Raw genomic sequence first — 144,179 nt, 5'->3', positions numbered from 1 at the left:
TCTTGTTAATTCCTTCTCCAAAAGTTTCAACACACTTGTTTGTGGAATGTCTCCTGCAGAAATATATTTCTAATGGTACAATAAAAGTTCGAATAAAGTTTAGATTTACCATAAATTGGTCATAATCTTTACCTATAAATATTAATATCTTCTTATAATAACCATAAAATAAAGCATGTAAAACCACAAATGTAGGAACTAATTTAATCAGGCAATTTAGGGACTGGGGAGACAGCGCAAATGATTGAATCACACTGACGACCCCCAAGTTCAATCCCCAGCACTTCCACGTTCGGTCCCGGAGGCATCCACGCCCCACTAGGTCTGGTGCTGGTGGCCTCAGCTCTGCTAGCCCCAATCATTGAAACATCCAATTAACTAAGTTTCACCTCAAGTGTCCCAACAGCCCCCAAAGAATTTCCTTCAAGCCTAGAGAACAATTAATCTATAGGTTAACTTAACCTTTTAAATATTAGTTATGTCACTGCCACTGTCATCCTGTTTTCGTCAACTTACTTGAGCAGGCACCAGTAACATCTCTATATACTCAGCCCTGAGATTTTAGCAGCCTCTCCTTACTCGTCTTTCCCAACAATTGGAGGCTTTTTCAAGGTCAGAGGAATGAGACCTATCATTACTGTTTTTGGCATATCAAATATGCCACGGGTAGCTTGCCAGGCTCTGCCATGAGGGCAGATTACTCTCAGTAGCTTGCTGGGCTCTCTGTGAGGTATGTACATATCTTTTAGTTATATTATCTATTAGTTATGTAAGACAAAATTTTACATGTCTGTGAAAGAACAGTTAATAAATAATAAAACATTTCCCATAATGAATTTGTATCTTGTTTTTTTTTTTTTTTACTACATCGGGAGTTACATTGCACTGTTTTTGACTATGACCATGTCTGTGACTACATTGAGAATTGTCCCTAACATTGTTCAGGGATCTCCCCCGACAAGGTTCAGGGGACCATGTGGTGCAAGGGATAGAACACAGGCCTCACACATGTAAAATATACTGAAAAGCCTTTTAAGCTCTTTCCCTAGTCTAAGATTTTCTTTTTTTTATGATTCTTAAAACAGGTGATTTTCCAGCTGAGTGAAACCAATGTGATTTATAAATGCATAACTTAAAAACATTTGGAAATACCACATTTCCACTTTGAAATAAAACTCGGTGCTAGAAAAAATACTTATTTTGTTAATAAATACCACCAAATGAAAATAAGTTTGATAAGTGATAGAATATAATAGTATTTATAGATTGTCCTTTTGATCCCTCATTATCTTCCCATCATTTATAAGGCTATATAGTGATTCAGGCAACCATGTTCATCAAACCTCATCCTTGGTCCCAGTTGATTGTGTCAGGATGCCGGGAAATCTGCCATGGTGATGAAAAACAATCAAGACAATTAGTTTTTCTCAGGAAGACTGGAGCTGTGACATGGAAACTTGGTTTCTGGCTGTTGCCACATTTTTATCCATACAGCATTAAAACCATGATATAAGTCAAGTGAATGTTTCCAGATCCATCTTTGTCCATAGACTCTAAATTCTAAATATTACTTCATATATACTACTATTTGTGAGGGGGAGGTATAAAGGAATTCCTGCTACTTGTAAAAAATAATTCTGATAGAAAAAATAAGGTGGTGTCTAACACTAAGGACTGATTTAGGACACTGAGAAATTTTGTTTGTTTTTGTTTTAGGGTCACACCTGAGGGTTCTCAGGGCTTACTCTTGGCTCTGAGCTCAGAGATCACAGCTGGTAGAGCCCACAGAACCATATGGGGTGCCAGGATTGAACCCAGGTTGGCCCTATTGCCCTATTCAAGATAAGCACTCTGCCAACTCTATTATCTCTCCAGTCCCAGACAAGGAACAATTTAACCATATACAGGTCATATAATTGAAATTAATATATTTAAAATAAAGGGATTAGTGTCTCTTAATGGTATATAGTCTACACATTAATCATCTTAAAAGATAATTTTAACTAATAATTTATGATATACTTGCCTATCATAAATTATTCTTTAAAATTATCTTTTACCAGATAATGCCGAACTTTGTGACCTTGAGCTCTGGACTCAACAGACAGACGGAAGCAGAGATCCTCTGCCTACTATCCCCCAATCTCCGGTGACCCAGGGATCACACCCAAAAGCCACATCCTGCCACACCCTGCTGGTACCAGATAATCTCCTCATAGGCCACCCTCCAGATCTCAATGGCTGCTCATCCCAGACGGGAATATAAAATGAGGTCCCCCATAGCCATGCCACCTGACTCAGCGCCAGGCTGTTTTCACTCTGGGTGCCCCAGAGAGGGGAAGGTGAGAACCCTCCCCGCCCCAAGGGACCCAGCCGACCTCCACTACCCAACTGCCGCCACGCTGCTCCGGGCCGCTTTCTGGACACATTGTAAGACACTTTCAGCCCATTTTTCATAATTTACCACACCATATTTGATGGAGTTCAGACAGTAGGCATCATAGAGTGTATATATATGTATATATATATATATGTATATATGTATACACACACACACACACACACACACACACACACACACACACACCTCAGAGAGCCAGGCAAGCTACCGAGAGTATCCCGCCTGCACTGGCAGAGCCTGGCAAGCTACTCGTGGTGTATTTGATATGCCAAAAACAGTAACGATAGGTCTCATTTTATTTCCCTGACCCTGAAAGAGCCTCCAATTGTTGGGAAAGACAAATAAGGAGAGGCTGCTAAAATCTCAGGGCTGGGAGGAATAGAGTCATTACTGGTTCCTGCTCGAGTAAATCGACGAACAATGGGATGACAGTGATACAAGTTATGATACATATTTTGAAATTTGAGAAACATATTCTGCATTTTTGTTTTCAATTATTCATATAGAGGCATACTAACATTATGCTAGTTTCAACATTTCAATAATGTGTCTCTCTGAATGATGTGTCTCTTTGAATGATCTCTGAATTCAAAAATTCTTATTTCTCACCCCTTTTTATTTTTAAACAATATTTACTCTCAGGGCTGGGAATAGTATAGCAGGTAAGGCACTTGCCTTGCAGTTGACCCAGGATCGATCCTAGACATCCTCTATGATCTCCTGAGTCCTCCAGGAGTGATCCCTGAGTGCAGTCAGGAGTAAACCCTAAGTACAGCTGGGTGAGGCCTCAAAACAAACAACCAAAAAACTAACAAAGCAAAACTAACAAAGCAAAAACAGTCTATTTTATCTATGAGGAATTTGCAAAACAGTAACAACAAATCTCACAATGGAGATGTTACTGGTGCCTGCTCAAGCAAATCGATGAACAATGGGAAAACAGTGCTAACAGTGCTAAGCATTCTTATAAATTCCACTTGGTTGTGGTTTTTTCCTTTTTTTCCCCCTTTCAATATATGCTATAAATTTGTTAATTTCTGTTGAAAACTCAGTAGCTCTGTTTGAGGCATATTGATAAGTAATCATATGTATAAACACATACCTCTCAGAGAGCCCGGCAAGCTACGGAGAGTATCCCGCCAGTATGGGCAGAGCCTGGCAAGGTACCTGTGGCGTATTTGATATGCCAAAAACAGTAACAATAGATCTCATTGCCCTGACCCTGAAAGACCCTCCAATCGTTGGGAAAGACAAGTAAGGAGAGGCTGCTAAAATCTCAGGGCTGGGAGGAATAGAGATGCTACTGGTGCCCACTCGAGTAAATCGACGAGCAATGGGATGACAGTGATACACTGAATTTGCAAAAAGTCATATCAAAAGTTTTTTTCTCTTTTTTTGGCTTTTGGGCCACACTCAATGGTGTTCAGAGCTTACTGCTAACCCTGTGCTGAGGGATTACTCCTGGTAGTGTTCAGAGCACCATATGGAGTACTAGTGATTAAACCCCAGGTTTGCCTATGCAAGGCAAGTGCCCTACCCACTGAACTCATTTTCCAGACCTCAAAGGAAAATTTTTTTTAAACAGCATGGAATATTTGTGAGTCCATAAGTAAGTAAAACTGAAAGCTGTACAAGTAAGTAGGGAAAAACTCAGATGTATCTTAATGTCATTTGAAATCAGATATTATGATGATTATAAGAAAATGAAATAAGAATAATAATATCCTGCAAATTAATTACAATTGTTATATTGTATAGATGAAGTATAGGCTTACAACAATGAATTTAGCAAATAGCATGTGCTTTGTGAGGTTTACCCATTCTGTATGGGCAATGCAAATCACTCATATAGCAAGTGTTAAAACTAAATGTGAATTAAATACATTAAAATACTGTTCCTTGGAGGAATGATGTATATTAAAATTTAAGCACACTGTAATAAACTGAGATTTGTATTCAAGACAGATGGCTGATAAAGACCAAAATTAAAATGTTCTGTGGGAAAAATAGAAAATGATGATTGTTGGGCCAGAAAGATTGTACAGTGGTTAGGGCACTTGCGTTGCACACAGCTGACCCTGGTCTGATCCCTATCCCCTTGTGTGGTTTTCTGAATCCTCTAGAAATAATACATGAGCACAGAGCCAGGAGTAAGTCGTGAACACTTCCATATTTGCCACCCTGCCCAAAAAAAACCCAAAACCAACGCATATTGAAAACATTTTTGCAGAAACATACTATTAAGCCTTGATTCCATTCAAACCTAAAACATCAAAATCAACCTCTCTTTCTCTAAATACTGGCTTCTTACCCTTTCTAACCTGTTTTATACAAAGAACTTCAATCAAAGATGGGATTGGCAGTTCTTCAGAAATGCTTTTCAACCGCACAAAAAAAACCTTTTTTTGGAAACTAGGATTAGCCTAATACAAATATGGGTATGTAAAAGTAGGCACTGAGTTATGCAATATTTATTCAAGTGAAATTCTTCCAGTGTTTTCCGGAAGAGAGGTACTTTTCAATAATGACATTCTGTAGACCAGCATCTTAGAAAAGTGATGAGTGTTCTTTTTTAATTTTTTCCCAGGGGTGGGGACGGGCAACCCAGCAATGTTCAGTGGTTACTCTGACTCTGCACTCAGGAATAACTCCTGGCAATGCTGGGAGTAACATATGAAATGCTGAGATTGAACCCAAGTCAGTCATGTGCAAGGCAAGCACCTTACCTGCTGTACTATCTTTCTAATACCAATGAGTGCTCGCTTTCTAAAAATAATTGTTTATATAAATAAAAAGGCACAAATATGTGAAAATAAGATAAAGGTCACATTTTCATAATTAATGACTAATTTCAATAAGGATTATTTAGAAAAAATCAAAATTAAGGCTTTACTCTAGAGGTCCTCTCCAATACCTTATTTCCATTTTTCAAATGCTGGTAAAATTCACTTTACTTAGATGTAAAAACATCTAACTTCTCTCCTTCACTTCACTTTTAGAAAGTGTATTGCACACCAAGAGTGAAATATCTCTACTACATTCTCTATACAATCATCATCATCATCATCATCATCATCATTACCATCCGTTGATCATTGAATTTCTTGAGCAGTTTCAGTAACATCTCCACTCATCCTAGCCCTGAGATTTTAGAAGATTCTCCTTACTTGTCTTTCCCAACGATGCTGCATTGGAGGCTCTTTCAGGGTCAGGGGAATGAGATCCAGCATTGTTACTGGTTTTGGCATATGAATATGCCATGGGGAGTTTGCAAGGCTCTCCCATGCAGGCAGGAAACTCTCAGTTGCCTGCTGGTTCTTCCAGAGGGAGAAGTAGGCTATAAGGTGTTGCACAGCTTGGAGGTCTCAGCCCTGGGTCCCACACACCTGGGTTCCTCAGCCAATACTTTCATGCATGAGGCTCGTCCGAACGTGTGGAAAGGGGCCTTGAGCATGGCTGTGGCTAGGCTCCGGATGTCTTAGACCGTGGGAGTTCTGCTCAGGGCGGGGAGGGAAGCTGGAGCCCATGCTCTCCGACGGAACCCGGGGAAGACAGCCAGGCGCGCGGGCCAGAAACTCTTTGTGGCTCTCTTTCGGGAGCTTGCTTTTAAGTCTCTGGATATTGGCCGTTGATGGGATTACAGGTATAAGCATACATATTACCATTTCCATCTCATCACTATATGCTGTTTCTATCTTGCTCTTCTACAGTTTAGTTCTTGACGTGAAGGTGGAATTAAGCTGTATCTTTTTCTTCACTCACCCTCGATGATGCATGGCCATAAACTCTTGTAACTTTCTGGTTTTTTTGTTTGTTTGTTTGTTTGTTTGTTTGTTTGTTTTTTCTTTTTGGGTCACACCTGGCGATGCACAGGGGTCATTCCTGGCTCTGTACTCAGGAATTACTCCTGGCGGTGCTCAGGGGACCATATGGGATGCTGGGAATCGAACCTGGGTCGGCCGCGTGCAAGGCAAACGCCCTACCCGCTGTGCTATCGCTCCAGCCCCAACTCTTGTAACTTTGGGGTCTGTCCTTTCTTTTCCCTCTTAAACTCTGAAACCTTATCTGAAATCCAGCCCATAGAGCATTGGACATCTCTTTACCTTTATCAAGTCTTTTAAAAAATTTGTTCACTACTTCACTGTCACTTGATTCCTAACTTTTAGCCTCAACTGATTACTGGACATTACTATTAAGTTATGGATTCATCTAGGTTAGGATTCAACTCATCAGATTCCACTCCAAGATTTCACTCATTATTTTTTCTTTTCTTTTTGGGTCATACCCGGCAATATACAGGGGTCACTCCTGGCTCTGCACTCAGTAATTTCTCCTGGTGGTGCTTAGGGAACCATATGGGATGCTGGGAATTGAACCCAGGTCGGCCGCGTGCAAGGCAAATGCTCTACCCACTGTGCTATTGCTCCAGCCCCTATTCTCATTCTTGAGTGTTTTATTTACTAATGCTCTCAATTCTTTCATAGGAATTCTGAGATTCATCTCTTGTTTTCATTTGCTTTCTACCCAATGGTCTTATTATCACAATAATTGCTTTCGGCTTTATTCATGGCTGACATTGGGTCTCTGGAAAGAGAAAATTTTGCATGTTGGCATATTGCATATTGGTATTTATGTGTGCTGTGATCTCTAAAATCCTGGAGGAGTAGGACTGAGGAAGAAAGCCACTTCTAAAATACCTTACTGAGTTAGCAACCATTAAGAGTAACTGTCAGTAAGTCTCAGTAAACTTCCTAAATAAGCCTAAAAAAATACACTTCTGAAAATCCATCTGAAATATGAATGGACAAAATAATTACTTATAATCGCTTGTCCCCCGCTGGTTACAGATAGCCCTACTAGCAGTAGCTTTCCTAAACTTTCTGATTTTACAAACATGAATTCAGTGCTGGCCTTCATTATGGCATTAGAGAAGCAGTGGGCAGGAAAGGGTAGCTACGTATCTTGAGTTTGGGTGAGAATTGTCTATTTGTACCTACAAGACATGGTACAAATCAGACTGGTTTGCTTTAGTCATGCTATATCTTATTTAATTTGCTCTGTGTGTCTTTCCTCTTGTTGGTGGAACTCTGTTTGTGGCATATATTCATTTGATGAAGAACTTTATCCGTTTACTACCATCTGTCCCTAACTCAGCCCCACTTCATCCATACCAATTGCAAAGTACTTTCTATCATTGTGTTTAAAACTTGAGCTTTAAAGTTGTTTTGATATTGGGGCTGGAGCGATAGCACAGCGGGTAGGGCGTTTGCCTTTCACGCGGCCGACCCGGGTTCGAATCCCAGCATCCCATATGGTCCCCTGAGCACGGTCAGGGGTGATTCCTGAGTGCAGAGCCAGGAGTAACCCCTGTGCATCGCCAGGTGTGACCCAAAAAGCAAAAAAAAAAAAATTTTTTTTTAAAAAGTTGTTTTGATATTAGAATATTTCTATTATCTGATTATCTTTCTTTTTTTTTTTTTGCTTTTTGGGTCACACCCAGCAATGCTCAGGGGTTACTCCTGGCTTTGCACTCAGAAATTACTCCTGGCAGTGCTCAGGGGACCATATGGGATGCCGGGGATCGAACCCGGGTCGGCCGCATGCAAGGCAAATGCCCTACCCGCTGTGCTATTGCTCCGGCCCCTATTATCTGATTTTCTTAAGAAAATCTTAAGATTATTACACATTTATGCTAGAAGTCAGAAAGAAAGAAAGAAAGAAAGAAAGAAAGAAAGAAAGAAAGAAAGAAAGAAAGAAAGAAAGAAAGAAAGAAAGAAAAAAAGAAAGAAAGAAAGGAAGGAAGGAAGGAAGGAAGGAAGGAAGGAAAGAAGGAAGGAAGGAAGGAAGGAGAGACAAAGAAAGAAAGAAAGAAAGAAAGAAAGAAAGAAGAAAGAAAGAAAGGAAAGAAAGAAAGAAAGGAAGGAAGGAAGGAAGGAAGGAAGGAAGGAAGGAAGGAAGGAAGGAAGGAAGGAAGGAAGGAGAGACAAAGAAAGGAAGAAAGAAAGAAAGAAAGAAAGAAAGAAAGAAAGAAAGGAAGGAAGGAAGGAAGGAAGGAAGGAAGGAAGGAAGGAAGGAAGGAAGGAAGGAAGGAAGGAAGGAAGGAAGGAAGGAGAGAAAGAAAGAAAGAAAAGAAAGAAAGAAAGAAAGAAAGAAAGAAAGAAAGAAAGAAAGAAAGAAAGAAAGAAAGAAAGGAAGGAAGGAAGGAAGGAAGGAAGGAAGGAAGGAAGGAAGGAAGGAGAGAGAGAGAGAAAGAAAGAAAGAAAGAAAGAAAGAAAGAAAGAAAGAAAGAAAGAAAGAAAGAAAGAAAGAAAGAAAGAAAGAAAGAAAGAAAGAAAGAAAGAAAGAAAGAAAGAAAGAAAGAAAGAAAAAGAAGAGAAAGTGAATAGACTTAGGACCTCCCTCACACTTTAGGGTCCCCAAGCACCCTGCTAGCCTGAACTTATCACCATAAACAGTCCTGAGCACAGCCCAGATATGGCCTCCACAACAATGAAAGGAAGGAAGAAAGGAAAGGGGGAGGGAGGGGGGCAGAGGGAAGGAGGGGAGGGAGGAAAGGAGAAAAGGAGGGAAGGAGGGAGGGAGGAAGGAAGTAGAGGGAAGGAGGAAGGGAAGGAGGACTGTAGACATTTGTAACACTGAATTAGCCTTCCTAAGTACAGTCAAGGAACCTAAATCTAAAGGCTGTGTTTTGAAAACTTTTATCCCTAAATCAAGTTCTAATCATCTTAGGAACTTAAGGTTAGTTTTTATTATACTTGGTTATTTTTACATACTACAGTTTAGGAAGACTTTCGCATTTTCTTTTCCATCAAGATGGATTGGAAAACCCAAGCAGTTGGGTAATAAGTTAATGTTAAAATGACATTCAAATTATGTTTACATTCCACACAGGTAGTGTTAACACAAAGTTATAAACATGAAAGGCTAAAGAGAGATTACAAGGGTTACAGTGCTTGCATTATACGTGGCTGATTCCAGTTTAATCCCAGGTACTGCATATGGTCCCCTGAGCACTGCCAGGAGTGAACCCTGAGCACAAGAGTAAGCCCTGGGTATAGCCCCAAAATAGCAAACAAATAAAGATAAGAAGGGGGGAAACAATATTATTTTGCTATAATATCCATAAAATTTACAAAACCATGTACTTATTAATCAGTGGTTTTTAAATGTTGAAGATTAACAAAATGCCTCCTTTCTGTTTTTCCTTTTTCTTGTTCTTTTCTTTATTCCTAACCTTTCTCCTCCCTCCCCTCCTCCTTTCCTTCTTCCTTCCTTCCTTCCTTCCTTCCTTCCTTCCTTCCTTCCTTCCTTCCTTCCTTCCTTCCTTCCTTCCTTCCTTCCTTTCTACCATTGTTGTGGAGGATTTTTAAAGATTTTAAAGATTATTTTAAAGAAGAAAAATTTAAGAATTTAAAGTATTTTATTTAACAAATATTCATTAAGCACATCTTCTCTTAAAATTAGTGCTTGTTATTCTGCTTTTAAAAATAGTCCAAATAATTAACAAAACAATCACAAACTTAGAAGTATAAAAGACACCTTGAGGGCCTGGAGCGATAGCACAGCCAGTAGGGTGTTTGCCTTGCATGCAGCTGACCCAGGTTCAATTCCCAGCATCCCATGTGGTCCCCCAGGCACCGCCAGGAGTGATTCTTGCGTGCAGAGCCAGGAGTAACCCCTGTGCATCTCTGGGTGCGACCCAAAAAGCAAAACAAAACAAAACAAAACAAAAATACTACCTTGAAGCAATTAGTTATTATCATTTGAAACAAACCAAAGTAAAATATATCACTTAAAGCCTACTTCCCCACTAGCTAGAGCCTACTATTAAATAAGACATTTAGAATGCTTGGTGCTATCAACTCTTCCTCATGTAAAGAGACGTTTGCCAGCCTTGAAGTTTCTCTAAATTCACCACAAGATGATAGTCTTTGATGTTAATTAGGAACGAAATATCTAGACTTTACTTATCTAGTATAGAAAATTAGGTAAGTGGCCAGGGAGACAGCCAGTCTCTACCCATTTAAGGGTAGAGACCACGCTTTGCATACAGTTCTATCCCTGTTCCAGTGTGTATTGCCAGCAGTGGATCCCAGCACAGTGCTAGGAATTGCCCTGGAGCATAACATGGTGTGGTTCCCCTGACCCCTAAAAAAATTAATTCAAAAAATGAAAAGAAAAATTAGGAATGCAGTGTCATTTGTAGTATGTGTGATGACTGTGTTAAGATCTTAAGACTCCTTTATCTATCTTTACCATAAGAGTGAAGTAAAGATTGATTTAGTAAGTCAGTGACTCACTTTCAACATACCATAAAAGATGGCTATACTGGTAAAATAATAATTTTAATATTTCTGCTAAAGTTTTCAATTAAAAAAAATCAGGCAGAAAACAAAATGAGAACAGGTTGAGAGTGATAATAAAGAGAACAAGGCACTTGCCTTACACTTGTTCCATCCCCGACACCCTATACGGTCCCCTGAAGTTCACTCGGAGTGATCCTTGAGTGTAGATCAAGGAATAATCCCTGAGCACCATCAGGTATGTCTTCCCCACATCTCCCAAAAATGAGTTAGATAAAAGACCATTGCTTTCATTTTGTTTAGAAATTATATGTTAGCATTCTTTAATCACTACCTGTTTCAGTGAGATCATTTTTAAAAATTATTCATAGCATTAGAAGGCTGACTTTATTTATTTTATTTTTTACATTTTTGGCAGGGAGGAGTCAGTAGGAGCTACACCCATCAATGCTCAGGGCTTTCTCCTGGCTCTGAGGTCAGAGATCATTCCTTGCAAGCTCAGGGAGACTATATATGGTGCCAGGATTTGAATACAGTTGGAAGTATGCAAGGCAAGCACCCTTCTCATTATATATCACTCCAGCCCTGGAGGCATATTTTAATAAAAATATGGAGAAAGAAACCTTCCTCTCCCTATCTTTGTACCCTAAATAATCCTATCTTTGTACCCTATAAAACAAATAAACCCAACCTCTTTAAAAGTGTGGAGATAGGGGCCGGAGCGATAGCACAGCGGGTAGGGCGTTTGCCTTGCACGCGGCCGACCCGGGTTTGATCCCCGGCATCCCATATGGTCCCCCAAGCACCGCCAGAAGTAATTCCTGAGTGCAAAGCCAGGAGTAACCCCTGAGCATCGCTGGGTATGACCCAAAAAGCAAAAAAAAAAAAAAGTGTGGAGATAGGTCATGTGTTTACAAAACTGAGTTGTTTTTTGCCCTTAACACGTGAAACCAGATCCAGAGAGATATTAGGATTATGACACTAGCCTTGCATGGGACCAACCCTTATTTTATCACCAGTACCACATATGCCCAACCCCAACCACTGCTACAAGTGACCCCTGAGCACAGAGTCAGGAAAAGCTTTGAGCATGGCTGGGTATGGCACAAATCTCTCCCACACCCCAAAGATAAATGAAACCTGCTTTTATGCCCTTAATACCTTTTGGTATTGTTTTACTATGTAATTGAGATTCATTACAAAAAGAAAAAGAAGAAATTGTTTTGAGTTAAAAGGTTAAAAACAAATTTTAGCAGATATTAATTTTTGATGCTAAAATTATTTAGCACACAGGCAATGAGTTCTAAAGACAATTTAATCAAAAAGAAATATTTTTTGAAAAGTTAGATTGAGAGTTTAATGTGAGCATAAAGTAAAAATCAGCAAATAAGTAACTACAGCCTTGCTTCACCCATGGGAATGCATTTGAAAAATTACTTTGTTAGGCAATTTTATCATTGTGTGAGCTTCAGAGAATGTAATTACACAAGCTGAGATGACACAGCTTACTACATACCTAAGTTATATGATATAGTCTGTTGGGGTCATATTATACATGTGGTCTATGATCAACCAACACTTCCTTAATGGATGCATGACTCTATACTAGGAAATACTCATCAAGGAAATAAGTAGAGTAGCTAAGTAAGATCTATTCAATAGGCCAACTTACCTCAATATTTCTCACATCAAACTGTGGAGACCCACTCAGATTGCCAGAGTTGATAACATCACTTTAAACTAGATATTAGAGATTAAACAGAGCAGAAGGAAACTTCTTCAGAGCTTCTTTTATATAATTAATAAACTTATGAGAGTGAAGCTCCCATAAACCACCTCTCTGTAGTTGTTTAGAAATAAACAACTGGTCAGAAATAATATGAATAAAATTTCTGGCCAGAAATAATATGAAAAAGACCGTTACATCTCTGTAAACAAATGGTATCAAACACTTTCCTCTCTCTAATTTGTTCTTCCTATAAAAGAATTGTCTTCCACTTCTTCCTCTCATTAAGAATCTAAAGAGACGGATTGAAAGTACAGCAGATAAACCCCTGAGCATCATTAAATGTGACCCAAAAAGCCATAATAATATAGTAATAATAATAATGAAAAAATATTCAACCTATCTTGAGCTGGTTGGAGAGTCAAATTTTTATCATGCTTTTGCATTAATAGGTGAACGCAGTGGGCTAGAGCCATAAAATAGTGAGTAGGGTACTTTCCTTGCACGTGGCCAAACCAGATCCAATCCTGGCACCCCATTTGGTCCCCAAGTCCTTCCAGGAGTGATTCCTTAGCACAAAGCTAGGAGTAAGCCCTGAGCACTACTGGATATGACCCCAAAACCAAAAAAAAAAAAAAGGGGAAGAGGTGAAGAAAAGCTGTTTTGCCCTTTGATAATCTGTCTTGTGTCAATTTAATTCATATGTTCTCAATGACTAAATTAAAAAGTGTACACATTATTTGGGTGACTACAAAGTAAAACAAAGATAAATGAAGCATCTAACTCTAATTTGATTGTTTACAAGCTGATTCCTAAGGTATATTTTATTCACTCAAAAACATTTCTTTCCGAGGGCTGGAGCAATAGTACAGCGGGTAGGGCGTTTGCCTTGCATGCAGCCAACCCGGGTTCGATTCCCAGCATCCCATATGGTCCCCCAAGCACCGCCAGGTGTGATTCCTGAGTGCAGAGCCAGGAGTCAGCACTGAGCATTGCCAGGTATGACAAAGAAAGAAAAGAAAGAAAGAAAGAAAAGAAAGAAAGAAAGAAAGAAAGAAAGAAAGAAAGAAAGAAAGAAAGAAAGAAAGAAAGAAAGAAAGAAAGAAAGAAAGAAAGAAAGAAAGAAAGAAAGAAAGAAAGAAAGAAAGAAAGAAAGAAAGAAAGAAAGAAAGAAAGAAAGAGAGAGAAAACGTTTCTTTCAGGCTGGAGTGAGCACAGTAGGTAAGGTGTTTACCTTGCTCGAGATGGACCCTGGTTTGATTCCCAGCATCCCATATGGTCCCCTGAGCACTTCCAGGAGTGATTCCTGAGTGCAAAGCCAGGAATGGTCCCTGTGCATAGCTGGGTGTGACGCAAAAATTAAAAGAAAAGTTTCTTTCATAAAATGGGAAAACGAACATAAAGTGCAAGAATGCAATATTAACAAAACTTACAGTTGTCACAATGAGCAACTAATACATAGACCAACCAGAGACTAAATCTCTAAGCACCTAGACTTATTTCCACATTGCACTGTTGAATAAAACAGCCCTAGAGCAGCCATTGCTAGCAACCATGAAGGTTAGCAACCAGTTTTATGGGGAACCAACTGTAACTCAGAGGATGAGGGTTAAAGGACTGGCCTGCTGATGAAGATGTAAGGAAGTGGCATGGATGTGAAGGCAAAAAGTCAGCATCAGAAACACTAGATGCTTGAAAACAAACCAGGATAATATTACTCCTTGCTCCAGCAAAAACAATTGGGATGAAGGAACATGGATAGATTTACAGGTTATTTTTTAAGGAGAAAAAGTCAAGCTGTCATACATAAACTATGTATACATAAACTATGTATATGACATGATGTGATGCTAGTTTTTAAATAAAATAAGAGCAGGATTTATATTTTCTTAGGATACATATGAATGTCCACCTGAAATGTATAAAAAAAAAACTAGGAGGATATTGTGAAATAAACAAAGATCATCAAAAAAAAACAAAGCTATTCATTCAGGGTTTACTGTTGCATGGAGTTAGCTACCATCACTTATGTCTGGCAGAGATGCAAAAGCAGGCAGAGGAGCAGTGAAGATGAAGAGTTTTGGTAAAAAAAAGACTTCAGGTATGCTGTGATTGCAAATTGTTGGCTTAAGGCAAGCAGATCATAAGTAGAGCATCTTTTGGAGGAGAAAGCACAACTTGAGCACAACCAATAGTGCTCAAAGGACCGTGAAATGCTGGGATCCAACCTAGGGCATCTTCATGCAACGCCTTTTGGGAAATGGAGCATCTTAACGTTATTCATTTGGGGAACATATATGACTTTCTCTAGTTAGCCCTGAATTAGAAGCTGGAAGCCACTGAAAAGTTCTGAAACTTCTGGACCAATTACTGCAGAACTTATGATTGGGTCTGCTATGCTGATTATTAAATAAGTTTTATAGGATCCCTCCCCTCTGTCCTTCCCTAGAGCCCTGCAAGCTAGCGAGAGTATCCCGCCCACACAGCAGAGCCTGGGAAGCTACCCGTGGTGTATTCGATATGCCGAAAACAGTAACAAGTCTCACAATGGAGATATTACTGGTGCTCGCTCGAGCAAATCGATGAACAAAGGGATGACAGTGCTACAGTGCAGGAGTTTCATTAAAATCTGCAATTTAACCCTTATTCATTAGTATACCAAGTCTCTAAATGCGCACTACTGTGGTAGGTGGTTACCATTGTCAAGGGGGAAGGAAGAGGTTTGCCAAAGGCTAAATTGCTTCTGTGTAATGTATCATTATTTTATTTATGAGAATACACTAATTTATTTTCAACTCATATAATTTTTTTTATTTCTGAAGAAAAATGGCAGGAGAACAGTAGTTTTTTCTAATCCTTATTCTCCAAAAGGTAGGCTCTAATCTTATTTTATGTTACATGAAGTGAGAAACCAAGCAGTTAGTGCCCTGTTATGCAGTTGATAAATGACATACACAATTTAAATCTTGATATAACTAATCTTATAACTAATCTCCTCAGCATCTTTAAGAGTGATCCCTGGTCACTGTCTTTTATAGGCTCTTCTTGGGTTGTCTTGACCCAGAAGTTCTGGAGTCTTCTCAGGGTTGGGTCACATTTTAATCAGATTAAGGGAGAGGTCCAAGGGTTTGAGGAACTTCATGGGGAGGGGTCCAACCTCCTTAGGGTCTGCTGAAGGTCTTATCAGGTCTGTTTTCTGTATGCATTGGGTGGATCAGTCCTAGGATTTTCCTCCCAGAAGTTCTGTTGACCTAAATTTCCTTGCTTTGTATAGCTTTCAGAGTCCCTTTCAGAGCGTCTATCACCTAAATTGCTGATAAATGCTAAGTGCCAAGTTCTCTTCTAGGATGAGATGCTAATTAATCCATTTCCTGCCGGGTTAGAGCAGGACATAAGCCAATTGGCTGGTTTTTGTGTGGTTATATAGCTAGCCTAACTATTTTGTAAATCAGGAGTTTAGAAGGTACTACATTTACCTCTGGTTTAAGGAGTCAAACAAACACTTGAAGAGATAAATGAATTATTTTTTTTTTATTAGTGAATCACCATGAGGTACAGTTACAAACTTATGAATTTTCATGTTTGCATTTTGTTTACATCCCTCCACCAGTGCCCATTCTCCTCCACCAATTTTCCCAGTATCCCTCCCACCCTCTTACCCCCTCCTCCCCATCCCATGAATGAATTCTTTTCTTTCTTGGGTTCTGGAGTCACAGGTTGTGATGACCTGTGAATTACTGAGAAAAAAAATTTTTATATTGGGGGCTAGAGTGATAGCACAGCGGGTAGGGCGTTTGCCTTGCACGCGGCCGACCCGGGTTCAAATCCCAGCATCCCATATGGTCCCGTGAGCACCGCCAGGGGTGATTCCTGAGTGCATGAGCCAGGAGTGACCCCTGTGCATCGCCGGGTGTGACCCAAAAAGAAAAAAAAAATTTATATTAGATAAATTGTACTCACACATAACAAAGATTAGTGTCTATAAACATCTTTTGCTTTGTTTTCAATATCAGTGATGTACAATAATCCAGTGGTTCTCAACACTAAGCATTTTAAATCATCTGTAGAATTAAAATTAATACTATTATTGCCTCTCCTCTCTCAAGAAGTTCCTAAGATAGAGTCTCTGCATCTGTATTTTGAAATGTTTTATTTCTTCTTCCTTCGCCTCCTTTTCCTCTTCCTCTTCTTTTTCCACAGTAGATTGTATAGATAATTAATGTTAAGAATGATTTATGGCATTTTTTTAATGTATGGAGACTTTCACAATAGAAGAAAAAAATTACACTAACATACACAGGTAAATAGAAAGCAGTTAAAGAGCTGATTTTTATTCAATAACTATTTACAGTGTGTGGTGGATAAAAATAAATCAACAATGTTTTTAATAGCATCTGATATACTTGTTTGTTTGGTGAAGGGGAATGGGGCTCAGGGGTGTTGGGGGTCATACCCTGCTGTTTTTTTGGGGAAATCCTGGGTTTGTGCTCAGAAATGACTCTTGGCAGTGTTCAGGGGACCATATGTGGTATGTGAACAAATGCCTTAACTCCTATATTATCTCTTCAGTCCAAATTCTTTTAAAGAAAAATAAAAGGGTGGCAGGTAGAAAGATAATACAGTGGCTAGGGCAGTTGCCTTGAATACAGCTAGCTGACCTAGGTTTGATCCCCTAAGTAATACCAGGAGTAATCTGAGCACAGAGCCAGGAGCAAGGAGCAAGGAGCAAGCCAGGAGCAAACTAAGCATGGCCAAGTTTGACTCCAAAATTAAAAAAAAATAATTAAATAAAAAATAGATGCCACTCCCGGCTTAAGCCCACCAGTGCTTAGAAGGTAGCATGCAGGATACTTGCCACAGCACGCAGCTGACCAGGGTTCCATCCACAGAATCCCACATGGCTGCACAAGTACCACCAGAAGTAATCCTAAGTGCAGAGGCAGGAATAATTCATTTTTGAGCATTGTTGGCTAGCTATGGTCCAAAACCCAAAACAAATTAATAAAATAAAATTCTAACTCGGGAAAAAATAATTTCCTTTTAGCACTGTATCTATCCACTCTATAGACATGATACACTTTTGCTTCCTAAGTTCGTCCAAAAATGTCACTGTTTGGGGGCTAGAGAGATAGATCAATAGGCTTGCGCACATGCTTTGTACTCAGGAGGCCCGGGTTCAGTTCCCAGAATAACTTTGCTGCCAGTACTGGCACCAGCAACCACAGAGCATTATGTCAAAAGCTGTTTCTGAGGAAGGGCAAAACAGTACAGCTGGTAGCACATTTGCCTTGCACACAACGGGCCTGGTTTTGACACCCCCCACCACCCCAACATCCCATATTATTGACTAAGCACTGCCAGGAATGATCCCTGAGTGCAGAGGCAGAAGTAAACCCTGAGCATCAATGGATGTGACCCCAAAACAACAACAAAAAGAAATTATTTTCCAGATTTTACCAATGTACCACTGTCATTCCCTTGCTCATCGATTTGCTCGAGTGGGCATCAGTAACGTGTCCATTGTGAGACTTGTTGTTACTGTTTTTGGCATATCGAATACTCCACAGGGAGCTTGCCAGGCTCTGCCATGTGGGCGGGATACTCTCGGTAGCGTGCCGGGCTTTCCGAGAGAGATGGAGGAAACAAACCCAGGTCTGCCACATGCAAGGCAAATGCCTTAAGGGCTGTGCTATCGCTCCAGCCCTTAACTGAGCTGGAGCAATACCAGCATATAAAAATGCTATTGATTTTTGCAATATTGAATACTATCTTCTAAACTTCATAAACGCACTATTTTTTTCCTCTTTGGATTTTTGGGCAATACCTAGTACGTGCGGAGGCTACTTCTAACTCTGTGCTCCAGGGTCACTTCTGACAACCCTTGAAGAGTGAAGTGGGGTTTCTTGTGTGTACGGCAGGTGCTTTAACCCCTTATCTCTCTTTCTAGCCTCTCAATGAAGTTTTGGTTCTTCCTTCAAATACTTCCTTTCAAATACTTTCATCAGTTCACTGTTTTTTTCTGAACTAGCTAGGATAGTTAATATCATACTAATAGCAGTTATATTTTTATGTTTCCTACCTTTAAAATAAAACTTTTAAAAACTTTTTACATTTAAGAATAAATATTGGTATTTACTCTTTCAGTGTCAGGCAGAGAAGGAATCCGGAGTTTCAACCTCCGTGAATGGTCAAGAATCAGGGATGCTGTCTCATTTGCCAAGGCGTCAAAAATCAGACGGGCTGGACACATAATGCAATTCAGAGATGACCGCTGGACTAGAGCTGTTACCGACTGGATTCCACTGAACATCAAAAGACTGTATGGCCATCCACCAACGAGATGGTCAGACTTCTTCGTCAAAACGCTGAATGAACAGTTTGAGGCTCTTCCTGTTCCTGGAGCAAGCAGATATCATTGGGCTACACTAGCAGGCGACATGGAGGAATGGAGACGTTACTTATGCCCGCTCGAGCAATCGAAGATCAACGGGCTGACAAGTGATACAAGTGATTAGTATTTACATTGGATGTTTAATGTATACTTTTAAAAATGTATTATGTGTGGGGCTGGAGCAATAGCACAGCGGGTAGTGCCTTTGCCTTGCACTCGGCCAACCTGGGTTCGATTCCCAGCATCCCATATGGTCCCCTAAGTACCGCCAGGAGTGATTCCTGAGTGCAGAGCCAGGAATAACCCCTGTGCATCGCCAGGTGTGACCCAAAAAGCAAAAAAAAAATAATGCATTATGTGAGAGAAGTTTCTTCTAGTTTATAAAATGTTTTATTCACAAATGGATGTTGAACTTTATCAATATCTTTTCTTCTGAGGCCCTAGTGATAGTAAAGCTGGTAGTGCACCTGTCTTGCATGTGACAGACCTGGGTGTAGTCCCCAGCATCCCAGAGGGTCCCCTAAGCACCACCAGGAGTAATCCCTGAGTGCAGAGCTAAAAGCTCTGAGCACTGCCAGGTGTGGCCCCCTCCATAAAAAAAAAAACTCCCCCCAAACCAGAAAAAATCCCATTTCCCTTTATCTATTGAGTTTATTATATGATTACTCTCTTTTATTCTGTTAGTGTTATGAGTTATACTGATTGTGTTTCTAATATTAACTCAATGTTTAATTCATGAAATAAACTCATTATGGCCATAATGCATAATCTTTTGCATTAATATTAACATATTATCCATGTTCACATGAGAAAAGTTTTTGATTTTCATTATCTTATTAGTTAATTTTCTCATCTCCTTGTCAAGGCTGAGTGTAAAGATCATGATAAGTCAATATTCTATTTCTCTTATCTGAAAGGTGGCATACAATTTTCTTATTACATTCTTAAATGCTTGGTAGAAGTATGGTTCTCAAGTTTTCCCATGAATGATCACTTTTTTGTACTTTTTAAAAATTTTCAGCATTTACTTCCCCCTTCTAATATAGCATTGGGCAGGAGTGATAGCACATCGGGTAGGGTGTTGGCTTTGCACGTGGCCGACTTGGATTCGATTCTTTCACCCCTCTTGGAGAGCTCAGCAAGCTACCAAGAGTATCTCGCCTGCACGGCAGAGCCTGGCAAGCTACCTGTGGCATATTCAATATGCAAAAAAACAGTAATAATAAGTTTCACAATGGAGATGTTACTGGTGCCGGCTTGAGCAAATTGATCAGCAACGAGATGACAGTGACAGTGATAGTGAATATAGCATTGGTTTTGTTTATCTTAGAGATCCTAAACACCTAGGAATTTGGGCTTTATGTCTTTATTTACTTTGGAAAATTTTGCTCATTATCTCTTAGATATTGTTTTTTACTCCCTCTCAATCTCCTAACCTTCAGGACTTCCAAAAATTTATTTCAGACCTTCTCACTAGGTTTTCTTATAGTTAGTTACCTATTTTCTATCCTTTCATATCTCTAGGTACTTTCTATAACTACTTTCTTTCCAATTGTATTTAAGATTTGCATGCATCATATTTTCTTATGACAGATACTCTACAAATCCTCTCTCTGATATATCAGCCTAGAGTTCTTAAGCTATTGTATTTTCAGTTTGATTTATGTTGAATATAATCGGCATTATAATACTAGTAATAGAATGTTATATAGCCCTTTAAAATGTAAGTACTCGGGGTTTCAGTGATAGCACAGCAGGTAGGGCGTTTGCCTTACATGCGGCCAACCCAAGTTTGATTCCCAGCATCCCATATGGTCCCCTGACACTGCCAGGAGTAATTCCTGAGTGCAGAGTAAGGAGTAATCCCTGTGCATTGCCGGGTGTGACCCAAGAAGAAAAAAAAAATGTAAGTACTCATTGGCAGGTCATATCATCAAAGGGGATTTCAGAAAGCCTTAATATTGGTCTAAAAGATGCAGGGTGTGCATTTATGTGTTGTGAAAGAGACAGAAAAAAAATATGTGTTTAAGGAAATTGCTTATTATCCACTACTTCCCTTTTCCCATAGACTGGGGGACAATAGTGACATGAAGAAGGTTGTAGCGTAGAAGGGTCCTTTGGCAATCAGTTTGGGGAAGCCATAAAACCAAGATATGAGTCAAAAAAAAGAACCTGCCACCAGTCCCCCAGCGCCAGCCCAAACCCCAAGGCTCGATGGACCCTTTCAGAGATGATTCCTGGGAACAAGGGCCCAATAAGCCTGCTCAAAAAGAGAAGTCCGGACTCTTAGGAGAGAAGATGCTGTAGCACTGTAGCACTACCACCCATTGTTCATCAATTTGCTCGAGTGAGCACCAGTAATGTCTCCATTGTGAGACTTGTTGTTACCATTTTTGGCATATTGAAACACCATGGGGAACTTGCCAGACTCTGCCATGCAGGTGGGATACTCTTGGTATCTTGCTGGGCTCTCTGAGAGGAACGGAGGAATCAAACCCGGGTCAGTGCAAGGCCAACGCCCTTCCTGCTCTTTGCTATGCTATCACTTCTTCCCAACAAGGCTAAATGGAGACTACATTTATGCAAAGTCCTCTTTCCATGACAACGCCCTTAGCAAAGGACTATTTTTTGGAACACACCCAGAGGTACTGGAGGGTTCAGGAGTGTCATTCACAGTTCAGTGTCCTGGAACCATGGGTACCAAGAATCAACTCCAGGCCTCCCACTTGCAAAGCATATGCTTTAGACACTTGAGCTATCTCTCCTGGCCCCCTAGACAAAGAACTTGCTGACAGAGAAAGCCCCAGACCGGGCAGTTTAGGAAAAGGCCTGTAAAATCAGGTTAGCAACAGCAAACGCACGTTATCTTGGAATCACCCATGTGCCTCTACTCTGGGCGTGCAGCACGTGCCCTTCACTCGGGTTTCCCACGCCCTACAACTTGGGGCCTGTTATTCCTTTCTTTTACTTTTTGCTCTCCTCAATAAAAAAAAGTGGGGGGGGGCCTAAGAGGTAATACAGGAGATTTAAGGTGTTTGCCTTTTATGCGGCTGGGTTGGGTTGGGTTTGAATCCCCACCTCACATATGGTGCTCCAAGTACTGTCAGGGGTCACTGCCAGGCACGGAGCCTGTGTGGCCCAGCTCTCTTTTCACCTATCCAAAATATTTTGTAATTTATCTCACTTTCCTCTCCTGAAATTATTTTCTGCAAAAGGAAACAGGGAACCCAAGAACCTGGTGGAATGCAGAACTTCAATGTCTATGCCATATAGGAGATCTTGCAGACTTTCTCAGTCCTTTTCTCTATAGGCACTTCATAGGTAAGGCCAGAGTAGGCCAAAGGGGAAGGCAGTAGCACTCCCTCGATTGTGACTACCTCCATGCTCAATAGCTCCCCACAGTCCCCGCTGGAAACAATAGCAGATGAAGCCTTAGACCCAAGATGAGGCTAGCAGAACTTCTAAACTTAAGGATACCATTAATATGAGCTATAGCGATAGCATAGTGGTAGGGCATTTGCCTTGCACACGGCCGACCCGGGTTCACTTCCACCAGCCCTCTCAGAGAGTCCGGCAAGCTACCAAAAGTATCCTGCCCGCACAGCAGAGCCTGGCAAGCTAACTGTGGCATATTCGATATGCCAAAACAGGAACAACAAGTCTCACAATGAAGACGTTACTGGTGCCCACCTGAGCAAATCAATGAGCAACGGGATGACAGTGATACAGTGACAGTGATACAGTGATACTATTAATATGGATGTTAGGGCCATAGAGATAAACAGCTTGTAAAGTACTGCCTTGCACACAGCCGACTGGGGTTCAACACCAGCACTGCATATAGTCCCCTCAGCCCTGCCATGAGTGACTCCTGAGCACAGACTCAGGACTAAGGCCTGAGTACAACCAGCCAGCTGTGGACCAACACACTCCTACAAGAAAATAAATAAAAAAGACTTCAACAGAAGTGTTTAAATACTCAGTTACATTATTTTTATAAAATTGCTAGAATGTTACCTCAGAGAAAAGCAAAAATAAATGTCATAGAAATTAGGAAATCAAAATGCCTATTAATTCATGCACATAATCTTGTGGTGGCAAAATTCTCTCTTGAGCATTATGTCAAAGACAAAAATCACCAAGAAAAATATTGAGATATTAGGCTGCACCTAGCAGTGTCTGGGGGAACTAGAGCCACTAACAGGGGAACTCAGCCCAGAGCTGGTCATTGCTGGTGGGGAACTTCCAAAGCCACACCCAGAGGCATTTGGGGGTGATATGCAGTACCAGGGATAGAACTCAGGGTCTTCATAGTACACATGTGTTAAAACCATTTGAGCTATGCAACTCTCAAATTGATCAGAACCAATTCAGTTTATGTTTGTTATTATAAAAAGCACTTGCGACTAGTAAACAAGACACCAGAAAAAAAGCAAACACTATTAATATTGAGTATAGGTAGCAATGTCAGTTCACTTACAGAGTGCATTACAGGGTGCCAGAGCGTTAGTACAGCAAGTAGGGTACTTGCCTTGCACGCAGTGAACCCTGCTTCAATTCATGCCATCGATATGGTGTTCTGAGCACTGCCAAGAGTGATTCCTGAGTGCGAAGCCAGGAGTAACCTCTGACCACTGCCAGGTATGGCCTACAAACAAACAAACAAACAAACAACAGTGAATGACAGGGAAAATAGAGAAAGCTAAAAGAAAAAGAAGAAAGAACAGAATGAAGGAAAGACAAAAGTAGTTCAGAGAGTGTTGGTAGTAGGAATAACTTCCGTTTTTCCCTGAGTATTGCACCTCAGAAATAAATGGGCAGTTCCCAGGGGAAAAAAGACTGAGTCAGAAGGTGACATAACAGGACTTCTTAAAATTTTTCTAATAGTGACCTGTTCCTGACCCCAAAATTTTTACTTAAGCCCAATATATAGGAATATAAAGTAGTTAGTTATACAGAGAAAACACTGATAATAAGTCACAAAGAAATTTAGTTGAGGGGGGGAGAGATAGTACAGGGTTTAAGGTACATGCCACATATGCACACATGCTCCACACCCCAGTATGATCCCTGGAACTAGACCCTAGTATCCAACTGAAAGGTTCAGTTAACCAAGAAGCACCAGGAGTGAAATAATCCTCCAACTGGGGTCATAACCCTAGTTTAAGAAAATAGGACATAGGGGCCAGAGCGATAGTACAGTGGGGAGGGCATTTGCCTTGCACTTGGCAATCCAGGTCCCCAGCATCCCATTTGGTCCCCCAAGCACCGCCAGGAATAATTCCTGAGTGTAGCGCCAAGAGTAACCCCTTAGCATTGCAAGATGTGAGGAATAAGAGAGAAAGAAAGAAAGAAAGAAAGAAAGAAAGAAAGAAAGGAAGGAAGGAAGGAAGGAAGGAAGGAAGGAAGGAAGGAAGGAAGGAAGGAAGGAAGGAAGGAAGGGAAAGGAAGGAAGGAAGGAAGAAAGAAAGAAAGAAAGAAAGAAAGAAAGAAAGAAAGAAAGAAAGAAAGAAAGAAAGAAAGAAAGAAAGAAAGAAAGAAAGAAAGAAAGAAAGAAAGAAAGAAAGAAAGAAAGAAAGAAAGAAAGAAAGAAAGAAAGAAAGAAAGAAAGAAAGAAAGAAAGAGAGAGAGAGAGAGAAAGGAGGGAGGGAGGAAAGGAGGGAGGTAGGAAGGAAGGAAGGAAGGAGGAAGGAAGGAAGGAAGGAAGGAAGGAAGGAAGGAAGGAAGGAAGGAAGGAAGGAAGGAAGGAAGGAAGGAAGGAAGGAAGGAAGGAAGGAGAAAGATCTAAGGAGACACACCTATAAGAAAATGTGGAAGGCAGGATACAGCAAAGGGAGAAGTAGACAAAGAGGATTTAGCTAAAAACGGCAGCCTACCCTTCAGGGATGGCTTTTGGAATGACCCCAACTATAGGAAATGAGCAGGTAGGGCGTTTGCCTTGCAGGCCGCCGACCCTGGTTCTGTTCCTCCGTCCCTCTCAGAGAGCCCAGCAAGCTACTGAGAGTACCTCACCTGGCAGAGCCTGGCAAGCTACCCATGGCGTATTCAATGTGCCAAAAGCAGTAGCAACAAGCCTCACAATGGAGACGTTACTGGTTACTGGTGCCCACTTGATGAGCAACCGATAATCAACAGGATGACAGTGATACAGTGATACAGTGCTTCTCCCTTTACCCTGTCCTGTCTTGGTCTGCCCTCAAGCAATTCAAGTTCACTAGTTTAGCAACTGATTGTCTCAGCACTAGTTTGGGGGGAAGTTAGATATTAGTAACTGACTGTCTCAGCAATTGGATTTTTTTTTTCTTTTTGGTCACACCCGGCGATGCTCAGGGGTTACTCCTGGCTGTGCACTCAGGAATTACCCCTGTGCTCAGGGGACCATATGGGATACTGGGAATCGAACCCGGGTCGGCCGCATGCAGGGCAAACACCCTACCCGCCATGCTATGGCTCCAGTCCCTGGATTTATTTATTTATTTAATTAATTAATTTTGTTTGTTTTTGGGTCACACCCGGAGATGCACAGGGTTTACTCCTGGCTCATGCACTCCTGGTGGTGCTCGGGGGACCATATGGGATGCTGGGAATCAAACCCAGGTTGGCTACATACAAGGCAAATACCCCACTGTACTATCGCGCCAGCCCCTGGATTTATTTTTTGACTTTGCATTATAACCACTCAATTCTTAAACCTCTAATGAGAACAAAGTTAGAATTGGTCATGTGCTCACAACTTAGGAGAAAAGCAGGGTCCTCTAATATTATCCCCTTCCAAAACTACACACAGAAATCATTTGCACAAACCATCAAAAAGAAAACACTTTTTTTTTGCTTTTTGGGTCACAGGGGTCACTCCTGGTTCATGCACTCAGGAATTACTCCTGGTGGTGCTCGGGGGACCACATGGGATGCTGGGAATCGAACCTGGGTCAGCCATGTGCTAGTCAAACGCCCTACCTGCTGTGCTATTGCTCCAACCCCCAAAACAAAAAACTTTTGAATTGTACAGCATAGTCAAAACTGGGCAGAATCGACGCCAGACTTCCAGGATACTGCAAATGTCTACAACAGATATCAAAAGAAAATTTAGAAATAATAAAGAAATGATTAACTTTGAAAAGGTCACCCTTATAATGAATAACAATATGAAAATTAAGGCATCTTTAGGCAATTAAGACAAAAACTAAGAGGAAGCATCTTTCTCAAATTGTTTAAAGGTAGTAGAGCCACACACTCCAACACAATGTCATTGGAAGAGTAAATTGATGAACACCTTTCTGATGGCTGCAGGATAGTACAGCAGTTAAGTCTCTTGCCTAGCATGTGGCTGATCGTGGTTTAAGCACAGAGCAGGATGTAGCCCTCAATTACTGTCTGATATTAATTGTCCCTCGCACAGAAAAAACCTTTTCTGAAAAAACTTTCCATGAATGACAACGTTTAATACACACACACACACACACACACACATACACACACACACACCCTGAAATTTCTTTTCTTTTTGCAATTCAGATAAAAAAAAAACCAGGACCTCAAATATGCAAGGTAAGTACTCTGCTGAGTTACATTGTCAGCCCTGAAATCTCACATTTAGGAGTTTATCTTAAGGAAATCATCAGAGGGGCTGGAGTGATAGCACAGTGGGTAGGGCGTTTGCCTTGCACTCAGCCAACCGGTTTCAATTTCCAGCATCCAATATGGTCCCCTAAGCATCGCCAGGAGTAATTCCTGTGTATTGCTGGGTGTGACTCAAAAAGCAAAAAAAAAAAAAAAAAAGGAAATTATCATGGAGATGAATATATGCACAGATATAGTCAAAGCTTTGCATCATACTATATGTATAAATGAACTGAATGTTAAAACATTATCTTAATTTAAAAAAATCCACATAATATTATGACATTGTTAGAAACCCAGCAGTTGTAATTTATAAATTACAAAACAAAACATATAATAAGGGGCTGGGGAAATAGATGGCTTGGAGGGTTGGAATACATGTTTTCTATTCAGGAAGCCAGGGTTCAGCACCACATAATCCCCATGAGCAGCACCAGAAATGACCCCCAAACATGAAGCCAGGAGTAACCCCTGAGCTATGAGTAAGCCCTGAATATTGCCAGGTATGCCCTAACCCTCTGAAAATAGGTAAACAAGTGCTTCTTATAAAAATGAAAATTGCAATCTATATTTGAAAACTTCATGTCTTTAGAACTTGGTTGAAATGGATTTTAAGTTTGACATTCTTGCTTTGTGTTTGTTGGATTTTTTTTTTTTTGGTGAGACAGGGGGTTTTAGGCATCCAGCCCAGACATCATATATGTAAACCACCAAGCTACATCCCTGACCTCATTTAAAACCTCTTTAAAAACAAAACATTCTTGGTTAATCAAAAGAGTTGATACTCAGAAACCTCTTTCAAATTAGATGCAACAGCCCAATTTTAAAACAATTACTTGAGCTATGAAAATCTCTTTAACTCTATAATCAACCTTTGTTGGTTTTTTTTTAACTGTTATTTGGACCTAATCGCTTTGGCCCTCAGTTAAATGAGTAAATTACTTGGAAAGTGTCCAGAGGAAAGTAATAAAAATAATTACAAACCTCAAAAGTGGGTTCTAAAATGACAAGAGGAAATAATTAAGAAAGTAAAACCCAAAATAATTTTATAGGTCACGTAACTTCCGGAGAACAGAATAGGCAAAAATTTAAATTGTTAGTATAATTGAGTCTTATGAAGAATGCCCTTTCTTAAATCCTATATCTATAAAGATCTATAAATATTAGAATATGTTACTTCAAAAAGGGAAAAGGAGGCCAGGGAGACAATACAGCAGGGCAGGGAGGTATCCGGGTTGTATCCCAGGCATCCCATGTGGTCCCCTGAGATCGCCAGGAGTGATCCCTGAGCTCAGGGCCAGGAATAAACCCAGAAATAGCCAGGTGTTGTCCAAATGCAAAACAGAACAAAATTTAAAAGGAGGATGGTGTGGAAAGAGGGGACAGCAGTTAGCCTGGGGCCCTTGCCCTGTATGCTATGCTGCTCTGATCCCATGCAGCCACTGTGGTCTATGAAAAATACATACACGCACGGAAGGGATGTGTTGTTCGAGGGCTCTCAGGATGGCTCTGTCGCCGCCTGAGTTGGGTGCTCTCAAGCAGCTGTATGTGAACTTGATCAAGATGGCTGTTAGTGATGGGCAGGCAAAGGAAGAAGGAAGAACGAGAACCAAGCTGGTTGCTGATCAGTTGGTGTTTATTCAATCTCTTGTCTCTCCCATCTCACACTCTTCCTTCCTAGCTCCTCATTCCTAGATTCCCAGATTTTTGGATTCTGACTCTCACATCTGGATCTTGACTCTCACTCAGTCCTCTGGATTCTGACTCTTCCCCCCTTTTCTCTTAGAGTCTTAGTTTATATAGCAATCACATAGGGTGGTGATACAAAGATGGGGTTTAATATTAACAAATTAACAAAGAGAGATAAGGCCACTGCTCCAGGAGATTAACTCAAAGATAAAAATCTCATCTAAAGAGATTATTCCAGATTACTAGGAGATCCGCTTAAGGGCGGGATCCCATCCAGGGTGTGTGGCTTTCTTCTTTCCTGGCTAGTAATCCACTTAAATAGTTACAGTAAATTTACTTTTAATATTTCTAGTAAAAGATATATCAAACTTAAAATTTGGAATCGAACCCGGGTTGCTCTTGTGCAAGGCAAAAGCCCTACCTGCTGTGCTATTGCTCCAGCCCCATGGGGGTTCTTATTTTAAAATTTCAAACATCTTATAATATATAAAATATTTTAACTTACACTATGACTTTTTTGTTTTTGTTTTTTGCCTTCCGAGGGCACACCTGGCATTGCTCAGGGGTTACTCCTGGCTCCGCACTCAGGAATTACTCCTGGCAGTAATCATTAAGAAATATAATGAAGATCTTTCACTAATAGTGAAAAAACATAACCATGAAATTTACTTGTGGAATACATTACAATATTTGATTCTATGTATAATATTTGTTGGCATATTAAAATGTTATATCAAAAATCACAATAGAATGAATGTAAATAAAACATTCCTATCACTGTATCACTGTCATCCCATTGTTCGTCTCGATTTACTTGAACAAGCAGCAGTAACCTCTCTATTCCTCCCAGCCCTGAGATTTTAGCAGCCTCTCCTTACTCATCTTTCCCAACGATTGGAGGCTCTTTCAGGGTCAGGGAAATGAGACCTATCATTACTGTTTTTGGCATATCCAATATGACATGGGTAGCTTGCCAGGCTCTGCCCATGCAGGCAGGATACTCTTGGTAGCTTGCTGGACTCTCCAAGAGGTGATATATATACTCTCTATGATTTCTTGCCTACTGTCTGAACTCCATCAAATACGGAGTGGTAATTATGGAAAATGGGTAGGAAGGATCTTAAATGTGTCCAGAAAGCTGCCCAGAGCGTGGCAGCAGTTAGGTAGTGGAGGGTGGCCGCTGGAGTTCTCACCGCCCCACTCTGGGGTGCCCCGAGTGAAAACAGCCTGGCACTGAGACCAGTGGCATGGCTATGGGGGCCTCATTTTATACTTCCTTTTGGGAGGAGCAGCCATTGAGATCTGGAGGCTGGCCAGATGAGGAGATTATCTGGTGCCTGCAGGGTGTGGCAGGGTGTGATCCCTGGGTCACGGGAGATTAGGGGATTGCAGGCAGAGGATCTCTGCTTCCGGTCCTGTTGAGTCCAGAGTCCAAGGTCACAAAGTTCCTCCATTATCTGGGTTTCATGGGACTTCATTCATGCCGTGAGGCTTAGCCGGAGCATCCGGAAAGAGGCCTGGAGTGTGGTGGTGGTTGGGTAGTGGAGGTCAGATGCTGCCTAGGCTGGGTCCCTTGGGGCAGGGAGGGTTCTCGCCCACCCCTGTCTGGGGTGCCCCGAGTGCAAACAGCCTGGAGCGGAGACCTATAATATTCCTATAACTTACTTTAATAAAAAGCATCACCAGCATTATCAGGAGCAGAATAGTTCCCAAGTACTGCCAGGTGTTACAAAAAAGGACTAATTATCTATCTATCTATCTATCTATCTATCTATCTATCTATCTATCTATCTATCTATCTATCTATTTTTGCTTTTTGGGCCATACCCGGTGATGCACAGTGGTTACTCCTGGCTCTGCACTCAGGAATTACTCCTGGCAGTGCTCAGGAACCACATGGGATGCTGGGAATCGAACCTGGGTCAGCGGCATGCAAGGCAAAGGCCCTACACTCTCTGTTGCTCCAGCCCCCAATTTTACTTATTTTAAAATAGGTTATTTCTGGCAGTGCTTGAAGGCCCTGAGGCCATGCTCTGGCAGCACTGAGGGTGGGGATAGGGCCTTTGATGCTAGACATGACACCAAGGGAGCAAGTCAACCATATTCCTGACCAAAACTGCAGCTGATTTAGTTTTATTTATTTTTGGGTTATTGGGCTACACTTGGGGGTATGATTAGAACTTATTCCTGGCTCTATGCTCAGAGATAATTCCTGGTGGTGACTATTATGGTGCTGTGGGTTGAACACAGGTTTACTTGTATAAGAGATGTACATTAACCCTTAATGCCAATACTATCGCTCTGGCCCTGCAAAAAATTGCTAATTTTTCATGCAATTTGTGGCAACATGATGGAATTGGAAGACATCGTGTTAAATAAAGTAAGAAGAAGGATAAACATAGGGTGAGATCACTTCTATGTAGTATTTAGAATAATTGGATAAAGGAATGCGATATTTTAAAGGAGGAATGCTCAGATCAACTTTGGCCCCAAAGTGCAGTCAAAGAAAGAAAGAGTGGTGGAAAGAGGGAGAAGAGACAGATGAGAAGCAACAGGTGACACAGGCCAAGGGGTTTAGGTACAAAGGCGATGATAAGGAATGACAGAGCCAAATTCACAAATCAATCAACAACACTGAAATCAAGAGACCGAAACTTTAACAATGTAACTTAGAAAGGCGCTTGTCAGGAGAGCAGGCTGGAGTTGGGAGGGGAGAAGAGAGGGAACCTGGGAATGTTGGTGGAAAGAAGTTGACTTTGGTGGTGGGATGGGTGCTGCAATATGCCTAAAACTCAACTACAAATAATTTTGTAAACCGTGATGCTTTAAAAAATATGTATTAAGGGGGGGAAAAATATGTATTAACTGAAAAAAAAAAGTTGCTGATTTAAAAGTCTCTTACATGGTATTGTACCTAACATGTTCTATTGCTGAAGAAATGAAAAAGCTGTCGGTTTAACAGAATCTGTGTCTTTTGTTTGTTTGTTTGTTTGCTTTTTTGGGTCATACCCAGCGATGCATACGGGTCACTCCTGGCTCTACACTCAGGAACTACCCCTGACGGTGCTCAGGGGACCATATGAGATGGATGCTTGGGAATCGAACCCAGGTGGGCCGCGTGCAAGGCAAACCCCTAGCCGCTGTGCTATCTCTCCAGCCCCTCTGTTTCTCTTTTTAAGACATTTTATCATTTTGTAATGAGAGATTTGGAAGAACTTTAATTTCTTCCTAGTTCTAAAATTCTAAGTAGGGGCTAGAGAGATAGCACAGTGGGTAGGGTGTTTGCCTTGCACGTGGCTGACCTGAGTTTGATTCCCAGCATCTCATACGGTCCCCTGAGCACCTCCAGGAGTAATTCCTGAGCACAAAGCCAGGAGTGACCCCTGTGCATTGCCGGGTGTGACCCAAAAAGCAAATAAAATAAAATAAAATAAATAAAATTCTAAGTATAGTCAAAACACAATCGTAAGTACCCTGATGCATATATTGTCAAAGGCTGTTGTTTTGGCAAAAGGAGAAATGAAGGAAAAAGACAAGGAACTCCACAGTGGTACTAATGAGTATTCTCCAGACTAGTTTCTCAATTGATCTCAAGAAAATCTGATAACTAAATCAGTCAACTAAAGGAGACCTCTCTGGATAGTGTTTCTGTAAGTATATTTTAATATTATCTTCTGTAACTCTTACTCCCCCTCTCACTACCTTCTCATTATGTTGGCTAATACATATCACTAAATTCATCTCTTATCTTCACTATCTGTTGGCTGAGTATAACACAAAGGATCCTATTTTGAGAATGCCTTTATCTGGTTTTCTTTTCATCTCTCAGGTGACTCCATCTTTTATCTAATCATTACATTTTAGAATTACTGGGGCAGGACAGAGGGTAAGGTGCTCAGGGGACCATATGAGATGGATGCTTGGGAATCGAACCCAGGTGGGCCGCGTGCAAGGCAAACCCCTAGCCGCTGTGCTATCTCTCCAGCCCCTCTGTTTCTCTTTTTAAGACATTTTATCATTTTGTAATGAGAGATTTGGAAGAACTTTAATTTCTTCCTAGTTCTAAAATTCTAAGTAGGGGCTAGAGAGATAGCACAGTGGGTAGGGTGTTTGCCTTGCACGTGGCTGACCTGAGTTTGATTCCCAGCATCTCATACGGTCCCCTGAGCACCTCCAGGAGTAATTCCTGAGCACAAAGCTTGGGCATAACTGGCCAGGGTTTGATCCCAGACACCAAGCTCCACTAAGTATAATTACGGAGTGCAGAGCTAGGAATAAATCCCTAAGTACAGCTGGGTGTGACCCAAAAACAAACAAACAAACAACAACAACATAATTACTCAAGTCTAGATTCTAGGTTTTCTTTTGAACTCTATACATGCATGCTTTTCAACTAGCCATGATACTATTTAATCAACCTAAATTAATAAAATTCAAAATTCAGTCCTTGGAACAACAAAAGAGCTCAAAGAACTGGAGTGCAAGCTTTGCATATGGGAAACCTGGGTTTAATCCTGTGAGATATCCTCTGAGTACTGCCAGAGAATAACCCCTGAATAAGTGAGCAGGAGTAGCCCCTGAGCACTGTTGAATGTGATGTAACCCGAGCCCCTCAAATCAAATTCAGCTCATTAGTTGCAATGGGGCATTTTAAGAGCTCAAGTAATCTCAAGAGGCTTATGGCTATTTTATCTAACAGCACTGATATGTATCACTATCACTGTCATCCCTTTGCTCATCGATTTGCTCAAGCGGGCACCAGTAATTGTGAGGCTTGTTACTGTATTTGGCATATTGAATACACCATGGGTAGCTTGCCAGGCTCTGCCGGGTGAGCGAGATACTCTCAGTAGCCGATATGTAAATTTTTTTACCATCACAGAAATTTATATCATGTAATAATGCTTTTCTTAACCATCTCTGTGAGAGGTTTTATTCCTCTTTATGCTGTTATCAATTTTCAGCAGACCCTACATTTTTCTCTTACATACACATTTCTTTAAGCATCAAAGTCAAGGAGAAAAATACTTTAACTTTTCCAAATAGACTCAGTGGTACTTGAAGCCCAATAAGCCCAAGACTAATTTTCTTCTCTTCATCTCCAAATCTAGTTTTAGAATGTTCTCTTTCTCATTAATGTCAATACCATATGACACCAGGTCAAGTCAGAAAACTGAAGATATTCTTCATTCCTTTTATCCACTTCCAAGTCTTCTGAGTTATCTCTCCTGTGAATAATTTTCCCTTCCTCATCACGCTCAAATCAGAAAAATTTTTTGGTGGGGGTGCATACTTGATGCTGCTAGGGGTTGTAGGTGCTAGGAGGCAGTACCTACGGGACCATGTGATACTGGGGCCGACTGTATGCAAAACATGTGCTCAGTCCATTAAACTATCTTTCAGGCCCCCCAAATCAGAATTCTTACAGGTTGATTAATAGGCAGGTTTACCTGGATTTAACTCTTGGGTTTGGCTAAGGGACTGGGACAAACTTAATTGTGTGTGTGTGTGTGTGTGTGTGTACGTGTGTACGTACGTATGTACATATATGTGTGCTTATGTTATTTGAGGACTGAACTGAGGTAGGTCCTCACACATGCAAGGTATGTGCTCTCTGGCTAAGTCTCATCCCAGTCCCTTACTTTTATTTGACCCAGTCTTTCATCTGAAAAAGCAGGTGATCAAATTTTCTTCATAGTAATTTTTTATTGCGGTTTTTGTGACACACCTGGCAATTCTGAGCTTACTTCTAGCTCTGTGCTTAGTAATCACCACTGGCGGTGCTCAGTGGACCATCTGAAGTGCCAAAATAGAGCTAGTGTCAGCCTCATGCAAGCACCTTACCCAGAGTACTGTCTCTCCAGCTCTCTTCATAGTGTTTTAAGAATTTAGGGGCCAGATAGTGCAGCAGGTAGGGCACTTGCCTTGCACTTGACCAACCCAGGTTTGAGCCGAGCCACAAATGATCGCTGAGCACAGAGCTAGGAGTAGAGCCCTGAGTACAACCAAGTGTGGCCCCCAAACAAACAAACAAACAAAAAGAATTTAATAAGATTATGAAACTTGCTCATTAAGCCCTGTTCTCCCAAAAATATATCTCATTTTGCATAGTATCTGGGCCATGTTTTCTATAAATGTTATTATTATAACTATCATCTCATCTGTTTCTTTCCATGCTCTTGCTCTTTTCAAATATGTCAATAATATAACTAGAAAGAAAGACATAGTAACTGTAAATATGACCATGTGCCTCTCTATCTCCCGGAAGATGCTTTAACAGATTTATAGGGCTTTTAAAATAGCCTCATCTCAATCACTGTTTCATAATCCCTATGCTTTACCCAATCTGGTTTAGATAAGCCATTCATGATAGAAGGGTTTTTGCCTTCAATATTTCCCTCTTTGACCTCTCCCACTCCCCCTGCCCCTGCCTGTCCTTAAAAACTATAGTTCAGGCCTAATTAGCCTTCATAACTCAGCTGAAAAGTCACTTTCTGGGGCTGGAGTGATAGCACAGGGCGTTTCCTTGCACGCAGCTGACACGGGTTCAATTCCCAGCATCCTTTATGATCTGCTGAGCACCGCCAGGAGTGATTCCTGAGTGCAGAGCCAAGAGTAACCCCTATGCATCGCCAGGTGTGACCCAAAAAGCAAAAAAAAAAAAAAGTCACTTTCTTCCTAAGTTTTATCCTTCTCTTGCATTCTCATTGCTCCACACATATTCTTTTTTTTTGTCCTAGAACTTTTAGTTTCTAATTACATACTGATATGAATGACTATAATTATAACTATATCTTTATTTATTTTCATCAAGATGAGATTCAGACGGAACTCCCACCCGAGCCTGCCCATTCACCGTCTCAGAAAGCAGCGTTAGGGCTAAAGTGATAGCACAGTGGAGAGGGCATTTGCCTTGCACGCAGCCAATGTGCGTTTGCTCCCCAACATCCCATATGGTCCCCTGAGCACCGCCAGGAGTCATTTCTGGGTGCAAAGCCAGGAGTAACCCCTGAGCATCACTGGGTGTGATCCAAAACGAAAAGAAAAAAAGAAGAAGAAAGAAAACAGCCTCATCATTTTTCCAGTTGCTCGGGAGCCCTTGGATACTTTTTCACACTCTGTGTATTCAATTACCACCCCAAATTCACCTATTTTCTCAAGCCCTTTTCACTTCTACTTACTGCAGTTAAAAGTTACTTCTTCACTTCCAGGATTGTGGATTGTGAGTATACCTTCTTTTTTTTTCAGAGGTTGTGGGTCACACACCTGGTGGTGCTCAGGGGCTACTCCTCACTCTGCACTCAGAAGTCACTCCTGGTGGGCTTGGGGTACCATATGTGATGTTAGGGAACAAACCTGGGTCAGTCAAGTTCAAGGTTAACACCTTATTGGCTGTACAATCTATCTTTGTCCTAGAGGCTATACTATCTCTCAGACTCCAGGATACTTTTACTACTTGCTTCTGTGTCTTAACTAATTGCTTCCTTCTATATTACAAAGCAACTAGATTAATCCTTTAAATATGTTGATCCTCTCTTTCTGTATCCAGAATCTCAGGACCTTTGAAAACTTTCAATTTGCTGGGCATTATTGAATTGTGCAACCCCCAACTGGGGATACTGGGGGGTGGGGCAACAACATCCATCGTTGAAGTTCTAAGTTTTGTGCTTGTATTGGTAATTTTTACATTTAAGGTGTTAAGGTGATTAAGATTAAATGAGATTGAAGGAACTTTGAGCAAGGTGGCTCAAAGGACTTTGCATGTGGCTGCCTGGGGTTGGATCCTCAGCACCTTACCCACATATCTGCCAGAAGCAACTACAAGTTTCACTGGGTGTGTCCCCAAAGCAAACAAAAAAGATTATGTGAAGTCATAGGGTTCATGCCCTTAATAAGAAGCATACACTCAAGTTCTTTCTCCATCAGAGGAAACCGTGAGAAGGGTGCTTTTTGCAGAACCCTTTCAGAACCTGATCATGTTGGCATCCTGGTCTGAAACTTTCCAGTCCCTACAACTGTGCCACATTACTGTTTTCAGCCTCCCTAAACACTCTCACCTGGCCTTTGATTCGCCCCACCCTTTAAGAAGCTTTAATCACCTTTAAGCACCTTCCATCACTACTAAGCCCTACAGGGACATTAATTCTAAGTACACACCAATTCCTTACTCCATTTGGGCCTTTGTTTTTTCTCTGCTTCAAATGCTTTTCCTAAACATACCAGCACTCACTTTCCCAATTAAATGTTATCTTCTCAGCGGGGTCATTCATTGTGTGAAAATTTTACTGTCTCACACATACTCTATTCTCCTTTAGCTCTCACTACTAGCATGCTATATATTCTATATATTTTTACTTATTGTCGTGTGTGTGTGTGTGTGCGCACGTGGCCCAAGCCTCTGTGACTAGGCTATGAGCTCCATGAGCTAAGGGATTATAGCACTTTTACATCCTCATCATAGGTGGTTATCATTTGTTAAATTCAATGAATGTTGAATTCTGTCACTGAATTAGCTTGAGAACTAAAATGTACCAGACAGATTAGCAAGGCAGGAACTTCCCTATGACAACCTACACTGCTCAAAGAGTCCACCTGATTTTTCTCCTCTAGTTTACTGCTAACATGCCTTTTGTTTGTTAAATTTTGGGGCTAGATAGCACAGCGGGTAGGGCGTTTGCCTTGCATGCCGCCGAGCCAAGTTTGATTCCTCTGTCCCTCTGGAGAGCTCGGCAAGCCACCGAGAGTAGCTTGCCTGCACGGCAGAGCCTGGCAAGCTACCTGTGATGTATTAGGTATGCAAAAACAGTAACAAGTCTCACAATGGAGACGTTACTGGTGCCCGCTGATGAGCAACAAGATGACAGTGATACAGTGAAATTTTGGGGCTACATCCAGCGATGTTCAGGGGTTACTCCTGTCTCTGTATTTAGGAGTCACTCCTGGCAGGCTCAGGGGACCATACAGGATGTCTGAAATAGAACTTGCATGCAAGGCAAACACTCCAGCTCAGAATCTTTACAATCTGTGGCCACAAGAGCAGTTTCTTCACCATAGAGAAAATAAACTAATAGAAACTTATGAAGTCAAGACCACAACCATGGACTTTTCTTTCTTCTTTTTTTTTTTTTTTTAAACTCCCTTGGTTAAGGCTTTGTTTTGGAAGCACACTGGGCTGCGCTCAGAGGAACAAATGTGGTGCCTGGTATCAAACTCGGGTTGGGTGCGAGCATGGTGAGCACCCTCACTATGCTATCTCTCTGGCCAGATCGGAGCTTTCTTCATAGTTATTTCCAAATAGTCCTGCAAACTCTGCGGCTCTATTGATGAGGCAGGCTTCAGGGGTTATACAAACAGGATGTGTTTTGTTGTTTTTTTTTTTTCACATAACCTTTTTTCTTTTTTTTTAAAAAAGCACAACTATAATGTCAGGGGAGAAGCCACTCATGGTTCTGCTCTTCTCTAGATCTGTAGGTAGACTGGGTTCAAAATCGATCCTAGTGCAAAAAAAAAAAAAATTACAAAATTCTGATATCCCCTTACTCCACGACTGCCTCGGAGAGAAATAGAGCTGGTTTTAGCTAAATCTTCACAATTTAAACCGTTCTGAAACTTTCCTGGCTGTTGCTCTCCGTCTGTTTGGGGCGAGCGGAGTTTTCTAGCATTCATTTCGGGAAACACATGAAACCTAAAACCTGTGTGGGGACGACCAGAAGGTATCACAACTAAGCTCACTTCTCACCTTCAAACATCACAGCCTTTAAAATAAAGGTGTCGTCAGCGATGTGGACACACCCACCGCATCACGACGGAAGGGACTCAGGCTATGCAAATCTAACGCGGCCGGGCGGGCCAGAAGATCGCCTCCAACGCCTCCACCGAGGCACCCCAAACTCCCCCTGGGCTCAGGCTCAGCGTGAGGGCGGGGGCCCGCGGCTGCCCGAACCTCCAGCAGGTCGTGCGCGGTGCGCGCCTCTCGCCCCGCACGCCCGGAAGCACCTGCGGGCCGGACGCGAAACCCCTCCGCATCCCCTCCGTTAGGGCGGGAGGCGGGGCCCAGACAACTGCAGCCCGGCCTCGGGTACCACGCGCCTGAGGGGAAGCGGCCCGGCCGCCCTGCAGCATCTCGCGAGATCTCGCCAGCTCAGCCCAAGTACGGCGAGTTTAGAACTTAAAAGAAAGAAAGAAAGGGGGAAAAAAAAAAAAAGACCCAAGCGGACGAGTCCCGGGGGCTGTCGCTGTCTCGGCGGCGGGTACGACGGCATCTGCCCTCGCAGCGCGCAGAGCCAAAGCCCGCGCGCCCCTGGACTGGCCCGGCCAGGGCCATTATTAGTCCGGGCTGCAGGGGCCTGGGCTGGCGGCCCATTGACGCGCGGCCCGAGCCCGGGGCGGGGAGGAGAGGGAGGCGGCGGCCGTGGGGCCCCCACGCCTCTCCGCCGCAGAGAGAGGCGGGGGAAGGAGGCGGCAGGGTGGGAGGAGGGCGACGGAAGAGGAGGCAGCCGAGCCGGGAGCGCCGTCGCGGTGAGGGCCGGGCGGAGGCGAGGGCCGCGCGGCCCGCTCTCGCGTGGGGTCGCACGGGAGCCCGGCCGGGCCCGGCGGCGGGGCCGGGTCTGCCGCGCGCGCGCCGCTGCGGGGCCGCGGGTGGGCGGGCCGAGGGGGGCGGGGGAGCGGCGGGCCCCGCCTCCCGCGTGCTGCAGCCGGAGCCGCCGCGGCCGCCGGCCCCGCCGAGGCTTTAAACAGCGGGTCCCGCCCCGCGCCGCCTGCACTCGCGCGCTGACTCGGCTGCGGGTGGCGTCCGTGCCGGTGCCGGGGCCGGGCTAGCGGGGAAGAGCGGGCGGCGAGGGAGAGCGACTTCCCTCACCACCCCTAGCGCCGCGACCGCGGCGGCCGCCGGCCAGGGGCGCGTCAGCCGCGCCAAGCCGCCAGGCGCTCGGGATCCGTCGGGGGTCGGGCGGGGATGGAGCCGGGCCCCAAGGCGCCCTCCTCCGGCTCCCCGAGGCTGTCCGGGGTCGGGGAGCCGCCGCCAGCTGCCGGCGCGCTTGCAGCCGCCCGGGTGGAGCTGCCCGGCACGGCCGTGCCTTCGGTGCCGGATGATGCTGCGGCCGCGAGCCGGGCCGGCGGCGGGGTGCGAGGCGAGGGCGCCGCGGCGGCCGGCGACGGGCTGGGGAGACCCCTGGGGCCCACGCCGAGCCAAAGCCGCTTCCAAGTGGACGTGGTTGCAGAGAACGCCGGGCGGGCCGCGGCGGCGGCGGCGGCGGCGGCGGCAGTCGCGGGGGCCAAGGAGACCCCCGCGGACGGGAAAGTCGGCGGCGAAAGCGGCCCGGCCAAGGGCAGCGAGGAAGCCAAGGGTCGCTTCCGTGTGAACTTCGTGGACCCGGCTGCCCCCCCGCCGGCCGACGAGAGCCTGTTGGATGCGGCGGTGGTCGGAGGCGACGGGCCCAACGTGAGCTTCCAGAACGGCGGGGACACGGTGCTGAGTGAGGGCAGCAGCTTGCACTCGGGCGGCGGCAGCGGGCACCACCCGCACCACTACTATGACACGCACACCAACACCTACTACCTGCGCACCTTCGGCCACAACACCATGGACGCCGTGCCCAGGATCGACCACTACCGGCACACGGTCGCGCAGCTGGGCGAGAAGCTGCTCCGGCCCAGCCTCGCCGAGCTCCACGACGAGCTGGAAAAGGTGAGCGCGCCCCGCCCGCTAGCCCCGACTCCTAGCCCAGCCTCCGGGAGGTGGCGGGAAGGGACGAGCACGCCTCGCTGGCATCTCCGGGCGGAGCTGTCAGTGGTGGCATTGCGGAGGAATGCAACTTCAGCTCGTGCAAGTTGGCAGGGGGGGGGGGTTAGGCTAGTTACGTGATCCGTGCCGGGGAGAGGCAGCATTTAAACAGCCTGCTGCGTCCAGGGCTGCTCTTTCTCTCTCTCTCTCTCTCTCTCTCTCTCTCTCTCTCCCGGGCTTGCTTGTCCCAGCCACGAAGGTTTAGCCCTGCATCCCGCCGAAGGGCTCGTGCGGAGTGAGGAGAGTGCCAGCAGGAGGCTTAGGTGAGGACATCTCCTGGGAGAGCCTGCAGCGCACCTACCATCTGTGCCCCTTTTACGAAACTACATTGTTCAGTTTAGGGCCACCCAATAGGATTCTGCTTAGTGGCTACGTGGGAAGGTGTTTGCAGGGAAACTTAAACTGTGTGTTTGTGGGCCACGGATGGTTCAAGTTTAGTAATCTTGCCTTTTTGAATATGCAAAGTGTCACGGAAATCTTTAAGTCTTGGGACATCCTTTCCTGATAATGTCGAAATGTAAACTTCTTGAAAGAGGTGCATAAAATTGGGTGGTGTATGTTGTGTCTTTCTTAAAAAGACAGCAACAGGACAATTGTTTATTTTCCTGAAAGACCTAGGGTCTAAATATTTACACGCAGTGAACAGAAAATCCAAACAAATGCTATACATTTCTTTAATTTCATTTTTTTATGTCCCTTTTTTCCCCCTGTAGGATTCAAAAATGTTAAACATTTGGTGCTTTTGAGATTCCATTAATTTTTGTTTGGGGACCACACATGGCAATTGAGGGGTTACTCTTGGCTCTGCACCCAGGAATCAGTCTTGGGGGTGCTCTGGGTTCCATATGGGATGCTGGGGATTGGACCTGGATCCACTGCGTGCAGGGCAAGCGCTTTACCCACTCGACTCTCTCTCCAGCCCTAATTTTCAAGTTTTTATGAATTGAAATTATTTGAAGTCTGCCTTTACGGTTTGAGTTGAAATTTGAAGTGTGGCTTTACAAAACTTTTGTGACCCCATTGATGGAATTTTGTGCATGCAGAGTTGATACCCTATGTATGGTTGAAGTGATCATGGTGTTGAAAAATTTACAGAAATAGTGATCTCTTTTGCATATGACAGACACTTCATACAAGACTATTTGTTCTCGTTCCAGTGTTTGATAATGTAACACTCATACAGTTTGAAATAATTAGAGCGGTCCTGGCCCTTACAGTTTATTGATTGTTTAAAAGCCTGATGTCATTTAGCTTTAGATAATACTACTCCTGTTAGGATAATTGTATTTTGTCATAACAGAAGACAAATGATTCTTACAATTCTTGTTTTATTCAAATTCTTGTAGTTCTCTCAGATCTATTTTTTTTTCCCCCTGAAAACTCAAAATCTTTGAGATTTTATCAAAGTTGAGTAATTAAGCCACAAAGCAGTCTATTTCCTTTAGGTTTTAGAAAGGCCTTTTATCAAATGATTTGTATGCTTTCTTGGAAAGTGTTTAAATTTAATGCTAACAGTAATTTACTTCATGGATTTTTAGGTTTTTTTTTTTTTTTTTTCAATTTTTGGGTTTGATTACCAGATCAAAATAGAACACCTGTTTAATTGTATAGGAATTGAAGAAGTAACTCAATTTCTTAGTCTCCGCCTCTTTAACGTGCAGGGTTATTTTGAAGAAGGAAAAACTCACTTCAGGGCCTGTGTTCAGTGCTTGAAAATAATGGCTTATGTAGTTATTATTTCAATCTTAAATTGGACTTTAGAAAGTGCATAGTTTTAAGATTTTCAAATTTACATTATTAAGTTTACATTATCATTATCAAGTTTACACTTAACATAATATTAAAATATGTTCAGGGTTTTCAGTTATGCAAAAAATAAATTCCTGGTAGTTTTTTTACCATAAGGATTAATGAAAAACGTGGTTAGATTGTGACTCTCAAACCTGAAGGTAATTGTTTTTAGGAATTTAACAGTGGGTTAAAGTGCTTTATGTTAAGGAGTATAAATCTGGATACAGATATCACTGTTGAATAGGGCAAGGAGGAGAGAGGTAATAATCTGAGTAGCCCTGATAATGATTTTAGCTCTCAGTGAATCATCATATTTAGAATTTCTGTGACATTTAATATTAGAGTTTGATTAACTATTGTGTGATTTACTTTGGTCACCCAGTGCTGAAGTATTATGCATGTAGTGTTGTGCTAGGAACTATGGAAAAATAAAAGAACGGAATTTACAAGCACTCAGAAGGGAAAAGGACTGTATATTGTCTTCTGCTTGAATTCCTCTCATTGTCAGGCACTTTGACTTTTTTTTTTTTTTGAACCACACCCAGCAGTGGTCAGGCTTCTATCTCTGTGCTCAGGGAGCACTCCTAGTGGAGCTTTGGGGGAGACTAGATGGGATCCTGAGGATTGAATCCAGGTCTGTAGTGTGCAAACTTTACTCTCAGGTCAGCACTTACACTTTTTAAAGTACTACTTAAGTCAACTGAAGAAGAAAAGATAAATATTCATAGCACATTTTGCTCTATTTGCAGCATATATATGGACCAGGACTCATGTATTCCCATTTATCAAATATTTATTGGGAGAAATGTTTCAGAGGCATTAACCACACAGGATATTGGGTGATGCAGGATTACCAAAACAGATACTGTCTAGCTAGACATATCAACCAAATAGTTAAATAATGTAGTTACAGATGTTTTTCAGTGTTATAAGAGAAAAGTAATAGGATGCTAGTGAGGATATAAGAGACCTAGTTTTCTTTCTTCCTCCTTCTCTTCCTCTTTCCCCTCCCCCTCTCCTGGCTGTGCTCTGGACTTATTCCTGACTGTCCACAGGGATCATTTTTTGAACAGTGCTCAAAGGACCATATAGGGTACCAAGGATCGAAGCCTGCCAAGGATCGAACCCAGGTCCAACGTGTACAAGGAAAGCACCTTATCTTCTGTACTATCTCTCTGGACCCTATAGACCTAATTTTAAATGGGAAATTAGGAAGGTCTTTTTCAAGAAGTGTGACATTGAATCTTAGACCTAAAGAATAAGTTGATGATAAGGCAGAACAACTTTGCAAATGTAGGGAAAGCATGTGTAAAGGTGATAATGTAATAAAGAGTATATATATCCAGATAACTAAAAAAGCTAAACAGAAACTAGTATATATTTCATTATAAATATGGTAAAGCTGTTGAAGGATTTTCTGTGAAGAAGCAACATAATGTTTTAACATTTCTAGTTGCTAGGTGGAAAATGGATTAGCAGAGACAAAAATGGAAGCAAGAAAACCAGTTATTAATATAGTGTCAAATGTTTACTTTTTTATTAGGAGGAGGACATACCAGCAGTCCTGGAGACTATTCTTGTCACAGTATTGGGGTGGGGAACCTCAGGATCCACAGAGGTCCCACATGCTAAGCTTGTGCTTCAGCCTTAAGCCATGTTTCACAGTTGTTTGAAAGATAAACAGTACTAATCATGTTGGTTGCATGCTAAAGTGATGTGAATATAAACTTATTCAGTAGTTATTAACCACCAACAGTACTGGGGATTCAAAAATGAATTCACAAAGTCATGGAACTTTCATTCTGTGTTGAGACATTAAATTGGCCAGATATAATTTCTCTGAAGATAAAAAGCGAATAGACCATGGTAAAGACTAGTATGAGAAAAGTCTTTGCTAGTGAGCAGACTCTAACTTGGATGAGAGATAACCTCCTGAAAATACTGGTGGGGCCAGAGGGGGGTGTGTGTGTGGGGGGGGGGGTGGATCTTATAGGTAGAAGATCTGTAAACACAAAAGACCTTGAGATGGCGGTATGCTTGTTATGATTGAGAAACAGGAGGTCAGCAAGACCAGTGACAAGAAGGGAGAGCGGAAAATGTAGAACCTTGTAGTCTTTTTTTTTTTTCTTTTTGGGTCACACCCAGTGATGTACAGGGGTTACTCCTGGCTCATGCACTCAGAAATTACTCCTGGCGGTGCTCAGGGGACCATATGGGATGCTGGGAATCAACCGGGGTTGACCTTGTGCAAGGCAAATGCCCTACCCGCTGTGCTATCGCTCCAGCCTCCAGAACCTTGTAGTCTTGTATAGTCTTGATGAAGTCTAGAATTTGGGTGGGGGCTAGGGGTGTGACTGAGTAGTAGTAATTACGTTCCATACATATGAGTTCCTTAGTTCTATTCCCTGGCACCCCAGAATATTTAGGATTAGAATTTGCATGTGGTACGAAACAATGGACGATTTTAAGAATAGACATAGGGTATAGATTCTAAGCTCACAGTGATTGCTATGAGGGGAATATACTTTACTTTTAAATTTTATGGTGACATCTGGTGGTGCTTAGGGTGGTGTACTCTTGGCTCTGTGTTCAGGGCTCAGGGGAACCCTCTGGGATGCCAGAGATAGAATCTGGGTTGGCCACATGCAAGGCAAGTGTCCTAGCCACTATATTATCCAGACCCAAAAATGTACTTTCAAGGGGGGATGGGAGTAGTGGTACTGGGGTGTGTTTAAGAGTGAAAGCCCATTCTGGTTAAGTTTTTTGATTTTTTTTTTTTAAGTGATAATGTCTTATCTTGATAACGTTGAAGGTGTTCTGATGCTGGAAACAATGCAAGGTGTTTTGATATTGGATAAGGTTTGCAAGTAGAATTGTTGGGATATGCTGATGATTTGAAGTAGGGATGTGTGAAAAGATTAATGTCAGGGGTTTTCTCCTTTTTAAAATGTGGATTGTATTTATGGAGTTGGAGAAGACTGAGATCAATTTTGGGAGGTGGAACTGAGAAGTTTATTTTAATCTACAAATTAGTTTTATAGTGGGGCAAACACCTAAAATTCTAACACTGGTTTGTGAAATAAAAGTAATTAAGAGAGTAGGTTTGAATTTGTAACATAAACTTGTGCTTTTTATATTATAACTTCCAGTTAAAAACGAGGAAAATGAAGAGCTTTTTACATTTTTGAGGCAAGGTAGTTTCTTTGAAAGCAGCTTATTTAGAGAAGTGAGGGGAGAGGAGGAAAGAGATGAAGTTTGCTCAAGAGAGAGCACCTGGGCTGGAGAGATAGTAGAACAGAGAAGGCACTTGCCTTGCACATGACTGACCTGTTTCTGATTCCTGGCATATGATGTGGTCCCCGGGGCACACCATATGTTCCCCCAAGCCCACCAAGAAATATCCCTGAGCCCAGAACACTCATACAGGCTTCTTCAGAGTGGGAAAAGCCGAGGTATTTGTGATTGGGGTGGGGGGTGGGGAGACAGGGGAAATAGGTGAGAATAGGTTGATTCTTCAAGCTGGAAATAAGAGTGAGGGATAGATAGCAATGGAAAGTGCAGATACTGAAGTTAAGAACATTTAATCAGTTTCCTATATGAAACAAAACCTCTCATCTGCCAGTGGCTTTAATTTTCCATTTGTCACCTGTACTAATGCTGTCTTAAAGCTATTATGAAAAACTTGGAGTTGTAGAGAATTCAAGGATTTCTAATTAGTATCAATGGGGGAATCTGAAAAACAAAAATAACTCAGTGTGGAATGTTGTCTTTGCAAACACTAATTAGGGCTGGTGTATCTGCAATACTTTTGGTTTTCTACTTTAAATTTTTGTCTGAACATCCACATCATTTAGCTTAAGAATTTTAGACATTTTGGATTGTTCTTGTTGTATTGAGCTGCACTAGTTTCTTCAACAGCGTAGCTTCTAATAGAATTTGATTTTCCATTCATTTTATAGCTTTTTAAAAAACAAAACAAAACTGGTGGTTTGGTAGGGCAGCCTTGAATCATCAGTGGAGGAACACTTAGATAAGTGAGACCCAGGCCATCCAAGAAGTGGGGAAGAGGAAAGGGAGAGGAATGATTAGAACAGATTTAGTTTTGCTAATTGAAAATTTGATTAGCGCTGACTGTATCTTGAGAAGAGGCAGATAAATTTCATAGGGCATGGCAGCTGAGGCGTTTAGCCCAGAGTTCACAACTCTTCTTTTGCCAAGGATTATGGCTTTTGCCAGCTAAAGTCTCTGTCCCATAGAAATGTGCCTCCAGTCCCTACATTCTTTTTTTTCTACTAAGCCTTTGAAAGTTGGTGTATGTTTTGCATCTTGATTCAGTAGTATTTCATGTGTTTACTAACCAAAGGTTATTAGTTTTACTTTACTGTCAGGAAAATCTGTATTCAGTTACCACCAGTACGTGATGTCCTCAGATTTTTTTCCCTCATGTATATTTAACTACTCCCTGTCAACTTATTTAAGCAATTTTTAGATCTTCCACTTAAGGGACTTTTTCAGGCGCTTTCTACTCATTGTCTTTTTGCAATTTCCTTCATATCTAACCTGTCCATCTTCACACTTGATTTTGGTTTTACTTTGTTTTCTTTCTTCTCTTTCTGTGCTATAATATAGCGGGCAGGGTGAGAGGCCGCAAGCTGCCGAGAGTATCCCGCTCACACGGCAGAGTCTGGCAAGCTATCTGTGGTGTATTCGATATGCCAAAAACAATAACAAGAAGTCTCACAATGGAGACATTACTGGTGCCCACTTGAGCAAATCGTTGAGCAAGGGGATGACAGTGATACAGTGAATACCTCTATAAACATTTTGTCTCATAATTACAACCCTTTTATGAATTTTGTACATTCAGAACGTGATAGGCGTTTTGCTTCATGTCAGACTTCTAACCATCCTTTTTCTCCTTACTGTCCCAAGACAAATCAACTGGGTTTTTATTCATTATGTTGTTATCTCTGTGAATAGTGTCACTATTTGTAGTGTCACTATTTGTAGTCAACAAGGGAGAAATCCACAAGAATGCTTGAAGCTTTAATCTCCCCACATGCAGTTCACCATAAAGTTCTATCTCCTCTTTAAAAAAATCCTTGTCTTTACTACTTCCATCTTAGAGCAAAGTGTAGCATTTCTCTCTTCAGTATCCTAACTGGGCTCCCATGTGTCCAAAGTATCTTCAGGCAAAATTCTCAACACTCTTCATCCATTAAAACTAGCCCTGGGGCACTGGAGCAGTAGTACAGTGGGTAGGGCATAGGTAGGGTGTTTGCCTTGCACCCAGGTTTAATCCCATATATATAGTCTCCCCAGCACCGCCAGAAGTAATTCCTGAGCACAGAGCCAGGAGTAACTCCTGAGCATCACTGGGTGTGATTCAAAAAACAAACAAACAAACAAAAACGAGTCCTGTTCTGGGCCAGAGCAGTCAGATGATGGGTAGGGCGCTTGCCTTGCCTTGCTGAGTTCCATCCCCTTTGATCCCCGGCGCTCCTTATGGTCCCCTGAGCACTGCCAGGAGTAATTCCTAGGTGCAGAGCCAGGAACAGCCCCTGAGCATCACCAGGTGCAACCCAAAAAGCAAAACCAAAACTAGGCCTGTTCTACTCAACTTTGATGTCTTAATTTTATGGTAAAATAGTTAACATTGACCAGAGAGCTTTTGTAATGACACTGTTAACTCTTTACTCCATTTATATATACATTATTAACTTTTATGTTTTAAGATTTATTTTTTTCCTTTTTTTTTTTTTTTTAAAAAATCGGGTTTTTTGGCCATACCTAGTGATGCTCAGGGGTTACTCTTGGCTTCTGTGCTCAGGAATTAACTCTTGGCAATCTTGGAAGACCAAGGATCAAACCCAGGTTGACTTCATGTAAGGCAAGCATTCTAACAGCTGGACTATCTCTCCAACGCCAGTTTTAAGATTTCTGTTCTTGCCTCAGAGAGGAAGCCTTTGCTGTTCCCTAAGCCAAACTCTTTTTCGCCGTTAGAGTCCTTATTGCGGTTTAAATTAGAACATTTTTAGCTTGTTAATTGAACCAACTGAGTTGATTTCAATGAAAAGCAGAGTACATCTGGTTATTTAAACATTATTTCTGAAGTACCTAGCTAGTGTGTAGTTTTGATTAAGCATACCTCCCATCAATCATGTTGAATAATAGAACAGATTTTTCATAAATTAATGTAGGTACAAAATAATCATAAACTATTTATCCAGGATCTCTGAAGGCTATTTGACAGTCAAATTACTCCATTCGCACATTTGGAATTTAAGAGATTGAAGAAGTAACCTCTTCAGAATCATTGGACCTTTTACTGACAAAAGCATGATTGGAATTTGGAGCAGGTGTCCCCAATAGCCTAACGTTTAATTTTGTATGAATTCATGCTGTTTGGTGATCTTTTTCCTCTTTTAAGAATCCCATTACAGACTTTTTTTTCCATTAAAAATAGAGTAGAAACGATTAAGACCCCCCCTCAGTGTTACCATATAGATATACCTTTTCCTAGTAGGCAATTAAAAACATTTGTTAGAAAGTTTCTTATAAATGAAATCTTACTTTTTTCCTTCCCATATCTTCTTCCTTTCCTTATATGTATCTTTCAAAAGTATGACCTATATTTTAAATGTTTCAGCATTGCACTTGACAGTACTATAGTCATTAGAGTCAGTTTTTTAAGTTCTTTAAATCCTCTTAAGTATTTTAAGTGTTCAGTATCTACTTGTGACTGGTGGCTACCATATACAGACATTTCCTTAATTAGGATGTTTTAGAAAGTTCTGTCAAAGGACTCTTTTAGGGGACAGAGAGATACTAAAGGACTTAATTTGCTTGAGATTGATTCAGTTCCCAGCGCTGTGTGGTCCCCTGCGCATCAGTGGGTGAAGCCCATTCCCCTAGCACTACTCCTTTTGGTCTTGGAGACCTGAGCACCACTGTGGTGACCAACTAATCCCATGAACCATGTCTCTGGGCATTACTGTAGGCCAAAACAACAGAGGATCACCAGGAAGAGCACCAGTGAGGGGTGGGGGGGGTACAGAAGCAGGACGGATTGTAAAATCTCACTCATTTCACCTTTTCGCTTTTTTTCATATTAGTCAGTCACCCTTTCTTTAAAATTATGCAACAGTGAACTTATAATTTGGCATAAAATTCTATCTTTAGTCAAAGTATCTTGAACATATTAGATCTTCAATGTGGTGTTGAATGAGTAGAATCTATCTATTTAGGAATGGAGATCTGATCTTTAACTGGAAAGACCTTGGAAATATTCTTTGCTATTGTATTAAGTACCAATTTTCAAAGCATTCTTCACTTGCATATCTGTATTTTGTCTTCAAATCAGTTTCTGCCAGAAGAAAGGTTTTCAGAAGATCTTAGAATAGTCTTATTTAGTAAGGTTATGACTTGCCTAAAGCCACATAACTAATGTTTGCTGAGACTACCTTTTTAATATTAGGTGTTTTAGTCTCCCTATCCTTTTCTTCTGTACCAACAGCTACCAAAATTTTAAAGAATAACTTGGGGGAAAAATTAGATTTTTCCCTCGAAAAGAATATGCTTTAAAAAAAAAAACATTTCTAGTTACTACTTTGATAACCAGTGTCCTAGACCATGTTCATGATCTAGGTTTTAGCTGCATGACAGTAGAGCTTAGTTATTTTCTGGTTGTGTTGTTTGGCAACTTTTGAACATCCTTATAGATAAGTACTAAAATCATTGAAGATTTGGCTTTTTTACTATTTGATAACTATGTACTTGATGGGGCTGGAGCAGTAGTACAGCAGGTAGGGTGTTTGCCTTGCATGTGGCCAACCTGGATTTGATTCCCAGCATCCCGTATGGTTCTCTGCGTCCCGCCAGGAGTAACCCCCTAAGCACTGTTGGTGTGGCCCCCAAGCCAACGGAAAAATACCCCAAACCAAAGACTACGTACTTGATTACGTTACATTTATTAACATCTGCCATTTTTGAGTTTGTTTTGTGGTTTGGTTTTTGGGTCACATCTAGCTGTGCTTATTCCTGGTATCACTCCTGGGGTGCTCAGGAGACAGGATAGGATGCCAATGATTGAACCCAGGTTGGCTTCATAAAAGGCAAGTTGCAGCTCACATCTGCCATGTTTAAGGAGCTCTATGTAGCATGGGAACAAAAAACCTTTCAAAACATGTAGTTAACAGATAAGCAAACTAAGGGTAGTAGCAGTTTACCCAAGTCTCACAAATAGTGTGTTGTAGGTACTGGTTTTAAACCTAGACATGTTCATGAGAGCTCATGTGAGGTATTAAGACAAGTTTTGTATGTTAAGGATGAAGTAGTCTATTGAAATCTTTTAGGGAAGTCATGTATAAAATGTTGATTAGTTTGGATCCTGACAGAGCACATGGATCAGAGGATATAGATACTTTTTTTAAAAATAGAATTCAGTAGTTTCACAAAATCATGCTTAACCATTTTAGAAATTAATCTTTTTGATAAATTTCTGGCTTATTTCTAAATTTTTAGGAATAATGGATTTGGTTATCACTGTATCACTGTCATCAAGTTGTTCATTGATTTGCTCAAGCAGGCGCCAGTAACGTCTCCATTAGTCCTAGCCCTGAGATGTTAGCAGCCGCTCTCTACTCCTTCCCAACAGTGTCCAGTACCGCATTGGAGGCTTTTTCAGGGTCAGGGGAATGAGACTCATCATTGTTACTATTTTTGGCATATCGAATATGCCACAGGGAGCTTGCCAGGCTCTGCCGTGCAGCAGGTAGCTTGCTGGGTTCTCCGAGAGGGAAAACTAGACAATAAGAGTTCATGCAGCCACAGTTTGGCTATAGACTTAGAAAAATTACTGTAGCTTATAACCATTGTAATCCTGATGATATCATAGATTTGCTGACCTGACCAGAAGCAGAATCATTCCAGTAACTAAGCAAAGCAACAATAATAATTTTCACAACCTGCCACTTCTGTACTTTGGGATGATATGTTTATACTTAGAACATAAATACAAAATATATATAAAATACAGCCAGCTTCTTAAGGTAGACACAGAGATAGCTAGCATATTTGTTGTAGAGACAGTAGATTTGAAAATTATCAAAAGCAAAAACATAATTCTCAGAAAATTGTAGTCTAAGTATTCCTTTAAGCAAAACCTGTGATTTGATTATTACAGTATGTCCACTAGCATAATGCTGACAGAATAACTAGTGTTTTAATTCAGAGGTCAACAAGCTATCCTTTTTAGAAAACTTTAGTTTCATATCCATCTAGAGTATTACATTAAAAAAGAAAGCTGCGTGTTAAAATTGTTAAGAATCAGCTGTAAAATTTCTCTCCAGTGGTTTCATTGTACTTTATAGAAAATACTTATTTAGGGCCAGAGAGATCACTGAGTGTGCTGAGAGCATGCTTTGCACAGGAGGCTTTTGTTCTAACACTACGTGGCAACCCTAGCTCAGAGGCAGAGTAGCCCCCACCACTATTGACTGTGGCCCTCAAACCAAAAGTGAATGAATAAAATGTTCACTAAATAGTCATCAATAAACGTGCAAAGTTTCCTATGTCATTATGGTAATCTATTTATGTGAATATCCTCTTTATAGTCAATTTAGTACATTTACTGTGATTTGGTTATAACTGGGGCTGTTTGTAATTTCTTACCTGATTTTTGTTTTTATAATATTCTTATGTGTGGGCTACAGAGACAGTACTGAAGTTAATGCTGGTTCTATAAGCAGCAAACCCAGATTTTAATTTTCAGCACCAATAGGTTCCCTAAGTACCATTCATTCAGGGATCATTCTGGAACACAAAGCCTGGGATAGTCCCAACAGTAAATATTCTTTAAAATTTTTTTGTGCTAATTATTATTTTTAATTAATGCCCAATGCAGACAGACACTTCCAGAATAAAATTTCAGACCAATCTCCCTGATCAATATTGATACAAAAATCCTTAACAAAAATCTTAGCTAACCAAATCCAAAAACATACTGAAAAATCATACACTCAGAGCAGTTGAGTTTCATCCCAGGGATTCAAGGATGGTTCAACAGATACAAGTCAGTTAACATAATATGTCACATCAGTAAAAGGAAAGATGAGGATCATATGATCATATCAATTGATGCAGCCTTTGACAAGATCCACCATCCATTCCTGATTAAAAACAGAGGGGAGGAGAGGGGAGAGGGCCCCTGCCATTGAGCCATCGAGGCAGGTTGGGGGAGAGGGGGGTAGGAAGAGAGAATTGGCGTCACTGCTGGTGGGACAGGGAGGGATTGTTCCGGGATGGGAGATGTGTGCTGAAAGTAGATAAAGGACCAAACGTGATAGCCTCTCAGTATCTATATTGCAAACCATAATGCCCAAAAGTATATAGAGAGAATATAGGGGAAATTTTCTGCCATAGAGGCAGGGGGATGGTTGGAAAGTGGGGGTGGTATACTGGGGACATTGGTGGGGAAAATGCGTTGGTGGAGGAATGGGTGTTCGATCATTGTATGGCTGAAACTCAAACATGAAAGTTTTTTAACTGTATCTTATTTAATTAAGAAAAATTAGATGTAGTCAGTGATCTGATACCACTGGCAAATGCTACAAAATCAGCTTTAACAAATGGGACTGTTTAAAATTAAAGAACTTCTGCATGGCAAATGAAACAGACTAAAATTAAAAGCTAACTGAAAGGGAAAAATATTTTTATTCAACACATCAGATTAAGGTTTGATATCTAGGATATATAAAGTACTCACAAAGATCAACAATAAGAATTCAAACACTAGATCAAAAAATGGGGAGAAGAACGATATAGATGCTTCTCAGAGGAAGACAGGCCGATGGCCAGTAGGCACTTGAAAAAATGCCCAACACTCCTTACCAGAGAAATCTAAATCCAAATGACAGTTATCATCTCACACCAGTAAGAATGGCACATACAAAAAATAGGAATAATCTCTCTTGGAAGGAAAGTGGTGAAAAAGAAACTATCATGCAGTGCTGGTGGGGTCATTGGTACAACCCCCGTGGAAAACAGTATGGAGAGTTCTCAGTAAGCTTAAAATTGAATGGCTATCTGACCCAGCAATCCCACTCTTGGACATCTACCTCCAGGACATAAATATTCTCTCAAAAGGACATGCTCACCATTATTCATTGCTGCACTAGTACAGTAGCTAAGATATGAAATCAACCTAGGTGTCAACAGCAGATGAATGGATTATGAAGATGTGGTATATATACACAATGCAATACTGAGCAGCTGCAAGTAACAATAAAATCATGTAATTTGCTGCAAACTGGTTGGGACTGGAAGGTAATCATGTTTAGTGAAGTAAGCCCAAAGAAGAAAAACAGGATGAGCTTATTTGTAGTATACAGAATACTGTATGAGGAAATGTTGTAAAGGGGGATATCTAGATCATCCCTGACCCTGGTGTTTAGAGAGGAGGAAAACGAAGGAAAGAAATCAAGAGGGAAAAAGAGAAGGGGAAGTAATGGGTGAACAGGCACCAGGGCTTCAGACTCCATTTAACTTTCAGCAAGGTACACCATTGAGGGAGTGCTCTATTTAAAAAAGAAAAAAAAAAAGCTAACTTGGGTATCTCATTTAGTACAACTGTTTATCAAAGGTATTTCCTTTCTGTTTTTTTGGTTTTTTTTCCATCTCTCTGAGAATTCTTTCCATTTATTTTTAATCTAGCTGTCAATCAAGGATTTAAATATTGATCTTCTACTTAATACAATGTAACCTTCAAAGAGGGACTCTAAACCCTTAATCCCAGTTTCTTCCATAGGAAAATAGGAAGGATGGTTATTAAAGTTGTAAAATTAAATGTAATTTTTGTCATCACATGGTTCTCTATGTGCATTGGTACGACATACATTACTTTTACGGTCATGGATTTATAGCCTTGAAAGTTTTTATTTTGAAAATAAAATTATTTGAAATGTAGATCATAGTTATACATAGTTATAGATCAACATAACAATTTAGTTTTCTGGCAGCTTGAATTATAATTTACTGACCTACAGTTACGTAAAATTTGAAATGATGCGTAAGTTATGCTATTAATGCACTTTGTTGTATAGTTGTTGCATAGTTAGTATGAATGTTACAAGGTAGAGCATTGAATTCTTTACTACAATCAGCTGTTCTGACTTGGTTTATTGTAAAGTCACATGGTCAAACCATCCACTTTCGTCTTTGGTACTTGAGTTTTGAGCTTTGCATTAATGCCACTGGATGTTAATAGAGCATTGTTAACCAGAGCAGATTGGATTTCTGTAAAACAATACTTCATTTTGAAAGAGTAAGTCTGTATGGGGAGCTTTATGCTGAATACACCAATCACCGACAGCACGGATAGGAAATGTTGGTAACTTTGGGATGATACAATTGGCTAGTACTTCATAAAAATTTTTTTAAAAATAAACTCCGCTATTTTCTTATTCTTATGAATAAGAATAGTAAATAAGCTGCATACCAGCAAAACAAAATTCTTGTATGTCAACAGCATCCTGAAGTAAAGCTTCCCCCTACTCTGTTAATAATAGTGGTTTAGTTTGCTTAAAACTGGGTACAGACATGTTGGTTCTGTTCTCAAACAGTGCAGTCTAACATTAATCTCAGCCCTGCTGTGAAATATATATCAGTTGCCATTAAAAATTTATGACAAAGGGAGGTAGCATTCATTCAGCACATTTTTAGTGACCAAAGTGCTAAAGCATTTCTAGTTGTTGGTCATCAAAACAGTCTTTGCACTTCACGCCTTTTTGCTTTGGTGGTGGTGTAGGGGATAAATGCACCACCATTAAGAATGGAACTACTGGGGCTGGAGCAGTAGCACAGTGGGTAGTGGGTTGCCGATCCGGGTTTGATTCCCAGCATCTCATATGGTCCCCTGAGCACCACCAGCAGTAATTCCTGAGTGTAAAGCCAGGAGTAACCTCTGTGCATCGCCAGGTATGACCCAAAAAGTCAAAAAAAAAAAAAAAAAAGAATGGAACTACTGTAATTGTGAAAAAAGTTGCTTTGTTTGTTTGTTTGTGGTTCACAATATGGTGATGCTTGGGTTACTCCTGGCTCTGCGGTCAGGAATTAGCTCCTGGCTGTGCTCAGGAGACCACATGTGGTGCTAGATATTGAACAAGCCTGGCAAGCTACCCATCATGTATTTGATATGCCAGAAACAGTAACAAGTCTCACAATGGAGATGTTATTTCCTAATGACATCAACTTGTTTACATAAATACAGTAAAATCATTTCAATTATGTATGTTAAGTGCTTAATATATTGCCTGACAACGGCATGACAAGTGTCCACTAAATTCTGACTATTATTATGAATAACAAATAACTGATCTGTAATTTCAAGTGCCATCGTAGAAATTTAATAATCCAATTGCCAGGATAACCCCTGAGCACCACCTGGTTACTCCTGGCTCTGCACTCAGAGACCACTCCTAGCAGCATCAGGCTCAGGGGACCATATGGAGTGCTGGATTTGAACCTAGGTTGGTCAGGTGCAAATCAAGAACCCTACCTGCTATGTGGTTGCTCTGGCCCAAATTTTTCAGTTTTAAGTTATGGAAATGTAATGCATAGGACAATAAATATAGTTAATAAATATATTCACTGTTTGGAAAGCCTTACCTATGAGTGAATTTACTGAAAAACCTAGGTATGCAGGACTTATGACTGAAATCTCCAAGCTTGCACAGAGCCAGGCATTGGCGACATCTGCACATCTCCCTGTGCTTCTGGTAGCCTGGCAGTGATGCTCCAGTTCCTTCATGCATTCGGCTCGTCCGAACGTATGGAGAGTGGCTTTGAGCATGGCTGTGACTGGGTTCTGGAGGTCTTCAACTGCCGGGGCTCTGCTTGGGGCAGGAGGGAAACTTAGCCCACCCCCTCTGAGAAACGCTGGTGAAAACAGCCAGGCAAGGGGGCAAGAGACTCTGCATCACTCTCTTCCGGGAGCTTGGTTTTATACATATGTATATACATATATATGTTAAAAACTTGTGATGGGAGCTTTTTACATCTTTCAGGTGTGCAATATAGTATTAACTATATTTATTTATATTTTCATAAAGTTGTTCACATTAATTTGTTACATTTAATATTCCAACATCAATCTCATCACCATTACAACTACCCACCACCATATTTCAAGTGTTTCGAATCCGACCACCAAACCCTGCCACCAAAGCAGGAATTAAATAATTATGTATTGCTTGCTATGTATAACTCATTAAAAATGATCTAAAAAGTTTCCTTAAAGTGTGTGAAGGTCCATGCTTGTCATAGGTGGCAAGATCATTCTTTTCATAACTGAATAATATTCCAGTGTGCTTGTATGCTTTACATCATCCGATCAGGGACACTTTGGAGGCATACCTTGGCCATGTCTTTTTGTATTAGTGATTTCATTTCCTTCAGATAATCCTCATAAAGTGTTACTATTTTATATTTTATTTTGGAATCTCCATACTATCTTCTACCATTTTACATTTTGACTACTTTTAACAGTTTCCCTTTACTTCACATCATCACTAAAACTTGCTATTCCTTTTTTTTTTGGATGATAGCTGTTCTGATAATTTTCAGGTGATAGCACATTGCATTTTTCACGTGATTAGTGCTGTTGATCATCTTTTTGTATTTATGCCTTTGTCTGCTCTGAAAAGATGTTTGTTCAGATCCTGTTCATCTTTTAAAAAATTGTTGGTTTGGGGGTTATGCTTGGAGATGCTTAGATGTTACTTCCAGCTTGGTGCATATTGATCCCTCCTGGCATTCTTAAGGGACCCCATGGTACCAGGAATCAAACCTAGGCCTTCTGCATGCAGAACATGCATTCAAACCTACAAATCTATTCTAACCTCTCCTTGAAATTGAACAATTTAAAGCTAGATTGTTTATATTTTTTGTTCTTGAGTTGTATGGCTGCCTTATATATTTTGATTATTACCTCCACCACACCGCCGCTACACTCTAGGCCATTTTCCACATGCTCGAGTGAACATATTCCTGGACCATGCAGCCATGACACATCGTCATAAAGTGAAATATATGCTCTCCGGCAAGCTGAGAGTATTCCACCCACACGGAAGAGCCTGGCAAGCTCCTGTGGAATATTCGATATGCCAAATACAGTAACAATAACAGGTCTCATTCCCCTGATCCTGAAAAGAGCCTTCAATCATTGGGAAAAATGAGTAAGGAGAGGCTGCTAAAATCTCAGGACAAATGGAGATGTTACTGGTGCCTGCTCGAGTAAATTGATGAACATTGGGATGGCAGTGATACAGTGATACCTATATGATTGCAAATTTTTTTTCTCTGACTCAGTTTGTTGACTTTTTGGATAATTTCCTTTCTGGTTTTTTTTTTTTTTCCTCTTTTTTTGGTTACACCTGGCGATGCACAGGGGTTACTCCTGGCTCTGCACTCCTGGAATCAGCCCTGGAGGTGCTCGGGGGACCATATGGGATGCTGGGAATCTAACCCAGGTCGGCTGCGTGCAAGGCAAATGCCCTACCTGCTGTGCTATTGCTCCAGCCCCTCTGTGGCAAATATTTTAGTTAGGTTTCGAAGTCTGAGATCATCTCTTAGACTATCAGGGAGCTTACCATCTGTATTTTTGTCACTATTTCATGGTTTCAGGTCATATATTTAGTCAATGTGGACTTAATTCTTGTGTCTAGTATACAGTTGTAGTCTAGCTTAATTCTTCTGTTTATGGCTCTCCAGTTTTTCCAGCATCATTTTATTTAGAGATCTATCTACCCTTTGTCCATTGTATGTTCTTAACCATCTTTCTGGTAAATATGAATAAATATTTGCATGGAATTCTTGTAATCTTTGTTCCAGCTTATCCTCTATTTGATGCTAATACCATACTGTTTTGGTTACTATAGCTTTATGTAGTTGGCTATTGAACAACAAGATTTTGAACTTCCCAGGTATTTTTCATCTATCTGTGAGCTCCGCATTTAAGAATTCGACCAGTTGCTTAAGTTGATTGCTTAAGTGTCTAGATGCAGACACTGAATAAGAGGTCTCACTATATGTTATATGCAGATTTTCTGTTGAAAACATGTCAGTCAGCACCCTTAAATCATTATTGCTCTATAGGGCTACTGGTAGTTTGACTTCAGGGAGCATGTTTCCAGCTTTGCTCTATTTTTTTAAGATTCCTTGCTATTTTTTTGTTTGTTTTGGTTGTTGGACCACACATGATGGTATTGAGGGCTTATTCCTGGCAGTGCTCTGGACACTGTTTGTGGGGCCAGGGATTAAACCTGACTGCATTCTTACCCTCTCTGCTATTGCCCTGGCCTCCAGATTATCTGACTGAGGGATTTTCTTTTGTGTGTGTGTGGTTCCACACACATTTTAGGATTGTGTTATTTCTGTGTAATGTGCCTTTTTGGTGCTGGAGACTAAACAGTAGGTACTTGCACGTGCTTGACCTCAGTTTGATCCCTGGCACCCATACTCCCCAAGGAATGTTCCCTGATCACACACCCAGGAGTAAGCCCTGAGCACTGCCGGTTATTGCCCCCAAACATAATGCCTTTCTAGGTTCAGTTTCTGTTATTGTCTTATACTATGGAGACTTTATACCTTCATAAATATAATTCTTATCTTTGAGGAATTGCTTTCATAATTTTTTATTACTATATTGTATATAGAAGTGCAAGTTTTTGAATTGGTTTTTACACCTTGAAATTTTAGTGAGTTAGATGTTTTCTTTTGATTTCTTTAAAAGTTTTGCTATAGGGGCTGGATCGATAGCACAGTGGGTAGGGCATTTGCCTTACACGCGGCCGACCTGGGTTCGATTCCCAGCATCCCATATGGTCCCCTGGCCAGGAGTAATTCCTGAGTGCAGAGCCAGGAGTAACCCTTGTGCATCCCCAGGTGTGACCCAAAAAGCAAAAAAAAAAAAATTTTTTTTTTGCTACATAATCATGCTGTATGCAAATAGTAGTAGTTTGAACTTCTTTTCAATTTCCATGTACTCTCCCCTTCTCCCCACCCCCCCCCATCTTTTTTTTTTTTTTTTTGCTTAGCCTCTCTGGGAAGAATTTCCTATTCTATGGCTAAACTGACTAGTGAATATTCTTGTTCCTATCTTAAAGCTCCAACTTTTCACTGTTCTGTATGATATTAGCTGTGGACTTGTCATATGGCTTTCATTTTGATCAGGTATGCTTTTTCTATATCTGCTTTATTCAGAGTTTTTTTTTTTTAAATCATAAATGGATGTTAGAACTTTATTTGGCTTTTGTTTGGGGTCACACCTGGCTGTGCTCAGGGAATCACTACTGGTGGTGCTCAAGATACTGTTTGTTATATCAGCTATCAACCCAGGTCAGCCATGTTCCAGGCAAGCAGCCTACATGTACTATCTCTCTGGCCCTTGGATGTTAGATCTTGTTACACAATGTTATCTACATGATCATAGGATTTTTAGCCCTTATTTTGTCTAGGTGATAAATCAGATAATTTGTTGATCCATCCTATGATTCGGAATCATTTCATTATGGTATTGATTCTTTAAGTGTATTATTGAATTTCGTTTGCTAAATATTTTGTGAATTTTTCTGCTTATTTTTGTTAGGGACATCACCTTTGGTATTCTTTTGTGTGTGGGAGGGGTTAGTTTTGGTATTAAGGTAATGATAGTCTCAACATGAATTTGGAAGCATTCTCCTCATTTTTGGGGAGTTTGGAAAGGATTGGTACTAATTTGAGTATTTGGTATAATGCATCAGAAACCATGTGGTCTTGGATTTATGTTTGTTGGGAGGTTTGTGATTACTCACATTTCCTTGTTTGATCTTACAGGACTTATTACTGACTCTGTGCTCAAGGATCATTCCTGGCAGGGCTTGGTGAACCATATGGGGTGCCAGGGATTGAACTTGGGTAGACTCTTTCAAGGCAAGCACCCTGCCTGCTGTACTATACAGCTCTGCCCTCACTCCTTGTTTAGCCTTTTTAAATGGTTAGTGTGAAATAACAGCAGAGGATAAACTAGATTAATTGTGCAACTTATTCAAACCTGTGCAGTCACCAACCAGGTCAGGAATATTATTGGCATCCCAGAAATATGCTTACAACTTCGTTTTTGTTTCTGGGCCATTGCCCATAGGTATTGGGGGTGCTACTCCTGGCTTGCTGTTGAGGCAGCAGTGTCTGCCCCTTTTTAACCACCTTCTCCCACTGGCTACCATTTCCCTAAACTTTGGTCTTACTTTGTTTTTAATTGACTCTGATTGCCTGCTTTAAAACTTTATTTAAATGGATATCATTTTAGTCTACTCTTACATATTTATATTCATTTTTATTGCTTCTGTTGTATGAATATGCTATGGTTTATTTTGCAGTTAAGTATAGTTTCTAGTTTTTGGTGATTTCGAACAATGATTCACATGTCTACACAAATGTCCTTGTGTACAGTGTATAAGAATTGCATATCTCTGGGACCTGATGTACAGGGATGAAGTTGCATACCTAGCATGCAGCCAACTCTTATTTGATCCCCAACACCATGTGGCCCTCCAGCACCCCCAAACACCCCTGCACTGCAGGGCCCAAACAACATGATTGCCAACCAGTTTGCCTAAGAATCACTGGGAGAGGCCCCAGGGCCTCTTGAAAACCAATTAGGAGCCCTTTCCCCGGAAAAAAGAATTGAATATCTCCAAAGCTATATGCATATAGAAAGTATTTGGGTTAAAGGATATGCGTATTTTCAGCTTGAGGTGATAACGCTAGCCAAATCTTTTTTCCCTGACATTGTTAACCAGTTTAACTATTCTCACCAGCAAAGTATGTGTGGGGAATTTTCTATTCTGTAGGATCATCATTTCCTCACACTTCATTTTCTTAAACTATATGGGGTAAGGTCTTTTCATTTTATGTTGTGTAAACTGAGGGTCATAGGGGTTAAATCATTTGCCAGAGCTCACATAGTTGAGAGGCAGAGCTGGAATTTGAACCTAGACTGACTCAGGAGCAGATACTTGAAATTTTACTTCTACTATTTTAGGATTTTTTTTTTAAATAGAGATTGTCTGTAAAGGCTCAGTGTTCATTTACTGTATCTTTGATAAAAGGAAATTTCTGACTTGTGTTGACATTTTAATACATATTGAAGGAATGAAGTAGGTTAATAGATGAAAAATAATAATACAATATTATGAAATCGATTATAAAGAAAATAAAAAGGAAGGAAAAGAATAAATTAAAAAAATGAAAAAAATAGAAAATAAAAAGGAATGCTGATGAAAAGAAAAACTCTAGTATGAACTTTTGAACTTTGATTAAAAAGAATTGTAGGATAAATAAAGTGCATAGAATAATAACCCTAATAGCATATAAACTATAATACTTTAATAAAAAAATAGTTTAAAAAGTTGTGGGGCCAGAGTTCTAATACAGCAGCTATAGTGTTTGCCTTGCTCATGGCCCACCTGGGTTTGCTCTCTGGCATTCCTTATGGTCCCCCAAACACTACCAGGAGTAACTCCAGTGCAGAGCCAGGAGTAGCCCCTGAGCATCACCAGGTGTGACCTAAAAACAAAACAAAACAAAAAGTTGCTAGCTTGAACAGCTAATGTGGGTTTTGTATTGGAAAAGGAAAATCATAGGTAACAGGAAGCGATTGGGCTATCTTATCTACTTTCTCTCCAACTTTCTGTGTTTAGTACCACATGAAACATCCCTTAGTACAGTTACTACCTTTCAACATTTGATACACCTTCCCAGGCAGGTCCTTTGAACTTAGTAATGATTTTACTTCTATAGGTGATTTCCCTCAGATAATACACCAGAGGCCCCGGGGCATTAGTTGTTATGAGGCAGTGGGGGGCCACACTTTTGTAGGCCACACTTGTGGTGCTCAGAGGCAACTTCTGACTCCACTGTATCACTGTCATCACTGTCATCCTGTAGCTCATAGATGGGCACCAGTGCAAAAAGTAGCTTTCCCTCCTGTATCTTTTCAGGGAAACAGACATGAGTACTTAGGGAAGCCTCTGACATACAGTAGGCTTTTTAGTGAATAGTAACTGTTATTAAAGCAAACAAAATAGATATGATGAGTTCACATACTAAGAATTCTTAGTTTATCCCACAGGTAATGGGTAACCAAACCTAGATAATGTACAACTATATAAGAAACTCCTGTTTTTGAAGGCAGAAAAATGAATTTTCGGGGCTGGAGCGATAGCACAGCGGGTAGGGAGTTTGCCTTGCACGCGGCTGACCCAGGTTCTAATCCCAGCATCCCATATGGTCCCCTGAGCACCGCCAGGGGTAATTCCTGAGTGAAGAGCCAGGAGTAACCCCTGTGCATCACCGGGTGTGACCCAAAAACCAAAAAAAAAAAAAAAAAGAATTTTCTTTATATTTTATATTATTAGCACAAGGAAAATATAGTTTATAACAGTAAATTTGAATTGGGTAGGATTCTATACCAAAATGTACCTCAACCCCGCCCCCCCTGCAAATTTATGTTCTAGCCTATAAGTCAATTCTTCTCTGGAATAAAATTCTTTCAAAAGATGTGAGGAAAATCATCTTGTTTCTTGATATTTTCCGGGCGTTTACTTATAAGAAATAGAAAGGGGACTGTTCAGAAACAGATGAAAATAGTATATTTAACTTGGGGTTACTCCTGGCTCTGCACTCAGTAATTACTCCTGGTCGTCCTCGGGGGACCATGTGGGATGCTGGGAATTGAACCCGGGTTGGTCGAGTGCAAGGCAAACTTCTTACTTGCTGTACTATCGTGCCAGCCCCGAAAATAGTAAATTTAATTTCTAAGGCATCTTATAACCATAGGCTTATCCATATTGTTTTTTACTTAATATGTGCTAATTTGGGAAAGAATTAAAAACTTTTCTTGTGGAGGGGATTACTAATTCAGTTGATTTGTGATTTCTCTTAATATTAGACTAGTGATTTATTTACTTTTGGTGACTTAGGGTGGCCAGAGGCTTTATTTGGAAGGGGGAGCCCCCACACCTGGGGGTGCTCAAGGTTTACTCCTGGTTCTGTACTCAGGGGTCATTCCTGGCAGTTAGGGGACCATATGGGGTGTCAGGGATTCAACCTGGGTTGGCCACATGCAAAGCAAGGGCCTTACCCACTTGTAGTCAAACCTCCTAGCCCCCAGAATTTGTTTTGTTTTTTTTAACATTTAGATGATAGTCTGCATGAGTGATTTGATATTGACTAACTTGAAAAATAGTAATCATTGTTGTTACATTTATCTCTACCCTACAGGTAGAACCTTCTTTCAAATAAGCAATTGTAAATCTCTTAGAAACTTGAATGATCTTTTTCCAGTTCCTATCCTTTACATTGTATAAAAAGCTATATTAATTATGATTGGGATCCTAGTTTTATTGTTTGGATCAAAGTTCTGGAAAACTGTATGGTCTTCATTTGGTACATTTGTGACTATCTGACCTGTACTTTGTGACTGAAAAGAAAATTATTAACCTGTACATAAAACTTTTATCTTACAGAAAAACTGAAACTGTCGTATCCAGTTTTTCTTCCTATGTAGCTTTCCTTATCTTTAATTAGCCTTGAATTTCATCAATGGGTATCTAATATGATCCTCATTGTATTAAGTTAAGGTAATAGTTTAGAAACTATTTTCTAGTTCAGAGGTGATGCTAAAAGCAGTTTGCTATTCTAAGTAAATGAATCTTTGCATAGTCTCATAATGGTTCATTAAAGCGTAGTCAAGATTTCATGCTATACATATTTCAGAGATGTAGTCAGGAATCCCTTGTTGCAAGAGAAGATAAGGGGTTCTTTCTGCTGTAGGTATTGTTTTTTACTGTCATGGGCCCATGCACCTCAGTCAGTGATATAGGAGCATCATTCACTGGGCACTATGTAGCTTATTTGGAGACCCAAGGAACTTCTGCCTTTGCTCTGATAATGTCAGTTGTGTATGTGAACATGTTCTTGTTAAAAACGTTATTACATTTCTACTAATTTGTATACTACCAGGCAATCACTAAGGCCTTTTCTCCTTTTCAAGCTCATCTCTGTTCTATAGACTGGGAATATGTCAGAAAAAGACTGAATTGAAAATGGAGTATGAATCCCAAAGAAAGCCTTTTGTTTGTTTGTTTTTGGGTCACACTGATAATCAGGGTTTACTTCTGGCTCTGTGCTCAAGAATTATTCCTGGTGATGCTTGGGGGACCCCGTGAGATACCATGGATCAAACCCAAATAGGTGTGCGAGACAAACAACCTACCCACTGTACTATTTATCTGGCCCCAAGGCAGTCATCTTTTTTAATGGAATTAAGCATTTTATATAATAGAGACCGTTTTGTTCTAGAGGACTATATCCCAAATTTAAAGGCAATATACACTTTGTCTCTAGCCTATGTTGTAAAAATACTCTTTTAAAATACTCTCTTAAAAAGCCTGCAAAAGTACCTATTATGGAAATCGATAAAATTAATATCTAGTGAATGGATGGAAGGATGTCATTAGATCCAGATACTACTTTATGCAAATGAACTCTCCTCATGATAGAAGAACATTAGCAGTTATAGATTGGAACCTGTGTTCATATTTGAGTGTTTTGTGTTTATCTGGAGATATGTAGCATTAGAACTAAAAAGATACTTTGGTGCAGTTTACTCAGTTTTAAAACCCTAGTAAAACAAAGTCGGAACTCAGACAATGCCCCCTCCTCCATGACTTGAAAGGAAAAAATATAAATTATTTTCTTTGCTCACTCCCAGTGTTGTAACTATTTAAAAAAAACTATTTAAAAAAATAACTTGAATTTTTTTGGTATTGTTTTGCTTTTGTTTGGGGGCCAAACCTGAGGATGCTCAGAGGATTCTCCTTGCTGTGCTCTCTAAAACTACTCCTGGCCATGCTTGAAGGACCACATGAGATGACGGGGGTCAAGCTCTGGGTCTGCTCTATGCAACACAAGCGCCCTACTTGGCTGTACTAGTGCTTCAGCTCCAGTTTATAATTTTTTAAATGTTCATTTAGGAATGTTCAGTTGTACATTAGAAAGTATTTTTAAATATTTTAAACTAGGGAGGATTAGAGCGATAGGACAGCGGATAGGGTGTTTGCCTTGCACGCTACTGACCTGAGTTCGATTACTCCGTCCCCCTCAGAGAGCCCGGCAAGCCACCAAGAGTATCCCGCCTACATGCCCGTGGCATATTCGATATGCCAAAAACAGTAACACAAGTCTCACAATGGAGACGTTACTGGTGTCCGGTAGAGCAAATTGGTGAACAACGGGACCAACGGGACTTCGGACAGTGCTTCCTTGCTACAGACTAGGGAGTGTTGCGGTAGAATTTGGTGCAGGACTGTTCTTGGCTCTGCTCAGTAGTGACCCCTGGTGGTGCTCATGAGGTGCTGCAGTTTCTAAACCTTTGCTGTTTTCATTTAGAGGCAAGTTGCTGTTTATGATAAATTTTCTCATATGTGAATTACACTAGTGAAAACAATAAAACACCCAAGTATCAACATCATTATTTATACGATGAACAGAGGAGAGGTATGCTTTGCATATGAACATGAGCCACCATACAGATGATGTTTAGTTTGGTGAGATGATCAGAGAGAAAATGGAGAGGAAAAGATATGTGTTTAGGACCAAGTATTGAAGTGATACTTACAAGTTCCTGGGTAGGATATTGAAATTTGGTGTTAAGAATAAATAGTGGGCAGTGGTATTATATGGTATTCAAAAGCCTTTTGGGAGCCAGGTGTGTAATTCAGGAGACAGAGCATGTGCCTTGCACATATGGAGCACTGGTTTTGAGCCGTAGCACTGCATGGTGTCCAGGCACTGTGGGTGTGGCCCTGGTGGGTATCCTCAACTTGGGTGCTTGGAGTCCAGGTAATTAGGCATTGTTGTGTATAATTCCTACAAAATAAAAAAAAACCCAAGTGATGTGAGACAGGGACGTTAATATACGTTAGATTTGGCAGCAGAGAAATACTGGATTCCTTAATAAACTATTGCAGTGTTACTGGCAAAGTCATCTGGACATAGTGAAAGGGGGTATAGTATGGTTAAAGGAAGAAGAATGATTAAGCTGAGGCAGAAATTTGAATATTCACGAGAAGACATTATTGACAGCGGAAAGTCTCCTTTATCTACAAACGAATAAAGACCATGGAGACCAAAGTTCCCTTTAATTCTTGTTTTCTCTGCTCAGGAAAATGTCCAGTTCCACAGATTTTTTCTTAATAAAAGTTTCTCTTTATTCTGTTTTCATAATTTCAACCATTAGCTCTTTATCACTGGCCCCTCTCCTATGTTCCAGTCACAATTTTTTTTTAACTCTCTTAGAACTTTTTTTCTTACTGAGCACGTAACTCACTGGGATTGTTGTTTTCTTTCTATTCTCTGTCCCCTTCCAGTCTTCCCTCCACCTTGAGGCCCTGATTGGCAGGTGAAAATTGCTACAAACAAGTGCTACCTAGGGAAGAATTATTTCCTAAAATCCAAATTAATTGATCCCTTTATTTAATATGCCTAATTCATTAACATCTAAATTAATTCAACATCCATGAAGTTATTGTGATTTTTTTTAACTTTTGTCCATTATATAAAAAACATTTCTGTGATTATGGTGGGCAGATTAAAGTTTCTATTTAAATGCCTTATGATTAACACAATTTATATCTTATAATTGTATATGGAAATTTTTGTCTTGATATGTTTGCAATTCGTAGTAATTTAATACTTATTTCTTGATTATAAGTGTACCCTTGTGTGTGTGGGCAGTGGTTGTATAAGATAATTTTCTTTGCTAGTTATGTTAATTTTCTTTGACAATATAATGTTAATTTTCTTTGACAATATAATTTATCTGCAACTGGTGTATTTAAAGAAACAAAATTAGTATAGGCTGCTTTGGTTTCCTGTTTAAGAAAATACAGTGATGCCAGTTTCTTTGAAATTCATTGGTGAAAATATAAAGAATAACATTAGAATTTTGATTGATATTTTAGAGAGGGAAATAAGAATTAAATTCATCTTAAAATACAGCTTTGGGAACATGATGAAAAAATAAATTTTAATTTTATTTGGATCTGTCTTTATTTTCAGATAATTGTATATGCTGGAAGTGTCTTACTTTGCTTTTTGAATTTGGTTGTTTATAGTATAAAGGAAACTGGCATAAATATTGCTAGATCTTCAGCTTTGAGGTTGAATTCTGGTAACCACCCACAGCTGAAATTTTAAGATGCCTGCATACTTTTGCATTGTCGAAAAGGAACCCACATCAGTACTTAGCCTTAGAAAAAGTAGCCTTTTTTAGTTAAACTTGTTTTAGTTTTTTTTCCCCATAGAGATAGGAAGAGAAGCCTCTACTTGTGTGTGTTAGAAACATAAAATGTCAAAACACCTGGAAGAAAATACCACTGATTGTGAAAATGTATTGTGTTGTTAAACTGTTAGTTCATGTCTGATCTTAGAATAATTGGAAAGGAAGGAATGAAGGGCACTAAGTAGGTATTCACATAAGGACCGAGTAAAGGAAGGATTCAAGAATGAATCTGGTACTATGTCAGTGATGGTTGGCACATATCACTCTGGACAAGAACAGTGCTGAAAGGAGGTAAAGGGATATACATGAAAGCCGTTGAGATCTGTATCACAACATAGTACCCAAAAGGAAAGAGAAGGAGAACAAGAAGAGCAAGAGAAGAAGAGTGTCTGTTAGAGAGGCAGGCTGCGGAGGGGGTTGGCAGGAGGGAATCTACATTAGTGAAGGGACACGTGTTGGAGCATAGAATGACTGAAACTCAATCATGAACAATAACAAACTCACTGTGATGCAAAAAAAAAAAAAAGACAATCTGGGAATTCATGTAAACAGTTCTCTGGTGATGAGGAATTTTAGTTAAAGTGAAATTTCAGATGTGGGGGAGGGTGCCGACTACACACAACAAAGTCGGTGGCAGCAGGGTCTGAGTGAACTGACCTCGCTAACCTATATTTGATAAACAGTGTCCATCCATTGTGTTCTTCAGACAGAATGAAATGCCATTAAGACTTGAAGTTATTAAAATTAGTTTACTGTCAAATTTAAGCTCTAGGGCTGGAGAGATATTTCAGTGGGTAGGATTGAAACCCGGGTTCAATCCCCTGCATCCCACATAGTCCCCTGAGCTCCCAAGGACAGCAGAGCCAGGAGTAACCTTTGAGCCTTGCTGGATGCAGCCAAAAACAAAAAAATGTTTTGAACTCAATTTTAATATTCACAATTACAATTATGTCAATTAATAGTTTTCTACATTTTCCTCAGAAAAGGTACTTAGAAATCCACTTTTTTTTTTCAAATTTATACTATGCCTTCTAAACATGGTTAAATATATTTTGGTTTTCTTTTTTAAAACCAAATGATTTAAAATGTAAATTTTCTTAATCATAATTCCCATTTTTTTTTTTTGCCAGGAGCCCTTTGAGGATGGCTTTGCAAACGGGGAAGAAAGTACTCCGACCAGAGACGCTGTGGTCACATATGCTGCGGAAAGCAAAGGGGTCGTGAAGTTCGGCTGGATAAAGGGCGTATTAGTATGTGCATACACACCTTATTTCACTTTTCAAACAAATTATTTTACTTTTTATCTTTAAATGTTTTTAGTGCAAGGAATTGAATTCAGGGCCCCTTGTTCTACTAATGAACTGTATCCCCAATCAGACTTCATTTTAGATATACAGACTTTTTTCTGTTTATTATAAAATCTACTATTTTCATCAGTTTTCAGAAGACATTGTCCTCTTTTCAGCTTTTACCTTGAGTGTCTTTGAAGGTCAAATTGATAACTTGACCCCCTTTGGTTATTAATGTTCAATCCAGTAATGGGAATACATATATTATTTTAATGAAAGCAAATTTGATTACCCTATAAGTATAATTTATTTCCTTTTAATGGTCTCATATATTGTCACTTTTCAGAAATTAAGTATGGACCTGTTAAATTGACAGGAGCATCAGAATCAAGAAAACAAAATTGGAAATAGAGTGAAATAAATCTGCTTTTTTCCCCTGCTGCCCTATTGTCTTTTGCTTTTTGATTTGGGGGTCACACCTGGTGATGCTCAGGCCTTATTAGTTCTGGCTCTGTGCTTAGGAATCTGCACTCTGTACTCCTGGAGGTCTTGGGGACCACATTATTTGCTGGAGACCAAACCCTGGTCGGCCGCCAGCAAGGCTGTACCAGTTGTACTATCTGGCCCTAGTCCCATTACATCTCGAAGAGGAATGTGTAGTGACTAAAGAATAAAGAATGAAAAATTTTGCTGATATGTGAGTTCAGTTCAGTAGATGAATTTAGGTGCCTAAGGTTAAGATTTACATGTAATTTTCTCTGTGTGTGACTACACAGTAAGGATCTAATTAGAGAGGTAAATATGTCCTGCTTTAGAACTTTAGAAGCACCTACTTGGAATTATATTGGCATTTTGGGGAAAACCAGAAGGAATATTCTAATTCTAGCAGTAATTTTATTGCCTCAAGAATAGGGGGAGGGGGCTGGAGCAATAGCACAGCAGGTAGGGTGTTTGCCTTGCACGCAGCCAACCCGGGTTCGAATCCCATCATCCCATATGGTCCCCCAAGCATCGCCAGGAGTAATTCCTGAGTGCAGAGCCAGGAGTAACCCCTGTACATCACTGGGTGTGACCCCCCCCCCAAAAAAAAAAGAAAAAAGAATAGGGGGAGTGTGAAGTTTCTGGTAGTGTTACTTTCTTATTCTTAGATTGCATTGGTAAAGGGGAACGTGGTTTATCTTTTAAGGAAGAAATCTTAAAATATTTCTTAGATTTTTGTTGTTTAGTTGCTTTAGCTTCAGATTATTGTTGTGATGTGTATGTGTATATACGCACATTCACAGATACATTTGTTACATTATACTTAACAGGGTATTGTACTTAAACTCTCTAAGGTTTTAATCTACTCATAAGAGCCAGGGAGATAGCACAATAGACTGGAACACAGGTTTTTGATTGAAAGAGCACTGGATTTGATTTCTCGAGCTGCTGGAATTACATCAGTTCCTTGATCACTGCTGGGAGCAGCCCCTGTGCACTGAGCCAGGAGGAGGTCCCTGAGCACCACTGGATGGTCTAAAATCCAAACCAGTTATAAACTGCTCAAGGGAAAGGTGGGATAACTAAAATTTACTGTAGTTTTAAGTGTATGTTATCCTGTTTTTGTCTAGCTAGGAAGAAACTTATGAGTTGCTTTTGATCACTTTCAAATATTACTTGATTTCCTTTTTCTTCCTAGGTACGTTGTATGTTAAACATTTGGGGTGTGATGCTCTTCATTAGGTTATCTTGGATTGTGGGTCAAGCTGGAATAGGTATGTGAAATTGCACACTACATGATTCACTTAAGAATGAGAAAGCTGAATAACTGCATGCTTCAACTTTCAGCCTCATAAAACTCAAGGAATTAAAATCATTTCTAAGCTATGTTCTCCTTTCTATTTGTTTTGATTTACTAGTTTCATAACTCATTAAATTTTCTAAAATGGGATCAAGTAAAATCCTAAGTTGCAATGTATACTTATATTCTGAGAGCAGCCAGTCTGGATATGGCCAGTTTAAGTAAAGAGTAGGTAGTTATTCTTGACTTTTTCCTCTTTTTTCCTAAAGGTTTATCGGTCGTTGTAATAGCCATGGCCACTGTTGTGACAACTATCACCGGATTATCCACATCAGCAATAGCTACTAATGGATTTGTACGAGGAGGTAAATTCAGTCTTTGGACATCATTGTTGAGTTACTTTTACTAAATAAATTTGAGGACTTAAGTCTTTTAATTATTTACCTTTCCAAAGCAGTATGTCAGGTTTGTAGACAAAAAAAATTATCAAGCACTTTCAGGCTAGTATATTCAAATATGAAATTTTATATTGACCAATGCACAGACATATGTGCTGTAACATGTATTTACAGTGTATACTGTATTTGTTGGAAAAATGCAGGAACTTCTAATTGGGTTTGTGCTTTTGCTGGGCTGCCTTTTGTACCTCCTTTCAGGCGTTGACCTTTTGGATCATTAATATGCAACCCTCATTTGGACATTGTTGGACAGAGGCAGCCTAATGTCTTCCCATTCATGGGACCTTGGGCAGGGTTCTTTCCTGATGACTTAAAAAAAGCTTGAGTGAGTAATACCTGGGCCTCTGAGTCAAGTCCCATCAGTTTTCTTCTGTGGCTGCTCTCAGACATATGTCTGAGATTCCCACCCCCTACCTCCCTCTTTCTGCTAGTGGGAGCACTAGGAGTGTAAGAAACTGGCCATGGATTCCATGAAAATAATAAGAAAAATCTATTACCAAACAACTTATTAGTTAACTGGAGTGAGAAGATTTCTTGAAAAAGTGTGTCCAACCTCCTGTCACAGCAGATTTGCTGAGAAAAGAATAAACTAGTTCCATTTAACTGAACTTAACATTTTAGATCTGTATTTTATTTTTTGTTATTGTTGTTTTCGGTTTTTGTCTTTGGGCCACACCTGTTGGTAATCAGGGTTTCTCCTGACTCTGGGGTCAAACCCGGGTTGGCTACATACCAGACAAGCACTTTACCCTCTGTACTATCTCTCCTGCCTCTATACACAGTTTTTTTTTTTTTTTACCTCATCAGTTATCTGGAGACAGGGAGAAAACAGATTTTCATTTTTTCCTCCTGATTTCATATTTCTTACATACCATAGATGCAGAGCATTATGACCTTGACGGATGCAGAGCATGTGTAATGGTTTGCTGATATCTTGTGTGTATTTTAGCCTTGTTCCAGGTCCATTGGCTGTAGGATATGGACATGACCAACAGATTTTCTTTAGCTTCTTGTGTTCTAGAGTCCCAGACTATCTGTCTGTTACTATTGGGGAATGGAAGTGGAAGAAGAAATAGGACAAGGCATTATATTTTTTTCAAGGGATCAGCAGCTCCTCAAAGAATTTTTCCTTATCAGTTCTTTGAATTTAGGTAGTGAGCATTAATGGAAATGGTTCATGAAGCCAATGGCAGCATCACTTCAGAATTTTTCTCTCCATGTGAATTAAAACTTATTGGAAGTATAGATCTTAGTGAAAAATATCTCTTAAATTCTTCTCATCACTCATAGCTACCACTAAATATATTTACAAGTATATGTACCTCAAAACTATGCCCAGTCATCTACCTTGAGATACCAAGGAAGTATGGGAATGTGGAATGCTTGAAGGTGAATCATAACAAATTACCAAATGCTGCAGTTTTGTCTAGTGCCCTCAAAATTATAGCTCACAAGGGAAGAAATTACAGGGAAAAACCTATCAATTAGAACATTCAGTTCTAAATCCCGTTATCTTGAGACACTCATACAAATAAGATAGTATTCATGCTTTGCTGAAATAATAAAAATTATAAGGAAAAAGCCATTGAAGAAATGACCAAGTGCTTTTGGAGAAAAATTTATTTTTTTGCGTGACAATTGGTGATTTTGATTGTCTGGCTAATCCTTTATAGACTGTTAATAAGCTGCATCTTCTTAGGTAGTGAGCCCTAATGGAAATGGTTCATGCAGCCAATGAGTTTTATGTAGAATCTTTCAATGAATGTTACTCAAAGGGGTGATCCTATTATGGATGGGTACCTCACAGGAGAACACAGGCTTGAAGAACAAACCAGTGACATCAATTTGGACATTCTTTAGTAATTAAGAATATTTGTGGAAAATTGTGCTTAAATATTAAGACTTACAAAGGCAAACCCTAGCACATCACGAGGGGAAAATGAGATGAATTAAGATTGAATTTTGGGAGGCAGGTGTGCTAGAGCTTGAGGCCACACACCAGCAGTATTGAGGGACTGCTTGTTCCCGACTGCTTCCACCAGTGCTCAGGGAACTATATAGTGTGGGGCATTGAACTCCAGGCTCCTACATGGGAAGCGTCAGCTCCAAGCTTTTGAGCTATTTGCCCAGGCCAAGATAAAAAAAAAAAAAAAATGGGGGTAAGGGAGAGCCAAGATAAAAAAAAAATGGGGTAAGGGAGAGGCACACCTTATAGTGCTCTGGGCTTACTTCTGGCTCAGGGATCATGTGGGGTGCCAGGAATTGAAGTGAGGTTGTCTATATTGCAAAGGAAGCTCTTTACCTGCTGTACTATCTGTCCGGCCCACCAGGATTAAATTTTTTTTTTAAAGTTTTAAGTCTTTTTGATAAAATTTTTATATCTCTTAGTTTACAGTTCTATAAGCTATGACAAATGCAAGTAATCATGTGCCAGTAACATCACAGTCAAGGCAGGACATTCCATTACGTCAAAAACTCCATTTGTTCATTTTTCTGCCTTTAGCCCCTGGCCACCACTTATCTGTCTTCTCTCTGTTCCTGTAATACAAAAAATTGTTTATGTAAAATTATAAGGGAGTTTGTAGCCTGCTGAATTTTGTCTTTCATTTCACCAAATGCTTTTAAGATCTGTGTATTTCCTTATCCATCAGTAGTGGATATTGTGTACACATAGCATAGTTTGTTTCTCCATTTCCTGATTGAGAATCATTTAGAATTTTTTTCTTGGTTGTTAAAAATAAAGTTGCAGTAGGGGCTGGAGTGTTAGTACAATGGGTAGGGTACTTGCCTTGCACACAGTCAACCTGGGTATGATCCCCAGCATCCTATATTGTTCCCTGAGCACTTCCAGGAGTAAGGGGTTATCTGGAGTATAACCCAGGTGTGGCTCAACAACAAACAATTCAAATGAACTATAAAAGTAAAGCTGCAGTAGTTGTTAGCATTGAGGTTTTATGTGAGTGTAGATTTTTAACAGACCAGTGAGAGAAATTGCCTGATAAAATGCAAGCTCCTCTTTATATGAGGAGTCAAATTGTTTTCTAAAGACTATGTTTTTCTTTTCAACAAAGAGTGAATGAGAATTCAGTTGGCTCACTCATGGGTAATTTCACTGGCATTTGGTATTGTTAACCCCCCCTCCACACACACACACACACACACACACACACACACACACACACACACACACACACACACACACACAACCTTCAGTCCTTGAGTGGAGTGGAGAATGTGAGGCAAACAGAGTGGGCTGGGTGATGCCAGTGATGGAACCTGACATTCTCTGTGTGTTCTCCACTCCTTTGAGCTTGGCCCTATTTTTATTTTAATAGTATGTGTGTAGTGGTATTGTGATGGCTTTCACTTGCTTTTTACTAATGTCTAAACATTTGAATCTCTTAGATTTTCTCACCTTTGATAGGAATGCATATCTAATGCAAGTTATTTTTCAATATGTATTCTGCATGTGTTTTCTCCTAGTATGTGAGATGAATTTACATTCCCATAATGATGTCAATTGAAGAGCAGTGCTTAGTTTTAAGTTCAATTTATTATCTTTATTTATTTTTGCTTTTTTTTTCTTTTTTTTGATCACACTCAATGATGCACAGGGATCACACCCGACAATGCTCAGGGCTGACTCCTGGCTCTGCACTCAGGAATTATTCCTGGCGGTGCTCCGGACCATATGGGATGCTAGGAATCGAACTTGGTTCGGCTGCATGCAAGGCAAATGTCTTACCTGCTGTCCTATCACTCAAGCCCCCTATTATCTTTATTTTTGCGATGTTTTTGGTGTTGCATATAAGAAATTGTTGCTTAGTTTGGATTCTTAATGATTTTCCCGTATTTATTCCATTAAAAAAACGTAGCCTACGTTTTCAGTCATCCATTTTTATATGTCATCCGTTTTTAGTTAACTTTTGATAGGGTACAAAATATGAATCAAAATCCATATTCCAGTATTTGTTATTTGTTCTAGTTATTCCAATATTTGTTGAAAATGATCTCTTTGTTACTTTATCTGGAATAAGTTGAATATTGAAAAAACTTCATAGATTCTGTGTAATTCATATGAAGTTGCAAAAGATCCTGTAATTAGAGTAGTCATAAAAGAAAGACTGGTAGCATTACACTTTCAGATTTTGAACTATGTTATAAAGCTAAATCAAGACAGTATGGTACTGGAATAAAAATACACATTTGTGAACTGAGAAAATTTATGGGAATATAGTCACCTGATATTTGATATTGCAGTTAGGAATACTCACTGGGAAAAGAATATTCTCTTGAATAAATGGTTTCAGGAAAATTGGATAATTGTATGTAAAAGTTTAGTTCCATTAGGACTCTTTGTGTTCAATCATTTCAGAAAAAAAATTAAGTTGTATTACCTCATTAAAAAGCATAAGGAGGGGCTGGAGAGATAGCACAGCGGGTAGGGCGTTTGCCTTGCACGCGGCCGACCCGGGTTCAAATCCCAGCATCCCATATGGTCCCCTGAGCACCGCCAGGAGTAATTCCTGAGTGCAGAGCCAGGAGTAACCCCTGTGCATCGCCAGGTGTGACCCAAAAAGAAAAAAAAAAAAAGCGTAAGGATACTGAATGATCAGTTTGTAAATCATATTTTCCAAGACAATAAAAATAGTGAAATGAGTAAAGAAGCTTAGGGTTGATGAGTTTGAAATATTGAAGTGTAGAAGTATTTAAGTATAGTATTATTTTAAAAGCTTAAATAGAATTCACTACAAAATTTGTTACAGGTGTTTCCAAAATGTAGTTTGTGTGTTATTTAGTACATTACCAAACTGGAATTTTTTTGCTTGCATTTGTCATGATTATATTGGGAAAATGCAGAAATAAGTATTCAATTGTTCAGTGGTATTCATTATACAGTCAATACATTATATGGTATTCATTGAATGTTATTTTATCTAGAAAAATTCATACAACTTCATCAATATTTTAGATCTCTAGATTGTCATATGAAAGCTAGATATAAATAAGCATTTTTGATGAGCTCTTAGAGATTTCAGTTAAACTGTGGATGATTTAAAATCATAGAAGTGGGATGAAGAGAAATTCTACGGCGTGTAGGGTGCTTTCCTTACAAATGCAGCCAACCCATATGGTACTCCCCCATCCTCTAGCACAAGGAGTAATTCCCAAGACAGAGCTAGGAGTAACCCCTGAGCACTGAGCATCGCCAGGTGTGGCCCAACCCCTATCCCCCCAATCATAGAACTGGTCTATTTTTTAAGTTGGAGTTACCTACCTGCTCTATGATGGCTCATTTATTACGTTTTCCTCTGCCATTAGGCAGAATTTTTTAGAATATTTAAGCTACCACTTTATACTATTCATTACAATTTTTTTGTGGATTTTTGTTTTGCTTTGTAATGCACATTACTTAAAAATTAGACTAGAAGCCGCAGAGATCATATAGTGGGTAAGGTGCTTGCCTTATATTTGGCTGACCTGAGTTTGATGCCTGGCCATGCATATGGTCTCCTGAGGCCCATCAAGAGTGATCTCTGAGCACAGAGCCAGGGAACAAAATAATCAGACCGATTAGCTCAGTTGTGATTTTTAAAGGATATATTAAGATTAAAAATTCTTAGAATATCAATCACTTGGGAAATAATCTTGATATCTTTGAATGTGTGAGGAAGAAAGTATTACCAATTCTGATTTTAAACTTTAGAAATAAAATACGTATTTTATATTTGATAAAGGAAGAATTCTCTACAGACTTAATGAAGTGGGTTGTAAAGAATTCTGGATGGTTGTGAAAATATGCTCACCCACTTGCCCATTAATTTAACTGCTTGCTGGAGTCATATGCTTTGTGAACTCTTTTGTATGATTAAAAGGACTATTTGACATTTAAAATCCTAACTTAGTGCTTTGTTGTTGTTTTTTTCTTTTAGGAGGAGCATATTATTTAATATCTAGAAGTCTAGGGCCAGAATTTGGTGGTGCAATTGGTCTGATCTTTGCTTTTGCCAATGCTGTTGCAGTCGCTATGTATGTGGTTGGATTTGCAGAAACTGTGGTGGAGTTGCTTAAGGTAATTCACCTTTTTTGTCATTTGTTAATGTCTTTATTGAGTGCTTATTGACACTAGATAGGAAAGCAGTGATGAACATGAAACTATTCCTTCATAAAATTTAGTATGGGAGAGTAGACAAAGAAAAATAATTTTATAGAATATCCGAAGTGGATAACTGTAGGAGCTTTGACAGCATGAAGGGAGATGACTTAACATTATCCAGGAACAGAAATGGCGATGTCAAGCAAGGACTTTATAGGAGCAGATGCTAAACTGTAGCTGCAAAGAGCTCAAGGGGATGATAGTTTAAAGGGCTATATTGCATGCACTAGAGAGATCCAAACTTGATCCCTAGCACTGCATAATCCCTCAAACACCACCAGGAGAAACCTTTTGAATATCCTGTTCAAAGTAACCCCTAGGCACCAAGTATGCCCCTCAAACAATCAACAAAATATACAGAGAAAAAAATTACCAAGCCAGGAAGAGTCTTGTTTGCTGTTAAATTTGAGTTTTATCTTGATTGGAGTTGGAGACCATGGCATGATTAGATTTGGGATCAAACAAAATACCTTCCCACACTAGCGAATGGATCTGGGGCACCGAAACTGAAGATAAGAGACATTTAAAAAGGTGGAAGCCAGGGAGATAGCTGAAGGGACTGGGACACATGCTTTGCGTGCAGGAGACACACACTTCCACCTCTAGCACTCCAGAGTTCCCCAGGCACTGCCATGTGTAGTTGATACCAAAACCAAAATAAATGAGTAGGTAAGAGGTTGTTGTCATCTTTCTTGGAGAGAAAATGCTGTCTTATTTATGAAACAAAATCAAGGGATCTGGAGATAAATGGGTGAATATGAGATTTTTTTTGTCTTGTTGAATAAGTGGTTTGATGATTAATGAGTTGTAGAAGGGAAAGGTAAATTACTTCAAATTTATACTCTGTTGTTTGACTTGGGTTAGTTGGGAGGTAATGGATTCAGTGTGAGATTGACATTATAGGACACTTGAGTTTTGTATGTCTAATTTAGGAGCTACAGTCATACCTAAGTAGAACTGACTAGAAAATGGTTGATAATGAATGCTATTCTGGATTTTGTAGAACTTGTTTAAATGGAGTTTTGGAGATATATGTCAATTAAAGTAGCACTGTAGCACTGTTCTCCCATTGTTTATTGATTTGCTCAAGTGGGCATCAGTAACATCTCCATTGTGAGACTTCTTGTTAACTGTTTTTAGCATATCAAATACGCCATGGGTAGCTTGCCAGTCTCTGCCCTGTGGGCGGGATACTCTCAGTAGCTTGCCGGGCTCTCCGAGAGGAACGGAGGAATTGAACCTGAGTCAGCTGTGTGCAAGGCAAATTAAAGTAGTAGAAGTTAATAGATCTGAAGGGAATCTTGTGATACCTATACTGTTCATGTTAGGATAAGTTATAATTCTTCCATAGTAGTATGTGGTGTTTTAGGAGGTGCTTAATTCAGAAAGGTCGGATATAGTCCAATGGCATTGACCTTAGCTGTGAAAGCTAAAGTAGTGGAGAAAAGGAGTAAGTAAGCAAGCAATATAATCTTTAAGAGTTCTTTTTCTTTTATTGTTCTGTTTTTAGTAAATTTTGTAATTTTTAGTGTTTTTGTTGTCATTGATACTAAACCATAAATGATTTTTCTTGTAATGAATCAGTGAGGTTTTCAGCAGCAGCTTGAAAGGGTCTTCATTTCTTTTTCTTTGTTTTTTTTCATGGGGCTATTATTCTCAGCAATGGAACTCAGTGCTCCCATTTGCAAAGACTGCACTTCATCCCATTGAGCTCTCAGGCCCTGATTTCTTGATTTTATGTGGCATAAAATCTTTTATAACATGACCTTACTAATTGCCCATTTGACATGTAACTTAATTCTAGTGAGGGATGAATGATAGTAAATTGGATAGGGTGCTTGCCCTTCACGTGCTGACCTGGTTTTGATTCCCAGTACCATCTCTGGCTCCCTGAATACTTCCAGGGGTAATAAGCCCTAAGCACAGCAGGGTGCGGCCCCCAAATCCCACCTCCTTGCCCCAATCCTAATGATTATAATTGACTTCACCATGAGTTTTGTTTGCTGTTTTTAGATTAGAATAGCAGTGTTAGTACTTTGATAATTTTTATGACACCAGATATTTGAATAATAAGTGGTAAATAATTTATTCCTTTTCTTAATTCTTGTTTTGTTTTGTTTTTGGGCCACACCCAGTGGTGGTCAGGGCTTACTCTGTGCTTAGGGATCACTTCTGGCAGGCTCAGGAGCCATACAGGGTGCCTGGGATCTGACCCAGGTCGGCCACATGCAAGGCAAGCACCCTACCCCACTGTACTGTCCAGGCCGTATACCTTTTCCTTAGGTTTCTCTGTTTATTCATTAAGTAGGTATTTATTCAACCTTTGTGTACAAGGAACTGTGATATGTTTACAATGTTTTTAAAAGAATTTGTTTATCTAAAATAATATTGGTCATTTTAACTCTTTCTAGGAACATTCCCTTCTTATGATAGATGAAATTAATGATATCCGAATAATTGGAGCTATAACAGTGGTGGTCCTCTTAGGTATCTCAGTAGCAGGCATGGAGTGGGAAGCAAAAGTAAGTAATGATGCTGTTGAAATATCTTTAAATAATATAAACTTAAGGCTTTAAACCTCTGGTTCACACACATGCAAGTCCACACATGACATGGTTGACAATTGCTAGTTTAAAATATAGTAACAGTTTAGATTTTGAAGATTCCCAGGTTACCATTTTTAGAAATTTGCATATAAGACTTTTTTTTTTTGGCAAAGAAGGAAGGAATTACTATGAATTAACATTTGATACAAGATTCACTTCAACACAGTGATTTTAAACTTAATTTTTCACCTTCATTCCCCAAATTAAAATGGTGGTCTTTTGTATTTAAAAGTAAAGTTTTAACCTAATCAGAGAGAGAGAACAAGAGAATAACCTGCCATAGTGGCAGTGTGGGGTGGAGGGAGATGGGACTGGGGAGGGTGGGAGGGATGCTGGGTTTACTGGTGGTGGAGAATGGGCACTGGTGAAGGGATGGGTTCTCGAACTTTGTATGGGGGAAACATGAGCACAAAAATGTATAAATCTGTAACTGTATCCTCACAGTGATTCACTAATAAAAAAAATAAATAAAAATAAAAAAAAAGTAAAGTTTTAAACTAAATTTGAAATTAGTGCTCACATGAGATAAGAGAAGTTAATCCTTGCTAATTGAAATTAAAAGATCTAAGTAGCACTTTTTCCGGAGAGAATTATTGAAGAATGCAGCAAGTACCCCAAAACATTTCTGTACTTAAAGACATTGTCACAGCACAACTCTGGCTTTATGAATAATTGATGTGCACACACGTACTTTTGAGGAACTCAGTCTTTTTATTTTCTATTTATTTATTTATTTATTTGCTTTTCGGGTCACACCGGCGATGCACAGGGGTTATTCGTGGCTCATGCACTCAGGAATTACTCCTGCCGGTGCTCAGGGGACCACATGGGGATGCTGGGAATTGGCCGCATGCAAGGCAAATGCCCTACCCGCTGTGCTATTGCTCCAGCCCCTCAGTCTTTTTATTTTTAAAAAGCTCGTTCAAAGTTTCTTGTTTACTTTCAGAGATTGTGTAAAATCATGTTTGTGTTATAAATGACCTATGATAATTTTTACCAAATCAGAACATAGGAAAGTCTACTGGAATAATTTTTTCAAGGTTGTTATATATATAGCATAATACAGTTATCAAATGAATGTATGAAAAATATGAAACTTTAATAAACTTGTGAGATGATTCATAAATTCTTCCAGAGATATTTTTGTTTTTGTATTTTTCCAACTTGTTGGCTGCTTACAGAGCGGAAGAGAAGGGATTGTAGTTCTCTGCGCTCTTGGCTTCCCATCCTCACTGCTCCTTGAAGTTTCTTCCTTAGTCTTGTTGATCTTTTTAAACTTTAGTCTTTTCCTAAAACACCTTTAACATTGTGTTTGAACTTGATTTGCGTGAGGATGTGGATATATTTCATTTATTTAAAAGTACATGCTGTTGGGGCCAGAGTGGGCACAGTGGGTAGGACACTTGCCTTGTATGTGATCAACCTGAGTTCAGTTCTCGGAACCCCACATGGTCCCCAAGCCTTGCCAGGAGTGATTACTGAGTTCATTGTCAGGAGTACGCCCTGAGCACCAGCAGCTGTGGCCAGCTCCTCTCCCCACTGGAAAAAAAAAATTAATGGCATTATCCTACTTTTGGTGCCCAGTTCCCCTCTGTAAATTAAGCACTCTAGGGTAGCTCTTTAAACATTGTTCATTAAAAACAACAACTTGTACCAGGCAATGTTTGAGAAAACAAATCAGAAATTTTTCTCTTGTGGAAATTATATTCTAGTGGAGATGAATCAACATATACACATGAGATAATTGGTTTTGATTTGAATCTTTAAAATTCCAGGCTCAGATTGTGCTTTTGGTGATTCTGCTACTTGCTATTGCTGATTTCATCATAGGAACATTTATCCCTATGGAGAACAAGAAGCCCAAAGGTTTCTTTAGTTATAAAGGTAAGTGAAATAAGGTATTTTTAAAGTGCACATTTTATTATTCTATTATTAGATAAATCGAATACATTTTATATGTCTTATAATGCAGTTGAGTTTGGTGCATGTAGTTTTTCTTTTTACCTGTGGAATAGAGTAAAATAACTTTTAGCTACATTTTTATTATTAGCAACAAAAGATGATAGAGGTAGAAAAACCATTGCTACTAAGGAAAGATGTTTCCATTCTCCACAAATTTGGGGAATTTGTAGCTAAAATCACAACATTGCATTTTAACTTTATACATTTTGTTATGTTTAAATAAGAGTATTTAAGTGTGTTAAATACTGAAAATAAATTGAGATACTGTTTATGTGAAATAAAATTTTCTAGTTTTTCTAGTTTTTTTACATTATTGAGTGAGAATTTTCTAATTTTATTTTTTCCATTTATAATTTTCCATTTTATAATTGTTGAAATTCACTTGTCATGTATGATTTCCATTTTATAATTGTTGAAATTCACTTGTCATGTATGATTTCCTAAGGTGTCTATCTGAACTTCTTCCATCTCTCCCTCTCCTAATCCTTTCCCTGTTAATTGAGTAGCTTTGAACATATCTCAGCAAAGTGGGAGCAGAAAACAATAGTTTCAGTAATAACAGGGAAGCCTATTACCTAGACCTCTTCAGTTGACAAAAACTCATTGTTTTGAAGTCCTAGAGACAAAGGCCTAGCTTCTTGTGAGTTGGTTCACCTAGAGCTACTCCTACAGAATTTGTAAAAATATGCAGACTATATATCAGTGCACTTCTTCCTTCAAAAAGTCTAACTGGTGAAAAAAATCAGCTGATTAAACTGAGGTTAGAGACCTAGATAATTTACATTGTGATGTAAGCTCTTTAATCTTCTTGTAGACTGTTAACATTGGACATTCTTTGCGCCCAGTCTGAGTGGTTCTGGGCTAGCCTGTATCTGACACTGACTTAGTTGGCTGTGCAGTTTTCTGATAGATTGTCTCAGGGTTTTTTCCTTAAACAAGTCCACATGCTGTTATTTCTACTTCTGCTCCTGGGTTGATTCTGTGATGTCCATTGTGGTTGCTTGGGGTTTTGCTTTTTTAAAAAAAGATTTTTTTTCTATTAAAAAATGTATGATTTACACAGTTGTTCTTATGCAGTTGTTTCAGGCATTTAGTGTTTCAACATCACCAGTGTGACCTTCCCTTCACCAATGTCCTCATTTTCCCTTCCATCCCCAACCTGCCCCCTTTAGGCACATAACAAATTTACTTCAGATTACTTCTTCAACAAAACTAAGAAATGGCAAATAAAATGATAAGAAAATAAATCAGTAAAAGCCAATTTGTGATTTCTGTATGATTTTTGCCTATATAAATAAGGAAAATGAAGCCCTTTATTCTCATGTACATAAGTTTTAGATTCTGGAATCTAAATTTTATTTTCACTGTCACTGTCGTCCCATTGTTCATTGATTTGCTTGAGTGGACACCAGTAACCTCTCCATTGTGAGACTTGTTACTGTTTGTGGCATATCGAATATGCCACAGGTAGCTTGCCAGGCTCTGCCATGCGATCGGGTAGCTTGCTGGGCTCTCCGAGAGGTATGTATATACTATCATCCCATTGATCAACTATTTGGGCCCAGACGCCCTACCCACTGTGCTATCGCTCCAGCCCATATTTTAGATAATTAAATTTTATTTTATGTTTTGATCTCATTATGATAATAGTCTGTTTTACCTGATACTAATAAAACTTAAAGAAATTCTGAGCTAATGTATTTTGGAATTTACATGAAATAGGTAAGGTCTAACTTTATGCAAATTCCCCCCCCCCCTACATATTATATAAATACTGTGGTTTGCAAAAGAAGTTCATGATGATTAGTTATAGGCATTCATTATCCCAACACCCATTCCACCACCATTACACCTTACCTCTACCAATGTCTCTAATTTTCCCTATTGTGGTTACTTGTGCTTATGCTTATTAGTATGTTGGGTTTTAAAGTTCTCCTGGGTTTAGACAAGGGTGTGTCTTCAAGGCATGCTGGAAGTGAATGTTAGTAACATTCAGAATTGTAGATAAATTTTATGTATATTATCCTAATATATTTTTATCCTAATTATATTTTAATTTTAAGCATTTTTCCCACTTTTGCTTCTAGAAGTGTAGAAATTACAGCAAATGGTTACTTGTAAATCTTTTTTTTTTTATAATTATGTTTGTGACTTTGATTTAACATAGACCACTTTTTAAAACATTTTTAAAGTTTTTGTTTTTGAACCACACTGGCAGTTCTCAGGGCATATTCATGGCTCTGCTCCGGCAGATTTTGAAGATCCTATGGGATGCTGAGGATCAGACCTGGGCCGGCTACATGCAAGGAAAGCACCGTACTTTCTGTGCTAATACTTACTGTGCTATTGCTCCCACAAATAGCTCAGGTCTTTACCTCCAACTTGTTTCAAAAAAGTTTTAAATTTAGACCTTGAGAAATTAATATAGTAAATTCCTTGCACCTGGCATATTAAACAGTTCATATTTTTTAAAAATATATCTTAATTTAAAATTTAAAAACATTTTAAATTTTTTGCCATATTTTAAAAATAATTAGTTACTATGATTGCTAAATTTTAAGAAAGAAGTTACTGAAATTATTCCTTCTAATCTGCTAATACTTTAGCATTATATACTAAGAAAAAGAACAATTGGTGAAATTCAACTCGCACATAATACTAATATCTAGTCAGTCTATGGTCTTTGTATAGCTTTTTTTTCACTTGTGCCTATGAAAGTATTTTGAATTTTTTTCTTTTATAAAATTCATGACTATAATCTGAATATAGTTGTCATGTCTCTTTTTTCCTCACTTGGTTTGTGTGTGTCTGTGGTTGCTATGTGGTGCATGTGATGCTGGGAATCGAACCCAGTCCTTCTGCATGAAAGCATATGTTCCAGCATCTTGAACTGTCTCTCTAGCCCTTTTTCCTTTCTTTTCTTTAAGACATGTTTTTGATTTATTTTTTGTAGTAATACCAATATTGCTGTTTTGTACTGATTGCTCTGTTTCACCATGCCTACCACCAGAAACCAGGATGCCTCCCCAATTATCCCAGGGTTCCTTCTCCCCCTTCCTTGCCAGCACCTTCAGACCACATTCCTGTCAAAATTGTTTCCAATTGGTGATTGTTTGTTCCTTTTCCACTCTATATATGAGTGAGATCATCTGGTCTTTGTCTTTTTCTAACTCACGTCACTTCGCATAACTTGGTCCAGTTCCATCTAGGTTGCAGCAAACTGCAGGATAATTTCTCATAGCGAGTTATATTCTATTGTATAAATAAACCAGATTCTTCACTTGTCTGTTGTTGGGCACTTGGGTTATTTCCATGTCTTGGCTACTGTAAATAATGTAGCAGAGCCAGAGAGATAGTACAAAGGGTACGTGCCACAACAGTATGGCAGTGAGCAAAGTTTTGCATGTATATGTGGGTTTTTTTTTTATTATTATTATTGGAATAGTTTTTATATTCTTGGGGTAGATAGATAGGGATGGAGTTGTGGGTCAGATGGAAGCTCTACATTTTTTGGCAAGTCTTCAAATCATTTTCCAAAGAGGCTGAACCAAGTAGCAGTCCCACCAACAGTGAATGAGAGATTTAGGATACATTTCCCCACTAGCACTTACCAAGTTTAGACTTATAGAACATTCTCACATGAGGTGATAGTCCATTGTCATTTTGGTTTGCATTTTCTGATAATCATTGACCATGATGATTAGGAATTGTTTGCTCATCTTTCCCCAGTTTTGACAGGTTTTTGTTGTGAGCTTATTTTATTGTGAGCTTTAGGAATGCTTTATATATCTTGAATATTAGCCCTTTGATGTATGGTGGTGAATATTTTCCCTCAATCAGTGGATTGTCTTTATTTCAAATCCTATTGTTTGAAGTTTTTCATTGATTAATTTTTTTAAACTGGAACACTGATTTATAGAGTGACGATTGAGTTTCAGGTATAAGTGTTCCAACTCCAGTTCCTTCACCAGTGTCTACTTCATTCCACCAGTGTCCCTAGCTTCCTTCCCACTCTCCAGCCTGCCTCTGGTAAGCACCAGTTTTTGTGCTTCACCACCCGTTTTCAGCCACTATAGTTTATAGTAGTGTTCCTGATGTGGCTCCAGGCATTACACTCTAGCACACCCCCTCCTCTTCCAGAGGGACTATTCCCCTCTGCCATTGTCCTAGTGACCTGCACCCCACCCCAGTGTCATGCCTCCTACTGAAAACCAGTCCTCTCTTTGTTTCTAAAAGCTCCATTTCTTTGGCAATACAGAAGCTTCAGTTTGATACAATACATTTATTTCTACTTTTTTTTTTCTGTTTTTGGGGCCACATCCAGCAGTGCTTAGGGGTTACTCGTGGCTGTGCACTCAGGAATTTCTCCTGACAGGTGCTCAGGGGACCATATGGGATGCACGGACTTAAACTGGAGCCAGCCTCGTGTAAGGGGGAACACCCTTCCTGCTTGTACTATTGCTGTGGCCTCTCAACATTTGTTTTCTTTGTGAATGGGGTCATATGAAGATTCCTCTGAGGTCAAGATCTTGCTGTGTTCTGTAATGTTTTCCTCATACATTTTATGAAACAGGTTTTTGATACTAGGGTCTTTATCCATTTTGAATTCATTTTTGTATGGAATAAGATGGGGGGCCTGATTTCATATTTTTTTCATCAGGCCATCCAGTTTTCCCCAAACCATTGGCTAAAGAGACTTTTGATCTACTTCATGAACTCATATGCTTTGTTAGTGAACTGTCTATACAGCCGAGTGTTTATCTTTGTGCTTTCAATTCCAGTCACCTGTGAAGTTTTCTTCCAGTACCGTGCAGTTTTGATTATAACAACTTTGCAGTAAAGAAGTATGGGTTTTGGATGTTTGGTGGCCACATGTGACAGTGCTCAGAGCTCTCTCTGACTCTGCTGAGGGATCATTCCTAGCAGTGCTCAGGGGACAATGTATCGTGCCTGGGATCGAACCATTGTCAGTTGCATACAATTAAGCACCTTAACCACTGTGCTATGTCTGGTCCCTGAAGTAAACTTAAGCCTGTGAATGCAATACCTCCCAGCTTCTTTTTTCCTTAGGATTGTTTTTGGCTGTTCTGGGAGTTCTGTGGTTCCATACACATTTTAGAAGTATTTGTTCTGTGTTCTTGAAAAGTTTACTGAGAACTGCATTACATTCTTAACTTATTTTGGGCAAAATGACTATTTTCACAATATTGATTCTTATCTAGGAGCAATAAATATGTTTTAATTTCCTGGTACTATCTTTTATTTCTTTCAGAGGTGATTTATAGCTTTTATTAAATATGTCTTCCATCTTTGTTAAATTGACTCCTAGATATCTGAGTTTTTTGGACACAGTTATTAATAGGATTCTTTAAAATTTCTTCTACAGTTGTTAACATATAAGAATATGATGGTTTTTTGTGCATTCATTTTTTAAGCCTGATAACTTTAAAAGTTTGTTTCTAGGAATTGTTTTTGAAATTGAATCACAGTGAGATGCACAGTTATAAAGTTCTTCATGATTGGGTTTCAGTCATATAATGTTCCAACACCAGTCACTTCACCAGTGTACATTTCCCACCACCAGTGCCCCCAGTTTCCCTCCTGCCCCCCCACCCTGCCTCTGCCTATCTTTTTCTTTCTCTCTTTCCCCACTTCTCTCTCCCTCTCCTTCTCCCCCCCTCTGCCGCCCCCCCCCCCGCCCCCGGAAGTTTTTAGTGGAGTCTTTTGGACTTAATTCTGTACAGTGTCATTTCATCTGCAAATAGTTGACTTCTTTTCCAATTTGAGTTCCGTTTACTTCTCTTTATTTCCTACTGTCTGTGCCTCTCTCTCTTTTGTTGGATGGGTAGAGGAACATCCAAAACACAGTGCTCTGGAGGCTGGGCCCTCTCCTAGGGTTCAGAACAAACCCAAGATGCAGTGTTGCTTCGACCCTGAGGTGCTATGGAGTACCAAGGCCACCCCGTGATATTTAAGGGACCCCAAGGCCTCACCTGGAGATATTAGGGTCTTTTTGTCTACACCCAGTGATGTTTAGGGATCATGTGGCCTGGGAATCAAGTCAGATTTATCCCCATGCAAGAAATGGACTGTAACTCCTGTACTGTTTCTCTGGCTTTCCTCTTTTAAATGACATTTTACATAATCTCAAACTATTTAATCTGAAACTCATTAACCTTTTTTTTTTTATCCTTTAATGGCAGTTTTTTCAAGAGCACAAGCTTTTTTTTTTTTTTTTTTTGGTTTTTGGGTCACACCCAGCGATGCACAGGGGTTACTCCTGGCTCTTCACTCAGGAATTACCACTGGCGGTGCTCAGGGGACCATATGGGATGCTGGGATTAGAACCGGGGTCGGCCGCGTGTAAGGCAAACGCCCTACCCACTAGCACAAGCTTTTTTATTTTTCCTCAAATTTTCTTATTAAAGTTTGGGTCACGTGCTATAATTGTGTCAACACTTACGGGGGTTTTGTTTTGTTTTGTTTTGTTTTTTGGGTCATACCCAGTGATGATCAGGGATTACTCCTGGCTCTACACTCAGGAATTACTTCTGGTGGTGCTTGGGGAACCAAATGGGATGCCAGGGATTTGAATCTGGGTCTGCCATGTGCAAGGCAAACACCCTCCCCGCTATCACTCTGGCCCCAGCACTTATGGTTTTGATGCACATAATAACCTCACTTCTAAACCACTGAAATGTCAAAAACCCTTGTCTTTCATGTTTTTAGAAAGTACATCCAGTTAAGGTTTGCTTGATTTATTTACATAGTGGTTGGCAAGTCTTTCTTTATCCTTAAGAATAGGGCCATATACAGCAGCGCTAGGAGTCTGTGCCCACTCAGCTGAATTCTGCCAAGCCTCAGGCCTGTGGTGTTCTGCTTTCAGGATTTTTCCCAGTGCCTGTAAAAACAACTGTACTTCCGGCCTGTACTTGGTGATGCTTAGAGTGTTGCTGGGGTCATCAAATTTGCACGTTTGGCATGTGTGCTACCACTTAAGCTATCGCTCACCCTCGGATTATTAATTCTGGGCAGGATTATTATATGAGTGATGGGTATCCCACAGCACATCCCTCAAGGAAATCCTCTTGGTGTTCTTGGCTTTTCCAGTTATTGATGGTTTTTATCTTTGAGAACATGAATAAATTAGAGGGAAGCCCAAGTGCCTTACCTGCTCCATTATTTCTCCAGCTATACATTGATTTATGTCTTTAATGAGAGCAATAAAATTAAAAGTTGCTTGAAACATAACTCAAAATAATAGGGTTTAACTCAGATCAAATCTTGATATGATAGTACATCATTCCTTCATACCTGAAAAGAGGAACACATAGACTTGAATTAGGAAATATTGAAGAACTTACCAGTTTCTTGAACTAAAGAGGAGTCAGGGATCACTTTTAATCTCGACCTAACTTATGGTCTAATTCACTATCCACAAATTGCAAAAAGTGTTTTGTCCTCTACAGCTGAAATCTTTTATGAAAACTTTGGACCAGATTTTCGAGGTGAAGACAATTTCTTTTCTGTATTTGCCATCTTTTTTCCTGCTGCAACTGGTATTCTGGCTGGAGCAAATATCTCAGGTGACCTTGCAGTAAGTATTGTAAAGGATTGTAACTGTTGTATATATTTTTTAATGACATTTATTTATTTTAAAGGTAGACTTAACAAGAATCTTCTTGTCTTCTAGGATCCTCAGTCAGCCATACCCAAAGGAACACTTTTAGCCATTTTAATTACCACGGTGGTTTACGTAGGAATTGCAGTGTCTGTTGGTAAATAGCCTAACATTTCTTTGTGTATTCAGAAACTTTATGATGTATATGCTATAAATTTTTTTTGTGACATTTTCAACTTTAAAAAACAAAGCTATTTCAGCAGAAACCAGGAGGTTGCATTTTTTAGTTCAACATTTTATAAAGAAAACTAGTTGTGACAAAATTTCTGGAGTTTGCCCATGTTTCACTTTCTCTTCCCCACCTCACCCCCAAACAGCAAAAGAAAATCTGTAATTGACATTCATAGGCATCACTGCTACTTTAAAGTGAAATAGAGAATTGTGTAAAGTCTTATCTGCCAACTCAAAATTTAATAAAATATTTATAGAAAGTAACATTCATATGTAGAAATTAATACATTTTATTTTTTGATATTTATAAATTTCTTAAGATTTTTAGTCCTCTTTGCCCCCAACACCACGGGGTGCTACATTACCAGGCTATTCACTTGATTGGCTGAGTATCTGCTGCTTCTCTGTGGTCTCTGGAACACTACTTGGGAGGTCCAAAATAATTTTTTTTTTTAATGCCCTTTAACTCTCCCTGTGCATGGTCTTTTTTGTTGTTGTTTGTTTTGTTTGCCTTTAAGCAGATCTCAGGCACCGTATTTTCTTAATATTACCGGTAGTTGAAACAAAGGCATAAAAATAAAATTACAGTTAGTAACTATTCAAAATTGTTTTCTGTCATAAAACATTTACATCATCGAAGTCTGATCTTTGCCATATTGCAAGTGAAAAATACTTGGAGTTTGAGAAAATATTTTTATTATTTGGAACATAAGATTATTATTTGCTTAGGACATTTTAACCATACATGTCATAAAACAGTTTTGCTAAGATTGTTAAATTTATATATGTAAATTTCACTCTATAATATAGATTCCATTTCACTGCTTAATTCTGTGGACCACTTTCCCAAATTTTGTACCAGGTAAACCAATCTCAACTGAAAATAACAGTGTGTGTTACAAGCCAAATATTTGCAAAGATAGTAACATAATTTATGGTTGAATGTTACTTTGAAGAATATAAATCTGAACTGTATTTGTTCTCATTGTCATTTCTGTTTTAGGTTCTTGTGTTGTTCGAGATGCTACTGGGAGTGTTAATGACACTATTGTATCAGAGTTCACAAACTGTACTACTGCAGCTTGTAGTTTAAACTTTGACTTTTCATACTGTGACAGCAATCGTTGTTCTTATGGCCTAATGAACAATTTTCAGGTAAGCATCTTATATTGTATAGGCAATGCTGTGTTTATCTGGAGGTCACACTGCTATCAAATTTAAATACAGCAATAATTTGTTAAAATTGACTAAAAATTTGCAAACAGAAAGTGTAATATAAACATGTTTATACACATTTATATATATACACATGTATATATGGTATACGGAGGAAATAACCAGCAGCTCACATTATTTGCACACCCTTGCCTTGCACATGACTGATCCCGGGTTCTGTCCCCTCCTTTCCATGTGGTTGCCCAAGTACCGGCAGGAATAATTTCTGAGTTTAGAGCCACGAGTAACCCTTGACATTGTTGGTATGGTTCAGAAACCCAAAAACCAAAACAACAAAAAGATCCATAAAAAATTCTGGTAAATTTTTAGAAGAGTTTGTATTCAAAATGAAAAGTGAAAATTTTGCTTTTTAGTATTATGTAAATGCAAGAGACACTAATAATTCAGAATCTACTTTCATGACCGTAATTATGTGTAATACATATATTTTATCACAGAATTTTTTAAAGATTTATATGGGATAATTCTATTTTTCTGTTGTATAGTTTCTAGCAATTGGCCCCACATTTTCAGGGGTTAGAAATATAGGACCCAATTATGTAATTGAAGTTTGTTTTTTCTAGTCACAAGACAGGCAGAACCACAGGAATGAAAGAAAGTATTCACGTCCAGCTAATGATTCAGGCCAGTTCTGACATTGATATTGTGTCTGAAAGGCACAAATGTTGGTCTCTGCCCAGTGACTTGAAATGCCAATCAGATTTTTTCTTTCTGCCTTAAAATAGAAGTGTCATATCTTTATGAAGTCTTGTATGGATTCACTCTAGCAAGAGGAGTTTGTTATGCTTAGCGGCTTTTATGATTTAAACAAATTTTTTCATTAGGACCACTCCCAGCAGATTGTGTGCCTTGCAGTGCTGGAGAAACTCAGGACCTTATACATCGTAGGCACATGCTCTGCTACTTGCACTGTCTCCCTGGCTCACAAATAAAACTGTACATTTTTCTTGCCATGTTTAAAGCCCTAAATTTATTTTGCAACACTGCAAAAATAAAAGTTTAAAAAAAATATATAGGGCTTTGTAAAGCAATACAAGTGGGGAAAAAAATGTTAAGAAAAATTGCTTACCATATAGAATTGCAGGTTGTAGGGTTATATAACTTAAGGAAGAGTCTTGCTCATACCACACTAGACTTTGTAATATTTCACAAATAGTTGAATTTTCCTACTTGAGAAAAAGTGATTTGATTTACTTTTTTGTCTTGTTTGCAATTATATCTTAGGCTTCTTAATATATTTGCACACTTTAATGTCCTGAATTTTTTGTCACTTTTCTTAAGGTAATGAGCATGGTGTCTGGATTTGCACCATTGATTTCTGCAGGTATCTTTTCAGCCACTCTTTCCTCTGCTTTAGCATCTCTTGTGAGTGCTCCCAAAATATTTCAGGTAAGTTATTTTTACATTATGGACTTTATAAAAGGGGAAGTGTTTTATACGCACACGCAAACACACACACTCACATATGAATGGAAAATAACAGTAAATAAAAGTATATAAATAAATGCTTATGCAAATATATAGCTATATACAAATATATAAATACATTTAGTTTGTCATGTTAATTCCTCTGATTAGTTGGCTTGGACTTCCTCTTTATCCTGAGGTATCATGTACTGAAAACTTATACTAAGAAAAGACCAATATATCACTTGGTCTATGAATAAACATGATATATACACATATGATATGTATGCACATATGATATATAAACACATGATGTATACAAATTCAGGATGGAGCGATAGCACAGCCGGTAGGGCATTTGCCTTGTATGCGGCTGACCTGGGTTTGATTCCTCCACCCCTCTCTGGGAACCTGGCAAACTACTGAGAGTATCTCGCCTACACGGCAGAGCCTGGCAAGTACCCGTGGTGTATTCAATATGGCAAAAACAGTAACAAGTCTCACAATGGAGACGTTACTGGTGCCTGCTCGAGCAAATCAATGAGCAACGGAATGACAGTGATACAGTGATATACAAATTCATATATCAAAAGTGGTATATTGGTCTTTTCTTAGAGTAAGTTTTCAGTACATGATACCTAAGGATGAAGAGGAAGTCCAAGACAAATAATCAGAGAAACTAACATGATGCCAAACTAAATGTTTTATTTTTACAAATGCTTGAATCTTTAATATGTGCAATACATTGAATTATTTACTGTATAATGATGAATATCAACTATATTAAGCAAATCGCTGATACTGAATAAAAAAATACTTTTAATTTAACATTTTATAAATGTAATAGTTTATTTGTTAATTCTGCAGTCTTGATCTTAATGTGTAGTTATGATTAGTGAGTTTGTATATATTTATACATTGTATAAATATGATATAATACAAAGTATTATGTATAAATATAATACAAAGTATGTAATACATTGAAATTATTTACAATAATGCTTTAGATAGAATGGTGAAATTTTATAATTAGGATTTTTATCTGCTTCAAATTTTGGACTTGATTTTCTTAAAACAGGTCACACCTATCTTATACTTAACTAAACTTGCAAACTTCTATTGTTTTCTGTCTTCTGTGATTTCTTCATAAAAATTCCAACATGGGAGTTAAGTCAAGGGGAAAATTTTTCAGTGCTACTCTCAACTTATCTTTTTGGTGGTTGAAATGTTCGAGTCACCATTATTGTCTATAGGTAGTACAGTGTGAGAGAGGAGAAAGAATGAGAACCAAAAATTAGTGTGCTAGTGTACTAGTCCAGGTTATTGTAAGTATATATAAGTGTCTCTCTTATTTTGATATTTCAATTCAACTTTGCCATTTTTTTCTTAGGCTCTATGTAAGGACAATATCTACCCAGCTTTCCAAATGTTTGCTAAAGGATATGGGAAAAACAATGAACCTCTTCGTGGCTACATTTTAACATTCTTAATTGCACTTGGATTCATCTTGATTGGTTAGTCATATAAATGGTGTGCTAATGTAGATTTTATTCCATTTATACTCTTAGCTCTAAATATTGAATTCGTAAATTGCAGAGCAAATGTTTCTTTCTGATCAAATGAAGTGTTTATTATTAGTAGTATTGGTATTATTATTAAATTTTTTTTTGGCTTTTTGGGTCATATCCAGCGATATGAGTTACTCCTGGAGGTGCTCAGGGGAACCATCTGGGATGCCAGGGATCGAACCCAGGTCGGCCACTTGGAAAGCAAACACTCTCCCTGCTACACTGTCACTCTGGCTCCCTAATGAAGTGTTTAGTATTGCAAGGTGCTAACACTTAAAACGTCTTTGTAAAAATTATTCAGTTTAGGGCTGGAGCGATAGCACAGCGGGTAGGGCGTTTGCCTTGCACGTGTTTGACCCGGGTTCGAATCCCAGCAACCCATATGGTCCCCTAAGCACTGTCAGGAGTAATTCCTGAGTGCAGAGCCAGGAGTAACCCCTGTGCATTGCCTGGTGTGACCCAAAAAGCCAAAAAAAAAAAAATCAATTTAGTATCATCTTGTGTTCATTGTGGTAGAGGTGGATTTTGCAAGTATACATAATAGTAGTATAAATAAAAGAATTTCAGCGTTTCCTCACAGATTTTCTGCTCATTTCCATTTGGACACTGTTACTTGCAATTACAATTACAAGTGACTAAAGGAGTAGTAAAGAACACACTGACTTCCTATTAAAAGTTGTGTGGAAACTAATTATCATCTAATGCTGTTTATTACTATGGTGTAGTTACTTTTGGAGACAAATTGCTAATGATTTAAGAGTTTCATATGACCCAGCAATTCACTTTGGTGGGGGCTATATTCAGCTAACACACAAAGATAAACAAACTTCATTTACTAGTATGAATGGATCTCAAATAAATGTGCAAGATTAACCTGCAGAATGAAATTGTATATCATTTATGTAATCAATATGCAGTATATAACGCTTATGGACTTATGTGTGTGTGGTAAAACTATACAATTGATGGAAAGAATATAGGACTTTGGAAGAGTGAAGTAACTATGTAGCTAAGATTTGATATCTAAAAAGTAAAAGTTCAAATGTAAGTCATTGTATGTGGTTTTGAAGAGATCTACTTCTTTATGCTATCTTCTAAAGTTCTGAAATAATTTTATAATTTTTAAAGCTTAAAAATGTGGAGTATAATACCATTCCTAATGTTTATGTTTTTTTTGCAGCTGAACTGAATGTTATTGCTCCAATTATTTCTAACTTCTTCCTTGCATCATATGCACTGATCAATTTTTCAGTATTCCATGCATCACTTGCAAAATCCCCAGGTGATTTTTCATTTTTTTAAAGTTTTGCAAATGTATTCTATTTTAGAGAAATTAAAATTGTGGGATTGACTTATTAAAGTTCAGCCAATGGTTACAATTAAGGGGATCTTCAAATATCTTTGTCAGGAATTCTTACGGTAATATTTTGTGTCTATCATTTAAATAATGTACTTAAAATAGTATTAATAGTCCTTTAACTTTAACTTTCTTTAACTTCTTCAGTTTTTATTCTTTATTTAGCTTACTTCAATATAATTTTTTTAAAAATATTAATTGGATGTAGTTGTCCTGGACAGAAATTCTTTTTTCTGCCTAATAATTATTTATGAAGGCACCATGATTTACATAGTTAATCATACCATCTATAGTTGAGTCTCAGGTACACAGTGTTCCAACACTGGTGTCACCACCACTGTCGGCTTCTCTTTACCAATGTCCCCAGGGTCCCTCCCACCCGCCAGCCTGTTTCCTTGACAGTGACAGTTTTAAATTTGGTTGACATAGTTGACAGTAGTAGTAGCCAACTACTGTCATAGTTTAAAACAAAAAATCCATAATAAAAGCACATATATAAATTTATGATTCAAGTACTTCTGTCTAGGATAACATAAAATCAATGTTTCTAAAAATGTTATAAAAATCAGGTAAATAAAAACAGAAAAAAAGGATGTATGTAACTAAACTAGAGCGCCAACACTAAAGCATGTTGATATCCAATACTAAAGCAAGCACGATATCCAAACTACAATATGCTAACTGTGAAATAAATGAAGGAACATAATCACTTCCCTTTAAAGATCAAAACATTCAGTATAGGAAAGATCACAGAGAACTTAAGACACAAGTCAGCTTCAATTTTCACTTAAAAATATAATATTTAGATGTGATGTAAGTGTGACTATAAAAAGGTAACAAGGATTCTTATCCTGAAATTCTTATTTTCTTGACTAAAAAGTAATATTCTATTTTGTTGTTATATTTTGATTCTTGCATGACAGTCTCATTGTGGAGGACAAGATAAAGCATGCTGTAAAAATTATACATGCTTGAGGAAGGGTGATGTGTTGTTCTAGGGCCCTCTGGGCAGCTCTCTTGCTACCCGAGTTTGGTGCCTCCATCGCTGTGTGTGGATTCCATCTGGACAGCTGTTGGGGATGGGCAGGCAAAGGAAGAACGAGGACCAAGCTGGTTGCTGATTAGTTGCCGTTTATTCAATCTTCCATCTCACACACTCCTTCCTAGTCCCTCATTCCTAGATCCCAGATTTCTGGATTCTGACTCCTACTGTGACCTCTAGATTCTCATTCTCACTGCTTCTCACTCTGACGACTCCCTGGCTTTGTTTTTCTGCCTCTGAGTCTTCTTGCTGTGGCGACTTTCTGACCCTTTCTCTGCTGCTGCTTCCTTGGATCCTGACTCTGACTCTCCCCACTCTTACAGTCTTAGTTTATATAGCAATTACATAGGGTGGTGATACAAAGGTGGGGTTGAACATTGACAAATCAACAAAGAAGGGGAAGACCATTTCTCCTGGAGATTAACAAAATCTCATCTAAGGAGATTACTCCAGATTATTAGGAGATCCGCTTAAGCATGGGATTTCATCCAGGGTGTCACTTTCTTTTTTCCTCTAATAATCCACTTAAATAGTTATAGTAAATTGACTTCTAATATTTCTAGCAATGTCATTCTGTATGAGCACAGAAAGAGATATATCAAAAGTTTGGTTCTTCCTGAGGACATCTCACTATATATTCCAAACCACAGTTCTCATGCCAGTTTAGTCGTCTTAACCCCAGGAGGATCCTAGTCTCGTTGTTCCTTTTGGATCATGACAGCATTTGTCCATGACCATGCTCTCAATTTTATAGTTGAGTATTGTGGCGCTTTGGCCTGGCCCATTTCAATGCCAGGGTAGCTTAGAGCTTGCCCTTGGTCCATTCAATCTGTTGTTGGGACCCTGCTTTTGGGGTGCTAGGAGCTAAGGGCAATGGAGTCGAGAAAAGCAGATGGTCAGGAGTAAATATTATTTGGGGTTAATCAACTCCCAAGTTACAAAAGCAAAATATTAACTGTCTTCCTGTGTCCATACAGAATGGACATTGCTTTTAGGTAATCTATGTAAAAGACATAACTTACAAGTTGGGTGTCCTTAGAAGAATCTGATCTTACAAGCTAACAATCTGTTTAGAGAAAAGGTGATTAACTGTTTGGGGAGGAAGGCACAGAGAAGAGTTTACAGATAAACAAAGGAATGGGAGTGAGCACTGTGATGGGTATAACCCGATAAGCCTAAGTTCCCTCCTGTAAGGCTGAAAAGACAAACCCAATATTATCCTACATCATACATATTTTATTTTTAAAGATATTCTAAATTTAAAAATATTTTAAATTTAAAAAGATATTTTAATTATTTTGACTATCAAGCTACTTATGAATGAAAATTCTGTCTACAAGATTATTTGAGTGAGGTTAATTCATAAATGCTTTACTGTGTGGGAAAAGTTTTTTCTATAGTGAACTCTTAATTTTTCTAGTAAGTAGTTGTATTTTAATGATTAATAAGAAAAACATTTTGTTTGGATTGTTACTTTGTATTAAAATGTGCATTCAAATACAGATATATCTTACATTAAAGCCAAGAAAATAAAGCCACAATATTTAGGAAACTTTTAAAATGGAAACTTTGTTTTTTAAAAATATCTAATTTCTAGTGTTTATAGCACTTCTTTGCTGAATTTTCTGCATAGCATAGAAGTAACACAAATAACACAAAATAACAGAGTTATTTTGGGCAGTCATTGTGTGTCATTGTCTGAAGCAGGTGACAGATCAGAGTGACTTTACTTGACCACTCATTTGTTACTGTTAGGTTGGCGTCCTGCATTCAAATACTACAACATGTGGATATCACTTCTTGGAGCCGTACTTTGTTGTGTAGTGATGTTCGTCATTAATTGGTGGGCTGCACTGCTAACTTACGTGATAGTCTTGGGACTGTATATTTATGTCACCTATAAAAAACCAGGTTAGTAATCTTCTATTTAACATATCGAGCTCAAAAGCTCTTAGTTCTTTGTTACTTCTCATATCTAAGCATCATTTTTTGGTTGTATTTGAAAAATACTTCCCTGTTAAATACTTGATTTTGAAATGCATGTAGTTTTAATGATACTGTGTAGTCCTTGGAATCCTATTACCATAATTTAAGTTTAACTAAGCCTATTTGTACCCAGATGTTAATATAATCAACACTTTGTTGCACTCATTATATTTTTCTTTTTTAAGAGTGCTTGGGAAGCTCGAAGGACTCCTCCTTGCACAATTCAGCTTGGCACTGAGGGCCACGCACAGACCCAGAGATGCAACAGTGCCAAGGGTCACACAGGCCAAACCGGGCCATGCTCAAGGGAACATGCAGCATATGGGAACTGAGCTGCAGTCACTAGCACACGCAGGCATGAGCCCCAACTCTTTGAGCGATTTCCCTGGCCCTTCACTCTGTACTTTCAAAATTTATCTCTGAAAGGATTAAGATTTGAAGAAATGTAGTTTCTGGCCTCATATTACCTGTTGTCGCTTTAGTATGTACTGAAGTAAACACATGCCACAGAAGTAACAGAATGTTACACATCCTATGTGTAGCAGGAAAGATTGAACAAATATATTTTAATTGGGAAGAAAAGATTACCTAGAATGTAATAGATGTCTCAAAAAGATGATGTAAGATATATTATGATTGTTGTAGTATATATGGGCCCATAAGATATAGCAGCCTATCTACAGAAGAGTCATTGAGGACGGTTTAGATGTTTTGGCCCAAGAGAATATATTAGGAAGAGATGATAATCTTAAATACATCTTAAATAATGATCATGCATTGTGCAATCCAGATATGAGCATTAGAAATGTGATGAGCAAAGGTATTGTTTTGAGAAGCAGTTATTTCTCTAATATACCTATTTTGTCTTTAAAAAATAAGTATAAAATCATCATTGATCTCCAAGCTATTCAGAAAGGAGTAAAATTGATAGTACAAATAAGCTATTAACTATTTTAAATAATTAATATTTTAAATAGTGCTTTGTAGCTCTCTGCCTCTTTCCCCATTAGACCTTTGCATATGTAAACTATAATTTTTAAAATCATTTTTGTGTGTGTGTGGTTTTTTTTTTTTTTTTGCCACACCATTTGTACTCGAGCTATTCCTGGCTTTGTTTAGGGGACAAAATGTAGTGCCAGGGTTAGAATGGGAACTGACCACATGCAAGCTAGTTGCCTGATCCATGTATTACCTCTCCAACCTCTATGATTTTTTTTAAGATTTTAAAATATTTTCTTTATTTGTGACTCATTAGAGGTATATTCACAGCCCTCTTTCTTAATCCCTTCTAAGTTATACTTTTTCTTTGAATGCAGTTATGGTTTACATGAGCATTACCTTAAAGTTGTGCTTTGACCTAATCTAGTGAAAGGTCTGAGTATAATAATTATTTCCAGCAGTTGAATTTTTAAATATGAAAGCATTATTGATGAATTTGTGCCTTATCGGTTATAGATTGGTTCTTAATCTTGGTATAATGCCCTATGAATACTGTCCTCTCACAGATGTGAACTGGGGATCCTCAACACAAGCCCTGACTTACCTGAGTGCATTGCAGCATTCAATTCGTCTTTCTGGTGTTGAGGACCATGTGAAAAATTTTAGGTAAGTGACAGAGCAGCATAGAAAAATTCTGTCCTGGGTGTTATTCTTTCTTCATTATCTAGTTATTTCATGTATTTTGTGTATGTTGCGTGTGGGGGAAGGGTCATACCCAGTGATGCCCAGGGGTCCCTCCTGGCTCTGCTCACTCAGGATCACTCCTGGGGGTACGCAGGGGACAAATGGAATGCCAGGGATTGAACTTGGCTAGGTCACAAGGCAAGTGCCATGCCCAGTATATTATCACTGGTACTGCATATAAAGTTCAGTAGCATAAGTTACTGGTTTTGTTCTGGTTGTCCTTAAGTATTTTATTCATAAACAAGGTTGAGGTTTCCTAGTTGTAAAATTGTACAGAAAGGGCTTAAGAGATAGTATGGCAAGTGAGGTGCTTCCCTGCTTGTAGCTGACCCACGTTCAGTCCCTGGCACTCCATGTGGTAGCCCTCCCAGGAGTGATCCCTGAGCGCAGAGCACTGGAAGAAGTGGCCCAAAATCAACACTCCCCCCACCCACGCCAATTATTTTACAATGAAAATTACCATTTTTAAGTAAAAATTTATTTTAGTCATCATTAATGGTACTGTGTTTTATGATGGGGTTTCATGTATGACATATTCCCATACAACACCCTCCACCAGAGTGGCAACTTCCCTTCCCCGTTGATCCAGTATTCCCTCTGGCATCCTGTTCTCCTCCCTTTCCTCTCCTGTGGTAAGCAATGAATATAGGAATGCAAATGTCTTTTCTGAAGAGAGTTTTTGGGCCCTTGTGGTAGATGCCAAGTAGTAGAATTGCTGAGTCACCTGGAAGCCTGATTCCTAGATTTTGGGGAAGTGTCCATATCCTTTTCCACAAGGGCTGTACCAGTTAGCATTCCCACCAGCACTGGTGTGAGATGATGTCTCATTGTTGTCTTAATTTGCATTTCCTTGATGAACACTTTCACATCTTTTTTTTAAAATTTATTTATTTTATTGAATTACCATGTGGAAAGTTACAAAGTTCTCAGGCTTATGTCTCAGTTATACAGTACTCAAACACCCGTCCCTTCACCAGTGCCCATATTCCACCACCAAAAACCCCAGCATACCTCCTAACCCCCGCCCCCCCACCCCCCATCCCCGCAAGCGTAATTGATAAATTTCACTTCATTTTCTCTTTACCTTGATTACATTCCATATTTCAACACAAAACTCACTATTGTTGGAGTTTCCCCCGAGGAAAGACAGCCCTACTGCCAAGGAAGCATTTGATAATTAGTTTTCCATTGCTGAGAATGGAGAGATATGAAGTCCCGCTGTTTCAAGTATATAATTTTTTTTTCCCCTTCCCACATCACCAAGTTCGTGCCTGCTTAATAAATAGTCCTTATAATATGGCCGACACCACGCCGCCTGACGAGAAAAAAGGATATTTCCCATCCTCGGGCGGCGTGGGGCTATGGCTTAGTTCACAGTCTAGAGACATGGCTGTAAGCAGTTTCTGGGACCAAAAGTAGTCTAGGTGGCCTCCGGGTTCTGGTTGATCAGCAGCAAAGCAGCCGCAAAAAAGTGTGGCCACCCGGGTCGAATCTCAGCGGAGCATGCGCTGGTATTGGCCTGAGACTGCCCAAGCATCCCGCTGTTCCAAGTACATAGTTTTATTTCCTCCCTCTTACCGCGCCACTGAGTTCGTGCCTGCTTAATAGACCTCATAATATGGTGGACACCACGCCACATTTCTCCCTGAAAAGGGAAAAGAACCGAGAAAGGAGGATATTCCCTCTCCTCGGCCGGCATGGGGCTATGGCTTGGTTCACAGTCTAGAGAAATGGCTGCTACTTTGATTACCTTCATTATTTCAACGGAAAACTCAGTATTATTGTTTGGAGTTTCCCCCCACAGTCAGACCTGCTAAAAAGGAACCATTTCACATTGCTGACAATTTAGAGATACTAGGTTTGGGATTTTTGTATGAAGTCCAGGGAAAATTTTGCCAGAAATTGCATCACTGCAAGCTTTTACTTCCCTTTTGTGGTGCTCATATGATGGAGAAGCCTGGAGAGAGAAACCCTTTCTCGCTGACGCCTCATGGGGCCGTGGCTCAGCTCACAGTCTGGAGGCATTTCTGCGAGCTGCTCGTGTCCAAAGTAGTTCAGTTGCCTCTGGGATTGTGCTCGAGCAGCAGTGGAGAGCTCACATATCTTTTGACCACTTATACCTAGTCTTTGAGGAGGTTTTGGCTCTTTCAGAAAGTCTAAGAAACAGGAATCCTCCAAAAGTTTCTATGAGGCAAACAGTACCCTGAAGCCAAAAGTAAATAGATACCACAAAAAAGGGAATACAGTGGCCTTTATCCCTGATGAATACAGGTGCTAAGATCCTCAACAAAATACTATCAAATCTAACAATACATCAAAAACATCATACACCATGAACAAGTAAGATTCATCCTGCAGGAATGTTTTAACACATACAAGTCAATCAATGTAATACACCATATCAATAAATGAAAACTGTAAAACTTTAAAAATCGCATGCTTATAGCAGTAGATGCAGAGAAAGGATTTGATAGAATCCAGCATGCATTCACGATAAAAACTCAATAAATGGGAGTTGAAGGAATTTTCCTTAACATAGTTAAAGCCACTTACCACAAGCTTACACAAAACATTGTATTCGTTGGTGAAAAACAGAAAACGTTCCCTTTAAGATCAGGCTTAAGACAAGATGGCCCTCTCTCACACTACTATTGAATAGTGCTGGAAGTCCTTGCAAAATCAAGATGCAGAATTTCATGGCTTTTTCCCCCCCCCCATATGCAAAAAATGAAATAGATGAGAGATTTTAGAACCAGGCTTATTCACAGAGAGGTAAAGGCCTATACAAAGAAAACTATAAAACACTACAAAGAAATAAGGGACCCGAGGAAATGGAAATCTATGCCCTCTTCACGCATTGGGAGTATCGCCATTGTCAAATGGCAATGTTGCCACAGTAGGGTATAGATCTGATGCAGTTTCCATAAAAGTACCCTCACCCCCAAAACCCTATTTCTCTTACTTGGCAACACTTTAAACTCACTAATTTGTTTATATTTACTTTTCCTCCTCAAAGGATACTCTTGTTGCTTATCTTGCAGTACTATCTTTTGGGGGGAGTGAGGCGTATCCCAGATTTAACCCAGGACCTTACACATGCAAGGAATGTGTTTTACCACTGAGCCACATTTGCAGCCCTTTTCAGCTTTTCATTTATTATCTGTTGATTTTCTTTTCTTTTTTTTGCCCTGCACCCACCATATGCATGTACATAAAGACTTTTTTGAGTCACAACCAGGCTACACCTCGATCACATCTGGCAATGCTGAGGGGTTACTCCTGGCTTTGCACTCAGGTATTACTCCTGGCAGTGCTCAGGAGACCATATGGATGCCAAGGATAAAAGAACCCAGATTGGCTGTGTGCAAGGCAAATTGCCTTACCCACTATACTATCACTTTGGCCCCCTCCAATGTATTTTTATGCCATTATATTTACTAGATCCTATTTTATTGGATACAGAATACAATTGTGATTTTAGTCTCATGACTTTTGTTGTTGTTCGTTTTTTGAAGGGGGGGGGCGCACCTGGCTTTGCTCAGGGATCGTTCCTGTCAGGGTCAGGGGACCAAACCCAAGTGAGCTGTGTTCAAGACAAGCACCCTTCCTGTGGTCCCCCTTATGACTTTCAAAGCATAATTCAGATCATTCAGAAGTAATTATGGAGTAGTAATTCAGATAAATTGTGGAGGACATCATGATTGATGGCCTTCTATTTTATCGTCTGACTTTTTTGTTGTCTCTGAAGTCAGTTCAACTTTGCTTTTTTTTCGTCAGTTTTTAAAAATCTCTGTCTTTACAAAACTTGCCAAAACATTCTGTTTTCTTCACTTTGTAGTTTCTTTTTTTAAACACGTCTTTCTCATCATTTCCTATTTCTTCAATTTGGATTTGTACGTTTAGCCTCTAAATATCTGTGGTCCTTGGCAAGGGAAGCTCTGCATTGGTGGGTGGGGTTGTCAGTTGAAGCTCTATTGTAGATTAATGTGGCTTTGCTGGTTTCTTTGAAGAATTTAAGTCATCTTAAGGATTTTCATTTTCATCTGATTAGACTTCCCAGAAAAAAACCTTATGATCTTTTGCTTATTAGTAAAGTCTTGACTAGGAGAGACCTGAGGGACAGGAAGAGAGGAAGAGAACAAGGAGAAATATCCTTTGGGGCTTTCAGAATTCAGATGTAAATATTCTGCAGCCCTATTTGAAGCATGCCCGCACTGAGCTATTGCTGGTGTCTCTAGACCAGAGATGCCCTCTTATTAATCGACTGAACAGTTGCCCAATATATGGAAAGGAAATGCAATTATTTGGTCGCTGTTTTTGCAAACTTTAAAATTGACTAAAGTCTCCCTATTTCCCCATTTCTTTTTACTACCAATTCCAGAAGTATCTTGGCATTAACTTGGGGATTTTGGTAGGTTGTCTTTTTTTTGGGGGGGTCACACTTGGCATTGCACAGAGGTTCCTCCTGGCTCTGCACGCAGGAATTACTCCTGGCAGTGCTCAGGGGATCATATTGGACGCTGGTAATTGAACTTGGGTCAGTCGCATGCAAGGCAAACGCCCTACCCGCTGTACTATCTCTCTAGTCCCTGGTTGTCTCTTTTTTTAGGTGTACAATCAGTTTACAGCTTTCTCTTAAGCTCATTTAGCATTTGTCTAACCTCTTGTTATTCTTTCATCTGCTTTTCTCCTGTTCTTTAAACTTGTGGTTCTATGATTTTAAGTAATCTAATATATTGTTGAAATTTTTTTTTTTTTTTTTTTCTTTTTGGGTCACACCTGGCGATGCACAAGGGTCACTCCTGGCTCTGCACTCAGGAATTACCCCTGGCGGTGCTCAGGGGACCATATGGGATGCTGGGAATCGAACCTGGGTCGGCCGCGTGCAAGGCAAACGCCCTACCCGCTGTGCTATCACTCCAGTCCCTATTGTTGAAATTTTTTTAGGAGTTATATGTTTATATGTTCATGTCATATGTTCATCTTATCATGTAATTACTCAAAAGCTTATTCTAATATGTTTTGTGCTCTTTACCTTTGTGGGTGGGTGCATATATTATATAGTAAAGACACCAACTATTATCAACAAGTGAAATTCATTTGTGTGCACTTCAATCACTACCTTAATTTATAGGCTTAAAAAAATACAGTAACTTCAACAAGATAGGAGTTGGCATTGTATTAGAAAGTTGAATATTTTATGGAGAGGAGATAGATTTGTTGCACTTGGTAAACCACTTTTAATTTTTGTTTTTGTGTGTGTCTGATGTGAGTGATTGACACATGAATCTATGTTGTGATTCTGAAATTTAAACATTTGGCCTACTGTATCCCTGAATCTTTCCAGTGACCCTGAGCGGGGCAGTATCAGCCACTTTGAGAAACACTGGTCTAGCTGTTCTTTTATGTTGCAAACCCATGTGGGGTCGTGGGTAGGAGAGGGGTGTATAAAAAAAAAAGTTGGAAAAGTGAAAGTTTTTTAAGTGCACTTCCACCAGAAGTTAACTGAAAACCAATTACATTATGAGTCTGAGGTTTTCCTGGCAGCAGCCTTCCATGTTGCATTTCTCTGATGAAGGGGGGCTGACATTGAGAAAAAGAAGCCCTGTCCCTGCTCCCATCCCAGCACCCCCCCCAATTTTTTGAGGTACTGTAATTTACAGAATTATTCATGACACTCAACTAAGCCATGATCAAATTCCATTTGTATAATTTTCCTGACCTCAACCCCTTCACACCAGTATCTGAGATCACTCCTGTCTGGATTCTGGAACCATATAGGATGACAGGGACCGAACCCAGATAAGTTGCATTGCAAGGCAAACACAGTAACCTCTATCCTATCATCTGGCTCCTCTCACTGCCTTTTTAAGTGATATGGCCTGGAACTAGAAAGGCCTTGTGTGTAAAAAATTAAAGCAAGCCTATGGCTCTCTGAGCTGCTCTGTTCACCACCCATGTTCGGTGCTCTGGAACCGCTAGGTGTGACTGTTGGTCAAGGGCAGGCGACGGAAGGAAGAAGGCCAAACTGGTTGCTCGATCAGTTTATTTCATTCTCTCTCTCTGCTTCTCTTCCGGCTCTCATCTCTCTCTGGATCTCTGGATCTGGCCCCCCAACCTACTCTTACAGCCTAGTTAAATCCCCCAGCATGAGGGGGTCTGGGCTACACATAGGTGTGGTGACAACAATAGGGATAAGGTTCCTTTCCCTTAGGGGATGCTTCTCCTAGGACTGATACTCTTTCAGCTGGAGGATCCACCCAAGGGCATAGTCCCATGAGTGTGTTTCTCTTCTCATCCAGCAAACATATACGCATTCATAACATTACTCTCCTGGGGCCATCTCGATCTCAGAGTACAGTGCTCAGGCCAGATTGGATCATGATAGCATTCGCCCATGATCAAGCTCTAAACTTACAGTTAAGAATTAGGCACTTTGGCCAGGCCCATCTCAATACCAGGGTAGCACATAACTCATCGCTTGCCCTGGATCCGTCCCATCCCTCGTCTCGACCCTGCTTTTGGGGTGCTAGAACTGAGGGCAGCTGAGGCTTAAGTGGAGAAAGCAGATGCCCGGGAATGAATAATATTCGAAACCAATTAAGTCCCAAGTTACAAAAAGCATTATATTGTCTTCTTGTGTCTATACAAAAAGGACATTGCTTTAAAGTAAATTATTCAAAAGGCATAAGGAGAGAAGAGAGGCAATATTAACTTACAAGTTCAGTGTCCTAGGAAGTCTGACCTTACAAATTAGCGGAGTTAGATTAGGGGAAAGCTGATTAACTGTTTTGAGGAAGAGAGTTTAGAGAAGTGATTACAGCTAAACAAAGGGATGGGAGTGAACACCTTGATGGGTGTGACTGGGGTAAGCCTAAACTCTAGGGAAAAACAGACAAGCTCCTTGTGGCAAGTGGGGAGAAGACAAAGTAATGTCATCCTACACTTGTGGTGAAATGTAATTCAGATGTAGGATTCTTTTAGATGTTAAGAGAGCTTAGAAATGTACTTTCTGACCATGTCACCTACTAAGATTTAGAAGAGATTAAATAGCACGGGGACTGTTTAGCTCTTCGTGGTACAGAATGTGATATAAGGTTGTTCTCAGCAATTCTTTCAGAGTTGGCTTTTAAACTAGCTTGCTATAAAATCCTGAATAAGTTGGTTTTTTTTTTTTTTTAGTTTTAGGGTTTCATGCTATTTTCTAATTATAATAATGAAGAACTGTCCTAAGAGTTTTTAAGTTCAAAAATTTAATTTTTTAAAATTTTATGAATTGTGATTTTAGAGACTTTTTGCTATCTTGTTTGAACTTCCAAAATTTCAACCTGGTTTATCTTTTGCCTTTTGCAGTACTGGGACCAAAATTCAGGGCCTATACATGCAAAGTAGGTGTGCTAAGCTGTATCATCACTGAAACCTGAATATATATATATGTGTACATATATATAATTTTTTTAAGGAAAAGAAAACCTAGGGCCAGAGCAATAGTAAACAGTTTGAGCACTTGCCTTGCACATGGCTGACCCGGAATCAGTCCTTGGCACCCCATATGGTCACCTGAGTCCTGCCAGGAGTGATCCCTGAGTGCAAAGTCAGGAGTAACACTGCTCACACTGCAGGGTGTGGCCCTCAAACAACCATAAATAAAACTTATAAAACAATTGCTTTTTATTTTCAATTGGAGGAAATAGAGTATTAAGAATATATGAAAGTCCTACTCTTTGTTTAGCAAAGGCAATTGAATTAAATTTTTATTTTTCCCATAACTAGTTAGAATTAAAACCTTTAGTTCAAATCAAAACCTTCCTTTCACCATAGATGGTTTTAGTCATTTGACAGTAGTCATTAAAATTAAGTTATTACCTTTTGAAGGTTAAAATCCATGACTTTGTTAACGAGCATGGTCATTTTTTTTTTTCTCTTGAATGAGAGTCTTGATATGTGTAACAGTACTTATTGTATTAGAGGGCCAGTTTGTTTGTTGTTACCAGGTTTTGTTTCTGTGTTTCCTACATTCCAGGAAACTGTTTAAAAGCCATCTGATGTTTGAAGGGCTGTAGTGTAGGCTCTGCTTTCTGGTAACCTGTATTCAATTCCTGGCACTTTGGGGATAGTCCCCAAACTGCAGGGTTGTGATTCACCTTGTCTCATGTGTCTGCGCCCGAACCAGCCATCCCCATGTGATGAACTGGATTAGGTTCCCAACACCATCAAATAAGTTTTCTGGTAGAATTTATTCTTAGAACAATAACTTAATATTGTGGCCTTGTTACCAAAACATAAACTATTTTTTTTCTTTTTTGTTGTAATTTAGGCCACAATGTATTGTTATGACTGGTTCTCCAAACTCACGCCCAGCTTTACTTCATCTTGTTCATGATTTCACAAAAAATGTTGGCTTGATGATCTGTGGTCATATACATATGGTAAGTGTTAAGCATTTTTTGTATACTAAAAAAGGTTTGCGTGGTTTTGGTTTTTAACTGGAGTGGGGGGTGCGGGGGTTGTTGGGGCACATCTGTCTGTGCTGGGGGCTTAGTCCTGACTCTGCACTTGGAGATCAAAACCTGCTATAAGGTCAGCACCTTACCTGCTGGACTATCTCCAGCTCCTATGCCAAAAAGGTTTTGTTTCTGTTTTAAATTTTTAATTTGTGGAACTTTTTAGGTCTCAAATTATTTGACAAAATATCAGTCTGTTGTTTCATTTGAAGGAAGTTACTGTCTTAAAATATCTTTGTGATATTTTAACTTTGTGTTTTTTGTGAAAGGGGCATTTCAGTACAGGCACTAGGGGGTCATACCTGGTGCTAGGGGGACCATAACCACATGCAAAGTAAGTGCCTTAGCCCATATACTAGCTTTTCAATACACAGATTGTCAGAAATTGTCACAAATCGTTTTAGGAAAGATTTTTGAATTTATTTGGGGGCAGTGCTCAGGAGGCTCAAGTACCCTCACCGTGTGCCAGTAGGGCTAGAGGTTCAATGCAAAGGTTCGAGGAGGCCATGCTTCTGGGCCCTCCTACAATGCCAGAGATTATGAGGGCCACTAGGGTGGTGCTCAGGCCCTCTAGGGCTGCCCTCAGTGGTGATGCTCTATGGACCAAACCTTACCACTGTTAAAGTATCCAGTCCATGTCATGAGTTTAATTAATTTAGCATATAATAATACTTATCAGTTGGTTTATCTAAAAATAGCTTAATAACTAAGAGAACTGAATTAAATTTCCTGTTTTTTTCTTAGTGTCTTCTTGAGAAAACTGAGCATGTTGACTATAGGAAAAAGTGTAGGTTGGAGGGGATAGACCAATGGTAATTATGTGGTACTTAAAATACCAATGGTGTCTAGTATATAAAACAAAGTAGTTACTAATCTTCCCAAAATGTTTTTAATTGACCCATTGATTTTTATTTTAACCACACCACAAATAATTTCTTACAAATCCTGTTGAATCATGGCTGAGTATGTAGTACAAGAGGTGTAGAGCAAATGCTTTGTGTGTGTGAGGTCCTGGGCTCAGTGTCCGGCCTCCCATCCCCCCCAGTCACTGAGGTGCAGCCGCCATAGCTGGCAGAGAGCAAACTATCATTCTGAAGTAGGATTCTCTTCTTGACATTTTGACTGGGAAACATAAATGCTGGACATCCCTTCTCTGTGTTAATATAGTTTTGTATTAAAAATGTTTCATGTCTCATGTCCTAGCCCCTGTCTGAGTTGCTCTTGTCCTTAGTATGTAGCAAAGTGACACTATATGTGGGCATGTGTAGGTTGGTAAAAGGGTACATCAAAACAACAATCCAGTACAAACCTGCCAAGTTTTCTAGTTTGTCTCTGGGCACATCAGTTTAAATCAGGGGCGTGCTTGAGCACAAGAAATTATAAAAGGGCAGTTATCCACTATAAAAGATAATAGTATTTTTCCCTATTAATATTTTGTTTGTATGTTCTTCAGTTTGGTTTGGTTTGGAGTTTGGTTTATAATAGACTTTATGTTTGCTTGAAAAGACCAAATAGAATTGAAAATTTAAAGTATTTTTCATTTCATTGTTTTACCAGAAATAGAGAGGAAGAAAAGCATTTAAATTATATAGCTACTTTGATTTTCAGTGATATTAAAACAAAAGTGAATCTGGGAAATTTTTTAGTTTCTGTAATCTAGTTTCCATTTTCACTAATTTCTGGTTTCTCTCAATATTAGAGATTAGAAATAAAATTATTAGTCTGTGTTTCCTCTAATTCACTTCTCCTATTACCTCCTGTGCCACAGCTATTCCATCAAACCTTTTTTATAAGCTGAAGTATTGGATAGAATTCTGTAACCTGAAAAATAAAGTATTAAGTATCTTCTCACAGTGGTTAGGCATTTTATTTTATTTGGGTAGGAGGTTGGGCCACATCCTGGGAGGATCAGAGACTACTCCTGGTTCTGTGCTCAAAAGTGACCCCTGGCGGAGCCAGAGGGGCTAGGCAGTTCAGCCGTTCCAGTGCAGGTCAAGTGCCTTACCCTCCATACTGTCTCTCTAACCCAGACTGATTTTTCTGAGTGTGGAATAGATGGCCTTTCAATTTAAGATGTTATCTTACTCTAAAGGGCCCTCGAAGACAAGCCATGAAAGAGATGTCTGTTGATCAAGCCCGATATCAGCGATGGCTTATCAAGAACAAAATGAAAGGTTTTTATGCCCCTGTACATGCAGATGACTTGCGAGAAGGTGCACAGTATTTGATGCAGGTAAATTTTTAATGCCTTTCAGTGACAATATTTTGTGTTAGCTTTATTATTTTTTCATTTTGTTTGTTGTCTTAACATAAATCTTAAAATGCTTTTATTAGATTGGACTTCTAAGATTTGTATAGTCACAGAGGTAATTATGAAATTAATGTACCATTTGAAGAAAAATGAACCCATTTGTAAATTGTTTCATTTTTAAGATACTCCCATTATTTCAATTCTATACTTGTATTTTTCATTTTTCTTTTCTTTTTGGCTCACACCCGGCGATGCACAGGGGTTACTCCTGGCTCAGCACTCGGGAATTACCCCCCGGTGGTGCTAAGGGGACCATATAGGATGCTGGGAATCAAACCCAGGTCAGCCGCGTGCAAGGCAAATGCTCTACCCACTGTGCTATTGCTCCAGCCCCTATTCTTGTATTTTTCTTAAAAATACAAATTGTATGGAAACTGATATTTTTATTAAGTAGATATTTTTATTACACTCAATAAAGGATTTCAGGATTAATGTTACATGGATTTGGAGGGGACTATAAGCTTTTTGTTGTAGTGGAGATATGTTTTTAGTTTAAAGTGAATAGTATATAATCATTCACTATTTGCATTTATGTGGAGTGATCACACCTGGATGCTTCTTGTTAACATCTGTCAGCATTGTGTTAGGTTTAAAATACTCTTATAATGAAGAGTGATAATAATAATTTTTATTGGTAAATTGGACTTAATTAAAATTTAAAACATCTCTGTATCAGAGGACATTAAGAAAGTTAAAGACAATCTACACAATTAAAATATTTTTGAAAGCTATTTAACCTGATGAGGTTTAATATTCAGAATATATAGAGATCTAGAACAGCTACCAAAGGCACATTATGAAAAGATGAAAAAAATTTAAACCTTTCCAAAGAAAATTAAAAGTTCAGAATCAGATAATACAGGGCTTAAGGCACCTGTCTTGCAAGTGTCTTGCCATAGTTTTGATTCCTGTATTGTATACATTCCCCTAAAGCACAGCTAGAAGTGATTTCAGAGCACTTCCAACTGTAATCACCCCCCCACTCCCTGCCTGGAAAAATATATAAAGATAACTAATAAGTACATGAGAACATGCTCAGTGTCCTTGGGTGGCAAATGAAAGTCACAATAGAAATCCACTTCATATAACTAGGATGCGCTTAAAACAAACAAGATCAGGAAATACGTGTTGCTGCCAAGGAAGTGAAGAAATGGGAACTTGTGCATTGTTGATGGAAATGTAAAATGACATAGCCTCTGTGGGAGACAATTTGGTGGGTTATCAGAAAGCTAAATATAGGCTTCCCATATGACGCGTAACTCTACTCCAAGGCTACCTGTAGAGATTAAATCTACCTGTACAGATTAAAATCAAGGAATCAAACAGACTTTGAATGCCATAGTCCGGTGCAGCATATGTGCAATGGACAAATTTATGTGACAATCTGTTAGTCAATAGATAAAGTACATATACATAGGATAAAATATTTAGCCATAAAAAGCTGTAGAGTTTTGATATATGTTATAACATGAATGAACCAGGTAAAACCTATCAAATGAAACAAGCAAGAGACAGAGAACAATACTATATGATTTCTTTTACAGAAAATTCTTTTTTTTGGGGGGGGGTCACAACCAGCGATGCTCAGGGTTACTCCTGACTTTGCACTCAGGAATTATTCCTGGCAGTGCTTGGGGGACCATATGGGATGCTGGGGATCGAACCCGGGTCGGCCATGTGCAAAGCAAATGCCCTACCCTCTGCTATCGCTCCGGCCCCTACAGAAAATTCTTAGGGCAATAAGCAACTTAAAGAGACTGACGTAGGATAGTTGTTATCAGGACCTGGAGAAAAGACAGAGTAGATAGTTATTCCTTACTGGTTAAGGAATTTCTGTTTGGAATAATGAAAATAGGTTGATTTTAAATTTTAAAATGGTTAAAATAGCAAAATTTTAAATCCAGTTTTCACCATAATCATAAGAGATTTAAGAGATTCTTGGATTTGGAGAAATATTTTTAGGCATATTGAAATTCTCATTGCAGGAAATACTGATGAGAAGTTGAGAAAGAATTATTCCAGTTTCAATAGATAGTGTTGATTGACGCGAAGAATGAAAACCTTGTTGTCATTTAGAACTGAAACTAGCAGATCTTCTTTTGGACTTTTGATTTTAAGTTTTACTTACTTGTTTACTTAGACCTCCTGTTACTCTCAGCCAAATGGACCAGAGTTTGAGTTCAAAGGCCTGAGGATGCTTTGCTGTTCATGCCCTAAAATGCCACGAGTACCCTAGCCACTGCAGTGGTGCTTGAGCACCCTCATGGTTGCTTACTTGGAACCATGTGGTCCCAGGGGTCCTAGGATTTGCCGCCTGCACCTTAACTTTATAGCATCTCTCTTGCCCTCAATTTAAGTTTAATGACTTATCAAAGTATATAACAGAATGTTGCTATATCATAACAATCTTTATAAATGATTATATTCTATCATTTACTAAAAATATGAACATTTTGATAATTTAGAAGTATGGAAGTCTTCATTTATGCCTTTTCAAGCGCTGAATTTTTCTTTTCTAATTTTTAATTTTAACATTGTACATGTAATTTATAAATGTGCTTGTATTGGATGCTCAATATATTTGCTGATAAAGGTACGTGATTTTAAAATGTTTCAGGAGACTGTTGTATATTGCATATTAAAAGTTGTGTTTTTTCTTTATTTTAGGCTGCTGGCCTTGGGCGTATGAAACCAAACACACTTGTCCTTGGATTTAAGAAAGATTGGATGCAAGCAGATATGAGGGATGTAGATATGTATATAAACATGTTTCAGTAAGTATTTAAGTCTCTTAACTATTCTTGGCTCCAAAACGTTCAGTTTGAACATCTGTGCTAGTTTTGACTTTATCACAAGATTGAACAAAATCACAAGGATTACCTGGTTTTTTAGTGTTTCTAGTGTGGGTTGTTTTTTTTTCCATTTTCCTTTTCCACAAATATTTTATTATTGTATTTGCTTATAATGGGAGCATTGAAAGGAAGGAGTTGAAGTAAAAGATCCTCAGAGAATTGTGTCCCTCTAAGAGTGTGTCCCTTAACAATTAAACCAAAAGAAAGGTGAAGGGGGGAGATAGTTTAAAGACCTGGAGCATATGCTTTGCATGGGGTGTTATTCTGTGGTTGATTTTCCAGCACCACATGTTACCCCAAGCACCTCCTGCCACCTCATATGGCCCTGAAACTCTAACTCTGAAAACTTGGTAAATCATAATGCCGTAATTATTTATTTATTCATTTTCTGCTTTTTGGGTCCACCCAGCGATGCTCAGGGGTTACTCCTGGCTCCGCACTCAGGAATTACACCTGGCCATGCTCAGGGGACCATATGGGATGCTGGGAATCAACCATGGTTGGCTGCATGCAAGGCAAAAGCCCTACCTGCTGTGCTATCACTTCAGACCCCTTGACAGTTAATTTCTTTGAGTTTCTTAAGCTAATTCAGTACTATGAATTGGCCAAAGTGATCTCTCTACATTTCAGGACACGGCAAAAGACCCTTAATAATGACTTACTATACCGTGAACATGTGCTTTAATTTATTAATTTAAGCAATAATTTTTATAATTTTGTAAAATTTATAAATGCATTTCTAGTCTTAAATTTAATGATAAGATAGCATTCTATGAGTGCTTTGATTATACTATAATCAGAAACAAAGGTAAATTTTAACCTGTTTCCCTCTTCAGGAGCAATTAAAGTCAGCAGGTTTATCATTTTAAATTCCAGAAACACTTGGGCCAACATGATTTATGGTCTTAAAAATGTTTTCAGAATTCATCTGTTTTTAAATCATCTTTGTGATTTTTGCATTTGTGTATACAGTGTTCCCTCTTGTGTTTTTAAAAAATTGAAAGGATACATAGACACATTTGCAAACGCTTACAAAAATCTTTGGACTACTTTCTTCCAGAAAGATCACTTACTACTCTACCATCTGCTACTGATATGACTCAGTGGTAGAACAACTATTTTCACATGTGTAGGGCCCCAGGTTCAATCTCTGTCACTATCACACATTTAAAAAAAAAAGAGGGGGGGCTGGAGCAATAGCACAGCGGGGAGGGCGCTTGCCTTGCACGAGGCTGACCTGGTTTCCATTCCCAGCATCCCATATGTTCCCCTGAGCACCGCCAGGAGTAATACCTGAGTGCATGAGCCAGGAATAACCCTGTGCAACGTCGGGTGTGTCCCAAGAAGGAAAAAAAAAAGTACCATTGACTCTCATTCTCAGTAGATAGATTTTTTTGTACTTCTTGAGTTTAAGGGTATAAGTCTAAATGAAATATGGTGGAATTGCTGTAATTTAATATACAACTTGTTAGCTTTAATAGGATAGCAGTACAGCTATGATAGCTACTTTAGATAGAAAACACTGTAAAGATCCTACTCCTGGGGCTGGAGTGATAGCACAGCAGGTAGGGCATTTGCCTTGCACGCGGCCGACCCGGATTTGATTCCCAGCATCCCATATGGTCCCCTGAGCACCACCAGGGGTAATTCCTGAGTGTATGAGCCAGGAGTGACCCCTGTCTGTGCATTGCCGGGTGTGACCCCCCCAAAAAAAAAAAGAAAAAAAAAGATCCTACTCCTAACTAATTTCTATATTATCTCTTCCCAAAAGATAGAAAAGTGAAAGAAGTTGTGTAGGATTTGAAATTAACATTTAATCTTATTATAAATTTTAAGAACATTAAAGAAAAGTTAGCATTTTTAAGGCCAAAAGTAATTTTAGAGATCTAATATTGACTTCATTTTGTAGAGGAGAGCACAGAAAAAAGTTTGATTTTTCTGACCTTTTTTTTTTATTTTTAAGTGATGCTTTTGATATGCAGTATGGAGTAGTAGTTATCCGTCTAAAAGAGGGATTGGATATATCTCATCTTCAAGGACAAGGTAAGTTTTTAATTTTTGTCAAAAGTGATAGCTAACCTTTGCAAATCTGTGTCATGATGATCAGATCTAACTGGCGCTACCAAAGTTTGTGTTTCATATTTGTACCAGTCTGGATTAGGGTTAGTGATCTATTGTTTGGTTTACTACTGGCTCTGCTCAGAGATCACTTCTGGTGGGTTGGAGGACTGCACGTAGTGCCAGGAATCAGACCCAGGTCGGCTGCATACAAGGCATGTGTTCTACCCACTGTACTGTTGCTTTGGCCTCCAGATGAATGTTTTTATGGTGAAAGCTAAGTGTTTACAGACTCTTCCCAAAAGATAGAAAATTAAGAAAGAACTTTATTTTTCAGAAATGGTCCTTGGACTTGATGTTTAAAGAAGGAATGATGTCTCCTGTTTTTATTCTTTGTTTTTTGCTTTTTGGGTCACACCTAGCAGTGCACAGGGATCAAACCCTGTTTGGCTGAGTACAAGGCAAGCGCCCTATATGTTATACTACCTCTCCAGCTTCTCCTGGTTTCAGCTCTGTAGACGAGATCACACATTTCCAGTACTGTTTAACATCTTACATAGTAAACATTTACCATGGCTGAAAGAGAGTTGGTTTTCATGTTTTATATATTTTTGTTGTTGTTGTTGTTTAACAGACTTGGGTTCCAAAGTCTCTTTTCATTATTGATTTTGTAGTACCTAATTTAGAAGCTTTTAGTTATGACTTAAATAGTTATGATAATCTGTCCAGAAAAATCTATTAGCTTGCTTGTTTAGATAATTTATAATAAATTTACTATTTCATAACAAAGTTTACTTAAAACTGTCATTTAATTTATATTAAACCATGATACCTTAATGGTTAAGATTCAGGTAAAGATAAGATTACATAATACATGAATATTTTTATATCTGCAGAAGAATTACTATCATCACAAGAAAAATCTCCTGGTGTCAAAGATGTGGTAGTAAGCATGGAGTATAGTAAAAAATCAGATTTAGATACTTCCAAACCATCTGGTGAAAAAGCTGTTCCGCATAAAGGTAATTTTTATTCAAATATGAAATTGTATTAGTGTTCTGTCTTATAAGTTAACTTATTCTCAAATGTACTGTTTTGAGTTGTTCAGGTAAAATGTATGTCTTTCAAGAAAAATTTAACTACAGAACAATTACTATTTTAAATATACTTTACTTAGTTATACTAGTTTGTAGAACAAAACCCGTGTCAACTGTATAAGGTGTTTACATGTTTATTTATACTTGGCATTAGATGAAACATTTAATTTAAAGCATAGATTAAATCTGAGCTTGGAAAGAAACATGATATTTGAGAATAGTTGTCTATAGCATAACATAAAGGAATGAGGTTTTAATAAATTTAAATACCATATATATGCGCTTCATCATCCCATGTTAACTGTGTGTGGAGTTCTTTAGGTAAATCAGCATAGTTGACAGTCCAGTACAATTTTATTCCTCTGTTTAGTCTCTCTGAAGAAGTAAGCTCTTTGTATTTGGCTCCCAAAACTGTTCGGTCATAGTTGCACATACACCTGTGACACCTGTGATTTAAGCTACAATGACTTACAGACCTAATGACACTATCCATTGTTTCACCTGTAAATCTGTCATTCATGAGAAGGAAGGGGATGACTTACAAATCTTACTTCTCCTGCGCTCACTCTCTATCTCTGTTAAGTCAAGTATCTCCATCTGTCCTATTTCCAGCTGACTTGCAATAAGGAAAAAAAAAATCTGCACTGTAAATCATCAAACCATATCATCATTCCAATTCCTGTGATTTTTACCATTCTTTTTTTTCTGAAACTGATAACCTTAGGCAAATCTTAACTGCTATGACATTGATCTCCTGTAGATTTAGAAGCATTTGCATCACTTCTTAATTTCTTGCTTCTGTATTTATCTTGTTTGCTTGGAGGGTTGCAGTTTATTGTTTAGTTGATCCATTTTTCCTTTCAGTTCTTTGCTGGCATTAAACATACTTTGTTTCATCTAAGAACATGTTTAAGTTGATCTGATAACATTTTTTTGTTTCTGCATTTGTTTTTGGTTTCATGGCATATACATTACCTCATTTTTTTTAAATTCCTTTCTTGCCTAAGATAGGTAGTGTCTTTACAGAATCTACTAGTAATTAATTGGAAAACAATAATGGGGAACAGAACAAGTAATATTTATTGAGCATCTGCTCTGTGCCTCCCACCATTAGTAGATGTGTACACATTAGTATCCACATGTGTGTACAGTCTTGTAATTTTTTTTTTCAGTAGAAAACTGGTGAGCACATTTCTACTCCAAAAAAGTAGATGCTTTTACGTTAAGTAAATTTTAAGCTTTAAAATTTCATGATTTTTCTGAGTTCTTTAAAGAAATACAAAATTCCACAACTATATATTTTTAAATATTTTTGGATGGATATCAGATGGATCCATACCTATTTTATTTGACCATTAATGTTTATGACTAGAGCATGCAATATAATTCTTCAGTGTTTTTTGTTTTACAACAAGCATATGAAATTAGAATTCAGATGTAACATTTGTTTGCAAAATTAGTGTAGAGACTTTAGAAAAGTTCATGCAATTTAAAAAGAATTAAGAATTAGAAACAATCTGGTAAAGTTCATTACAGGCATAGATAGTTGTATGTCTGTCTTGATTATTGAGGCATACATTGTGCTGGGGGATAAAAAGAGCACCTTGTTATATTTCCTTTGTGTGAAACTCTGAGCTAAGTGCACACTTTTGGCAGCCTAAGAGGTAGGTATTGTTCACTCTCTTTACCAATGAGAAAAGTGAGGAGCTGAGTAATTAGCAAAAGTTCACATGGTGGGAAAGGGGATTACAGGTAATACTGGATGCTGGGGGTCTGACCCAAGAGCCCAATATATATACTCTTTCCTGTCTGAGTGTGAAGTTTCCTATGCCTTTAGTAAATAATTGTTTCCATTAAGGAGAAAATGAGGTTAGGAAGACTGGTCATTCTAAAGAAATATAATCAAATTTAAGTGAACCTAAAATAATAATTTATGTACTCCAAAAGAAATAATTTATGCTCTTTGAGAATATTACACATGTATATCCTGGCATTTTATGTAAACCAAAAGATTGACAAAAATGCCTAAATGTTTTCAAGTGATGATTAATTTTTACAAGTACCAACAAGTGATAGCACATCGGGCAGGGCGTTTGCCTTGCATGCGGCCAACCCGGGTTCAATTCCTCTGACCCTCTCAGAGAGTCCTAAAAGCTCCCACCCGCACAGTAGAGCTTTGCAAGCTCCCCGTGGTGTATTCAATATGCCAAAAACAGTAACAACAAGTCTCACAATGGAGATGTTACTGGTGCCTGCTCGAGCAAATGATGAACAGCAGGAGGACAGTGCTACCAACAATTAGCCAAATGTCTAAAATTACTTTTTAGTTATTCATAAGTGATGCAGTGCATGTTTAAAGTTCATCACATGCAGCATCAAATTCAAGTTATATTTATACTCTGTAAGCAGTGGCTGAACATTTTTTTCAAGGGATTTCAAGTAATCCACTAAAGTGGTTTTGGTCAGTTTTACCGGAATAAACTTAGGAGTGTATATTAGCCCTGTTTGAAGGGGTATGAAATGTATGCTTTTTAAAATTAACACTCAGTGTAGAAAATATCAGTCTTCAGTCTTGATTATTTTTCAGACTGTTGCTTCTTACTATGATTTGTTTATAAATGTACTATTTACATTTTCAGTGCTCTAAAGGCAATTAACTTATATTTTGTGTTTTTTAAACATAATCTAGATGAGGAAGAGGATGGCAAGACTCCAACTCAACCACTGTTGAAAAAAGGCAGGCATTTTTCATCATTTTATTTTTATTCCTCTTTTCATACTGTTAATTCTAATTCCAATCCTATTTTCTTTATCTTAGTTTTTATTTTCATGGTGAGGTGATGTTACAGTTCCTTTTAACTGCAGATCAAAAATTATTCATCCAACTAAAGAGTTTAAATTGACAGGAAAAAGATAATATTAATGACAAATTATTTTTAAATCTTCATAGCATTTATAAATATTTGGAAGTCTATTTTTTTAGCCTAAACTGCATGGTTTAGATGGTAAGTAGACACACCACAATAGGCTCATTTACCGTGTCACTTGCATTCTTTACCATCAGTTGTACCCAGCCACAATCTTTATTTTGATACTAATGTATTTTTCATTTCAAAAATTACAATATTTCTCACAGTCCTGCTGCGTTTGGGAGATACACAGTCATGTCAACGTACATGAATTTTATGAGGAGGAGATAGAGGTGAGAGTTACGGAGCAGTATGGTTTGGTAGCCATATTATTTCATCAGTCATTCATCATGTTTGCATACATCACAGCAGCATGGAAAGTGAATGATCAGTGTTCTGCAAAAGTGATCAGATTTCCTTCTATGGATCTCTGCAATTAAAGTTGATATAGGAGTTTCCTAGTAGTCATTTGCTTGCTCACGGAGCCAGTGCTTTTTTTGTTTTTTTCATTCCTGGGACGATAGATGGGAACTCCTGTGGCATATTGTTCTTTGTGTACCTGCAGCAGATAACTGGAATTCCTTCATCTTTCTGTGAATCAGAGAAAGATGTGATTATAAGTCCTTTGAATTGGCTGTCAATATTGAGGGGCCAAAAATTAGGAAAATACAAGGAAGTTTTCCTTAGACTAACAGGTTTCACTGTGATAATTGTGAGATTGTATTATGTGTCTTCCATTTCCTCACATTTTTTTATATTACAAATAATTTTTTTATTTTTAAAAATTTAACCTTTATAGAGAAACCAGATTATAAATTTAACGTGTTCATAAACTTAATTTTCTTAGCACAAATAGCTATTCAAAAGTCTTAATCAGTTTCTTAATTCAGAATATTAGTAAGAGCAGGATACTTTGGATGAGTTTAGGTATTATAGAGACATTTATCTGTAACCTTCTAAAACTGAATTATAAACATCTGAAAGGTTTTGATGAACACCATCAGCAACTTTTTGAATTACAGTTGCATATCAGGAATTAGTAAACTTAAGAATTAAGCAAGATTGACATTAATATTTACCTCCCTTACATCTCATTTTTCTGCTTAATCCTTCAGAATCTAAAGGCCCTGGTGTACCTTTAAATGTAGCTGACCAAAAGCTTCTTGAAGCTAGTACACAATTTCAGAAAAAACAAGGAAAGAGTACTATTGATGTCTGGTGGCTTTTTGATGATGGAGGTAAGGTTTTTAATGTTTATTAAACTATTTCTTAAAATACTGTAGTTGGTAATGGTACTAGGAAGTGACATGTACCCAGAGACCCTATTCTAGTTTGCCAGCAATTTTAAAAGAATAGGATTAATTTCAGTTAGGTGTTGTGTACCTAATTGTCAAAAGTATCCTTCAATTGGAAGTTTCCCTGTTTTTTTCTTTATGATAAATATGTCATAGACCATCTGGTAGCATCTCACTCAGTTTGGAGTGCTGTTTAATAATTCACTATTAAAAGTTTTCAGTTAACATGCTTAGGCAGAAATGCCACAGAACGGATCTGGGTTCCACACTCTGTACCTCAGTAGGTAGCAAATGCTGATCATCATGGGTTAAGTCAGCTTTGGCCATCGAGTTGGGTTGTTTTCACCAGATTTATACAGTTCCCTTTCCTAAATATAGACATTTTGGGGGTTACTTGGAGACTATATAGATGCACCATTATTCTTGCAAGTTTTTTTTGTGGGGTTTGGGGAGGCAGGGAGGCGGGGGGCGAGGAGCTACTAAGTGCTCAGGAGGTCCAGTGACCCTGCCAGTGATTCTCTGCTAATTGTATCAATGGCTCAGTGCAAGGGTCCGAGGATATAATACTACTGAGGGGCTCCATGGGGTGCTGGGAATCAAACCCAAGTTGGGCACATGTGCCCTAACCATTGTACTATTTCCAGCCTTTTTATGCAATTTGTCACCAACTTCAGCATCCATTAATATCTTACCTAAGTTTATTATTTGTTGTGTTAGTAGTTGTCAAATGATTTTTCAGTCCCATCATCTCATCCTTATTTATTCATAGTTTTCTCTTTGTCATTGTGGACCCAGATTTTTTTAAATGGGATAAGATTTGTTGGGGTGTGTGTGTGTGTGTGTGTGTGTGTGTGTGTGTGTGTTAATGTTAAATTGTTTTAGATTTGGCTAGTGGGTTCCTCTGTGTTCATTTGTCACATTCCAGTCACTTTCTGACATAGTTGATTTAGGCTCAGAATTTACTGTCTTTAAATCTCCTTTGAGAAATCACGACCAGAGCATCAGTTAAAACCTTTCACTGCTAGGGTATCACTGCTTTCAGGCCCTCTTGTGGGCAGATTAGGAAAAATATTTCTGTAGATGTAGACTGGAAACTACACTTCTAGGATTCAGTCCAACTTGTCCCTTTTAATGTTTTCCATTCTAGTGGGCTTGCGTAAGCTTTGAAGAACTTTGTCATTTCCCTAATAATCCTGGATGTGATTATGCATCTCCCAACACTCCCATGGCCACTATTCCTTTTTGCTACCTCCTTCACATGGCTTGGCTTTCCTGGGCCTCCCTTCCTTTTCAGACCTGCCAAATGTTTTTGAGTCACACCCAGCGGTGCTCAGCACTTACTCCTGGCAGGGCTCAGGGACCATATGGGATGCTGGGGATCAAACTTGGGTCGGCTGCATCTAAGTCATGCACCCTACCGTACTCTCATATCATTCTGGCCCTATAGTAAAATTCTTAGTGAGAGTTAGCATTTAGTAAATAATGTTATATTTTTGTGATTTAGGTTTGACCTTACTGATACCTTATCTTCTGACTACCAAGAAAAAATGGAAAGACTGTAAAATCAGAGTTTTCATTGGTGGAAAAATTAACAGAATAGACCATGACCGGAGAGCGTAAGTTTATTTTCACTTGAAGCAAATTTTTCTCGTAGACTTATCATCGTATAAATTTGAAGAGACAAAATTAGGCAATCCAGAAAATGCCAATTATGTTGCTTTATTCTGCATTGAAGCTGGAAGCTCTAGTTTTATATATTCACCGTTTAAGTTAGTCTTTAAGCTGTAGATGCATAGTTTCACTTACATATAATACTTTTAAAATAACATCTCAGACAGTGTGTATTTAACAGAAATGCATAACAGAGTGCCATAGTCCTCCATTCCTGTCTGTCTGTGTTGTCAGGATTCTAGTTTCAGTGCCTCTCACTAAGTACCTGTATGTGTTTTGTCTGACCTTGTGAGCACTGCAGCCCCTTGTGTTGTTTTTGAGTAGGCACCACATCCAAAGGTGTGCTAGGTGGAGTGGAGTGCTGGAGACACAACTCAGGGCCTTGCGTATGCTAAGCATAATGTTCTTTCACATACCTGGCTCCTGTCCAAAACGTTTCAAACTACGTCTCTGATATATACCATAAAGAAGCTAATTGCTGAAACCAGGCCCTTCACAGTCTGCCCTCTGTTCCCTTATCATGTATCATCCCCCCCCCCCCCCAACTTATGCCACTTGCTTCAGTTTACTCAGGGTCCCTAGATATCGTGTTGATATTTTGCCTAATAAAAATAGCTTCTCCTTTGCCTCTCATCTTATTTAAATGCTCCATTCTTTTTGTCTGTGCTTGGGGCATTTTGTGGGATGCTGGGGTAAAGATCAAACCCTGGTCAGTCATGTGCAAGACAGGCACTATCTGTGACCCCCCAAAAAATCTTTAAATAAAGCTCAGCAATGTTGTTGATACATTTCTTTCAAGAGGCTCTTATATACTCAATATTTGAGCCCTGTAAATACAAGTTAGCCACTTAGTAGATTTATACTAGAATTCAACTCAGTGTTTATTCATTTCAACTAGGGAATTATGCAGTTTTATCCTCAAAAAACCTTCCGTCATCTCCCTGCCAACTGCTATGAAATGAATCTCCTTATCAGTTAATACTGTCAATTTGGCCCCAAATCCTAATACAGGCTTTTAGATAGATGCATTCTCCAAGAAAAATAATGAAAAAATAACTGTGCACTAGTTTTTACTTAAATCCATTAACATCAGTACAATATAATTTGACTAAGAATGACTTAACAAAAATTGCCACAGAAATTTCATTTGAATGAAAATTGCCATTCTTTATTAATATACACAGGGAATTTTACTTTATTAATATACAGTAGGATTGCCTTTACTGATAAATCTTGCTTTTCAGATATATGGATCCAGACCTATGTAGAAAAACCAAAACCATATATCTTGATGATGTTCATTTTTGTTTTTAGGATGGCTACTTTACTTAGCAAGTTCCGGATAGACTTCTCTGATATTATGGTCCTAGGAGATATTAATACTAAGCCAAAAAAAGAAAAGTAAGTTATTGGGAATTACTTTGTATACATTTTGAAATTTGTTTTCAGTGGAGGTAGGTTTTGGCTATACTTGGCTGTATTAGGGTGCCAGGGATTAAACCTGGGTATCTCCCCAGTCAAAGTTTGAATATTTTTAAGGATGAATAAGACAAACTAGATACAGATTATTTGATTTAAACCAAATTACTCGGGTTATTTTTCCTGCTGTTTTATCCAGATAGTCTAATATCTGCTGTAGGCATGCTATCTAAGTCTAAAGTGCTCAGTTTTCAGAAAACCTTTCAATTACTGTCTGTGATTTCTGAAATTCAGTGCCAAAGAAATTTCATGATTTATTCAATTATCATTGTTCATGCTTAGTTACATTTAGTTCATACTCAACAAGCATATCTACTATTTAAGCTGTTGTTTTAATATCTACGCTAGGGGAATCTAAGAATTTGCCTATAATAATTGTGTTCAGAAATCTTAACTGAGAAAGAAAAATAGATTTTTAGAAAATTCTACGTGCAAGTGGTATCTAGAATTTTTGTTATATTGATTATATCAAACAATTGAAAATATTCTCAGATAAAGATGTTGACACAAATAATTTTAAAATAGTATATACTTCAAGGTTATAATCAGGGAGAGATCTTTATTTTGAAAATTGATATTACAGAAAATGGTTAGTAATACTTAACTGGGAAAAACCTTGAAAGTCTTGAGGAATGGAATAACACATTTTGGTTGTGATAAGTATGTATAGGTGAAAGGGCATTGGCCATAGGAGCAGGGATAGACTTAGGAATTAAATTTGCAGTCATGAATTTGGTTCTAAATAAGTTGCCGAGTGACTCACAATTACTTGCCAAGTTATAATTGAAAGTGTTTTAAATCTTGCTGTGAAGTACTCTACAATAAGATTAATTATCAGTATTCTTTATATGTAGTATTATAGCTTTTGATGAATTGATTGAGCCATATAGACTTCATGAAGATGATAAAGAACAAGACATTGCAGATAAAATGAAAGAGGATGAGCCATGGAGAATAACAGACAATGAGCTTGAACTTTATAAGACCAAGGTATTTTTTAATCTTTGAAGTGATTTTTCACACTTACGATATTACTTAAGACATAATTATCAAAAATTGCCATTTGATATAAGGAATTAGGCATGTTAAGTTGTTTTTTGAACAGAATAGATACTTTTAGTCTTATTTTTCATTTGTGGGAGGGGCCAGTGGGGCCACACCAGGTGGTGTCATCAACACCAAATTAGCATCATGATAAGCATCTTTTCCCCTGTACTCTCTCTTTCTCTGGCCCCCTTAACTTAGTTTTATGAACTGTGCTGAATTTCAGTTAGTTTAACAATAATGTCCTTTCACATTTCAGACATACCGGCAGATCAGGCTAAATGAATTATTAAAGGAACATTCTAACACAGCTAATATCATAGTCATGTAAGTATTAAGAAAGGTTCATTCTATGATAAAGTACTTTGTTATGATGTACTTACTTTCAATTCTGTATATCAAATATAACTATATAATACCCTTAACGACAGTGGTTCTTGAAAAGGAGGAAAGGAAAACAGAAGATCCTGGGGCTGGAGCAATAGCACAGCGGGTAGAGCGTTTGCCTTGCACGCGGCCGACCCGGGTTCAAATCCCAGCATCCCATATGGTCCCCTGAGCACCGCCAGGGGTGATTCCTGAGTGCATGAGCCAGGAGTGACCCCTGTGCATTGCTGGGTGTGACCCAAAAAGCAAAAAAAAAAAAAAAAAAAGAAAAGAAAACAGAAGATCCACAAAATTTAGGCCTAAATATAAACTTGAGACAGTTACTTTCTCATAATTTTATTCTTAGAAATATCCTTCTCTCTACCTTAAAGTCCATAGATTTGGAGACAGCTTAGCATAAATATTTAGTATGTAATGACCCAGGTTAAAATTTGTTTTTGGACTATACCCCGCTGCATTGAGGTGCCTATATGGGATGTCAAGGATCCAGGTCAGCCACCTGCAAGGCAAGCGGCCTACCTGTGGCACTGTCACTCTGGCCCCACCAAATATTTATTTCGAGATTAAATTTATGAGTGTTTCTGTGTGAGTATCCAAATTTCAACACACAAATTTCCTATCAATATCTTGCTTTTGCATTTAATACAGATACTAATGCCCACTCCTCACACTGTCCTCCAATAAATCAGGTTAGGCAAATATTACTAGTTGCATCCAACTTTCACTTTCCTAGAAGTGACCTGTAAGTAGTTAAGGACTGCTGGGGCATTGAAAATGAGCCAGATGATGAAATTAATAATCAAAGAATACTGAGCAGTTTTGATGAACAACAACAAAACTTTAATGAAGCAGAAAGTTTTGAGCAGTGCCCTAGATGATCTGGACTAGAAGAGAGAAACAGAAGTGCATTCTACTGAGCTCACCACCACTGTGCAGGTTAGGTGCTTGCTTTGCATAGGTTACTGGGGTTCAAGCCCCAGCAGGAGTGATCTTCGAGCACAGATGAGTGTAGACCCTGTCCCAACAAAGAAAGATGGAACTTCATATGTGGAGTCAACTGTTTGAATCTCAGTTATCCATGTATAGTTCCTACTTTCTAATATTCCTCTCCTAAATTGTATCCTTAACTGAAGAGGAAATTTGGAGTTAAGTATAGAAAAGATTAATATATTATTTATCTTAAGACACGGGAGATGCTAGAATATATCACAGAATTTATCACACTCAAATATTCTGTAATTACAATAATTTTTAGTGATTGTTGTGACTTAATTTATAACGGATATTACATATTATTCTTTTCCATTTCTTTCCTTGTTCTCATACCAGGAGTCTCCCCGTTGCACGAAAAGGTGCTGTATCGAGTGCACTCTATATGGCATGGCTAGAAGTTCTGTCTAAAGACCTCCCACCGATTCTCCTAGTCCGAGGGAACCATCAGAGTGTCCTTACCTTCTATTCGTAAATGTTACGCAGTGGATAGCCCTCTGGATGGTACTTCAGTGCCTCGTGGTGAAGTAACTGACTCTTCGATGACACATTAACATCACAATGGCGAACTGTGACTTTTTTCCTTCACTATTTTATTCATTTGAAAGCACACTGGGAGTTGCTCCATCGACTTGGGTGTGGCAACTTCAGTTTAGTCAATTCCATATCTCAGTCGTACTGGATTCCTTGGCTTTGAACACAAGCTCACGAGAGTAAAGATTTTCTTTGCTACTTGAAAAGCAATAAAAGTGTGTTATTGAAAGGAGTACAAAAAGCCTTTAGCCTTGAGGTGCCTTCTGAAATTAACCAAATTTCATTCATATATCCTCTTTTATAAATTTTCAGAATGTCAAATTTTGACTTAAGCCATTTTTATTTCTAGTCTCTTCCATCTTAAATGGACACCGCGTTTCTTCTTCCATTGACCAATTAGTGTTGAATACTGTATTTTTTTTATTACTTTTATAAAAGTATGTTATATATTAAAGGTAAGAATTAGGGCAGGTCAGTGAAAATGAAAAAAGAAAAAAAAATTGAACAAAAAATGACTCCAAGGGTAGGTTTGTGGTAAGTATGTAGATTTAAGGGGAAAAGAGCCAATACCCCCTTTATTTTTTTAACTTCGGATTGGCTGTTTTAACTTCTACTATTGACTTGTAAACAAATTCCAAGATTTTTTTTTTTTTCAATTAGGAGAGATCTGTCTTTAAAAATCCCTTCAAGAAATGCTAAAAGATATTTCTGGAGGAAAATTTGACAGCAATGCTATTTAATATACTGTTTCAATATACACTATATGGAATTTCACATATACTATATGTATATCCTTTATAAATAGTTAAATATTTAATGTTTCATCAAATGGTTAAATGGACCACTGGTTTCTTAATGAAACATTTTTAGGCTTCACTCAATTTGTCAGGTATACTCAGGATTGAACACATTATTCTAAATAATCAAATGTAATTCATTCTTCATACTTTGAAACTTTTTTGTTAAGAAAAACTGCCAGTTTGTGCTTTGGAAATGTCTATTTGACAATTTTGGACAATTTTGATAGTGCACGTGCACTGTTAACTAGAAGCTTTAGGATTATTATGTGAAGTTTTTCATTTTTTATTCAAGGAAGGATTTCCTAAAAACATTTCAAGGGATATATGTCTATGCAGCTGTATATGTGGATGTATATGCATATACAGATGTGTAAATGATTTTTAAGTTGGTTTTTTGGGGTTTTTTTTTTTGCATTTGGAAGTGATCAAGATTGATTAGATTAAAATTCTCTTGTAAACACAAATTTAAAATTTGACAAACATTTCCTAAGGGGAAGGCATGTAACTTCACATAGTTTCCACTCAGTTAAATGGAGACTTTCCTCTACAGTGCTGTCTAGTGGATTCATTGGTATGTGTGAGTGGCAAAGAATTTGTGCAGGTTTTCATGAAACCTGATTAAAAGCTAAACAAGTACTGCTTTCGTCAATAGTGCGTATTTTTTTCCTGCATGAGTATGAAGTTAATATAAAAATGGAGATCTGATCATTTTGAATTTAAAAAAAATTAATAATTTCTTTTCCAATTCTGCCCCCACACATACACATTTTAGCTCACATCATTGCTCCAGGTTTTGTAGTTTTGGTGGTAAGGACAGTAGAAGTTTCATATTGTTTAGTATAAACAACGTTCGAGCTCTTTAAATGGATAATAAGGCATGAACTGAGTGCTGCTATCTTGAAATGTGCACAGGTACACTAATTTTTTATTTTACGTTTTTCCCATTCAGGAAAACATTGTGATCTGTATTGCAGGAACCAAATGTCATGCATAATACATATGTGTATAAAGTAAATAAACTATACCTAAATATGCATAATGGGGGGAGGGTAAAACTGTCTGTGAAATAATGTATGAAGCTTTTCACTTTTTAAAAAATGCATTTACTTTCACTTAACACTAGATACCAGGTCAAAATTTTCAGTTTTGTTGTAGTGCTCTAATAAGTTTCAAAAATTCTTAGAAGTACTAGCTAGCATTGAAGCTGTTCTACTCTTATTTATGCTAAATCTGATCATTTCAATGCCAAATCGTTTTTAGTTCTAATCATTGGTGATGAATTGGAAATAAATAATTATGCAATGGTGTTTGATAGTTCATTATTTCTATAGGTAAAAAGTGAGTGGGTTTAGAAAGAATGATGGTGTAAAACCAATTATTAACAGTTAAATCATATTTATTTGTTACATTTTTCATTTGTATTTTAGGCTTCCTTTTACATCTTTTTATATGCTTTCTGACGTTACATATTTTTAAAGACTATGGAAATAATTTAAAGATTTGAACTCCGGTGGATGTTTATCTACTAAGTGTGAAAATGTAATATTTTGATAATACTGTACTATAATTGTCACAGAAATGCTTTTCTAATGTTTTAATGTTGAGTATTGCAGTTGCTGCTTTGTACAGAGGTTACTGCAATAAAGGAAGTAGATTCTTTAAAACTCTACTAATATTTTTTCTGTCTTATAAATCTGTGTCAGTTTTGTGACTTAACTTTTTTCATCGATGCTGATTTTAATGTCTTATGCTAAATTATATATTCTGAGTTTACTTTATCTTGAGGAATGTTGAATAATATTCATCACCCCTGTTCTTTGGAGTAATGACTTTCTCTGGCCCTGTTTTTTCATTTTATCAAATCACATGTACATGAGTGAGAAGACTAGACCACTAAAATGAATTGATAGTCTCTGAATAGAATTTGATTCTTCCTTAGAGTTTTGGTTTTGTGGGAGTTGATTTACAGTTTTAAAAATTGCTTTTTATCCGTTCTCAGTTGAATATTATAATAGGTATTTATCTGTTTCTTGATAAGGATTTCTAGTGACATGAAAAATTTCACAAGGTCATGGTAAATCAACAAAGGGTGTGGATATCGAGCCCATGTCTTTTCTTCAGAGTTATTTTTATTAAGTATTCATTTGTATCACTTCACGTGATACTTACTCATCGATTTGCTCGAGTGGGTGCCAGTAATGTCTCCTTTCGACCCTGTTGCATGCTAGTGTAGCCGAATGGTGTCTGCTCACTCTTGGAACAGAAAGAGCATCAAACTGTTCATTCAGTTTTGACATTCATTCTTGACGAAGAAATCTCAGCATCTCGTAGGTGGGTGAATCAAGTATTCACTGCCTCCTAATCCATAACTGGGCAGGAAGGAATTACTCGTTTCTGAACTACCATCTATATTCAGGCAATGCCAGTTAGAGTGAGAAATGCAGTTTGGCTATGAGCTGCCGTAATGGATCTGAAATAGGTGTCCACAAAGTCATTGAAAAGAAACTATAGAGAACAGACATCATTTGCAGTACTGTGTATTTATCAATAGGATAGACATAGCAGTGAGAGAAAATAGATGAGAGTTTATAATGTAAGCCTCTTTGAGAGCTAATACTCAAATATATAATATACTCAAATCTTATTCCTTCAGGTAATAGCTGTGCAAAATAATGTTGGTGGCTTGATAATTTATCGCTTTTCATAGGAATTGGAGGCAGCAGTCAGACTTGCTTCTTTGATGACCAGCATTTCAGTTAGGCTAAAGGTCTTATAGCTTATCTTTAGGGGCCAGTGATAGCTTAAAAGGCTGAGGACCTGCATTACATGCAAGAAATCTGGATTTGGTCCCAGGCACCACGTTTCCTCAGGCACTGTAAGGCGTGGCCCCAAAGATAACCACTTGATAGCCTGTGCATCCTTACTTGCAACTTCTCTCTCATGGTCAGAACTCATTCTGCAAATTTGTGGAATCTTGTCAACACATACCCATTGTAACACTCTTCTAGTATATCAGATTATCCAGATAGTCATCCCACAGCTACAAATGTAAGGTAACTTGTGTGTGTGGTGGGCAGGGGAGTGCCTTGGGGCCTCATGCAGTGCCAGTGATTGAATCAGTTACATGTAAGGCATGTTCCTTAATCCCTGTATTATCTCCCCAGTCAAAGCTTACTTTTTAAGTGGACCTATAAAAAGTGCAAAGTCAGAGGAGGACCCTGATGTCACATGTAAAAAACTAAAGCACGCCGAGGGGCGTGTGCACTCGCGGGCTCTCCAAGCGGCTCTGTCTCACCGCCCACGTTCGGTGCTCTGGAACCACTGTGTGTGCTGCCGGTCAAGGGCAGGCAACGGAAGAAAGAAGGCCAAACTGGTTGCTCTATCAGTTTATTTCATTCTCTCTCTCTCTCTGCTTCTCTCCCAGCTCTGGATCTCTCTCTGGATCTGTGGATCTGGCCCCCCAACCCACTCTTGCAGCCTAGTTAAATCCCCGCAGCATGAGGGGGTTTGGGGCGTACACATAGGTATGGTCACAATTAATAGGAGTAAAGTTCCTTTCCCTCAGGGGCTGCTTCTCCTAGGACTGATTCTCTTTCAGCAGGAGGATCCACCCAAGGGCGGAGTCCTATGAGTGTGTTTCTCTTCTCCTTGTCCAGCAAACATATAAGCATTCATAATATTAATCATTTTGTATGGACACAATAAGAAATGCACTAAAGCTTATAGAATTGTTCTCCTGAGGCCATCTTGATCTCAGACTACAGTGCTCAGGCCAGATCAGTCTTTCCTTTCCCTAGCAGGATCCTAGTCTCGTCATTACTTTTGGATCATGACAGCATTTGTCTATGATCAAGCTCTTAACTGATAGTTAAGAATTAGGCACTTTGGCCAGGCCCATTTTGATGCCAGGGTAGCACATAACTCAACGCTTGCCCTGGATTCATCCTGTCCCTCGTTGGGACCCTGCTTTTGGGGTGCTAGGAACTGAGGGCAACTGAGGCTTAAGTGGAGAAAGCAGATGCCTGGGAGGGAATAATATTCGAGGCCAATTATATCCCAAGTTACAAAAGCATAATATTGTCTACTTGTGTCTATACAAAAAGGACATAGCTTTGAATAAACTATGCAAAGGACTCAAGGAGAAGAGAAAAACAATATATACAAGTCATTATAAACAGAACATTAAGAAAACTACAAATAAACACAGGGATGGGAGCACTGTGGTGGGAGTAACCCAATAAACCTAAACTACCTGAGGCTATGTTACTCTACAGTTACACTTGTCAGAACTTCAGTTGTGTTCTGTTAAATTGACAAGTCTGTAGGTAGGGAATTCTTGTTCTTTGTCCTGGAAAAGTTCATTTACCATAGAGCTAGTAACAGTTGCTCTAACTTCTTTCCAAGAGATTTTTTTCCCCCTAGTTTAACTTAAGAGCATATTTATTTGAATGAGGCATCTGGGTTAAAATGGTTTATAAAGATCTCATACAATTTTTATGTACTGCATATACTGTTTACTAGAGCATCAGTACTTGGCTTTGGGGAAGTAGAAGTTCATACATATTAATGCCTCAATCCATTTGTAACATTCAAAAGTTACTCCATCTTATACTATGCAGCTGTTAGAAAAAATGAAGTCATGAGCTTTGCATATAAGTGGATCAACATGGAAAGTATCATGCTAAGTGAAATGAGCCAGAAAGAGAGGGACAGATAGAGAAAGATTGCACTCATCTGTGGAATATAAAATGGCAGAGTAGGAGACTAATACCCAAGAATAGTAGTATATAATACCAGGAGGTTGTCTCCATGGCTTGGAAGCTAGCCTCACTCGCTGGGGGAAAGTCATCCCAGATAGAGAAGGGAACACCAAGTAAAATGTGATTGGAAATCCTGAGCGGGGAGGATGCACGCTGAAAGTAGACTAGAGACTAAACATGATGGCCACTCAATACCCATATTGCAAACCACAACATCCAAAAGGGGGGGAGAGAGAGAGAGAGAGAGAGAGAGAGAGAGAGAGAGAGAGAGAGAGAGAGAGAGAGAGAGAGAGAGAGAGGGAGAGAGGGAGAGAGGGAGAGAGAGAGAGAGAGAGAGAGAGAGAGAGAGAGAGAGAGAAGAGAGAGAGAGAGAGAGAGGAGAGAGAACACAAATTGGAATGCTCTGCCACAGAGGCGGAGTGGGGGTGGGATGGGATAGGGGGGTGGGAGAGATACTGGGTTCATAAGTGGTGGAGAATGGACACTGGTGGAGGGATGGGCTCTCATTGCATGAGGGGAAAAAAGCACGAAAATGTGAATCTGTACCCTCACTGTGACTCACTAATTTAAAAATAAATTATTAAAAAAATAGAGAAAAATCAATAAAATAAAAATCTGATTCTTTTCAAAAAAAAAAAAGCTACTCCATCTTTCTAAGAAATTTAAAAATTCAGGGGAAACAGACTTCCATTCTTCATAATTAACTGTTTCTTGCAAAGACAAATTACTGTAAGACTTAACCATGACATAGTGGCTAACCTCAGGGTAATTTTGTCAGTTCTGATATGTCCAATAATAGAAATGCCAGAAACATTTTATACCAATAAATAGTTTTAATAAAAATGTTAATTTATATAAGTTCTCAGAAATTTATATAAATTCTTATTTTTGAAAATGAAAATGCTAGACATTTTAAACAGGCACATAACTTTCTATAAAGCAAGATTTATACTTGCTTTTGTACATTCTTAGTAGAATGAAACTCCAAGTAAACTGTCCTTGAAGGGAGTTAGCAACAATTTTTATTTTATTTGGTCATTTTTGGCAGGACCCAGGATATGTGGTAGTGGGGTTCAAACCAGGGCTGCCCACTTGCTGCCCACTGTACTATTGCTCTGGCCCCTTAGTAGTGACCATTTTCAAATGAACAAATTTAAAAAGTGACTAGTAGGTCATGATTAAGTTGTAGATGCACAACATGCATCTAAAATTCTAAGCCATAAAAATTCTCCTTGGAATACTTAATGTTTCTATTTAACAAATTTAAAGTAAACAAGGGAAGTTTGGGAATTGTGGAGCTGACAGTGGGGAGGGGAGATGGGTGTCAAGGGAAGCCTTGGTGGGACTTAGCACTGTGGGCCTTGGAATCTAGCCTTTTGGGGTAGGTAGATTCATGGACTTTAAAAGGTTTACTGGTTTATGCTTAGAAGTCTCCCATCGGATTTCCTTCAGGGAAATGATGAGTTGTGAAGAATGAACATCAGCCCACTTTTTTAAAGAGTTTGAAATGTTTGGGGCAAAATGTTGTGGCTACTTTTCCTACTCCCAGAAATGGCACTAATCTCAGATATAGCATTGTTCCTGGAGTTGGTTTCTCTGTGGTTATTTCAACATCATGAGAAATCCTCTGTTTACTATTTATGCACCTGCAAGTTGCTTTGTCGACACACGTTTCACACAGGTTTTGACTTTTTCCAGAAAAATAGGTGAGGAAGCACAGGTGTGTTTTGTATTGAAACATGACAAGGACAGTAGTTATCAGGCTGTAGTGTGCGTTGGAATCACCTACAGGATTTTGTTCAGACGTACTTGATTCCTGCCTGACAATTGTTCTGAGTCTTCCCCCTTCACAGATGCTGCTTGGTAGTGCCCCACCTTTACGGTTTCCCTTCTCATGCCTCCTCTATAGAGTTTCTTTCACAGGAACCTTACACTTGCAATCTCCTTTCCCTGCTGAGAAATCACCTCCCTCCACATTTTTCAGTTTTTCTTTTATAGTTAGGTCTTAGTGGTAGGAATGGAACCAATGCAAGCAGACAGGAAGACAGCCGTTACTCCCTGGCTCTCCCTTTCTTTGGCTCTGCTCTGGCTTTGCTCTTCGGGTCACCCTTCACACAGTGTGAGCCTCTCCGACAAACCTCCCCTCAGTGCCAATGGTGTTCACTCAGGCAGTGGGAAGTCCCAAAACACTCTGGCAAGGATTCCTCAGGGAGGACCCATGTGAACTTGGCTTGAGAACTGTGAGTTCAGACCTGCCGCAGAGCGAACTGGGAACTCATACCCACTTGACCTCTAGCAGAGTGGCCCTACAGTGACAGGATTGTGTTACTGAAAGGAAGAGCAGAAATCTAGAAAGGCCAAAGCAACCAATTATTAAGATCTGACGCCCTGAGGTGGTTGTAAAGAATAATAGACCTTATAACTGTGTTCAACTGAAAATCCGACATTCAGCCTGAATCATCCACTTCCTCCTGACACCATGGCTGTGTTCAGGATGTAGAGGATGTTCAGGTCTTACGGCTTCGTGTGACCCTGCAGACTGAGTGGCTGACGGATCAATCCTTTCACCCCTACGATTCCCTACTTTAACTGGTGTTTATTGAGTGCCTCCTGTTGCCAGGCACTCAATATATTTTATCTCATTTAATCCTCACAACTATGTGGCCACTCTGAGGGGAATACAGGGTGAATTCAGGACACTGGTGCAAAGCCAGGATCCAGGGAATATAATTGAACCCTATGCTATTAACTATTCAGCTAGATTGCATCCAACTTATCATTGTAGAAAAAAAAAAACCAGTCACTTGTTGTTACTGTTGGTTTTGGTCACAATGGCTGTTGGTGGGGTGAGGGACATTATTTCTGACTCAGTTCTCAGGGGACCATGTGGTGTTGGGTATTGAGCCCTAGCTTCCCGCACGCAAAGCCTGTGTTCCAGCCTGTTTCCCTAGCCCCCAGCCTCACTGATTCCACAGCCATTTGGAGAAGAGGCATGAGGTCTGCTGCCTCAGTCATGTTAGATATGTCTTGCATGGCCACATGCCTGGTCCCCCTTTTGGAGGGCTGGGTTACTTCTGTTACATGCTAACTGTTGCCTTAGACCCAGTGGCTTCCAGGTGACTTAGAGGAGTGGAGAAACCTCAGTCTTTCCTAGGTGAAAGATTTCTCCATCGTTACTCTCAACCTGGCCAGCTGCTACTTGATCTGACTGTGCCTCATGGCCACTGGGCAGTGCCGACGAACAGTTCCCATCTGAACTCTGCTCTTGTAATTTTCTTCCTGCTCGCAAAGACAGCCATTCTCTAGCCCTCAGTGCTGGCTGGCTGCAGAGATGTGATAAGCAGCCTCCTAGGTCAGTGCGTCACAATGGTACTTAGAACTCCCAGGAAGTTGCATTTGAAATAGAAAGTTAAGCCCAAAGTCCACTGAGGAAGTTTGCATTGTATTTACAAATCACGTCACCCTCCACCCCACAAACCCCACAATTTACTTTTCAATAAATCTAATAGTAATTTTTTTTCTTGCATCACTGAAATTATGTTCCAGCTTGAAATGGCTGGTTTGAGATTGCAAGTTATTCAGATAGTCTATACAGTTGTAAATACCTGTACGTCTAATGTCAGAGGGATCTAAGGCTAACAGAAACAGCAGTTTCAACTCCCCGTCTCTTATTTTCCTTCAGACAAAAGAAGTCTTATTTTAACCTAGTGGTGCACAGGACTTCTGACTGCTCAGTGATCACTCATGACAGGACTTAGAAAGCTGGGGATCAACGCCGAGTTGGCTTCGTACAAAGGAAACTCCCTACTCACGGTACAATTGTTCCAGCCCCACTTTCCTTGACAAAACCTGATCTGAGGATTTTCCATCAGATTTCCAGAAGCTCCTGGGTACATGGATTTATCAGCTTTTTGACTAGCATCTTAAGGTGCTTAAGATAGTGACTTTTCTAGCAGAAGTGAGACTGGTTCTACATTCTAAATTCTCCCAATACCCCCATTTGCAGAAAAAGTGTGTGTGTATGTGTGTGTGTGTGTGTGTGTGTGTGTGTGTGTGTGTGTGTAATCAGGTATCAGGGGATCTGGAACCCAACAGAACAGTTAGTTATGGAATCTGAAATATTTTTTCAGTGAGCTCATAGAGACTAGAGTCTTTGGAGGAGGTACTAATATTACTTCATTCCATGATTGTGATTTACTTAGGTCTTCTAATGCTTGTGCCAATTTTTCTCTTAAAAAGTAATTTTCTAAGAGCCAATGCTTACACATTAAAAACTGTTAGCAATGATTTTATAATTTTAGACATTTTATACCAAATACATTCCTTTTATTTTATTGGGGGATGTGTGGTGGGGGGGGCGGTGGAGGTTATATACCCGGTAATGCTCAGAACTTACTCCTGGCTTTGCACTCAGGAATTGCTCCTGGTGGTGCTTGGGGACCATATGGGATCCTGGGAATCTAACCCAAGTTGGCCACATGCGAGGCAAACACCCTACCTGCTGTTCTATTGTTCCAGCCCCTAATTTCTTGATTGGATTTTTTCTGTGTCCTATAAGAGACACCCTTTTGAGCACTCCCATTCATTTTCTGAAAGAAACAGAGAGAAGGATTTATGGCTTCATCCTCCTCCTTCTTAGGAATGACCTAAATTACAAGGAACATGCTTTAATTCCCACTCCCGAAAAGCACCGTAAGAGAGTCCCCTCTGGAGATTCAGAGAGAGTCTTTAAGATGAAGGACAAGTCACGCTCGGATCTGCAACAGGCTTAACTCGTGCAAAACATCAAAGTGACTTTACCATTTCTGAAACCAGGGCACAAAATTAGCTCTTTGGCAGAAGGCTGTGCACTGAGCTCAGGTTACACGGAGCGCTGACATGTTCTGTTGGATGAACTTCTTGTACTGGATTCACTGATAAACAAGCGCTATCTCTTAAACTTCAAAAAAAGTGACAAAGAAGAAAGCCGCCAGTATAGCTCAGTGAAAGGGATATTCTTTTGTGCTGACTCCAAGAGACGATGCTGCTGCAGAGAAGCTGAATGTAGGACAGAGAGAGTGTGTGTACAGGAGCTCAGGCGCTGGCCTTGCATATGACCAACTCCGGTCCTGGCAACACATGGTCCCTTGCGTGTCTCTGGGTGCAGCTCTGGTGAACCCCCACACTACAGGGCCCACATAGCACTGCTATCCTAAGGATCTCCCTCACACTGAACCCCCAGGGAGAATTCCTGGGAGGGGACCCTGAACCTTCTGAGCACCATTTGGGATGTGCCCCCACCCCCAAATCAAAATCCTGACTCTTGCTCACTGTGGTCCCACCCCTTGGAGTGTACTTCCTCAGATCGATAATGGGGACAATATTACCCATTCTAGCGGTGGCGGGGGGGGGGGGGTGTGAGATGGGGATGAGTTAAATTATGGCAATAGGTTTTCTGTGGGGCAAGATCTCCCTTCTCACATCACTCCTGGATTAAAAGGAAGATGACACTCGGCCTGGGTGTTCTGGGCCACTCCATCTTCCACTCACCACCTCACACAAACCAGCACCCCATCTGACAGATGTTTTTATTTTTCTCCCCTAAGCCCCTCAAATCTCTCCCTTTCTCCAACACTTAAGCTGTGGCGGCACTTCCTTGGAGGTCCCTTGGGTGCCAGTGCAGGGTAGGCACCATGCCATGGTTGCTGTTGACTCTCCCTCTCCCTTAAATGTGGTGGGTGCATCCTTGATCCCCTGAGAATCATCCCAGCTCTGGGCACCAAGGTACTGGCCCATGTGCCCTTCTCTCCTTTGCTCTGTTTACTTGGTGATTATGTCAGGGGGAGGGTGGACAGAGAGGGGGAGGCACACCCAGTGCTGCTCAGGGCTATTCCTGGCTCTGTGCTCAGGAATGACTCCTGGCAGTGCTCAGGGGATCATAACTAATGCCAGGCATCTGACCTAGGCTTGCCAGGATGCCAGGCGAGCACGCTAACCCCTGTGTCTTCTACCAGCCCCTGCACAGTTTCTTTGTTGCTCTTCAAGCAAAGGCGATTCAAGCTGAGGCCAACTCTTCATCCTTTAGCCCTCTAACTCAGCACCAGATTTGGTGGCACGGCCAAAGCCTGATATTTCTCTCACAAATGATTTCTGATTTGTACCATAGATCCCATAGGCCACCGTTCCACATTTTCACCTCTTCACACTAAAGCCAGGGTGAAGTTTTATTCTGGGTATTTTTTTTTCTCGTTTGTTTATTTTAATAGGAGCCATGCCCAGTAGTGCTAATGTGGGGGGGAGGCAGTTGGTGCCAAGGATCTAATTCAGAGCTTGGCACATGCCAGGCACACCCAGGCTCCCAAATGTAGTGTTTTATTTTTCCTATCATCCAGGGGAGATATCTATGGGTGTCCAAGATCAAACCCAGGCCTTCTGCATGGAAGCCTGCAGCCCAGCCTATGGAGCTGTCTCCGGCCTCTGTAAGAGGCATTTCTTGAACCACCATCTCAAGTATTACACCAGCGCACAGGGATGAAAACCAGGACAAGATATACTGGCCATGTTCTCAAGGAATTCCCAGATTCCTCAACCAATGATTGCAAAGTGATACCAACCTCCCAAACAGTGAGGCAGGTTTTTCTTTTAAAAACTTCTTGCAGGGGCTGGAGTGATAACACAGCAGGTAGGGCATTTGCCTTGCATGCAACCAACTCGGGTTCGATTCCCAGCATTCCATATGGTCCCCTGAGCACCACCAGGGGTAATTCCTGAGTGCAAATCCAGGATTAACCCCTGTGCATTGCCGGGTGTGACTCAAAAAGGAAAAAAGAAATCTTGCAAAAAAGAAAAAACAAAAACACTTGCTGGAGGAAAATGTCAAAAGCACTGGCTATGAGGGACTTGAGAGTCATTCAGCATCACCCCTCCATGTCCCTAGTCCCCCAGCTGGGACCTGGCAGAAAGGAATGCTTGTGATGGCAGAACTTTGCACACGGAACAGCATATGCCACGTCTTCAACAGGAGACATTCCGTCTTCACGTTCTATCTCTTGCCCTTTGACATGGGAGGAAACAGGACTTCTTTGCCAAGACCTTCACCCTCACCTCAGAGAAAAGTGAGGGGTGTTGGGTGCTTCTGAGGAAGCCCTGAGAGCAGCCCAAAGCCATCAGTGTTCTAACATGGAAGCCCAACTGGGACACTTTGTGAGGCCTGAGTGAGGGACAGAGGCCTGAGCAACCTAAAGAGCAGCTGAGGGAGAAAGGGATCTCAGGGGGCTTGAAAAGAACAGGCAGGGGGCCTGGTCCCGGTCTCAAAAGTCATAACGAGGTGGAGGCAGCAGGGGCTGAGAGGGGCTGGGGGGACCCGCCTGGGTCAGCCTGGTGGAGAGGCATGGGGGGGGTGGGGGGGTAGGGGGGTGGGGGGGCTTGAAAAGCCCCAGCCCAGGGGGAAGGGGAGCCTGTGTTTGCCCAGGCGTCTGGGTATTTGCTTAAGGCATTAGTCACCGACTTGGCCAGGCTGTCACCCCAAAGGCCCTGGAAAGGTTTCTCCAGTCACTTTTGTTCTTTGTAGATTATTGAACAAGTCGGTCTCACAGGTGTCCATTGTTGTGAGAAAACTCCGTGTCCAAAGAGCAAATAAATGGCAGCAAATCCTTGTTTACTATTGAACCTTTATTCTTTTGAGAGGTCTTTTTCCAAGACAGGTGACTCTGAGGTTTGGCGTAGGTCTCAGGATCTAACGGGGGTGTGGGCGTGTGTGGGAGCCAGGCCAGACCGTTCCTGTATGGCTGCAGAAAGCAGGGGTGCAGGGTGGGGAGGGGAGTGGGGAAGGAGGTACTTACTAAACCCGGGTCAGTTATACACTGGCCCTTTTCTGCGCACCCCCACTCCCCATTTAGGGATCTTATACTTTTTTTTTTTTAATCAAATCACTGTTAGATACACAGTTACAAAGTTTCTCATGACTGGTTTCCAGCCATACACTGTTCTAACACCCGTCCTTCCACCCGTGTATATTTCCCACCAACGTCCTCATTTCCCTCTTGCCACCCCCCACCCAGCCTGCCTCTGCCGCAGGCATCTCTCCCTCCCTCTCCCTCTCTTCCTCTTTCCCTGCCCCAGGCTCTCCCTTCTCCCTCCTTTCCCTCTTCACTTTCCACTTCTGACTCTCCCCTTCCCCTCTCTTCTTCTCCCCTCTCACCCTCCGCCTCTCCCAAGCTTTCTCTCTCTCTCTCTCTCCTCTTCTCCCCTCTCCCCTCTCCTTTTCCCCTTGCTCTCCTTCCTCTCCCCTTCTCTCCCTCTCCCCCCTCCTTTCCCTCTGTCTCCCACTTCTTTCCCTCCCCCTCCTACTCCTTTCACTCCCCTCCCCCTCGCTCCCTCTTCTGCCCTCTTATTTCCTAGGTTCCCTTTCTCCTTCTTCCTCTCTCTTTCCTTACGGTCTGTGGTATAGGCGCTATAAGTGGATCATGCATATTCCTTTATCTCCTTTCAGCACTCAGTGCTTGTCCAGAGTGATCATTTCCAGCTATCACAGTCATAGGGGTCCCTTCTCTATCCTAACTGCCCTCTCCCACTTGTGACAAGCTTCCAGCAGTGGCCCAGTCCTTTCCTGCTTTAAAATAAATAATAAATAAATAAATAAATAAATAAATAAAACCACAGGTCTCCCTTTCTTATTCTGAATTTGCCTCCTGAAATGCCTCCCGCTGGAGTGAGGGCTGGAGGCAGCCACCAGGCTGCTCTCTGGGGTGGGGCTGGGACTGGTGGCACTCGGCAGGGCGGGGAATCCTGTTTGCCAGACTGGGGCTCCCCCGTGTGGCTCTAGGAGACTGTGGGGCTGGGACTAGGGACTGACTTGGCGCAGGTGCGGGGAGCTGGGCCCGCCCTCAGGAGCAGCCCGAGGAGACACTTGTTTCGTTTTCTGAATCATTATATTTAGACACATCTTGGTCATCTCTAGAACAGCAAAGCTTCCGTTTCTCTCAGGCTAACCTGGGCTTTGGCAGAGAAATTTCAGGGGGGACATCCAGTTGCCTGGGAAGCCATCGGTTGAATTATTGCTGGGTAACCAAGGCCACTCCCACTGTGAAAGGAAGGGAGGAGAGACGGAAGGCATCTCAGCACCCCCACATTGAAGCTGCCGGCTTGTCACTTGGAAGAAGAAGCAGACATGCTAAGGGCTCAGGGGCTCAGAAGCTGTGTGGCCTGAGACTTAAGTGACTCCCAAGCTTTGCCATTTCACCCGAGTGGAGCGAGCGCTCTGTTAGGTTTTGTGCTGGGGTTAGATGAGTACGTGCCTTTAGGTCACACCGGGCAGGGCTCAGTGCTTACTCCTAATTCTGTGCTCAAGGATCTCTTCTGAGGGTCTCTAGGGGGCGCATGTGCAGTACCAGTCTGTAGCCTGCAAGGCAAGTGGCTCCCTGCTCCACTACCTCTCTGTCTGGAGTTTTCTCCTTGGTTCCCTCCCTGTGAAGCATCACTGTCCAGGAAAAGCATTTCATCCTCCACATCAGAGAACCTCACCTCCAGGCAGCTCTGCCCAGTTACACGCAGTCACTACTCACTACTCATCTCTGCATTTTTGAAGGATGCTGGGGTTTCGCGCTGGATCACTGAATCTTAAGAACAGATTCCTGCAAGGATAGGATTTTTTTTTTTGTATCACTTGTCGTTAATCTACTGGACACTGTGGAAGGACATGCCCCCACCCAGAAGTCAATAGCCTTTTTTCATTGGAAGCAACGTGCTTGACATTCCAGTGGTAGTAAAAAAGTTTTCCCCTCAAGTCCAGTGATGTGGAATCCATTTGTATTTTCATGTCAAGTTTGTCTTATATCTACCTTCACAGAGTTGTTTTTAAAAGAATTCTGTGAATCGTGCCCCAGAAAATCAAGTACCTCGGAATCAGCTTAACCAAGGAAGTAAAAGACCTCTACAAAGAAAACTACAAAACGCTACTCCATGAAATCAAAGAGGACATGAGGAAATGGAAACATATACCCTGCTCGTGGATAGGGAGAATCAATGTTGTCAAAATGGCAATACTCCCCAAAGCATTATACAGATTCAACGCAATCCCTATAAGTATACCCATGACATTCTTCAAAGAAATGGATCAAGCAATCTTAAAATTCATATGGAACAACAAACGTCCAAGGATAGCTAAAACAATTCTTGGGAAAAAGACGATGGGAGGCATCACCCTCCCCAACCTCAATCTTTACTACAAAGCAGTAACAATTAAGACAGCATGGTACTGGAACAAAGGCAGAGCCGTAGACCAATGGAACAGGGTGGAATACCCTTACACACAACCCCAAATGTATGATCATCTAATCTTTGATAAGGGAGCAAGAGATGTGAAGTGGAGCAAGGAAAGCCTCTTTAACAAATGGTGCTAGCACAACTGGACAACCACATGCAAAAAAATGGGCGTAGACCTTGACCTGACACCATGCACAAAAGTCAGATCAAAATGGATTAAACACCTCAACATTAGACCACAAACCATAAGGTACATTGAAGACAAGGTCGGCAAAACCCTCCATGATATTGAAGATAAAGGTATCTTCAAAGGTGACACAGAACTAAGCAATCTAGTAAAAACAGAGATCAACAAATGGGACTACATTAAACTAAAAAGCTTCTGCACCGCAAAAGATACAGTGACCAGAATCCAAAGACTATCCACAGAATGGGAAAGGATATTTACACAATACCCATCAGATAAGGGGTTGATATCAATGGTATATAAAGCACTGGTTGAACTCTACAAGAAGAAAACATCCAACCCCATCAAAAAATGGGGTGAAGAAATGAACAGAAACTTTACCAAAGAAGAAATACGAATGGCCAAAAGGCACATGAAAAAGTACTCTACATCACTAATCATCAGAGAGATGCAGATCAAAACAACCACAAGATACCACCTCACACCACAGAGACTAGCGCACATCCAAAAGAACAAAAGCAACCGCTGTTGGAGAGGATGTGGGGAGAAAGGGACACTTCTACACTGCTGGTGGGAATGCCGACTGGTTCAGCCCTTCTGGAAAACAATATGGACGATTCTCAAAAAATTAGAAATTGAGCTCCCATTTGACCCAGCAATACCACTGCTGGGAATATATCCCAGAGAGGCAAAAAAGTATAATCGAAATGGCATCTGCACATGTATGTTCATCGCAGCACTGTTTACAATAGCCAGAATCTGGAAAAAACCCGAATGCCCTAGAACGGATGACTGGTTGAGGAAACTTTGGTACATCTATACAATGGAATACTATGCAGCTGTTAGAAAAAAGGAGGTCACAAATTTTTTATTTAAGTGGATTGGCATGAAAAATTTCATGCTAAGTGAAATGAGTCAGAAAGAGAGAGACAGACATAGAAAGATTGCACTCATCTATGACATATAGAATAACTGAGTGGGAGACTAACACCCAAGAATTGTAGAAACAACTACCAGGAGGTTGACTCCATGGCTAGGAGGCTGGCCTCACATTCTGGGGAAAGGGCAACTCAGAGAAGGGATCACCAACTATAATGTAGTCAAAGGCCATGTGGGAGAAGGGAGTTGCGGGCTGAATGAAGGCTAGAGACTGAGCACAGTGGCCACTCAACACCTTTATTGCAAACCACAATAGCTAATTAGAGGGAGAGAACAGAAGGGAATGCCCTGCCACAGTGACAGGGTGGGGTGGGGGGAGATGGGATTGGGGAGGATGGGAGGGATGCTGGGTTTTCTGGTGGTGGAGTATGGGCACTGGTGAAGGGATGGGTTCCCGAACTTTGTATGGGGGAAGCATAAGCACAGATGTGTATAAATCCGTAACTGTACCCTCATGGTGATTCATTAATTAAAAATAAATAAATTTATTTTAAAAAAAAAGAATTCTGTGAAATGAAAGGGTCAGGCGATCCCTAAACTTGATCCTATAATCCCCCAGCTCTGTGATTGCTTCATTTATAGTTTGGGTTTAGGGTCCAGGCAATGTTCAGGAGCTACTTCTGCAGTCAGACGTTGCTGCAGCAGTATTTGTG

General features: G+C 39.6%; 1 protein-coding gene across 3 annotated transcripts; it reads left to right on the top strand.

Annotated features, from left to right (window-relative positions):
* Window positions 1-38,939: 38,939 nt before the first annotated feature.
* On the top strand, window positions 38,940-129,067 carry SLC12A2 (solute carrier family 12 member 2). 3 transcript variants are annotated; one of them, XM_055142046.1, is made up of 27 exons: window positions 38,940-39,816; window positions 68,215-68,334; window positions 70,052-70,127; window positions 70,423-70,518; window positions 76,545-76,684; window positions 79,180-79,290; window positions 81,150-81,258; window positions 88,806-88,933; window positions 89,030-89,114; window positions 90,192-90,343; window positions 91,706-91,813; window positions 93,222-93,345; window positions 94,580-94,681; window positions 97,554-97,709; window positions 99,290-99,389; window positions 107,785-107,896; window positions 110,064-110,204; window positions 112,950-113,056; window positions 115,098-115,177; window positions 116,089-116,214; window positions 118,979-119,026; window positions 120,314-120,436; window positions 121,998-122,109; window positions 123,479-123,565; window positions 124,498-124,633; window positions 124,947-125,014; window positions 126,404-129,067. In XM_055142046.1, the coding sequence occupies exons 1-27, from the start codon at window positions 39,085-39,087 to the stop codon at window positions 126,537-126,539; spliced, it is 3,615 nt and encodes a 1,204-aa protein (XP_054998021.1). In that variant the 5' UTR covers window positions 38,940-39,084; the 3' UTR covers window positions 126,540-129,067. The 3 variants fall into 3 exon arrangements, with proteins under 3 accessions (XP_054998021.1, XP_012788503.2, XP_054998023.1); XM_012933049.2 differs by lacking the exon at window positions 118,979-119,026; XM_055142048.1 differs by lacking the exons at window positions 121,998-122,109; window positions 123,479-123,565; window positions 124,498-124,633; window positions 124,947-125,014; window positions 126,404-129,067 and adding an exon at window positions 119,426-119,491 and having other exon boundaries at window positions 120,314-120,438.
* Window positions 129,068-144,179: the final 15,112 nt, after the last annotated feature.

Source organism: Sorex araneus, chromosome 6 (assembly GCF_027595985.1).
Source record: "Sorex araneus isolate mSorAra2 chromosome 6, mSorAra2.pri, whole genome shotgun sequence".
Lineage (NCBI taxonomy): Eukaryota > Metazoa > Chordata > Mammalia > Eulipotyphla > Soricidae > Sorex > Sorex araneus.
The sequence above is the reverse complement of the archived record's forward strand: the minus strand, read 5'-3'. Positions and strand labels throughout refer to the sequence as shown.

Coding starts and splice junctions, on each gene's coding strand:
- SLC12A2 (XM_055142046.1), top strand. CDS start 39,085: ATGGAGCCGGGCCCCAAGGCGCCCTCCTCCGGCTCCCCGAGGCTGTCC. Junction 99,390..107,784: donor GACCATGTGAAAAATTTTAG/GTAAGTGACAGA, acceptor GTTGTAATTTAG/GCCACAATGTATTGTTATGA. Junction 119,027..120,313: donor TCAACCACTGTTGAAAAAAG/GCAGGCATTTTT, acceptor TTAATCCTTCAG/AATCTAAAGGCCCTGGTGTA.